Source organism: Trematomus bernacchii, unplaced genomic scaffold, assembly GCF_902827165.1.
Source record: "Trematomus bernacchii unplaced genomic scaffold, fTreBer1.1, whole genome shotgun sequence".
Classification (NCBI taxonomy): Eukaryota; Metazoa; Chordata; class Actinopteri; order Perciformes; family Nototheniidae; genus Trematomus; species Trematomus bernacchii.
Window position 1 is genome coordinate 1,394,815 of NW_022987786.1, and position 144,179 is coordinate 1,538,993.

At 42.0% G+C, this 144,179-nt stretch overlaps 5 protein-coding genes across 6 annotated transcripts; 1 reads left to right on the top strand and 4 right to left on the bottom strand.

The window, feature by feature from the left end:
* Positions 1 to 21,759: 21,759 nt before the first annotated feature.
* Positions 21,760 to 33,557, bottom strand: LOC117497546 (nucleoside diphosphate-linked moiety X motif 17-like). Of its 2 annotated transcripts, none has more exons than XM_034149515.1 (9): positions 33,483 to 33,557; positions 32,460 to 32,548; positions 29,858 to 29,974; positions 29,552 to 29,735; positions 29,321 to 29,346; positions 29,113 to 29,205; positions 25,529 to 25,627; positions 25,156 to 25,274; positions 21,760 to 21,853 (listed from the first exon to the last, which is right to left on the bottom strand). In XM_034149515.1, the coding sequence occupies exons 2-9, from the start codon at positions 32,529 to 32,531 to the stop codon at positions 21,775 to 21,777; spliced, it is 789 nt and encodes a 262-aa protein (XP_034005406.1). In that variant the 5' UTR covers positions 32,532 to 32,548; positions 33,483 to 33,557; the 3' UTR covers positions 21,760 to 21,774. The 2 variants fall into 2 exon arrangements, with proteins under 2 accessions (XP_034005406.1, XP_034005407.1); XM_034149516.1 differs by having other exon boundaries at positions 21,776 to 21,853; positions 25,529 to 25,601.
* A 4,751-nt stretch (positions 33,558 to 38,308) lies between these two features.
* Positions 38,309 to 92,104, bottom strand: LOC117497559 (protein NLRC3-like). The gene is made up of 20 exons (XM_034149529.1): positions 92,016 to 92,104; positions 81,733 to 81,867; positions 80,831 to 80,935; positions 79,655 to 79,756; positions 78,522 to 78,717; positions 78,403 to 78,408; positions 76,406 to 78,195; positions 71,804 to 71,977; positions 71,240 to 71,413; positions 46,025 to 46,195; positions 44,092 to 44,262; positions 43,623 to 43,666; positions 43,387 to 43,427; positions 43,037 to 43,083; positions 41,630 to 41,847; positions 40,466 to 40,725; positions 39,817 to 39,933; positions 39,556 to 39,697; positions 38,897 to 39,057; positions 38,309 to 38,482 (listed from the first exon to the last, which is right to left on the bottom strand). The coding sequence occupies exons 2-20, from the start codon at positions 81,855 to 81,857 to the stop codon at positions 38,309 to 38,311; spliced, it is 4,218 nt and encodes a 1,405-aa protein (XP_034005420.1). The 5' UTR covers positions 81,858 to 81,867; positions 92,016 to 92,104.
* Positions 51,371 to 52,897, bottom strand: LOC117497542 (protein ANTAGONIST OF LIKE HETEROCHROMATIN PROTEIN 1-like). The gene is made up of 2 exons (XM_034149512.1): positions 52,664 to 52,897; positions 51,371 to 52,532 (listed from the first exon to the last, which is right to left on the bottom strand). The coding sequence occupies exons 1-2, from the start codon at positions 52,847 to 52,849 to the stop codon at positions 51,687 to 51,689; spliced, it is 1,032 nt and encodes a 343-aa protein (XP_034005403.1). The 5' UTR covers positions 52,850 to 52,897; the 3' UTR covers positions 51,371 to 51,686.
* LOC117497560 (zinc transporter ZIP1-like) lies at positions 83,178 to 102,347 on the top strand. Its single transcript, XM_034149530.1, has 6 exons — positions 83,178 to 83,447; positions 86,868 to 86,980; positions 100,255 to 100,400; positions 100,741 to 100,871; positions 101,191 to 101,494; positions 101,912 to 102,347. Exons 1-6 carry the CDS (start codon positions 83,178 to 83,180, stop codon positions 102,262 to 102,264), a joined length of 1,317 nt encoding a protein of 438 aa, XP_034005421.1. The 3' UTR covers positions 102,265 to 102,347.
* Positions 102,348 to 121,082: 18,735 nt separating this feature from the next.
* Positions 121,083 to 128,158, bottom strand: LOC117497547 (nucleoside diphosphate-linked moiety X motif 17-like). The gene is made up of 4 exons (XM_034149518.1): positions 128,087 to 128,158; positions 126,947 to 127,035; positions 121,585 to 121,701; positions 121,083 to 121,462 (listed from the first exon to the last, which is right to left on the bottom strand). The coding sequence occupies exons 2-4, from the start codon at positions 127,016 to 127,018 to the stop codon at positions 121,181 to 121,183; spliced, it is 471 nt and encodes a 156-aa protein (XP_034005409.1). The 5' UTR covers positions 127,019 to 127,035; positions 128,087 to 128,158; the 3' UTR covers positions 121,083 to 121,180.
* Positions 128,159 to 144,179: the final 16,021 nt, after the last annotated feature.

Below are 144,179 nucleotides of genomic sequence, written 5' to 3' on the forward strand. Positions count from 1 at the left end.
AGACAAGATGCAAGAGAGAACCAGTAAAAGTTGAACGTCAATACATATATCAAATGAGCAACCAATCAGAGTTCTCCTTCTTAAAATATGTATTTTCTCCCCTCCAATCAGAATAGTTAATATTTACATTTGAATGTCAACTGCTTGCTATGCAGTGCGCGCATGCGCATTGCTTTCGTCTACGGGGTTTCTGCAGGGTCCCGGCTGTCACTGTCTCTGAGCGGGCGAGCTGCGCTGAGTGAATTTGTCAGACACATCGCTGTGACGTTGGGGATTCTTGGGACATTTGTCTACCTCGTTTGCCTAATCAGGTAAGTGTGTGTTTTACCTAACAAGGAATGTTAACAGTAAAGTGCACTGTACTATTTAAACCAAAAGATAGATACTACCCACCACAGTTAGGTTTGCTAGCTTAGCTACAGATGGCGTTGAATTTATGTTCAAGCACCTGAAGGCGTCTATAATGCATTTAAATGGTGAGATGACCGGTGTTAAAGTAAACCGAGCCAGACATATAACGCTATAACTTTACACACAGCATTGATTGGGATATGACAACGTTGCCACTGTGTTGAAACTTAGCCTTGACTGGCGGAAATGTATGTGTTATACATTTTCGCTGTGAGCCGTGTTCATACGTTTTATACAGAACTTGTGTGTATGTGTGACGATACACGGAACGGGGGGGGGGGGGCGGCATTGTTGTTCCGCCGTTACACCGGTTATTAACGTCTGTTTATTGGGGTAGCCGGCAGCCGGTGACTCTGACATTGTTGTGTTACAGGTCTTGTTGTTTAGTTGAGGGTAAAACACATCTCAAACTTCGTGACTTTTCCTAAAACGGGTATATTAATCATCGAGTGAATTTTGGGGCTTGGGGAATTAAGAGAGAGAGAAAAAATATATACTTTGCCGCAACACTTGCCGTGTTTAGGTCACACAGCTCAGTGCTCACCTAAAGCTCAGCCGCTGACGGACCGATGAGCGGAGCAAAACACACGTTTCAAGTTAGACCAAACACACTTAGCTATTTTATCTACCTCTGGAACTAGCTAAACTAGTTATACATTTTATGCACAATACACTTTGTGTAAGATTTAATTTTGAGCCCAGAGATGCCGTGCTGTTGATTTGCAATTATAACTTCCACAAGCTGAATGGTAAGACTCAGTAGATTGGTGCTAAAGTTAGAATCAGTGGATATGTATTTTGTTGTTTAGTTTTCCATAGCACTCATTCATGCATATTTTACTTTTCCTCAGGACACTGACCATGAAGAACGATTGCTCAGAGGTGTGTCTGTGGCCTTCCTCACCGTCATTGAAGATGATGATGCCGCCATATCGCCAAATGTGCGAGACGTGGCTGTTGTGTTGGAAGGGACCATTGTACTGCATGACCTACCAGACCTCTCTACTGCCTTTGCATACCTCTTTGGCCTACTTTATGCAATGAACATGGGTTTTCCAAAGGAAATGAGGTATACCTTTGAAGCCATTCAGACTATCTTTTAAGAGCTTGGCTCTCGACGCTCGCAGTGCATAAGCTCTCGGAAAACAAAGCTTTTGCTGTGAATGTTAATGGGGAAGCCAGACATGACTTTAACCTATGTTTCGCCTGTTCTAGTGCATTGTGGTTAGTGCTCATGTAAAACCTCACAGCATTCATTTCATTTGAAGCATATAAGTTCCCTTCTGAAATAGAGAATCAAAGAATGTGTGGATGTGTAAGTTGCCAGTTCAAAAGAGGGGCATATCCAGTATTTCTACTGTTCAAGTTCATTGTTAGTGATCAGGTAAAACTTCAATGTATGTACTTGCACATGCAGTCATTTTAAGCATGAAGTCCCATTTGCCTGTGAAATTGAAATGTGTGGAATTGTGAGTTGCCAGTTGACAAGAGGCACTGGATTGTAATTGTTATATTTGTTTATTCTTCAATTCTTTGATTGTGATGTGCTGAAGAGGCTGAGGCCTGATATATCACAATGATGCCAGGTGTGTGAATCCTATTTTGACCTGATGGATAAAAGCAGAAGCAGAAACCATCCTCAGAATCTGTGTTCAAAGGCCATCGTCATTTTCTGTTTAAAGCAGCTTTGCTAGATGTTTATTATGTCAAGAAATGTCCTTAACTTGTGTTATGTTGCAAAACGTGCATTTTTTCAAATCCATATATTCAGCATGTGAAGAATGCATGTTATCAACGTCTAGCAAAGCTGCTTTAAACAGAACATGATGATGGCATGGGGTCTGCGAGACACAGAGGAACTCAGCCTGAGCACACACACACACAGCTGGGCTGGGCGAGTCGGCTGACAGCTTCCATACAGCGCTGCATAGACAGGTATTTTCTGTGTTAGAGTTTTACTCGCTACAGGGTGTACTTTGAGGGTTTGTGACTCTGCAGACCGTTTACATGCAGAAAAACCTACATAACACACAAGGGGATGGGTAATAACCAGAAAAGCATATGATAAGACCTTTAAAAGAGAGAATGTTTTGTGTGCTAAAGTAGACAAAAAATGTACAAAATGTTCATATAATTGAATTAAATCGTAATAATCAACTGAATAAATAATGGCTCTTTTTTTGTTAGTTCATTTTCAATCTCTGACATCAATGTTGATTGAAATCTTCAGCGTGACAATATCTCAATGTTGATTCAATTACTTTTTGCTATCTGGGGTGTCTGTGTGTGTCTTAACTGTCAGCCATGTTGTTGTCATCTAACCAATGAAAGCAAATAAATATATATATATATATAGAAATATACAGGGTTCCCGCGGGGTCTTAAAAAGTCTTACATTTTATAATCTGAATTTAAGGCCTTAAAAAGGTCTTAAATATGACCAAAAAAATAAGAAAGGTCTTAAATATGATTTAGAAGGTCTTAAAAATGATCGGATTTGAAAGGTCTTTCTGTGTTGCGATAGCGTCTAAATGTGTTTTGGGGGAAATGTCCGGGCTGCAAAGTAACCAGTACGGTAAGAGCCTTTCAGTTCCCCCCAACAATTTGTATTGAAATAAATCAACATGGAACCAGTAATCACTAACTTTGTTTCCCCCGGCCCCTTATTGGAGAACACCCAGCTAGTAACCTAGCAAGCAAGCTTCAGCTAGCGACAGTCAGAAACTCATGTATCTTCAAATCTACTTACAAATAAATATGGGGAAGTGTAAGTTCAACCGTATTTGGTTGGAAAACATCGAATTTAGTGCTTGGTTGAAACCAGTGGAGGGGAACGTGTTTGAAGCCCGCTGCACCTTTTGAAAAATAAATTAGCGTTTGTTTTGCTAATGTGTTAATTATTTCAAACAAATAATAATTTGAACAGTATCTTTTTAACTGTTGATTACCCTGAACCTATAATTCAACTGCAAAACCAATGCAAAAATAAATTAAATAAATTATACATTTAAATAAATAATATCAAAATAATAAATACCAATAAACAAGATCAACAAATATTTTGGAGCGCACTTCCACAAGCTATTAAACATGTATAAATATGATAAATAAAAATAAATTAGACTAAAATTAATTAGATCAAATATGTTGTAGTGCACTGTCACAATCTAGCAAAGCAAAATAATTTCGTAATTGTGGCAGGCCAAAATCGTAATTGCGATTAAAATATGATTAATTGCACACCCCTAACACACAGACACACACACACATACACTTTTTGTCTAACACCCTAACACAGTGCTGTACTGTTATGCCTTTACATTTACTTTGTAAGTAATTATGGGACGTATTTCTTCTTTCATAGCAATTTTCCTTCATACTTTCTTGCCGTGAAATAGGTCTTAAATTCTATTCAGTGGTCTTAAAAAGGTCTTACAAACCCTTAAATTTGAGTAGGCGAAACCTGCAGGAACCCTGAATATAGTATACCTTGAAATATATTTAATTGTTCATAGTTGAATGACTTACAAAAATCGAAATATATAATATTTACATTTGAATATCAACTGCTTGCTGGGTTAGCAATGTTATGCATTTATGAATATCACATTTAAAAAAATGAGCGACCAATCAGAGCTCTCCTGTTACATTTTTTGTTTGCCTTCCAATAGAAATAGTTAATATTTACAGTAAAAAAACGATGTGTGTGTGTGTGTGTGTGTGTGTGTGCGTGTGAGACGCGTTCTCGCGGTAGCCAATCAGCGATGAGGATCTCAGCCTGCCGTCACCTACGTTGAATCAGAAAACCATCAGCCGTTAGCTGTTAGCACACAGAGCTTACAGCTCCTCATATCTGTTCAGAAACTGGACAAAAGTTAAACATGAACAAAACACAGACTGTCTGTGTCATGGTGAATACAGTCGCTGTTGTATATGTTCTTGTGAGTGTGGACGGAGCAGATACAACGTTAGCCTGATCGATAAATCAACCCAGGGTTTCTCTGAGCGCTTTTACGTGAAAGGGGCGGGGTTAGCAACATTTGACCAATCACAAACCTGGAGAAGCGTACTACTGACAGCGCAGCATTATACTTCATGAATGAAGTAAACTATCATGTATGTTAGACAAATATGAAGAAGATAAACTTTAAACATCCATGATTTTAACACATAATCCAGAGTAAAAGTAGCATAGCTGCAAGGTGAAAATATAACAGCTGGTACAAAAATGACCGAGTGTTTGAATGCATACATTAACAGGTTTGAATGGATCTGACTTTAATTACGTTTGACTCGAGTGTTTCGTCAACTTAATGTGTTGCAGTTCATACTTTGGCATACAGTATGTGACAATGTAAGTGTGCACGACCAGAAACGGCTCGAGAATCTGATACAGATAGGAAATATATGATATGATGTGAGATGATGTGATGTGAATGATAAGTGCGACACGTCTGCACAGTGTCGCAGACTCTACGCAATGCTCTGAGTTGCTTTGCTCCGGTTACTTATCTTGTGGCAGATATTTAAGTAAGCTTGCTTGCTGCAAATGTAATAATATTCAGATTGCTCTGAAGATGGGCAGTGATATTCTATTTTGTTTCATGTTCACACAGTCGGTGATCTTTTGCCGGACCTCTTTTCCTGCATAGCCTACAGCAGTTTAAACTGTATTTATTTTATCCTGTAATATGACTTGATAGCTTTACACTCTGCACACTGAGCTCTGATTGGTCATCAGGCGGTGCTTTCACTGAGTTGGGGTCCTTCTCAGGTCGATTAAATGGAATCCTTGCGTCCCTCACTTACGTGGTTTCCCTGCGTTTAGTCCCTCCCACCAGGGAAGCATGGAGAGACGCAAGGAAACCACGAGAAGCAGGGAAATGAGTTTTAAGAGCAATGGGACGTCCTTTCCTCCGGAGCGTCACGTGAAGCGACGTCCGTTTGTGATGACGCCGCACAGCTGTTCGTCTGACAGCAGCTCTGTCCCCGTTATTTTCACAAACACCCCCGCCTCTGTTAGTACACATTTACTGACACAAACATTTGTATCATCTGTTGTAGACCCAAATACATTAAATAAAATAAGAACTCATTCTCAAAAAAGATGAACGCCATTCTTAAAATGTATAAACGAACAATAGTTGGATTAATATTGATTAGAGTGCACAATAGAAATAAAATAATTCAGAGAAGAAAAAGAGATATGTTATCTATCAAAATTCATTCAGATTTAACATTCATTAATCATTGGATTGCACACTTTGTTTGTGTGGATATGTAGCACATTAACATGTTAAATAGCACTTAATGACTGACTGAATGGAAATGACAATAAATGAAAATGTAAAACGAAAAAGTGATCATGAAAATGTTTCCAATAAATGAATAAAATAATTTTTGACCACTTTGTTGTTCAGATATATCACATATTTGTAACTGAATGATGCATTAATTGAAACAAAACACAGTATAAACTGAGGAGTGAGTCCCGTGAGTTTCATGTCTTTTCTTCACTCCGCTGGGAAATTGCTAATGCTAACCTGAAGTTGACTGCGAAAACCGGAAGTCGAGTGTGTGAACATCCGGTTTTCAGAATAAAGCAGCTTTCAATTTGAACAGTGTATTCATTTAACTCCACATAACTCAATTTCACATGCTCCAAACGGCCCCAAACTTCACATGTGTACAGCCCTAAAGACATATTTCTGTCAGTTTTGAGATTTAGTCAAATGTCGTTGCTATGGTAACAAAATGGTCGCCGTGAAACACGGTTTTCTCATAACTCCAGTTAACATGCTCCAAACGGCCCAAAACTTCACAGGTTTGATACCGATGCAGCCCTCAACACATCTAGGCGTATTATGGGGTGTCATCAAATTCTGTTTCCATGGCGACAGATCCCTCGCCTTGAAACACAGTGTTGTCATAACTCGATGGAAAATGGTCCAAACTGCACCAGACTTCAGATGACAGTTAATGGTCCGGCCCTCAACACATTAATATGACAAAAGTGAGTTTTCCTCAAAAGCTGTTGCCATGGCAACGAATCCCTCGCCATAAAACACCGTGTCGCTGTAAATCCAATGGACACGGTCCCATCGTCCCCCAATCTTCACTTTTATATCACTGGTCCATGACTCAACAGCTCTACGCGAAATTTGAGATCTCACCGTATGCCGTTTCCATGGCAACGCATTCCTCGCCGTAAAACACGGTGTCGCTGTAAATCCAATCGACACGGTCCCATCGTCCCACAATCTTCACTTTTATATCACTGGTCCATGACTCAACAGCTCTACGTGAAATTTGAGATCTCACCGTATGCCGTTTCCATGGCAACGCATTCCTCGCCATAAAACACGGTGTCGCTGTAAATCCAATCGACACGGTCCCATCGTCCCCCAATCTTCACTTTTATATTACTGGTCCATGAATCAACAGCTCTACGTGAAATCTGAGATCTCACCGTATGCCGTTTCCATGGCAATGCATTCCTCGCCATAAAACACGGTGTCGCTGTAAATCCAATCGACACGGTCCCATCGTCCCACAATCTTCACTTTTATATCACTGGTCCATGACTCAACAGCTCTACGCGAAATCTGAGATCTCACCGTATGCCGTTTCCATGGCAACGCATCCCACGCCGTAAAACACGATGTTGTCTTAATTCAATGGAAAAGCTTCCAAACGGCACCAGACTTCAGATGAAAGTTAATGGTCCGGCCCTCAACAGCTCTACGTGAAATCTGAGATCTCACCGTATGCCGTTTCCATGGCAACTAATCACTCGCCGTAAAACACGATGTTGTCTTAATTCAATGGAAAAGCTTCCAAACTGCACCAGACTTCAGATGACGACTACTAGTCCGCCCCTCAACAGCTCTACGCCAATTCTGGGATGTCATCATATGCCGTTGCCATGGCAGTAGATCACTCGCCATCAAACACAATGTTTACTGTATGATACTGCTGTAACTCCCATTTACGTTGTCCAATCGGCCTGAAACTTCCCACGTTTGCCAACGGCCGAGTCCGGAAAACTCCTGCATGATACCTCGACGTGCGGACAACAGCCTGCGGAGCGTCGAAGACCCGCTCAACGCTGCTTGCAGCTTTAATTAGGGTCTGAGACCTAGGTCGGCGAAGACCCTATTGAAATCGGTCGCGCAGCGACCGATAAACCTTTGACCCCCGCAACATATGTGAAAACTCACCAAATTGTGCACGCGCGTCAGAAGTGGTGCAACTTGCGATATGTAATTGGTTCCGGAACCTTGCGTAAAAAATTGCGTAGGCCACGCCCACTTCCGTTTTTAACGTAAACTCCCCCCACTTTAACTTTCACGTAAACGAACGAAACTCGCGACGCATATCTAGGGTGCGGAGACAAACAAAAAAGCCTCTTGGAGGGGTAAAAAATAACGTACAGGAAGTCGGACATTTTGAATTTGGCGTCGGAAAAACACGATTTATCGCGTTTTTCGTCCTCCGCACGAAATCTATCTTCTCCCAGGGACTTTATCCGTACGACTCGAAATTCGTCGGGTAGCGTCTTGAGACATGGGCAATTCAAAGTTATCACGGAAGTTTTTTTCTTTCGCACGGCACAGCCGTGATTTGGCGCCAAAGTTCGCGTTCGCTCGATGCTAGGCCCATCAAACGCCATGGAACACGATGATGTCATCACTCAAACTGACATGCTCACAACGCCACCAATTCACAATGTTGTCTTAACTCAATGGAAAATGTTCCAAACTGCACCAGACTTCAGATGACAGTTAATGGTCCAGCACTCAACAGCTCTACGCCAATTCTGGGATGTCATCATATGCCGTTTCCATGGCAACGAATCACTCGCCGTTAAACACGAAGTTCTCTTAAGTCAATGGAAAAGCTTCCAAACTGCACCAGACTTCAGATGACAGTTAATGGTCCAGCACTCAACAGCTCTACGCCAATTCTGGGATGTCATCATATGCCGTTTCCATGGCAACGAATCACTCGCCGTTAAACACGAAGTTCTCTTAAGTCAATGGAAAAGCTTCCAAACGGCACCAGACTTCAGATGACAGTTAATGGTCCGGCCCTCAACAGCTCTACGTGAAATCTGAGATCTCACCGTATGCCGTTTCCATGGCAACGGATCCCTCGCCGTAAAACACGATGTTGTCTTAAGTCAATGAAAAATGTTCCAAACTGCACCAGACTTCAGATGACAGTTAATGGTCCAGCCCTCAACAGCTCTACGTGAAATCTGAGATCTCATCGTATGCCGTTTCCATGGCAACGCATCACTCGCCATAAAACACAATGTTGTCTTAATTCAATGGAAAATGTTCCAAACTGCACCAGACTTCAGATGACAGTTAATGGTCCGGCCCTCAACAGCTCTACGTGAAATCTGAGATCTCACCGTATGCCGTTTCCATGGCAACGCATTCCTCGCCATAAAACACGGTGTCGCTGTAAATCCAATGGACACGGTCCCATCGTCCCCCAATCTTCACTTTTATATCACTGGTCCATGACTCAACAGCTCTACGTGAAATCTGAGATCTCACCGTATGCCGTTTCCATGGCAACGCATTCCTCGCCATAAAACACGGTGTCGCTGTAAATCCAATGGACACGGTCCCATCGTCCCCCAGTCTTCACTTTTATATCACTGGTCCATGACTCAACAGCTCTACGTGAAATCTGAGATATCACCGTATGCCGTTTCCATGGCAACGCATCCCACGCCGTAAAACACGATGTTGTCTTAATTCAATGGAAAAGCTTCCAAACGGCACCAGACTTCAGATGACAGTTAATGGTCCGGCCCTCAACAGCTATAGGTGAAATCTGAGATCTCATCGTATGCCGTTTCCATGGCAACGCATCCTTCGCCATAAAACACGGTGTCGCTGTAACCCCAATGGACACGGTCCCATCGTCCCCCAATCTTCACTTTTATATCACTGGTCCATGACTCAACAGCTCTACGTGAAATCTGAGATCTCACCGTATGCCGTTTCCATGGCAACGCATTCCTCGCCATAAAACACGGTGTCGCTGTAAATCCAATCGACACGGTCCCATCGTCCCACAATCTTCACTTTTATATCACTGGTCCATGACTCAACAGCTCTACGCGAAATCTGAGATCTCACCGTATGCCGTTTCCATGGCAACGCATTCCTCGCCATAAAACACGGTGTCGCTGTAACTGCAATGGACACGGTCCCATCGTCCCCCAATCTTCACTTTTATATCACCGGTCCATGCCTCACCAGCTCTACGTGAAATCTGAGATCTCACCGTATGCCGTTTCCATGGCAACGAATCACTCGCCATAAAACACGATGTTGTCTTAATTCAATGGAAAATCGTCCAAATAGCACCAGACGTCAGATGATGGCTAATGGTCTGGCCCTCAACAGCTCTACGCCAATTATGGGATGTCATCATATGCCGTTGCCATGGCGACAGATCCCTCGCCATAAAACACGGTGTCGCTGTTACTCCTATGAAAATGGTCCAAACGGCACCATACTTCATATGATGGCTAATGGTCCGGCCCTGAATAGCTCTAAGTCCATTATGGGGTGTCATCATATGCCGTTGCCATGGCGACAGATCCCTCGCCAAAAAACACGGTGTTGTCCTAACTCGATGGAAAATCGTTCAAACGGCACCAGATTTCATATGATGGCTAACCATCAAGCCCTCGAGACATATATGTGTCAGTTTTGAGATTTCATCAAATGTTGTTGCTATGGTAACAAAATGGTCGCCATGAAACACGATTTTCTCATAACTCCAGTTAACATGCTCCAAACGGCACAAAACTTCCCAGGTTTGATAACGATGCAGCCCTCAACATATCTAGGCGTATTATGGGGTGTCATCAATTTACGTTGCCACGGCGACAGATCACTCGCCATCAAACACAATGTTTATGATACTGCTGTAACTCCTAAATACATTGTCCGATCGGCCTGAAACTTCCCACGTTTGCCAACGGCCGAGTCCTCGAGACATCTGCCTGACGTCGACGTGTGGACAACAGCCTGCGGAGCGTCGAAGACCCGCTCAACGCTGCTTGCAGCTTTAATTATTCTTCTGATTATTATTTTAGAACATCGCGCGCACTTTTGAGCCCCGCCACATATGTGAAAACTCACCAAATTTCGCACGCGCGTCAGAAGTGCGCAAAATTTTGATATTTAATTGGTTCCGGAATATTACGTAAAAATTGCGTAAGCCACGCCCACTTCCGTTTTTAACGTTAACTCCCCCTACTTTAACTTTCACGTAACCGAACGAAACTCGCTAAGCCTATCTAAGGTGCGGAGACAAACAAAAAAGCCTCTTGGAGGGGTATAAAATAACGTACAGGAAGTCGGCCATTTTGAATTTGGCGTCGAAAAAGGCGTCAAAAAACGCCATTTATCGCGTTTTTCGTCCTCCGCGCAAAATCTATCTCCTCCCAGGGACTTTATCCGTACGACTCGAAATTCGTCGGGTAGCATCTCGAGACATGGGCAATTAAAAGTTATCACGGAAGTTTTTTTCTTTCGCACGGCGCAGCCGTTATTTGGCGCCAAAGTTCGCGTTCGCTCGATGCTAGGCCCATCAAACGCCATGGAACACGATGATGTCATAACACCAACTGACATGCTCACAACGCCACCAAACTTCACAATGTTGTCTTAAGTCAATGGAAAATGCTCCAAACTGCACCAGACTTCAGATGACAGTTAATGGTCCGGCCCTCAACACATTAATATGACAAAAGTGAGTTTTCCTCAAAAGCTGTTGCCATGGCAACAAATCTCTCGCCATAAAACACGGTGTCGCTGTAAATCCAATAGACACGGTCCCATCGTCCCCCAATCTTCACTTTTATATCACTGGTCCATGACTCAACAGCTCTACGTGAAATCTGAGATCTCACCGTATGCCGTTTCCATGGCAACGCATTCCTCGCCATAAAACACGGTGTCGCTGTAAATCCAATGGACACGGTCCCATCGTCCCACAATCTTCACTTTTATATCACTGGTCCATGACTCAACAGCTCTACGCGAAATCTGAGATCTCACCGTATGCCGTTTCCATGGCAACGCATCCCACGCCGTAAAACACGATGTTGTCTTAATTCAATGGAAAAGGTTCCAAACTGCACAAGACTTCAGATGACAGTTAATGGTCCGGCCTTCAACAGCTCTACCTGAAATCTGAGATGTCATCATATGCCGTTTCCATGGCAACGCATCCCACGCCGTAAAACACGATGTTGTCTTACGTCAATGGAAAATTGTCCAAACTGCACAACACTTCAGATCATGGTTACTAGTCCGGCCCTCAACAGCACTACGCCAATTCTGGGATGTCATCATATGCCGTTGCCATGGCGATAGATCACATCAAACACAATGTTTACTGTATGATACTGCTGTAACTCCCATTTACGTTGTCCGATCGGCCTGAAACTTCCCACGTTTGCCAACGGCCGAGTCCGGAAAACTCCTGCATGATACCTCGACGTGCGGACAACAGCCTGCGGAGCGTCGAAGACCCGCTCAACGCTGCTTGCAGCTTTAATTTCTGTTATTTTCAGTTGAGAATGTTTCAAAGTACTCTTAAAAAAATTCAACTTACTTTTTGTTTCTACTGTTTATAAGTATGATGTTTAAATATGAAATGCTGTATTCATTAGTTTTCATATTTTAAGTTTTCAGAGTAATTGTTTCCGACAGAACATTTTGTGATGTCTTTTCATTGAATGTCTTTGATTGGAAAATGTTAGAAAAAAGCTGTAAAATAACAGTATTCTACCTGTAGAACTTTAGGTTCTGTATTTATTTTAATGTTTGATCATACAAATCTAATAAAAAAAAATGTAAAAAACAGTTTTTCTCATCCGAACTTTATTTAAGGTATTTGAATGTAACATTTTAAGACAATGGATTTTGAAAAGAGAGGAAAGTTTCCTGTAAAATCGTTAAGGACAATTTCTGTATATTAATTGCTTTTGCACTTTATTTGAGTTAAAGTATTTTTACTTTAATTTTATGGTTTTTGTTTGGCAGCCGCTGCTGCCAGTACTTTGACCGTTTTTTTACGTGTTTTTTGCCCGTAGAAGTTTTAGTGCTGTACTTTTATTAAAGGTTATTGACTGTAAAAAGAGAGGATAAATCTGTAAAATTAGAGTATTTGCACGTTAAAGTATTAGTAATGTACTTTTATTAAAGGTTATTGACTGTAAAAAGAGAGGATAAATCTGTAAAATTACAGTGTTTTCCTGTAAAATATTTAAGGACAATTCCCGTAAATTAATGGCTTATTCACTTTAATTCAGTTAAAGTATTTTACTTTAATTTAAGGGTTTTTGTTTGGCAGCCGCTGCTGCCAGTACTTTGACCGTTTTTTTACGAGTTTTTTTTTTACAGTGTAGAGATGGATCTGTTGGTCCTGGCACCAGGGGGAGGGACAACTTATTTAGTATGAATAGCTGCTAAAAATGTACCTGCATTTATTAAAGTTCAGCTAAAAGAGCAGTGAAATGAAAAACCTGTATAGATATTAACAGTACTTAATGTCAGCTTAGTAAAAAGAAAACATAAAAACTATTATTTACAATGGACTACGCTTAGCTAACAGACACATTCACAGTCACAACAGTGACATACTGTCGCCCTTTAGTCCCTCTCTCTTGTATTTCTCTCCTTTCTTTTCTTTTTGAAAGCCTGACTTTGTTAGTCGTTGAGACATGGTACCATAGACTGTATATATAAAGGGCATGGTACACACGTAAGTACTAGTATCCCTGCTCCTCACATGCTCTCACTCTCTGCTAGAAAGTGCCGGTGTTACCGAATAAGATGTGGGACGAACAACTGGTGATATTCTATTATTTTAGACAGATGTATCAGGGGCGTGGCCTTTGTCGAATAACCAGGAAATACACATTTCGATCGCTTCTTCTGTCGTTTACATTCATCTTTTGGTATATTTGGCTGGATAGGAACACTTTGATGCACATTCAGTACCAGTGTGTGAGGTTGAGGTTGCGATGCCGATATCAGGACGCGTACAGCGAGGACTACAAAAAGACACATGAGGTGACTGGGGATGTGTGTTCAAAACATTGCACGCTTGAATAAATCATTTAAACCATTTATTGTTGTCAGACTTATTGCTGAATATCGTTCTTAATGTGATACCAAGTCCATCTGAGACCCGTGTATACCTTCAGACAGCCTCCAAGTGAAGCACACGTTGTTTACTCACAGTTTGAAAGCAGCGTGGAGAAGTCTTCAGCTGTGGAGCTGTGATCCGCCCAGGATAACTTGTGATACGACTTCTGTGGCTTGTTCTTGTTGTCAATCTTATATTTGTATCATATATCGTTATTAATATGATGTCGAGTTGATTTGAGACTCGTTTATACTTTCATACAGTCTGTTAGTGAAACATACAGTCTGTCTGAGTTGTTTACACCCATCTCCAACGCAGCGTGGAGAGCTGTGGTAAACTGTGATCCGCTCAGATTAAACTGTGATACAACTTCTGTGGCTATCAACCAGCGATCATGTTTAATATTAAAGACTACACACATTTATCGATTATCAAAACGGTATTCTGCACTTTGCTGCACTTATCCAGATAATATGTGTATATTCAACACAGTCTCACGGCATTTCGTGTTATAGTCACGAAATTAATCTATTGATTCGTGTTCACCAACACGATTTCGCCATTTTTTTCGTGTCACACAGAACGATTTTAAAATCAATGTAAATAATAACAAATTAGAAGGAAAAAGACATTTAAAAAAATACAGATTTCAGTATTCTGACACAGAACGATTTTAGAAGCAATGTATTTCTATTGGTAGTATGTTTCGTGCCTGCACCAAATAATAACAAATTAGAAGGAAAAAAAGATGACATAAAATACAGATGTCAGTATTCTGAGGCTCTGAGCCATTTCTTTTCCTCACTGACGGCAAAAAAACTCAGACATTATACAATTTAAAATAAAAGGGATAGGGTTAGGCTTAGGGTAAGATATTGAGTAAGAACATGTTTTTATGAACCACACAGCTTCTGGTCTTCCAAGACCCGACCGGACAAAAAGACGTGTTGCAGGCACGAAACATACTACCAATAGAAATACATTGCATTTAAAATCGTTCTGTGTGACAGGAAAAAAAGGTGAAAATTGTGTTGGTGAACACGAATCAATAGATTAAATTAACTTCGTGACTAATAACACGAAATGCCGTGAGACTGGGTTGGTATATTTACTTGTCTCCATGTCTCCATGTCTCCATGCTTTAATGTTCAAAAAGCTCTTCATTGTTCTCATACTGTCTGTGCTGCAGAACCTCTTTTCACCCTCTGTCTGAAACCAGAGCCCAGTCTGCTCTGATTGGTTAGCTGGCCGGCTCTGTTTTGATTGGTCAACAGCTTAGAGATGTCCCGCCCCTTCATGTACAATGTGTTGCAGCGCTAGCCAATGGGAGCACGAGTGATGTCACTGTGTTCAAGAAGTAAACAAAGGAGGGAACACTGGGATTGTAGCCTTTGCAGACCATTCACATGCACTAAAGCAGCAGGAAAACTGTTATGTTGTTATTTACCTCTTAAACTCAAATATGTGGAATCATATTAACAAATGATTTAATAAATGTTCATAAAACAGAACTTAATAATTGTGTGTTCACCTGCAATGTTAGCCTAGCTTAGCACAAACACTGTAAGTGTGGGGGCTGTTAGCCTAGCTTAGCACAGTTAGCAGGGTAGATGGAGCTCTTCTTGTCAGTGGTGGGATGAGGGGGGGTCTGTTAGCCTAGCTTAGCACAGTTAGCAGGGGGGCTGTTAGCCTAGCTTAGCACAGTTAGCAGTGGAGTGATGAAGAGTCTCGGCTGAAACTGAGACGTCTTTGTTTCTTTGTTTGGAGATTCTTTGAGGGTTGAATCATGAAACTTTATTGTCAGGACGAGCTCAGACAGGAAACAGCTCAGAAACACTCCGGGTGTTGAAATCATCCGATACATCTGATAAGAGATTTGTTTCAACATCTCAAGCTCACAGAGAAACCTCTAACGTGTGTGTGTGTTTGTTTAAGTTGCTCTTCATGGAGAACAGTCTCACTTCCCACTGTCTGTAATCTGATCTGCTCGCTGCTACAGAGAGAGTGAAGAAGCCTGAGAGTAGAAAAAGTGAAAGCAAAGGAAAACAGGAACCAGAGTGAATTCACAGGTTTTAGTGCATGTCAACGGTCTGCAGAGGCTAAAATCCCTGGGTTCCCTCGAAAGGCCTCCATTGGAATGCTTTGCTTACATTCAGTACATGTCGTCTTCCAGAGTAACGAGTGTTTTCTGAGGATTCCTGTTTAGACCCGCGTGTGTGTGTGTGTGTGTGTGTGTGTGTGTGTGTGTGTGTGTGTGTGTGTGTGTGTGTGTACAAAGAGCTGATCCTCCAGTTTCTCGCTGCAGGCCTCGACTCGTCAGACGATTTCAAAGAAACTGAGGAACTGATAGGAAACATTAAATCTGCTGTTAGAGATTTAAATTATGATAGTTTCTTACCAATGTATTTCTTTTTTAACTTGTCTTTTATTTGGTTATAAATAAACTTTTAAAGTTATAAATTATCCAAAATGTTGTTTATTTAAATATGTATTTATTCATCTGTTTGTTTGTATAGCTTCTTTCTTCATCTTGTTATATATTTCTAACATTTTATTTATCGAGCTGTTTACCTAATGTAAATGTATCCCACATTCCACACGTGTCTGCTGCAGTGTTTCTGAAACTCTGAAACAAAGTGAAGAATTTTTATTGGCTTAAAGGTGGGGTAGGTAAGTTTGAGAAACCGGCTCGAGATACACTTTTTGTTATATTCCATGGAATGCTCTTAACATCCCGATAGCAATGAATATCTGAAGTGCTTTGACAAAAAATCCATAAAAAAGTATCATCTGTGGAAGCCGTAGTACTGTAAAAAGCACGACCAATCATCTGAGCCGGCCCGGCTAAAATAACTGGATGGCCTACCTGCCTGTCAGCCTTCCATCTGTGCACAAACTTATCTCGTGCCCTCATTGGTCATGTGCGCGTTCGTGTGTGTTGGAGGAGGGGCTCTATAAGGAAGTGGCAGATTTTTTCCGGCTGTGTATTTTCAAATTCCAGCGCACTCGAGCCGGTTTCTCCAGAATTACCTACCCCACCTTTAAGTTTCCTCTTCCTAAAAAACAACAAGAAGTAGATCACATTACCAACGCGTCCCCGGGGGCCGCTAATGGGAAATACCTGTGTGTGTGTGTGTGTGTGTGTGTGTGTGTGTGTGTGTGTGTGTGTGTGTGTGTGTGTGTGTGTGTGTGTGTGTGTCAGTAATCATGAACATGTGGCTACACATTTATACCACATTTTAGTGATTTAAACATGGATATATATACAAAGTAAATTAGAAACAGCAGTGGCCCCAGGACTCGACCCTGAGGCTCCTCACTCTGAACTGAGTCGATACTGACCTCAATAAAACACCAAATACTGTTGAAATGTGTCGACTGTTTTCTGTATTTTCCAAAAAACAACTCAAATCTTCCTCCTTCTCCACAGGAAGTCATGAAGAAGAGTCAGCCACCGGCGACTACGAGAGAGAGACGGCGACGCCAGTCTACGACTACAACGCCACCTTCGACTACTACTACGGTGAGAGAAGAGCAGTATGCACAGTACTCACAGCAGTATACACAGTACTCACAGCAGTATACACAGTACTCACAGCAGTATACCCACAGCAGTATACAAAGTACTCACAGCAGTATACACAGTACTCACAGTATACACAGTACTCACAGCAGTATACACAGTACTCACAGCAGTATACACAGTACCCACAGCAGTATACAAAGTACTAACAGCAGTATACACAGTACTCACAGTATACCCAGTACCCACAGCAGTATACACCAGTGACGTGCGGTGAGTTTCATGGCTGGAGAGGCACTGACTCTTTCAGAGAGTCAGATTTACAAATATTATATTTTTACCTTAATCGAAATATTCAGTTATTTTCAAAAGCTTTTTTATTTAGTGGGAATGCTGATACAGCATTCCCACTATATGTTATGCTACAGACAAAATTCTTATTATTATTCCGCCGACTTATTTTGGCCCTCTTCTCCTCCCACATTCCACATCGCAGAAACTCCGTTCAAACATCAAAATGTTCAGCTCGGTCGGGAATTGCAGGCTATTACTTTTATCATTCATAACTTAAATAATTCCAGAGATACATCCCATAATACATCACATTTTTAACATAGAAGTCAATGGAGATATTCTTCAGACTTCAACAAATCTTCATGCTAACTGTTCATTCATACTTTCACTCAGAAACCTCATTCCAACTTTAAAATGTTACACAACTTTCTGACATTATTCGTGTAACACAACTTTTAAATCTAATTCGAATTCTTGAAATTTGCCTTCATATTTTTTAAAACTGCCATAATTCCCAAACCCTACATTCCTGAGACATCATTTTTCATGACAAACGTAGGAAAACATCTCGTAGGTTGAAAAATGACAAATAATTAAGCAAAAATAATGCCTCTTGAGGGCATGAAGTGACAAAAACGTTCAACATGTCTCCATTAAAGCCCATTGTAATTTCAGGCAGATATTTCCTCACAGCAGCAGCCGCACACCTTTAGTTAAACTGCCAAAAAGGCCACATTATTAACCCGAAAGTACACAAAAATTACACTTCAGATACTCAACTTCCTTGACATGCTTCACGTGAAGACATCTACGAGAAAGTTTTGAGATTTCTTCAAATGCCGTTGCCATGGCAACACAATGCTCGCCATGAAACACGGTTTTCTCATAACTTAAGTGAAAATGCTTCAAACGGCCCAAAACTTCACAGGTTTGGTAACGATGCAGCCATCAACGCATCTAAGCGTAGTATGGGGTGTCATCAAATGCCGTTGCCATGGCGACAGACCACTCGCCATGAAACACGATGTCGCTGTAAGTCCAATGGACACGGTCCACACGTCCCCCAATCTTCACTTGTATATCACCGGTCCATGCCTCAACAGCTCTACGCCAAATCTGAAATCTCACCATATGCCGTTTCCATGGAAACGCAATCCCTCGCCATAAAACCCGATGTCCCTTTAACTCCTATGAAAATGTTCAAAAAGTGCTCAAAATTCACATGTGTGCTAACAGTCCAGCCGTGAAGACATCTACGAGACAGTTTTGAGATTTCTTCAAATGCCGTTGCCATGGCAACACAATGCTCGCCATGAAACACGGTTTTCTCATAACTTCAGTGAAAATGCTTCAAACGGCCCAAAACTTCACAGGTTTGGTAACGATGCAGCCATCAACGCATCTAACCGTATTATGGGGTGTCATCAAATGCCGTTGCCATGGCGACAGACCACTCGCCATGAAGCACTATGTCGCTGTAAGTCCAATGGACACGGTCCGATCGCCCCCAAACTTCGCTTGTATATCACCGGTCCAGCCCTCAACAGCTCTACGCCAAATTCGAAATCTCACCATCTGCCGTTTCCATGGAAACGCATCCCTCGCCATAAAACACGATGTCCCTTTAACTCCTATGAAAATGTTCAAAAAGTGCTCAAAATTCACATGTGTGCTAACAGTCCAGCCGTGAAGACATCTATGAGAAAGTTTTGAGATTTCTTCAAATGCCATTGCCATGGCAACACAATGCTCGCCATGAAACACGGTTTTCTCATAACTTCAGTGAAAATGCTTCAAACGGCCCAAAACTTCACAGGTTTGGTAACGATGCAGCCATCAACGCATCTAACCGTATTATGGGGTGTCATCAAATGCCGTTGCCATGGCGACAGACCACTCGCCATGAAGCACTATGTCGCTGTAAGTCCAATGGACACGGTCCGATCGCCCCCCAAACTTCGCTTGTATATCACCGGTCCAGCCCTCAACAGCTCTACGCCAAATTTGAAATCTCACCATATGCCGTTTCCATGGAAACGCATCCCTCGCCATAAAACACGATGTCCCTTTAACTCCTATGAAAATGTTCAAAAAGTGCTCAAAATTCACATGTGTGCCAACAGTCCAGCCGTGAAGACATCTATGAGAAAGTTTTGAGATTTCTTCAAATGCCGTTGCCATGGCAACACAATTTCAAACCTTTATTTATCCAGGTTGTATCCCATTGAGATCATTGACCTCTTTTTCAAGGGAGACCTGCTCAAGTAGGTTCCACATGAAACATTAAAAACATAAACAGAACAACAAAAGGACATCATACATTAGCATTACAGGGATTACAATTTACATAACTATCCACATGCACAGGTACCAACAGCTTCCGATTGAGTAGCATCCAACCGAGCTTTAAAAACATTGAGTGGCACCAGATTGCTCAGTTTCCATTTTAATTGCAGACTATTCCAGGACAGTGGAGCTGCGCATCTAAATGCTATCTTCCCTAAGACAGTCCTAGCAGTTGGCACATTTAATAAAACCACAGCATGCGATCTCAGGCAGTAGCCACTTACAATTCGCCGTGAGATCAGGGAGCAGATGTAGGATGGAAGTTTCCCTAACATGGCTTTATATATAAAAATGTACCAGTGACTGAGCCTCCGTGCAGTTAGTGAAGGCAGACCAGCCCTTGCATACAGGGTACAGTGATGGGTTAATGCTTTACAGTTTGTCACAAATCTCAGTGCACTGTGATACGCAGCATCTAACTTGACCAGGCAATTGGCAGGTGCATTCATATAAATCAAATCACCATAGTCCAGCACAGGTAAAAAGGTCACAGTGACTAGCCTTTTTCTGGCCTCGAGCGAGAAACAGTGCTCGCCATGAAACACGGTTTTCTCATAACTTCAGTGAAAATGCTTCAAACGGCCCAAAACTTCACAGGTTTGGTAACGATGCAGCCATCAACGCATCTAAGCGTATTATGGGGTGTCATCAAATGCCGTTGCCATGGCGACAGACCACACGCCATGAAGCACGATGTCGCTGTAAGTCCAATGGAAGCGGTCCGATCGTCCCCCAAACTTCGCTTGTATATCACTGGTACAGCCCTCAACAGCTCTACGTCAATTATGGGGTTTCTTCAAATGCCGTTGCCATGGCGACAGATCATTCACCATCAAGTTAGTTCAAAAGTTTGCAGTTCAAATATTCTGCTGCTTTTCCAAGCCTTTTTACTTTCTTTTCTTCACATTCAAGCCCCCAGTGTTCATGTATCATTTCAATCGAAATTCTTCACTTTCTTCTTACACATAACATTTCAGCATAGCAGTTTAGCGTCAGCTTTTCAGCATAAAGCATTCCCACTAGCAATTTCTTCAGGAATTTTATTCTCTAGTTATTGGATTGTTCTCTCTTAGTAAGATCCCATTTTCAATACAATTGTGGTCTTACCTTGACTTGAAGATGAAGTCCATGCTATCCTTCTGGACAACAATCTCTATTACTTTTTTGTAAAAGTCCTCCTTATCTCCCTGTAGTTTCAAAAGTGTAGTTTGTTGTTTGCGTCTGCCGTCTCTGTGTAGAATAACAGTAGCAACAAGAACCTGTGGGCTCACGTGCGCCCCCTTCAGTGCGGCAGAGGTCATGGCTGCCTCCCCATTGCCGTTGTATGATGAGACCAGCGGGCCTAAATATCATATATACGTGAAATAAGTGATTTAGAGACTATGGATGGCGAGGACACATGTAATAAAGGGATCGACAAACATTACATTGGTGACCTACAGTGAGATGGTAACAGGCAGTGTGCGAAATACGGGGGGTCCGGGGGAGCTCGATATTCAAATGTTCACTTTAACGCCCTCACCTGTCTGCAGCTCCTCCCTTTGTTTCATGACCAGTTGAACAGGTTCATGTTTAACCCTTTATGGAACCTTCCCTGGTGGTAGTTGATCTATTATGTCAATAATGAGTTTAGTATCTAAAGTATCTAAATCTCTAAGGTATACCAAACTCAAAATGCACAATAAAGGTTATCTCTAAGAACCTTAGCCAGAACTGACAATTTAGAGATGGGCCTATAATTATTTAATAAAGTGGCCTCCCCTCCTTTTAGTAGAGGAAGGACATAAGCTGACTTCCATATTTTTGGAATTGTGTTCGTGCTGAGGGAGAGGTTAAAAAGAGAAGTAAGAGGTGGTGCAATACAATCTGCAGCTATCTTTAAAAAGAAAGGTTCTACGTTGTCTGGACCAGCCGGTTTCTTAGGATCTAACTTGGATAATACTTCATGAACGGCTTCAATAGTAAAAGGAGAAAAACTGAAAGGGTTTTCCACACCACGTTGTTCAGAGTCACGGACTGTGGTGTTCACAGACCTCCAGAGGCAGCGAGGAGTCGCTCAGAGCGCCATCTGCAGAGACCTGAGACACACTGCATGCACACACACATTTCATGAGGACATTTAAAGGGCCCATGTCATGGCCATTTCCACTGATCATAATTACATTGTTGAGGTATACTAAAATAGATTTATACTGTGCAATTTTCCAAACTCACATTGGTTTCGCATACAGCATCTCTGTCAAGCATGTGTATTCAGCAGTATTCACTTTCTCCACTAAACGACTCGTTGGAGCTCTTGCCCCCCCCTCCCTGTGAGCCTAGTGTGCTCCGATTGGTCAGCTCGGCCACTCGTTCTGATTAGTCAACCACCAGAGAGGCTGCGCCCATGTCTAACAGTGCTTTTCCCGGCTGCTCTCAGCGTAACATCAGTCTTATCATGGCGTCGGCACAGCCGTATATTTTATATACATATATATTTTTAACTGTTGTTATAGAAGAGTGTGACGGCCCCAGGGCCTTTGTCTTACGATGGGGTGGAGCTGAAGAGGCTAATCAGCACGATCACGGACACCTCCGGACACTACGGCCCCAGTCTCTCTCCAAAGCGGCTGCAGGAAGACTAACTCTGCGATCCTCTCAACCACCTATCTGCATTTACCACAATAAATGTGCCGTGGTTTGGAAACTCGTGTATGTCTCCTTGTCTTTGTGGCCTACGAGCCGCTCATAACAAAGAGTAAGTTATTTTTACCCGTTATAAACTACTACTGTTTGATGAGAAATCAAATCATGGTTTGCTATATATGAATTCAGGGAAGAAAGGATAGGCCTACTAAGTATTTCCATTAAACTTTATTTTTAGAAATGTACAAAATGAACATAAATATACATATATACACACGGTATATCATCCATTCCTCCTCCTTGCATCTTGCAAAGTCGGTGCGGTGCCTTTTAGCACGACGCCTCAGTAGTAGTAGAAGTGCCTTTTAGCACGTCATGGATTGTCCGCCAGGATCTGGCTGGACGAAATCAAATGCAAATCACAAAATATTAGAGAAACTTAGTTGTTTTAGATTCGTTAGTAGTAGTTGTGTAATGAACAGCTTGCCTGCTAATATGCTAACCTAGCTTTGTTTACCTTGGTAGCTAACACGATATGAACGTTAGCTTGGAGGAAAGGCAACTATAATGCAGTGTAATAAAACTACTATGAACAAAAGCTAGTGGTTCATATTAGGCTAGCAATAACGTGTTTATAATTGCAATCGTATACGGGTATTCTGCTACCATACAATGTAACTTGCATGAATACATTGTTTTGCGCTAGCATACAGCTAGCCTCGTTAGCTACATGCAGTATATGTACGGTCACAATGTACGGTAAATCACAGTACAGTATACTGTATGAGTATTCCGTGTGTGTGAATGCAGACATTCTCCTGCTATGAGATACATGTATGCAAGGCCATCTGCTGATATTAGAGTTGATATATGGAAACTCTAGCAACTTAGTTAGCACAGTTAGCACTGTGTCAATGGCTTAGCAGTCCAACACAGTTTACACATTTAAACAGTCTTGTTTGATAAATACACAAATAACAATGCAAACTTACAGGTTGTATACCCGGATCTTCCCCTGCTCCAAACGGTCCAAACAAGCTGTGCATATCCGGCCTCAAACTGGGCAATGTTTTGGAAGCTTTCGTCTGTGAAATGCCGGTTCTTCGAACCTCTGGAGGAGGAACACGCCGCTGCTGGTGTGGCCATAGCTCTTCGGGATTGGTCCATTTCGTTCCGGGTACCGCATGAAATCAGGCGGTACCCGGAAGAATCAGATGGGCAGTGACGTATCTCCAACGAGGCGTTTTGGGGAGGTATTTTCTGTGTTAGAGTTTTACTCGCTACAGGGTGTACTTTGAGGGTTTTGACTCTGCACACCGTTTACATGCATAAAAACCTTCATAACACACAAGGGGACGGGTAATAACCGGAAAAGCATGACATGGGAGCTTTAAGGCTAAAAGGATTCTTCTAGATCAGCGGTTTTCAAAGTGTGAGGCACGCCTCCCCTGGGGGGCGCCAGAGAGCTTCAGGGGAGGCGCAGCGTGAGAAAAAAAACAATGAGAAAAAGACGAGTAAAGTGACACTTGCACACTTTTGGCTGTCTGTGGAGACCGAGTTCCCCCACCTCGCCAAAAGGGCTGTAAAAGTGCTCATTCCCTTCACTTCCACCTACCTGTGTGAGTGCGGGTTTTCCGCATTGACTTTGATCAAAAGCAAGTGCCGGTCAAGGCTGCAGCCAGAGGATGATCTGCGTTTATTCCTGTGTGCATCAAAGACGCAGACTCATTGTTCCCACTAAAGTAGGGGTGAGTGTAATAAGGAGGCAAAGTTAACGTTCAGTGTGTTGCCGGGAGCATATAAGGATGTATCCACGATGTTGAAAATGTAAAAAATGTTTAAAAAATATGTGTTGAGAACACGGCGTGCGAAAAATATACGGGTCGTGCTGCAGCTAGATGTGCCTGTCCTCTGTAAGAAGGTGTCGGCGACTGACATGCAAGGAAGAACGGCTGTCCACAGGCTGTTCCAACTTTAACAACTTTATTATCTTCCAGGGTAGTGAATTGAACATGCTATTGTAATTGGGTGTGTGGTATATTTTCGTGCACGGACACGCATGTTCCACAACACACAAACTGAACAACACTCAATTTTCCGATCGCTACCACTGTCCTTGCGATCTTGTTATAACAACAAAGTGCACGTTACTGATGCAATATGGTTGAGACCATTCAGGCTTATTCTAGAGGGGTGCAAGGAATAGTCCAAGTAGTGGGGGAGTTTTATACAATATGTTTAAAACATAAAGATAAAAAGGTTTTAAAAAGTGATTGTTTAATGTTTTAAGGAGGTGACGCTACTCAGCCAATCAAATCGGTGCAGTCAGTGAGCCAGCACGATAGATTCAAACACACACACAGAGACGAGACAAGAGGAGAGAAACAGTCTTCATTTTATCTTACTGGACCTCTTTGAAATGCAATTGAATACCCCTGCATTATAGCAACAACAACAATAATAATAATAATAGCAATAATAATTGGGAGGGGGGGCGCGGCTGTTCTTATGTTCTCTGAGGGGAGGCTCACCTTCCCACACTTTGAAAACCCCTGTTGTAGTTAATCTACTAATTTAATCTCACGCATTTAACTTTTTCTCGTACATTTTCTTGAAAATGTTAAATCTCAGAGAATATTCACGTTGTTTTCTTGTGATGTATAAAAATGATGTAAATTATATGTAAAGATTTCGTTACTTCAAATAATGTTTCACTAAAACCAAAATATGAGAAAATAAGGAATCTGGTTTTGAGGAGTTGTTACCTGACGCTGCGCTGCAGGTCGTGATTCTCTCCGTCCGGGTCGGACACCACGGCGCTGACCAGCTGGCGGTCGGCCCACAGACAGGCGCTGACCTCCGCCGGAGACGGGCTCAGAGACGCCTGCAGGGTGACTTTCACATTTCAGATGTCACACCAACAACCACCTCACATATTTATCTATAAATACAATGAGCATTGTTTTATTTCAGAGCATTTCATTTTACATCTTGAGCCAATCTAATTATATTTGACTTGTATTTAGTTAACTCCTGCATATACTTATATTACAATATATCCTTTCTACTCTGTTTCTTCTTGCACTATTTGTATTGTTCTTTAAAATGAGTTTTATTGTCTTATGTCTCATTACGTACCTGCAGCTCCAGGTGAGAGAGGGGCGAGCGCAGCAGCAGGTAGACCACGATGTGATGTCTCTGAGGAAGACCTCTGGAGAGAAGGGCGGGAAACACCGACTGACACACAGAGAGGCAAACAGGTGTATATCAGTTTGTAGTGTCTCTACTTTAAAGAGTCCTCTCCTGCTGATGTTCAGGTGTATATCAGTATATAGTGTCTCTACTTTAAAGAGTCCTCTCCTGCTGATGTTCAGGTGTACATCAGTATGTAGTGTCTCTACTTTAAAGAGTCCTCTCCTGCTGATGTTCAGGTGTATATCAGTATGTAGTGTCTCTACTTTAAAGAGTCCTCTCCTGCTGATGTTCAGGTGTATATCAGTATGTAGTGTCTCTACTTTAAAGAGTCCTCTCCTGCTGATGTTCAGGTGTATATCAGTATGTAGTGTCTCTACTTTAAAGAGTCCTCTCCTGCTGATGTTCAGGTGTACATCAGTATGTAGTGTCTCTACTTTAAAGAGTCCTCTCCTGCTGATGTTCAGGTGTATATCAGTGTGTAGAGTCTCTACTTTAAAGAGTCCTCTCCTGCTGATGTTCAGGTGTATATCAGTATGCGGTGTCTCTACTTTAAAGAGTCCTCTCCTGCTGATGTTCAGGTGTATATCAGTATGTAGTGTCTCTACTTTAAAGAGTCCTCTCCTCTGATGTTCAGGTGTATATCAGTATGTAGTGTCTCTACTTTAAAGAGTCCTCTCCTGCTGATGTTCAGGTGTATATCAGTATATAGTGTCTCTACTTTAAAGAGTCCTCTCCTGCTGATGTTCAGGTGTATATCAGTATGTAGTGTCTCTACTTTAAAGAGTCCTCTCCTCTGATGTTCAGGTGTATATCAGTATGTAGTGTCTCTACTTTAAAGAGTCCTCTCCTGCTGATGTTCAGGTGTATATCAGTATATAGTGTCTCTACTTTAAAGAGTCCTCTCCTGCTGATGTTCAGGTGTATATCAGTATGTAGTGTCTCTACTTTAAAGAGTCCTCTCCTCTGATGTTCAGGTGTATATCAGTATGTAGTGTCTCTACTTTAAAGAGTCCTCTCCTGCTGATGATCAGGTGTATATCAGTATGTAGTGTCTCTACTTTAAAGAGTCCTCTCCTGCTGATGTTCAGGTGTATATCAGTATGTAGTGTCTCTACTTTAAAGAGTCCTCTCCTGCTGATGTTCAGGTGTATATCAGTATGTAGTGTCTCTACTTTAAAGAGTCGTCTCCTGCTGATGATCAGGTGTATATCAGTATGTAGTGTCTCTACTTTAAAGAGTCCTCTCCTGCTGATGTTCAGGTGTATATCAGTATGTAGTGTCTCTACTTTAAAGAGTCCTCTCCTGCTGATGTTCAGGTGTATATCAGTATGTAGTGTCTACTTTAAAGAGTCCTCTCCTGCTGATGTTCAGGTGTATATCAGTATGTAGTGTCTCTACTTTAAAGAGTCCTCTCCTATTGATGTTCAGGTGTATATCAGTATGTAGTGTCTCTACTTTAAAGAGTCCTCTCCTGCTGATGTTCAGGTGTATATCAGTATGTAGTGTCTCTACTTTAAAGAGTCCTCTCCTGCTGATGTTCAGGTGTATATCAGTGTGTAGTGTCTCTACTTTAAAGAGTCTTCTCCTGTTGATGTTCAGGTGTATATCAGTATGTAGTGTCTCTACTTTAAAGAGTCCTCTCCTGCTGATGTTCAGGTGTATATCAGTATATAGTGTCTCTACTTTAAAGAGTCCTCTCCTGCTGATGTTCAGGTGTATATCAGTATGTAGTGTCTCTACTTTAAAGAGTCCTCTCCTGCTGATGTTCAGGTGTATATCAGTATGTAGTGTCTCTACTTTAAAGAGTCCTCTCCTGCTGATGTTCAGGTGTATATCAGTATGTAGTGTCTCTACTTTAAAGAGTCCTCTCCTGCTGATGTTCAGGTGTATATCAGTATGTAGTGTCTCTACTTTAAAGAGTCCTCTCCTGCTGATGTTCAGGTGTATATCAGTATGTAGTGTCTCTACTTTAAAGAGTCCTCTCCTGCTGATGTTCAGGTGTATATCAGTATGTAGTGTCTCTACTTTAAAGAGTCCTCTCCTGCTGATGTTCAGGTGTATATCAGTATGTAGTGTCTCTACTTTAAAGAGTCCTCTCCTGCTGATGTTCAGGTGTAGATCAGTATGTAGTGTCTCTACTTTAAAGAGTCCTCTCCTGCTGATGTTCAGGTGTATATCAGTATGTAGTGTCTCTACTTTAAAGAGTCCTCTCCTGCTGATGATCAGGTGTATATCAGTATGTAGTGTCTCTACTTTAAAGAGTCCTCTCCTGCTGATGTTCAGGTGTATATCAGTATGTAGTGTCTCTACTTTAAAGAGTCCTCTCCTGCTGATGTTCAGGTGTATATCAGTATGTAGTGTCTCTACTTTAAAGAGTCCTCTCCTGCTGATGTTCAGGTGTATATCAGTATGTAGTGTCTCTACTTTAAAGAGTCCTCTCCTGCTGATGTTCAGGTGTATATCAGTATGTAGTGTCTCTACTTTAAAGAGTCCTCTCCTGCTGATGTTCAGGTGTATATCAGTATGTAGTGTCTCTACTTTAAAGAGTCCTCTCCTGCTGATGTTCAGGTGTATATCAGTATGTAGTGTCTCTACTTTAAAGAGTCCTCTCCTGCTGATGTTCAGGTGTAGATCAGTATGTAGTGTCTCTACTTTAAAGAGTCCTCTCCTGCTGATGTTCAGGTGTATATCAGTATGTAGTGTCTCTACTTTAAAGAGTCCTCTCCTGCTGATGATCAGGTGTATATCAGTATGTAGTGTCTCTACTTTAAAGAGTCCTCTCCTGCTGATGTTCAGGTGTATATCAGTATGTAGTGTCTCTACTTTAAAGAGTCCTCTCCTGCTGATGTTCAGGTGTATATCAGTATGTAGTGTCTCTACTTTAAAGAGTCGTCTCCTGCTGATGATCAGGTGTATATCAGTATGTAGTGTCTCTACTTTAAAGAGTCCTCTCCTGCTGATGTTCAGGTGTATATCAGTATGTAGTGTCTCTACTTTAAAGAGTCCTCTCCTGCTGATGTTCAGGTGTATATCAGTATGTAGTGTCTCTACTTTAAAGAGTCCTCTCCTGCTGATGTTCAGGTGTATATCAGTATGTAGTGTCTCTACTTTAAAGAGTCCTCTCCTGCTGATGTTCAGGTGTAGATCAGTATGTAGTGTCTCTACTTTAAAGAGTCCTCTCCTGCTGATGTTCAGGTGTATATCAGTATGTAGTGTCTCTACTTTAAAGAGTCCTCTCCTGCTGATGATCAGGTGTATATCAGTATGTAGTGTCTCTACTTTAAAGAGTCCTCTCCTGCTGATGTTCAGGTGTATATCAGTATGTAGTGTCTCTACTTTAAAGAGTCCTCTCCTGCTGATGTTCAGGTGTATATCAGTATGTAGTGTCTCTACTTTAAAGAGTCCTCTCCTGCTGATGTTCAGGTGTATATCAGTATGTAGTGTCTCTACTTTAAAGAGTCCTCTCCTGCTGATGTTCAGGTGTATGTCAGTATGTAGTGTCTCTACTTTAAAGAGTCCTGCCTCACCTCCCAGAGTCCCAGGATGTTTGGAGAACCTTCCTCTGGCTCCAGCTTCAGCCCCGTTTCCTCCTGTAACTCCCTGAGACCGGCGTCCAGCAGCTGCACACATTCATCTGACATTAACCACACTTTGAATTCAGAGAAGAAGAAGAAGAAGAAGAAGAAGAACTACGCAGAAGTCATATCAAATCATGTTCATAAAGAGATGACTCACCGTCTCATCCAGCTCGAGATGGCCTCCTATAAAAATAAAACACACTTTAAAATAAAACAAAAAAACACATAAATATAAATGTGTGTGAGAAAGTGCTAACTTTGAAGTACTGCACTATAGAGCTGAAGAGAAATTAAAAGCAGAATTTAAATGTTGAGATTTTAATCCAAAAACCCTGCTTCACTACATTTCCCATGATGCACCTGGCCCTGTAACAGATGAGTGTGAGACCTGGAGGAACCCAGATGTTGGGAAATATCCGGAGCTCCTTCGCACGCCGTGTCAACAACACCTTCTGATTGGCTGTCTGCAGGATGATGGCCACGCCCACGTCCACTCCTCGCTGCTGAACGTCCAATGGGAGCGCAGCATTCTCCGTGACGGACAGGTGCTTGATGGGGCAGAAGGCGTGCCTCTGGGAGGGAAAGGACAACAGGGTGGTTAGAGATGGAGGGGGAAAGGACAATATTAGGTCATATTAAAGATAAAGGTCAAATGAATTGTCATGATTTGTATTTAACATGTGGCGTGTCTGACCTTCAGAGTGACCCCCCGCCCTGCGTCTGCTCGGTGAAGAATGAGCCGGTTTCTCTCCAGAGAGCAGCCGACCTCCACCTCGTCCTCTCCGCCCTCACTGAAGTGACCCGTTATACTCTGCAAACACATGAAGAAGAAATCTAAAGTGTAACCCTTCGTGTAGCCTTACCTGGTGGTGGGCGATCTATAATGCACACGCTGGGTTTAGCATCTACGGTGTCTATATCTACATTTCTAAAACAGGTATCCCTAAACCCATAATGCACAAGAAAAGGTATTGGTTTGAGCAAAGTCTCTAAGCAGAGTTCAGACCTCCAGCCAGCACAATACGACACAGGACAACGAGTTAGAACAAATATGGAATAGTTGTCAGGGTTTTGTTTAAACCGGGTAACAGGAGCCTCAAACCAGAATGCAGGTTTCCCGTAGAATATAAAAGTGATGCCAGAAAACTATATTTCTGTTCTCCAGAGATATGAGTATCACACAGAGCGTCAGGCGGCAGAGACAGCTTTGTTTTTACAGAGAATAATTATGGGATGGATGTCCGGTGGGTCTCTGACACTGAAACTGAGACTTCTTTTTCCGTAGAGGAAGTAAAGAAACCTCTGGATTTGTTTGTTGTTTGAGATGCAATATATGACTCAGCAGCTTTAAGACATGAAGACACATTATTTCCAGCTTCGCTCTGATGTAGTATTTTCACAGGAAAGTGGGCGGGGCTGTAACTTTGGCCAGAAGTGACGTCAGCGCCCTCATACTATATCTTTCTATAAAAACCCTGATTTTATTGATATTTGAAACATATAGATCAGAGAATATCAAATACATAAATACAAATGAAATAAGATATATCCGATAAGAGACTAAAAACGTCTTCAAAAACAAATCAGTTCTGTTAAAGTCTCAGTTTACAACATCCCAGAACAGTTGCAGTCTGATTTATGAATCTAAACTATTACACAATAATCAAACAATTAGTATTTAGTTATAAGTTTTAATAGTATAATATCCTCAGAATTACTAAATTAAGTAAGGTTTTGTTGAGGCTGAACTGGGATTTCCTACATCAAAAAGTCACTTGAACGCCTCACAGTTATTTTAGTTGGCGGGGGCACAACAGATACTGCTAGCCTTTTGTTCAAAGACAACACATCTGATTGGTAATAAGCATTAGTGACAGATTCATCAGCCAATCAGATGCTGATGTTCAATGACAGTGTCCTGAGCTAAACCTTCGTAGCATCGACTTATTTACAAGTGACGGGTGAGCACGTTACTATTCACGTCATTTTAGAGCGAAGTGAGAGTGCACGATGACACAAGTTTAATAATAGATTACTTCATTGATCAATGTTGGGACATGTCGTCTGCATTTAACCATTATCTAGCTTACTGTCGAATTGTTGAGAGACTGTTGTGATTGTTGACCAGCTGTTGTGATTGTTGACCAGCTGTTGTGATTGTTGACCAGCTGTTGTGATTGTTGACCAGCTGTTGTGATTGTTGATCAGCTGTTGAGATTGTTGACCAGCTGTTGTGATTGTTGACCAGCTGTTGTGATTGTTGATCAGCTGTTGTGATTGTTGACCAGCTGTTGTGATTGTTGACCAGCTGTTGTGATTGTTGACCAGCTGTTGTGATTGTTGATCAGCTGTTGTGATTGTTGACCAGCTGTTGTGATTGTTGACCAGCTGTTGTGATTGTTGATCAGCTGTTGTGATTGTTGACCAGCTGTTGTGATTGTTGATCAGCTGTTGAGATTGTTGACCAGCTGTTGTGATTGTTGACCAGCTGTTGTGATTGTTGATCAGCTGTTGTGATTGTTGACCAGCTGTTGTGATTGTTGACCAGCTGTTGTGATTGTTGACCAGCTGTTGTGATTGTTGACCAGCTGTTGTGATTGTTGATCAGCTGTTGTGATTGTTGATCAGCTGTTGTGATTGTTGATCAGCTGTTGATCAGCTGTTGTGATTGTTGACCAGCTGTTGTGATTGTTGACCAGCTGTTGTGATTGTTGATCAGCTGTTGTGATTGTTGATCAGCTGTTGTGATTGTTGACCAGCTGTTGTGATTGTTGATCAGCTGTAGTGATTGTTGGTCAGCTGTAGTGATTGTTGGTCAGCTGTTGTGATTGCTGACCAGCTGTTGTGATTGTTGATCAGCTGTAGTGATTGTTGGTCAGCTGTTGTGATTGTTGATCAGCTGTTGTGATTGTTGACCAGCTGTTGTGATTGTTGACCAGCTGTTGTGATTGTTGACCAGCTGTAGTGATTGTTGATCAGCTGTCATATTGTTGGGAGACTGTTTGGCATAATGTGCGCATCATTAGATCATGGCTGCGTTGGCTGGAACAGAGACGTGTTAAATGTGTGTGTGCTTCTCAATTGTTTACTGGCGGCCCTGTCTAAAGCCCCACGGTGCGCCACTGATGAACACACACACACTACATCTTTGTCGTTTTGCACAATGTACATTGACATGTAACTGTATTGCATTGCCACATTGCATTGTCTTTGCTGCTACCTCTGCTTTTATGTGTGTGACTATGTTTATTACTGCAGTGATGACGGTCAAGCTGTATTCTGTGAGCGTTGCTGACCTGCACAAAGTGGGCTGGTTGAGCCGCTCCATCCTTACAGAAGTGAACCAGGACCCTCCTCACTCGCTCCATGCTGCACCAGCTGAGACCTGCATTCATATTACATTTCATGGCGTTTCAGATTCACTCATTTCACTGACAAATATTTGTATTTGAAATACACAAGGAGAAACACAAATACAATCATTTTTTAGGGATATGGAAATTGTGTAAAAAGTTTGGAAGTTTAATTAAAGCCATTAATAAATAACTATGACAAGAAACAAGTTAATTTAGTGTGTTTAACTATTTCAGGATTATTTCATATATTAATTTACTATCGGCTTAAATGGCATTTTGACTAAAGAGTGAATCAATAATGAACATTTTTGAAACTAATATAAATATATGTGAAACTTTTTAGATCTCAAAAGGTCCACTTAGTACAAGATCTGTGTACTTCTACTTTTACTCAAGTACCAGATCTGAGTACTTCTGCTTTTACTCAAGTACAAGATCTGAGTACTTCTACTTTTACTCAAGTACAAGATCTGAGTACTTCTACTTTTACTCAAGTACAAGATCTGAGTACTTCTCCCTTCTCTAACTGAACAGTAAACATCAACTGCTAACTTTAGCTAACCCTAAACAGAGCTAACTTTAGCTAACCCTAAACAGAGCTAACTTTAGCTAACCCTAAACAGAGCTAACTTTAGCTTACCCTAAACAGAGCTAACTTTAGCTTACCCTAAACAGAGCTAACTTTAGCTAACCCTAAACAGAGCTAACTTTAGCTAACCCTAAACAGAGCTAACTTTAGCTAACCCTAAACAGAGTTGACTTTAGCTAACCCTAAACAGAGTTGACTTTAGCTAACCCTAAACAGAGCTAACTTTAGCTAACCCTAAACCCCGTTTTAAATCTACATTCCGCAGGGTTATAACTCCACAAAGAGAGGGTATCTTTAATAAACATTTAAAGAACACATTCCAGCTAAAAAGATAGGAATAAACTCTTCAGAAACACATGAGAAAGAGAACAAACCTGCTGACAGAGGAGACACAGCTAGCTGCTTAGCTCACAGCATGCTACATCCGGGTCACACCATGGATGTATAATAAGAACACCTACAAAATAAGAGCACTCAAGCAAACCAGGTGGAGGAAGTAGTCCGCTTTCCTTAAAGAGACAGTCACCTCCTGACCTGAGAACGAGTCTGGAATTATAACAACACAAATATTCTACTGAGTGTTTTTAATTATATAATCACAGATATAAAAACTCTTTTCTACTTCAAAGATCCTCAAACCTGCATTTTTTTTAAATAATTTGATGGTGAAATAAAGTGTACAAGAAAGAGGAGAAAAACACGTCAACGTTTAAAAACTGTAGATGTTTCAGATATCAGTAAAACACACAAAGGACGCACAGCTAGAATAACACAAGTGGCGGGACAAAGAGGAACAATGAAAACAAAACAGTGAGGGGGGGGGGGGGGGGGGGGGGGAGTGGTTGTAAAGACAATTAACTGAAACAATAAGATCTTCTTATTAAATTATGAAAAATTATAAAAATGTTCACGTCTTTCTTCCATCCATAGCAGGGTTCATTCTGTTTAAATCTACACTCATATATTCACTGTGTTCAGAACATTAAAACATGAGAGACAGGATTTAATATTCAGCTCGACCCCTGATCCAATACACAGAACATCAACAGGTATATTAATACAAAACATCCCCAATAAAGACAGTGGAGGGATTCAAGATGCATCTAAACATCAGTATTAACATTTCTACTTGAAAACACACTAAATATATGACGTCTCTTCACCTAAAGATGTCTTCTTTCCAGATGTTCCTCTATTTATCTGGCTCATCCAGCCCCTTAACTTTCCCCTTTATTCATGCATTTAACTTAAGAAAATGAAACCTAGAACATTTAAGGTAAATATCCAGTTTTTGTTCACATTGCAAAATAAATCAAAGAGATTGCAATGTCAGTTTTTCCCACGATATTTAAAGATCAGAGTTAAAACTACGGTATTTCAAAGATATTGACATCCAGCGATTTTAAATGATGGGTTATACAGTGTTATTGAAATATTGGTTTTATAAATATTTAAATATCGGTATGACAGCGAGATATATTTGATCTGTATCACATGGATATGTACGTGTTGGTATATTTTAATAATAATATAATTACTCAGCGATATTTGTGGATATATTAGTAATATAAAATAATAAAAAGGGAGGGATATTGACTTTGTCTCCACACCACGCAATATAAATACCATCATTACACACTCTCTGCTATATAACATATATGATTATTATTAATAATGTTCTATAATCACGTGCAATTACGCATCGTTTTGCTCTACTAAATACTGCTGGTCACTTACAGTATTTTACATTGTGTGCCCGTCTATGTTTCCCGTAGTTAAGGACTATAATGACCGTTGCTAAGGAGGATCAAGAGAGAGAAAAAGCCGTTTTTTTTCTTCTTAGTGGAATAAATATGATCATTTTTGAGTTAATAAAATAGCACGGCACCCAGACCCCACGCAGCATTCTCATCTGTTTGTCATTACTGGTGTCATTTTCTAGTTGCTAACAAACGCCATAACATAAACACTGATGTTCTGCTATAACGGTGGTTGACTAATCAGAGTGGGCGAGCTGACCAATCACAGTGGGCTCACAGGGAGGGGGGGGGGGGGCAGGAGCTCCAACAAGGCGTGTAGGACAGAGAGAATACACATATACAGAGATGCTGTATGAGAAACCAATGTGAGTGTGGAACATTGAACAATGTAAATCTATTCTAATAGACCTCAACAATGGAATTATGATCAGTAGAAATGGCCAAAACATGGGACCTTTAAAGTGAATATCTGTGGACTTTTAAAAGCACCTCGTTGGACTCGGAGAAACTGGGATGCACGTTTCAAAATGTTCTGATATTTTAAATATGAATGTAGAAAAAGATCGATGATGAAAACAGTTGTTAGAGGCAGCATTAATCTGCTTATATTCCATATTAAAGGACTGAAGGGAGGATCTAGAACACCTGATGGACTGCTGGTGGATTTCACTCTGATGATTGGAGTTAATCAAATGTGCTGCCGTCGACTGAACGTCTGTTTGATGTCTGCTTCCTGTTTCAGCCTGCAGACTTCCTGGAGGAGCTGTGAGCTTCTGACGAAGCATGGTGGGCATGATGGTGCATCACTTCCTCCGCCTCTCTTCTCACCCTGATGCCCCCATCACTCTGGAACAGGGTCAATCTGGATCCATGATGCCCCCATCACTCTGGAACAGGGTCAATCTGGATCCCTGATGCCCCCATCACTCTGGAACAGGGTCAATCTGGATCCCTGATGCCCCCATCACTCTGGAACAGGGTCAATCTGGATCCCTGATGCCCCCATCACTCTGGAACAGGGTCAATCTGGATCCCTGATGCCCCCATCACTCTGGAACTGGGTCAATCTGGATCCCTGATGCCCCCATCACTCTGGAACAGGGTCAATCTGGATCCATGATGCCCCCATCACTCTGGAACAGGGTCAATCTGGATCCCTGATGCCCCCATCACTCTGGAACAGGGTCAATCTGGATCCCTGATGCCCCCATCACTCTGGAACAGGGTCAATCTGGATCCATGATGCCCCCATCACTCTGGAACAGGGTCAATCTGGATCCCTGATGCCCCCATCACTCTGGAACAGGGTCAATCTGGATCCATGATGCCCCCATCACTCTGGAACAGGGTCAATCTGGATCCCTGATGCCCCCATCACTCTGGAACAGGGTCAATCTGGATCCCTGATGCCCCCATCACTCTGGAACAGGGTCAATATGGATCCATGATGCCCCCATCACTCTGGAACAGGGTCAATCTGGATCCATGATGCCCCCATCACTCTGGAACAGGGTCAATCTGGATCCCTGATGCCCCCATCACTCTGGAACAGGGTCAATCTGGATCCCTGATGCCCCCATCACTCTGGAACAGGGTCAATCTGGATCCCTGATGCCCCCATCACTCTGGAACAGGGTCAATCTGGATCCATTGATGTGGTTTGAATGCGTTGGACAGTTCTTAACCTTTAGTCGTTTCAGCAGCTTAGTGGTGTTCTTTGCTTGATGCAGGCCGATCATTTGACCCTTCTGAAACAGATCCTTTCCACGACCACAGGATATGTCTTCAGACCTGGTGGAGAAATGAGAAGCTACTCACCACATCAGCTAGGGTTAAATAACTGAGACATATCACTGCAGTAAGTATCCAATGGGAGGCTCTCACTGATTGGTTAAATCCAGGTGGATATCCAGTGTTTATCCAGGCTGTGTGTGAGAGCAGCTGCTGTCTCTATACTTCACTGTCAACTCTAAATGCTTTTCCTGCTTCAGTTATTAGCTTCAGTTCTTTACCATGTTTGATGAGTCTTAGGTTTTAATGATAAATATGAAGAGCTTAGAGGATTTAAATATACATCTTGTTCTGTGTGGGCATCCTTTGTAAGACATACACAGTAATATCTACAAGAACATGGATGTTAAATCTCTGATTCAGCAGCAGTAACTGTGGTATGACTTGCTTGAAGTGAATATATCTGCTCCTTGTTGTTCGGAGTTTGATTCTTTATGGTGAAACAGATGAATACTCACTGGTCGGTTTAGTAAAGGATGGTTTGGTTCGTTGGATTAGCCGCCCTTCTTTCACACAGTGGATGAAACAGCTGTTGTTTAGTGTGACTTCTGTGAATCAGATCAACTGAAGCGGGGCTCGTTAACATTTCAATCATCCATCACCACCTCGCTAAAGTGGATCAATGACGCCCAGCTTTGCAGAACATCAGTGAACAGGATTACATCTCAGTGCCCGTTCTCTGTAAGGGTTTCCTTTTTAGTTTTTCAATAAAATAATACAATTACATGAAGTTTGTTGATTTATTATTATACTGGAAGAAGCAGTGCAGACTGTAGGGGACCTGGGACGTTTATAGGACAAAGATTTATTTGACCGATTCATGGATTCATGAGCTGAGAAAGATGTTTATGTCAACGTTGGAGGAGGGAGATGCTGCCTTCAGGGACCAACACAGAAATACGACATTCCTGCACCACTCACTGTTAGCACTAAAATATCCAATGCTGCTTCTCGAGTTAAATTTCAAGAAGATTAAATGTTAACAGAAAAGTTCACTTATATTTGTACATTTCTTTTATGCCGTCTACGTGTATGCAATACCAAGAGTAGACCAGCAGATGTCCCCATTCAGACTCAATGCAATCATTCAAGATTCAAGGGTTATGTTATCATGTGCACAGCAGCTACAGTGTAGTTATGGTAATGAACATCTTAGGTCCCGAGCTCCTCCAACAGTGCAACATATTATATAAAGGACATAAGAGAAAAAATACAGTAATAACACAAAAATAAAAACAGTGCAATGAAACAGAGCACGATAGATTTGAATAGAAATAGTGCAGGTGAAAGAACAGTCAGGTTAAAAGACATCCAAAGCATGGACTTGTTTTCTTTATACTTCGGGAAAAAAGTTTGTTCACTATTGCCACGTAGGTTTAATTCACCATCTAAGAATATTATACTTACAGTCCCCACCAGGTACAGGTCTTTGCAGTTTGATCACACAAAACAAACAGAACTCCCAATCGCACGCCGAGGTACCAAATGCCCCAAAATCCCAAATCTTACCCAGAAGTCAGTACCAATTGGTAAAATAAGAACAAGCCCTGGTAGCTGCTCTCAGGAGGAAGTCCAGGAGAAACCAGAGAAGGAAAGTAGCCTTCGCTCAGAATCTGTGTTCTTCAACTGTCACACACACTCCACGAGGTTCAGCTCGAGTCGAGCTCTTCGTAAAGATACGGGTCCAGCTCACGGAGAGCATTGATCAGAACCCTGCTGGCTGCAGCTCCTTTATTTCGCACCACGTCCACCACCTCTCGGGCTCCGTCATTTCGGGATTTGTTTCTGGCTGAATCCATTTCAGATTTACTGATCACTTTAGACTCAAAGAGTTTATCCAGAAGGTCGTTCAGCACAGTTTGAGACACTCTTTCTTTGAACTCTATCCGAACTGAGAGCAGCCACTGGTCTGCTGGGACTCTGCTCTCTGCTGGGACTCTGCTCTCTGCTGGATCTCTGCTCTCTGCTGGGACTCTGCTCTCTGCTGGGACTCTGCTCTCTGCTGAGACTCTGCTCTCTGCTGGGTCTCTGCTCTCTGCTGGGACTCTGCTCTCTGCTGGGACTCTGCTCTCTGCTGGGACTCTGCTCTCTGCTGGGACTCTGCTCTCTGCTGGGACCCTGCTCTCTGCTGGGACTCTGCTCTCTGCTGGGTCTCTGCTCTCTGCTGGGACTCTGCTCTCTGCTGGGACTCTGCTCTCTGCTGGGACTCTGCTCTCTGCTGGGACTCTGCTCTCTGCTGGGACTCTGCTCTCTGCTGGGTCTCTGCTCTCTGCTGGGACTCTGCTCTCTGCTGGGACTCTGCTCTCTGCTGGGACTCTGCTCTCTGCTGGGACTCTGCTCTCTGCTGGGTCTCTGCTCTCTGCTGGTACATTTCTCTGGGATAATTGCCGCCTTGGAACTGGAAGACAAACAGGGAAAATACATTTTTTGAATAACCAACAATCACATTAAACAGATCTCTTAAACATTAAAGTAACCCAGCATTCCCAGAGGTGGATTTCTGTTCACTTGAAGTTATAATTTGTAACATTTCCTCATTAAAATGTATAAAAACTCCTACACCGATGTTATTCATGTTTTGTTGAGTTGTGTACAAACATTATCCCAAATAGTTCAGAGAGACGTGTCATTGTAATCATGGTAACAGTACGTTCATCACAGTCTCCTGTAATGACGGCGTATCCACTTAACCATGAGAAGATGAAGACTACAACTCCCATGATGCCATGCTGTTTCACCACCATACTAGTTTTTACTATAGTTTAGGAATATTACAGGTTGTGTGTTTAATGTCGTAATGATGCGCTGCCATGGAGCCTTAATAGAGAATGCTATGAGATGGATCTTTAGAGTTATCCAGTCTATCACTGGGTCTGAGCTCAGGTGGAGTCTTTACCTTCCAGTGGCACGCGATATTTCCAGACTACGTTTCCATCTTGGTCCTTGACCTTCAAAAACACTCTCTCTGTGCTCGTCGTCAGGGACACTTGAAATGTCGGATGGTAATTTGGTCCAAAACTTGATTCAAATCTTTTACTCTGAAAACCAGAAGCAGAAGTTAAATGTTTATCTGTTTCTTTCCTGATTGTGGATCCACATGCAGATACATGTGTGTTAATGATCATTGTGTTTCTCTAGAGGAGTATCAGTGACTCACCTCAGGCTGAATGAAGAAGCCCTCAGGTTCACAGTGCACACTGTAACTGTGATGAATGTCCAGCTTACAGTCAGAGGCGATTGGGATGTTCACAGCACAGCTGTGTTGATCAGCAACCTTCAGTAACAGAGTAACTTTAGTTATGCTCAGATAGTCAACTTTATTTAAAGATCACATTAAAGAACAACAAACGTTGACAGACCTGCTCCACAAAGTGATGAGATATACAATCAATCACAACATAATTATAAGTATATATTGCCTTTGTAAAGGAATATTCTAAATAGATTATTTTAATTCTTTGAGATGAGCTATTGAAGAAGCTATTCCAATAATAACCAAAACACAAACCGTCTGTGTCAGTTACACAACACAAAAGGCGGCTGCCCAAGCTGTAAAATGTGGCTGGTAGGGATGAGATCACGTTGTCTTGGCAGTGATTCATCTCAGCAGGTCTTTCAGTTCTGTGTGATGTGTTTACCATTCATGCCATCAGTTTCCGCAGACAGAAAGACATGCTGAGAGAGAATCATACAAAACCACAAAGAGAGATCTGAAGATTTACAGTTCAGATAGATCTTACTCTTCTCCCAGCACAAGAAGGTTTGAGAAGAGGAGCAGTTGTTTAGTCTGATGGTGAGCACATTACCTTCTCCACAAGGACGTTTTTCTGCAGCAGATGTACATCCAGTGTTTGCTCCTCTCTGCCCGGGGGTCGTAGGAACACCAGAATTTGGCCTTTTATCCGCTTCTTTAAAAGCCTTTTCAATCGATCGATGGTAAGGCCAAATTTAGAGAGGTGAGGCACCTTCACCACCACGTGAGTGCGTGTGACCTCCAGCGGCTCCAAGATGCTCAGGCCTTCCTCAGTGATGTGGACGACAGACAACAGGCCGTCCAGGAGCAGCGCTGTGGAGCAAAGAGCTGGTCATCTGTTGCTTTGCTGCTGAAACAGCTTCATCATATTCAATGTCTCACCACTTTAGTTCAGAGCTAATGTTCATCTAATGTCATTCACTTTGGAGCCTCACTAGGATGCTCCAGTTTATATCCTCCACCTTTTATTCTAATGTTTCATTATTGTTCCGCCCCCTGTGATCTTTCTGGATGTGAGCATTTGCTGTTATGCATACACTTTATTCATTATTTTCTAATCTTCAAGACTGCTGAGATGTTTGTAATCTGCTGTCAGAACAGCTTGACTGAGTCCGCTCTCATGTCTGAGTGACTCTCTAGATGTGTGAAGAGTTCTCTAAAGCTTTCAGGGCGTAGAAAGTCTAACTTATAAATGTTGTTGTCTGTTGTTTTGTTTTGTTCATGGTTCAGCCAGACTGACAATGTAAAGAGCAGAAAGAGCAACAGATGGATAACTAAGTAAGAATGAATCAAACTGCTCGCTTAGCATCACAACAGTAACAGAGAGTTAGCGTTGAGTTAGCACTGTTAGCAGCTGAGCATGCTGTGGACTGACCAATCACAGTTTACATCTCTTTAATATTACAGTGAGGAGACTGCAGAGGGCCCAAAGACAATCCAACTCAGTATTTAGAGCTGCATTGCATCGTCTGCTTCAATAATGATCAATGATGTCATGAAACACATCCACTAAATGGATGTTTTCATAATCTAATTTTCTTCTTTTGGGGACAAAACTATTTGAATGTAAAGAATACATTTGGTGTCTGCATTATACTGTTGCTATCTTTGGTAAACTAGTTTAATAAAGCTGCTTCATAACCTTTGAACAGTAGTGAATAGTATAAGGTGCTAAACATTATATAAGTGTGTATTTGTTAACACTAGATGTCTTTACCTTCCTCTGTCTCACTGTGTGGCAGGTGGAGCTGGACGACGGCAGCTTCAACAGAACTCTTCACGTCGAACAGCGGCCCTGCTGCCTGCTTGCCAGCTGATTGGAGGAGGCTCTCCTCCCAAGGGACCGTCCTGTACAGAAGCTCCGCCTCCTGAGCCATGACGAACACCAGGCCAGTCGAAGCACACTGGAACTCACCTGGACCAGGACACCTGAACCTGTAGACACACAGGGGACAAGTTACTACAACAAGCCTTCACTGGCCTGTGTTCTGACTGACAGGTGTTCATCCAGCTGGATCTGACCTGGAGGAGGGTTTGTTGAAAGATCTGAAACACCTGATGGTTACAGGAACATCACTGAAGATGTGTCCACATGCATCAGGATGTGTGTGTCCACTTTCATTAAATTAACTAAATGTCTAGTCCAGCGAGGATCTGGTACAAGAAAACAATCCTTCCTACACACAGAGGCATTATTTTATTTATGTCTGTTGGAAAGAGATTGGATGCAATACCTCAAGGTGAAAGACATGAAATTAAAGCTCCCATGTCATGCTTTTCTGGTTATTACCCGTCCCCTTGTGTTATGTAGCTTTTTATGAATGTAAACGGTCTGCAAAGTCGCAAACCCTCAAAGTACACCCTGTAGCGAGTAAAAATCTAACACAGAAAAGACGTGTCTATGCTGCCCCAGAACGCCTCGTTGGAGATTTGTCTTTTTCCATTTTCTTCTTCCTGGTCGTAGTGACGTAACAGCTCCAGATTTCCGCACACACACACACACTCACTCAGCCTTATCTTTTCTCAGCCTGGCTGTGAGTGAGTGTGTGTGTGTGTGCTCAGGCTGAATTTCGCGGTGTCTCGCTGTCTCGCAGACCCCACGCAGAAACCAGGAAACGACACCAGTAATCCAGCTCACACTGTCAGCTCCTCGAGCCTCAAAGGGCGGAGCAGCGAGCCCCGCAATGTCCCGCTTACACGACACCCAGACCCCACGCAGCATTCTCATCTGTTTGTCATTACTGGTGTCATTTTCTGGTTGCTAACAAACGCCATTGTAACAGATAATCACTGATGTTCCGCTGTAACGGTGGTGGACTCATCAGAACAGAGTGGGCGAGCTGACCAATCAGAGCACAGTGGGCTCATAGGGAGGGGGGGGGGGGGGGCAGGAGCTCCAACAAGGCGTGTAGGACAGAGAGTGAATACACATACTATACAGAGATGCTGTATGAGAAACCAATGTGAGTTTGGAACATTGAACAATGTAAATCTATTCTAGTAGACCTCAACAATGGAATTATGATCAGCAGAAATGGCCAACACATGGGACCTTTAAAGACAATTAAATGAATATATATTTTTAATGTGTTTAAAATAATCTTCAGTCATGTTATAGAATTACCTGTATGGAGACTCAGTTGTGTGTTCAGGTGAGAAGGATTCAGGAGCCTGGAACAAACAAAGTTATTTATTTTAATAGAAATCAAGTTAAGTTTTGCTAATTAGTCTGGATCATCTGAGTCCATTGTCAATTTCAAACAGGATATTAACAGGTTAACATGCGACGTAGTGATGAACGACCCTGTAGCCAACAACAGTACCAGCCAATCCCCGCACATTGGGGCGGGATATTGTTAAGGTTTCTAGATCAAGTGCGAGAGTTAGCACGTTTAACTTGACAGCCCTAATAATTATATTTCAGTCAGTGGTGAAATAAATACACTTCTCTCTGTTCAACTGCTCCTCTCTCACCTTTCTGTCTGTCTTCACTTCCTGGTCCACATCGGAGTCACCTGATGGAGAGAAGAGGTGACACAGAAAAATAATAATTAAACTTTAACAAAGAGAAACATTAGCAGCCAAAATGATTGAATAGAGCTGAAACAAAATGGAATTCAAATATATTGTTGATCTACTATAATTATCTTTTAAGATCAGATTGAATGTACAATATCTTGATGAATGGAGGATATGGTTTCAGTACTCACAGGTCTTCTGGATCTTGGCTCTGATCGTCTCATCATCTCTAATCCTGTAGGGATGAACACAAACAGTTTTAGATCCAGTTTAAAATAAGTGTTTGTTCTTTGAGTCAGCTTCAGAGTCCTGATCTCATGCTTTACATCCCATCATATCTTCTCTGCAAACACTACGACTGACTGCCACAGCTCTCAGCTGCATTACAGGAAGTAACTGCTCATTAGAAACTAAAAACATGACAAGAAACAAAACAGAGAATCTTTTCCACTCTTCTGTAAAATCCAATATGTCTGTTAGAAAGTAGCTAACTAACTAAATGTGGCTTTGCATTTTCAGCTTACAATATATAGTTGATGGAAGAATGAGAGAGCCTGCAGTCAGTGGTAACATCACTAATCTATTGTGATTCCCCAGTGAGAGAAACACCTCCCTGTGTTTAATACAATACTGCTGAACCAGCAGAGACCCCTTACTGACCTGAGAGTCTCCAGTCTGCAGTCTGGACTCTCCAGAAGATCTCTCAGCAGCTTCTCTCCTGAATCCTGCAGATCGTTCTTTCTCAGGTCCAGATCTCTCAGATGGATGTTGGACTTCAGAGCTGAGGCCAGAGAAGAACAGCTGATCTCTGACAACCTGCAGCGCCTCAGTCTGAATAAAGAAAACATGATGTAACTTTAGAAAACAATGTTCCTGTTTGAAATAACTCCAGGTTTAATAATCTGTTCAGAGCTGAAGAAGTTTAGAAAGTGGAAGCTCTAAACAGGTTAAAAACTGTAAGATACAGAAAGAGGAAAAGAGCTCTCATTAATATTAAAGACAACGTGTTTCTACTTCAATAAAAAGTGGAGACTTCACATCTGAAGCTCTGCTCCATCTACACTAACTCATGATGTGCAGCCAGACAAATACAAACCACAGAAACTGATTCAACTCAAGATCACAACGTTTACAAAGATCACAAATACGATGAATTTGAAATGTGAAGAAAAACATCCAGAATATTTATTTTAGGAATAGTGGAGTCATCAAATCACAGCATCTTCAGTGTAAACTATTCAGTCAGTATGAGCATCATGTAGCTTCAGGAACATGTTGGAAACAGCAACAACTGAAAATACTTGTTAGAGTTTGATAGTTTTAATAGAAATATTTAATTATTGTATTTCATATCATTTGTTAAAATCTTGATGGAGAATGCAAGATGAATTTCAGCTGTTCAAAAGGTTCAGAGTGAATTCTGCAGGGAACGTTTTTTGTTGTTATATTTAAATGTAAATATCAACATTACATTATGCAACTCTAGCATTAAGATGCTCAGTGAGGATCAGAGTGATATCAGCCTGATGTCTGCAGCTCAGAGTCAACACAACTCTCACATATTCATCTCAGCACAGAAGTTACAGATGGAGAACTGACCTGAGGGTCTCCAGTCTGCAGTCTGGACTCTCCAGAAGATCTCTCAGCAGCTCCACTCCTGAATCCTGCAGAGCGTTGTCACTCAGGTCCAGATCTCTCAGATGGAGGTTAGACTTCAGAGCTGAGATCAGAGCAGCACAGCTGATCTCTGACAACCTGCAGCCAATCAGTCTGAATAAAGAAAACATGATGAGGATAAAAATCTGTTTATAATCCAGTCAGATGTTCAGGTTTAATATGTGTAGCTCAACATTACTGCGTCCTAATCAATGAGCTTTTCCTTGAATTAAAGTGACTGTCATTTTGTTATTGTGGATCATCATAATATCAGCCTTCTGTGTTAAAACACATTGAAATAAATGAGAAGCAAGAAAAACATTTATACTTCAGAAAGTAAACTTTATATAAAACTAATATTAATTCAGATGACCTTCTTTATTCAGATGTGACCATTTGCTAAAGACAACATACATTTACTTTAACAACTAACAGTGGATATCTAACATATATATTTTAAGAAACAGTCAACTTTTATGACTGCAGACTAAATGTAGTACTAGAACAATAAGAATATGAACAAAATGACTGGCAGTGGGGTGTGGTTAGAGCGCCGGCTGCTGGAGGGATGGGGGTGGCTCCAGACAGCTGGACAAGGATCAGGTAACCAGGTGAACAGTAAAGCATGTCAGTAACCTGGTTCTTGTCTCTTGCAGTGGTCTGGGTCCTGGGGGCAGAATGACTTGCCCCAAGAAAGCCTGTCACTGGCAGCAGTGTTCTGTCTGTTTACTAAAGTATTGACGTATTGTTTGCAAGCTGTGGCCAGTCAATAAAGCTTTCTTTTAAGCAAAGCTTCCTTTCCTTCTTCCTTTTTAACTGGGTGAGCAGGAAAACCCTCACAACGACATATACAAATACATGGTTGTTCAAGCATTAGGTTCAATTGTTAATGAAACACATGAGATCTCCAGCAGTAACAGAGAGTCAGTGAACTGACCTGAGAGTCTCCAGTCTGCAGTCTGGACTCTCCAGAAGATCTCTCAGCAGCTTCACTCCTGAATCCTTCAGATCGTTGTAACTCAGGTCCAGATCTCTCAGGTGGAGGTTGGACTTCAGAGCTGAGATCAGAGCAGAACAGCTGATCTCTGACAAACTGCAGCCATTCAGTCTGAATAAAGAAAACATGATGTAACTTTAGAAAACAATGTTCCTGTTTGAAAATAATTCAAGATTTAATAATCTGTTCAGAGCTGAAGAAGTTTAACCTGTTAAGCCCCGAGCCTGTTTTTCAGGTTTCAGGCTCGAAAATGACATGCCCAAAACAAATGACTACAACTTAACTTCTAAAAGGGTTATATGAATAATTTCTTTTATCAAAGCAAGGTTACATCTGTGAGTTGGATGTAGAAGTGTCAGAATCAATATAGATTTTTCTCAGTCAGAATAAATTCAGATGGAACATGGTAAAAAAAAAGGTAAATTCTTACCTCCGCCTAAAAGAAAACATTACATTACATTACATTGCATTTAGCTGACGCTTTTATCCAAAGCGACTTACAATAAGTGCATTCGACCAACAAGATACAAACTTGTAGAAAACAGAATCATATAAGTACATCAGGTTTCATAGAGCCAAAACATTTCAAGTGTTACTCAACTGGCTTTAGATAAGCCAGTCCTTTGTTAGTATATAAGTGCTTTGTTAGTAATTCTTTGTTAGTGCTTATATCGCTCGAAGTGGAGTAGAGAGAGATGAGTTTTCAGTCTGCGCCGGAAGATGTGCACGCTATCTGCTGTCCTGATTTCAAGGTGGAGCTCATTCCACCATTTTGGAGCCAGGATAGCAAACCGACGTGTTTTTGCTGATGGGAACTTGGGTCCCCCTCGCAGTGCGGGTGCAGCGAGCCGTTTGGCTGATGCAGAGCGGAGTGCACGTGCTGGGGTGTACAGTTTATCCATGTCCTGGATGTAGGAAGATCCATTCACAGCATGGTACGCAATTACCATTGTCTTGAAGTGGATTCTAGCAGTTACTGGAAGCCAGTGAAGTGAGCGGAGGAGCGGTGTGGTGTGGGAGAATCTAGGAAGGTTGAAGACCAGACGAGCCGCTGCATTCTGGATGAGCTGCAGAGGTCGGATGGCACATGCAGGTATAACCATGACTTATAGTGAAAACCACCCTTGAATGATGGGATGGTAGACTAAAAGCTTTAGGAATCCAAAGTACAACATATAATAAGTACCTTGTATTGAGATTGATGCAAAACAAGTGACATTTGACCTTTTTAGCCAGGTTTAGAAAAAAAAACCCACCTCTGGGGTGATTTGGGTGTAAATGGGCGTTTTTACAGTTTCTCTGGAACCCATTGGTCGATTTTGGTGATTGTCATCTCTTCCTGACCGTTAGAGCCAATAGAATCGAAGGGGGGTTTTCACATAGACACCAACATTAACACAAAAAGGTGGGGGCTTTGCGCATGCAGGCTTGCATCAGAGTGAAGCCATCTCTCGCTCTGACATCTGGAAACGGAAAAGTAGTTTTATTGCTTATGGATTATCAGAAATCATTTCAAAGGGACACAGACACATTGGATTAACCTATGGATTAACTGCAGCACCGTCTTTTATCGTTTTAATGCCATTGAAGACCAGTTTTGACCAGACAAAGACCAAGGTAAGCCATGTTAGCGTTTGTAGCTACCTAGCGCCAAATGTTTTGATGTACGTTTTCGTTTATAGAGTCGCGAGTTTGTATCACTGAGTGTTGAGGTGGGCACCCATCGATTCTGTGTCTCCAGGAGATGCTAATTGATGGGTTGGATGTGCATCTAGGATAAGTAATAAGGGAGTTATGAGTGAGTTTCGGTGCAGTGATAGGTACCGGGGGGGCGTGTGTAAGAGGTTAATAAGTAGAAATTCTTAACAGGTTAAAAACTACAAGATACGGAGGACTTCCGGTCGACGAAGGGGATGGCTGCAGAAAACTTCTCTCCGATAGCTAGTTTAAAGATAACACCCCATAATTAAAAAAAACACGCGTTATAGTAAAGTTCGATGAGTGGGGGGGGTTGTAACTAGAGGTAGGGAAAGACGAGACAAAGAGAACGGACATCATTAAAAAAAAATGGAGCGGGACGACGAACAGGTGCAACTTGCTGAAGCTAACTTGCTAACGAATTAAAGAATTACGCGACCTCAAAACCGAAATGAAAAAGGACTTAACCACGCTCAAGGTTTAAGTCATGGAGGACGTTACATCAGAAATCAACGAGCTAAAGCGAGAAATGTTAATGGTTAAAGAGATGGTCCTGAAAAAAGCTTGGCAAAAGAAAATCGTTGTGGAGGGGCGGCTGCTGATATTTGCCCATAACTATGCAACAGAAGTGGTTCAGAAACGCAAAGCTTACAGCGAAATAAAGAAGCTTCTGAAGGAGAGAGGGATCCGCTTTCAGACGCCTCTCACTAAAATGAGAACCCACTGGGACGACGGACCGAAGCTCTACGGATCCGCACAAGAAGCAGCATGTGACATGAGGAAACGGGGATTCTCCGTGGAGCCATCCGGGCCCGCCGCCCCTGATCACGAAGCATCGATGGTTGCATCAGGGGCTGGCAGCCCCTGATGCAACCGCTGGAGAGAGAAGGCAACGCGTTGGAGAGAGAAGAGACGGAACAACTGCAAATTTCAACTGAGGTATTATTTCAACAGATTCTCAGACATTTTTATTTGAATAGCACTCACAAAGAGTCTGCCTAAAAGATTTAGTCCGGAGTTAGACCGGACAATAGACTAAAGAAAACAAATTGGAGGCTTAACACTAGTTTACTTAACAATAAAACAATCCTACAAGAAGAAAAAACTGAAATTAAGACCTACCTAGAACTGAACGATAATGGTGAGTAAACCCAGATATATTGTGGGATACTTTGAAGGCGGTCATTCGAGGTAAACTGATATGTCTTAGCTCAGTTGTCAAAAAAACATCCAAATCCTCAACTAATACCAAAGAATAGTGAAGTTAAAAAACAGATTCTGGAAATGTATAGAGAAGAACAAGAGAGAAAATATAAATTTCTAAAACAATCATACCACAAAGTAGGGCCTAAATCTACAAAATGATTAGCTAATGGCGCAGTTCCACTGCAGCGCGGAGCTCGCTTTAAGCGTGCCGTGTCGTGCCGTCCCCTTTTTTGGTTGTGCTTCCACTAGGCCTCGTTCCGGCGCGGCACGGCACGGGGCCACTTTTTCACCTCTTTTCTGGCCCTAGAAAATTGTGGTTCTATCGAGGCCACACTAACTGGAAGTGGTTCGACCTCATGGACGATATTTATGGCCATAGACCGTCCAGCGTTGGGAGGGATGGAGGCCTGGACTCTGCAACCGCGTTGCTGGAGTCTCTGCATGGTAAGTCTTTGCTAACGCTCTGTTATTTGCTTGAAAACGTTGTGTCCCTATCTATTATAAAGCTCACTTCTAACAAACAAGTCTATTTTATCCTTACATTTAAGTTCTACAACCCATGCTTGTATGGATCCCCGAAGAGCTACATAGCTAGGGCAGATAGCATTAGCTAGAGCTATTGTTTGCTACCACCACATGTGCCATTGTTTACGTTCAGTTTTTCTTTCTACAGTTGTTGTTGTTGCTATTTAGTATTGTGCTGCAGTAGTTTGTGGAATTAACAAGTCATGTTGCTGTTCTAGATGATGCCATTGTCTCGAGTGAGGAGGAACAGTCCCGAATAATGGGTGATCCGTCCTCGTCGTCGTCAAATCCAGAAGGGACCCCATCTCGACCCCAGACACCAGGCCCAACCGAACACCCGACAACTCAACCACCAACGCCGAGTGCCATCGCGACACCGCAGCGTGTTCTAGGTAAGAAATAGGCATGGCAAAACGACTGCAATTGTGATTTTTTTTAAACTTTAGATCATCCATCCATCGTCAGTAAGTAAAATAAGCTATACCAGTGTGTGGAAGTGCTCTGTTACAAGTAACTAGCTAGTAAGCAGCTAGTACAATTTTGTGTGACATCCTATTATATACATATATTTATATTCATTATCAACAGGCTGGACATAATGTAATTCACTTTCACAATCATTGTGTGACCTGTACCTGTCCTGTGTTTTTCATTGTTATTGCTAATTCTTATTGCTATAATTATCTTATCATCATACAGGCAAGAGGAAACGAGGAGGAGACGAGCACCTGGCACAGGAGGAACGGCACCATGTAAGGCACCTGGCCCAGGTGGATCGGCACTGGCAGCTGACCATGGAGGCTACTGCCCGGGCAAAGCAGGAGGAAATGGCCTTCAGAAGGGAGGAGAACGCTCAAACGCAGGCATTTAACATAGCCTTCCTGCGCACTCTTGGCCAGGTTGTGGACAGCAGACGTGGCCCGTCTCTTCATGAAGATGACCAACCTCAATTGCCACAGTAGTGTCTTGTACATGTTTTTACTTTTTTTTTTTAATGCCATGCCTTTTTATGCTGCAGCAACATTTTTAAATTTTGTACAATATCTTGCCTTTTTATGCTGCAACACATTTTTTTATTTTGTACAATGCCATGGCTTTTTTATAATTCAATAAAGTACTTCTCATCTTATCTCTTGTTGATAAATGCATCGTCTGATTTCCTGCCATAATCTGATTAACCAACTGATTTTCGGGACCATGTAAACAAAGTCACTGGGTTGCCACTCGCACACAATTTTGTCATCCAATCATAAACAGAAATGAAATGTACACGTTTCATTAAAGGGCTTTAAATCAGCAGAACAAAAACACTGAGAATTGTGTCTTAGTCCAACGTTTAAAAAAAAATGCACATATGCACATAATTTTGAGGCTGAAGTTATAGGCCTATATTTGTTCTAAATAATAATAAAAATAGGCTACTAATAACATTTGGGGATCTAACATTGTACATGAATTTATAAAGCAATAAGAAACACCAGTTAGGAAAAAGGGCATAAGATAAAAAGGGAATTCGAAGAATAGATTTAAAGCAAGAAATAGTTTGCTAGCTTCAGGTCCTCCTCTAAAACATTCTTTGGTAACTGACACATTAAAGTCGAAGACTACCTTTTATAAATAAACTGGAAGGGGGTATTTCGGAAAAAAAACGGAAAGAGGATGATAAGAGATAATTTGTATTTGTTTAGTTTACTTGGATATTTGCTTAATTTAGAGATTTTCTTTTCAGGATCTGATATTTGCTCAAATGTTCTTATTATGGGGCAGTACTTACTGGTACTTGACATTCTAATATTTACTAAATAGTCAATTCTGATAACATTTTTTGGTTTAAATCATTTGACAAACACATGTATGTGAAAGAGAAAAAAAGATTTATTTATGTTCAACACAATGTAGTAATAAACACAAAACAAAATGTCACTACCCTTAAATGTCCCACAATCTTTCAATTGCTATTCAGGTAGCGCATCAAACCCTCTCTTATGTCAGTGCCCCCCTCCTCTGCACCTTGTGCCACTGCTACCCCAGGCTCTGCTGCTGCTGCTGGTGCATCCCATTCATCATCATAGGCCTCTCCATGACTCTCGCAGAGGTTATGCAGAGCACAGCATGTCAGCACCATAGATTTCACAAGGTTCACATCACAGTCATTCCTTTTCATGAGGCAACGTCACCTTCCCTTCAGTCTACCAAATGCGTTTTCGACCACCCGTGCTCTGCAAATGCCCTTGTTGTAGATCACATGTTCTGCTGTCAGCTGTCTATTGTCAGGGAACGTTTTCATGAGCCAGTTTTGTAAGGGATAGGCATTGTCTCCCAGGATGTAGTAGCCAGCATTCACCCCACCAATGTTCCTGGTGCAAGCTGGAAAGTAGTTGCCACGACTGGCCAACTCCCACAATGAGGACAGCCTCAAAACCCGAGCATCATGCATGCTCCCAGGCATTCCTGCAAACACATTCCAGAAATGTCCCCTACCATCAACAACTCCTTGAAGGATGATGGAGTGCCAGCCTTTACGGTTAAAATAGTCACAGTGGTATTCCTGTGGTGCCAAGATGGGTATGTGTGATCCATCAATAGCACCTACACACTGTGGGAGCCCCCACCTCGTCTCAGTGTAGTCGGCCATTTCTGCAAACTTCGCCCGGTCTGGTGAACGAATTAGTTCCGGCACTAACAAAGTCTCTGCAGCAGCACAGAAGTCGTGCACACACCGGCACACAGTTGTGTTGCTCACCCCGAAAAGATGTCCAATGCTTCGGTACTGTGAGCCGGTCGCAAGCTTCCACAGTGCGATGGCCACCCTCTTCTTTAGAGGTATACACTTGCGGAATGATGTGTCCTGTCTCTCCATCGCTGGCCGCAGTTTGTTGCACAGGTAGGTGTATGTGTCCTCAGACATCCTAAAGTTTTCCACCCACTGAGTGTGTGTGAAAGACGGAACAATCACACCCCACCACTCGGTAGCTCGGTCGAGCATCCAAACACATGGTCTGCGGCGGCGACCTAACGTCTGAAATACACAAACAAAAGCATACATATTTTAATACGTAAAAGTGGTAGCTACAATTAATTAAATACTTGAAACACTTTGGTCGTATAGTGAGCGTGAAACACATTGCTAGTTAGCGAACGTTAGCTTACCGAGTAGCGTTGAGTCGTGCCGTAGTAGTCTCTGCTGCTTTCTACGATTGCCATAAGTCTCTCATGAGCTGCTTCTCTATTACGTCTTGCTATAAGCCGCCTTTTCCGAAACAAAGTCTTCCTTCTTGCTGTGATAAAACACCACAGACACAGAAACAACTTAACGATGGTATCCACATCCTCCATTGTTGCGTGTTTCGTCAGTTGTGTCGCATTGAAGATGACGTCACGGCAGTTGTATGCAGCGTCGCTCCGCCTACACTGCGTTACTATAGTAACTACCCCAGTTCCTAAACTGTAATGGAAGCGCAGCATGAAGTGAGTCGGCCCTGTTAAGGCCCAACGTGGCCAAGCCGTACCGAGCCGTACCGAGTGTGGCCGAGGCCGACCGTGTAGTGGAAATGCGCCATAAGAAAATTAAGAAAAAACAGATCTCACATTCAGTTTATTTATTAGATCCTGAGACAGGGGAAGCATGCAACAGCTTAGACGATATAGACGCTGTATTCACAATCGTAACAAGAAAGTAAAGAGATTCTAAGAATGTTTCTAAATTCCCTAGACTTGCCTACAATTGGAAAACATCAAAATTAAAATGTAACTTCTCCCATCACAAAAGAAGAATTGGAAGTCAGCTACAAAATAATAAGACTCCAGGAACTGATGGTCTGCCAGCTGAGTGGTATAAAACCTTTAAACTTAGGAATTAGCCCCGGTCCTCTTGAATTCTTTTAACTGGACAATTGGAAATAGTTAAATCCCGCCATCATGGAATGAAGCAATTGTTTCTGTTATCCCAAAGGGGGGCAAAAATAAAATGCTATGTAGCTCTTATAGGCCTATCTCAATCTTAAACCAAGACTATAAACTATACGCATTCATCATGTCAAAGAGATTGGACTCCTTTAATCCTAATCTAATAGACTAAGACCAAACCGGTTTTGTCCGCGGCCGACAACTAAACTCAAGATAATACAAGGCGATCTCTGCATATAATACAAAACATCAGGAAAACAAACACAAATGCAGTGTTGGCCAGTCTTGATGCTGAATACGTTTTTGACTGTGTTAGTTGGAGATATTTGTTTTTAGTTTTAGAACGATTTGGCTTTGATGACATTTCATATATTTGGAAAGATCCACACGCCAGGGATGCCCTCTTTCGCTAACTCTTTTTGCTCTTTTTATAGAGTATTTGGCTCAAGCCATAAGAGAGGACTAATATAGAAGGAATTGTGATTAATGGTAGGGAACACAAGGTGGCGCTGTACGCTGATGACGTAATACTTTACCTAGGTGATCCAGAAGTCTGCCTGCACTTCCTTTTAGATCTACTTGACATATTTGGCACATATTCGGGCTATAAACTCAACATTAAAAAACCCACATTTTAACATTTAATTACATCCCATCTCCTAAACTTAAACAGCGACTCCATATTGACTGGTCTCAAAAAGCAATTTAAGTACAGTACCTTGGAGTGTGGCTAACACACTGTCCTGACGATTTATACCAAAGGAACTATGAAATCGTATACAAAAAAAATAAGGAGGATCTTAGTAAGTGGTCAACGCCATTACTGAGTTTCAGTGACCGAATTTAAATTATAAAAATTTCAGTTTTACCAAGACTGTATTTATTTATGTCTTTGCCGGTTAAATTTCCACTAAGTCAATTCCATGATTGGGATAAAAAATGTTCCCGTTTTATTTGGAATGGAAAGAAGCCAAGGATTAGATATAGTACGTTAACCATCAGTAAGGAAGGAGGGGGTATGTCTCTCCCTAATCTTAGAGACTATTACCTCTCTGCCCAACTGAGAACTGTAACTCTTTGGTGTGATGATAGGTATGATGCCAAATGGAAGGAAATAGAGGGAATGTGTAATGGTGTTCCAGTACAGACAATGATTGGAGATCGCAAAGCTGTGGAAACTTGAACTTGTGAAAACATCTGAACCCCTTAATTTTATTCACCTAAAGGCCCTGACACACCAGGCCGAAATCGGCCGTTTTCGTTAGTCGAACGACAAAGCGTGCCCTGTCGCCCAAACTCAATTTGGTGTGTCCCGCACCGTCGGCCGTGACACGCCTTATTTGGCCTTTCATGGCCGTGCGTCGGCCACAGGCAGTCGGACAAAGAAATCACTCTGATTGGCTGTTCAGCTAGTGAATCAGTGCATGAGAAGCGAAACGGTTGCTTGAAAATGTCTTCCACAAGCAACACTCCAATGGCTGATAGCTCCAGTACCGCACGAAACATGTTTTCGATGGACGAGAGTGAAAATGGAACGCACACGCTATTTGTTTGTTTATAATCAGTCTGTTCTTCTTCTCTGTCTTCCGGTTGTTGCCTCTTTTGAATGACGAATACACACTACCGCCGCCTGCTGGTAAGGAGAGTTATTGCCACTCACGCATACGCAGTTCGTACGTGCTCGGCTGAAGTCTTTGTGGTGTGTTCCAGTGCGACACATGGCCAAGACGCAGGAGAACACGGCGACGCAACAGTCGGCGTCGGCGAGTTCTCTGGTGACTGCCTGGTGTGTCAGGGCCTTTACACACATGGTTTGAAGTCAGAAAAAAGCTTCATTTGGCGAAGCAGTTGACAAAGCTTAGATGGATTGCGTATGATTCTGAATTTAAGCCAAATAGTATGGACTCCAGATTCAAGTACTGGATAAACAGTGGTATTACAGCCTACTGTACAATACTGGAGAAAGGTCAACTGAAAAGTTTCCAAACATTAAAAGAAAAATACAATCGAGAAAATCAGGATTTCTTTAGATATTTACAATTACGGCATTATTTCATGAAAGAAATTATGCTAAATGATGTGAATACAGAATGTAATGACATAATAGATGTAATTGTAAAGACATACTCTGACAGCCCAAAAGCTATAATTTCAAAACTTTACAGGGGAATTATAAGAGCAGAGATGTTTTAACAAATTACATCAAAGAACTAAATGAGACAATAAGAATCCATAACTGGCAAAACATGTGTGTAACAAGTTCATCCACAACATGTTCTAAATATTGGCGTGAATTTAACTGAAGAATCGTATTCACTTTTTCATTACACCCAAAATGAAAACATATCTGACACCGTTGGAAAGTGCATGTTGGAGAAGTTGTGGGACCATCGATGCAGGTCATCTCCACACTTTTTGGTCTTGTCCAAAGATACAACTATTTTGGGATGATGCTCCAAGGTCCGGACTTGACTAATCCCCTTCTAGGCATCCTGCTTCGTTTCCGTCGGGAAAAAATTGCAATAATAGCTGACATTGAAGCAATGTACTACAAAGTACAAGTACAGGAAGACCACCGCGACTATCTCAGGTTTTTGTGGTGGCCTCAAGGAGACATCAGCAAACCACTGGAGTTCTATCGGATGAATGTGCATCTGTTTCTTTTACAGGAACAAGTCCTGTTTCTCGCTCGAGGCCAGAAAAAGGCTAGTCACTGTGACCTTTTTACCTGTGCTGGACTATGGTGATTTGATTTATATGAATGCACCTGCCAATTGCCTGGTCAAGTTAGATGCTGCGTATCACAGTGCACTGAGATTTGTGACAAACTGTAAAGCATTAACTCATCACTGTACCCTGTATGCAAGGGCTGGTTTGCCTTCACTAACTGTACGGAGGCTCAGTCACTGGTACATTTTTATATATAAAGCCATGTTAGGGAAACTTCCATCCTACATCTGCTCCCTGATCTCACGGCGAATTGTAAGTGGCTACTGCCTGAGATCGCATGCTGTGGTTTTATTAAATGTGCCAACTGCTAGGACTGTCTTAGGGAAGATAGCATTTAGATGCGCAGCTCCACTGTCCTGGAATATCTGCAATTAAAATGGAAACTGAGCAATCTGGTGCCACTAAATGTTTTTAAAGCTCGGTTGGATGCTACTGAATCGGAAGCTGTTGGTACCTGTGCATGTGGATAGTATGTCATTTGTAATCCCTGTAATGCTACTGTATGATGTCCTTTTGTTGTTCCGTTTATGTTTTTAATGTTTCATGTGGAACCTACTTGAGCAGGTCTCCCTTGAAAAAGAGGTCAATGATCTCAATGGGATACAACCTGGATAAATAAAGGTTTGAAATGAAATGAAATCTCTTTGGTGCAGTATCATCCCCAAGCATAGCCAGCTTTGCCTTGCAACAAGTGGCAAGAGACAATACAAGTAAATACAGCATGGAAGTACTGGAAACCATTCAGCACAGCTTTTATGTGGATGATTGTCTCAAATCTGTTGGCTTCTACAACTCAAGCTATCGAACTTACCAAGGATCTCATGAAGGCATGTGCCGAAGGAGGATTTACCAAATGGGTGAGTAACAGCCAAGACGTGCTTAGAACCATCCCTGAAGTGCACAGAGCTAAACCAGTTGAGCAACTAGATCTTGACAAAGAAAAAACACCTCGAGAAAGAGTTCTAAGCATCCAGTGGAATATCGTGAGAGATACATTTACCTTCACTGCTGCCATCAAACACAGAGTTCCTACAAGAAGAACAGTCCTTTTTATTGTCGGTTCAATCTACGACCCCCTTGGTTTCCTTTCACCGTTCATCCTCAAGGCCAAGCAAATCCTTAGAGAACTCTGCATTGATAAGTGTGGATGGGATGAAGTTATCCCAGAACACCTTTCAAAGTCATGGCAAAGATGGATAGCAGAATAAGATCAGCTGAGCAGATTTGAAGTGTACAGGTGCATGAAGCCAGAACAATTTGGACTCATAAGGACTGCTGAGCTGCATCACGTCTGTGATGCGAGTGAAACAGGGCATGGTACTCCAAGCTACATTAGATTCACAAACCACAAAGGAGATACTCATGTGTCATTCGTTCTCGGGAAATCCAGAGTCAATCCTCTGAAGCAAATCACCATTCCCAGACTGGAGCTTGCAGCTGCTACACTTGCTGTAAAAGTGGACAGGATGTTAGAGAAGGAACTAAACATGAAACTACAGATATCAACCTTCTGGACAGATAGTACATCAGTACTAAAATACATGCACAACCAAACAAAAAGAGTCCATACCTACGTTGCTAATAGGATAGCTGTGATTCACAACTTGTCCCAAGAAAGCCAATGGAGGCATGTAAGTTCTAAGGACAATCCAGCAGACTTTGCATCACGTGGATTGAATATTGAACCATTCTTGGAGTCCACAAGATGGTTGAATGGCCCTGACTTCCTGTCAAAGGAGGAAAGTGAATGGCCCGAAGGGCCAGAGGATCTTGGCCACATCCTCCTCAATGATCCAGAGATTAAAAAGGACATCTCTGTTAACAGCTTGAAAATAAATAACTGTGAAACTACCGACCTCATTGAACACTACTCCTCTTGGAAAAAACTACAGAGAGCAGTCGGCTGGTTGTTGAAACTCAAAAGATTGCTTCAATCCAAAAAAGCTAAAGCACCAGTGACCGCTCCAAAACAGCAGAAAGCCAACAAGGACTATCTGTGGAGGATTTGGAGGAAGCAGAGAAATCCATTATTCACTACAAACAAGAGCGCAACTTTGAATCAGAACTGATGCTGCTAAGGAAAGGAAAAGCTGTTAAAGCTGACAGCTTCACCCTATTCTGGATGAAGGTATCCTACGGATTGGAGGACGCATAAGTAAATCTGCTATGCCAGTAAACTTGAGAAACCCGATAATCCTTCCAAAAAACTCCCACATATCCAAACTGATTCTACGCGATATTCATCGGCAGGTCGGACACTCTGGGAGGAACCATATGCTTTCCAGACTAGGCCAGACATTCTGGCTACCCTCTGCCAACTCTTCTGCAAGGAAAATAATAAAGGCTTATGTTTTTTGTAGACACATGCAGGCAAGTTGGAGAACCTACCTGAAGATCTTGTGGCTCCAGACCTTCCACCTTTCTCTCATGTGGGAATTTACTATTTCTTTGATGGGTCTATATACAGGGGTGCACATAACTTTTTGAGTGAGTTACTCAGATGAGTACCAGGAGACAGCTTTTGGTACTGATAAATACATTTGTGAAGCTTGTAAAGGGAAGATGACAGGCACCTCTCACTCGCAATCTGCTCCTCCACAGCGCCGCCCCCTCCCTCCGGCTGAAATTATGAATGTACAGTAAGGCATAGTAATCATAGATAACACGGCAGGGTTCGTTACAGTTTGTTTTCATCTGATTTCAAATAAACAAAGTCTTGGCTTTCAGAATATTAAACTTGTTTCGACAAATTTAGATGATAAATACAACTATGAAGCTTGTAACGGCATAATTACAAGCGGAGAACGGAGTAATTTAACGTTACAGCAGGCATAACAACAGCCGGTGTTTATTTTATTATTATATATAGTCGTTATTCATTTGTTTTAAAGCTCAATAAGGAAGATTTAAACTTTCACACACGTTGACCGGCGAAAAGCTCTGCCCGGTTCCCTCGGCCCCCACCACGTTGAATAAACAGAAGGCTGCTTTTGTGGAGGAAGTTACAGCGCTACGTACAGGCTCGACATATGTACTGCAGCTTTTTCCAGCGGTATCCATAAATCTCTTAATTTTGACCTCAAAGTGCACCAGATTGATGCATTTAACTTCAATATAAAGAAAAACATCTTCTGTTGTAACAACAATAACATTATAAATAGTAACATAGCTGAACATGGTATTGCACATTTAGCTTTCAGTGTTACTGACCTGAGATGTTTTTATTACATGAATTAAGGTGACTGAGGCTTTTTAACATAGACTTTTCAGTGTCCCACATACCGTTCACCATCCCCCACCCCCCTACTGTATGTTGATTTTTGACTTTGTTTGCCTACATGTAAATGGGTGGCATTTAGTACCTACCCCCCTCTGAGTGAATACCTGCTTAGCTACTTGGCACTAAGTACAGATATGTCTACCCTTTCTTCTTAGAGTTAGCCAAGAGGCTATTTTTCATCTGTAGTTAGTTAGATTTTAAAAGTAAATCTAAAACACATTTCATTTTAAACAAGTAAATACAATACATTTAAAACATGCAACGTACACTGTAAACAAAATCTGTAATCTAGGCAGTAAATTGCTGTATTACCCATAGTCATTTACTTTGAATTTGTAATACAGTGTGATACTGTACATTATGCTGCACTGTGGGAATATTATCCTTAGGCGGGAAATGTATGTAAGCTGGAGTCTGAAATAAGCTAAAAATATGTATTTCTTAATAAACTAAATAGGCCACCATTGGTAGCAGTTCTCATTATATACTTCTCAGTAACTGCTCCCCTTAAATTAAATGTATTCTGTAGATTTTGGGGATTCATTAATGCATTTATTGCCATCACCATGCTTTTTCAAGACTCTTTTAAATTCTATCATTTTATAGGCCTATTTAAGTTTCACTTTTCTGAAAATAACAAAGCAGGGTTGAGGAAATATTCCCAACTGCATCTTCAAAAGTAATCCAAATAGCTACATCAGCATCTAGCAAATGAAAAGCTTTCTTTGTAGACACACAGATCAACTGTAGTGGCACAGTGTATATATATATGCTATATTTAGGGTCGATATGTGTTGAATTTACTTTAAAATAGCAGATCACTGTGACCGGATATAGTTTTTTCGGCTTAGTGAACGTGTGTCTCTTCCTCCGCGGCTCCTCCGTGCAGAGAGTTTGCAGCGGTGTGTGTCAGCAACGTGCAGTCAGGGGAGGCACGGATTGGCCGTCGGGAGAGTCGGGACTTATCCCTGGCCAGCTGTGAGTTCTGGAGAATCACAGAACGGCCGGACGCCAACGGCCCGGTTCGCTTACGGCCCCCCCCGTTGACAATTCACGAGTGTCTAACTCTCTCCCCCCCCCCCCCCCCCCGTCGCACCTTCTAACAGAGCCCCCCCACATATCAAATCCCAATTTAACCCCTGGCCTCTGGAGCAGACATAAAAGAGTTTTAAAAATGTTTACGTTTTGGTAAGTTTTTAGGGAAATGTTGTAATATTGCAACGTTGGCCTTAGGTGTGAGCAGAATTTCTGTATTTCTATTTCACATTGTCTGAATAAATATATTGAACAACTAAGGGTTAATTTGCAGGATTGATTGCTTACTTAGCCCTATATCAGTATATAGCATGAATAATAATCACACATCACTCATATTTGTTATGAATAATCATTTATCATTTATTAAATAGTAAGTCGCTTTGGATAAAAGCGTCAGCTAAATGCAATTTATGAAAGCCTCACTCAGGACTTTTTTACCAAGAGTTTTTATTGCTCTTGGGGCATTAAAAACAAGATTTTAACTTTAGTTTTTTATATAATATCTGCATTTTCTCTTGTGAAAAAATAAGTCTTAGTTTGGCCATAGTTATTTAATATATAAAGACTATATATTATTGAATTACAAGATTAGATATACTTCATTTGATCTCAAATATTGATGTGTTCAAATGCTCTTCTAAACAAAACTGAAAGTCCATGAAAAGTTGTCTTCCTGTTTTTATGAAGGAAGCGCCATCTCCTGGTTAAATCATGAAATTGAAAATCTGGCAACGCCCTCTTGGAAAATAGTGGGAGGGCTTAACATTCCCAGATACTGGTCTTTGGCAGGTCTTAGGCAGGTAACTGGCAGGTAGTAGGCAGGAAGCAGTAAGCTGGAGTCTGAAATAAGATGCTCCATCTGTATGAATTTTGAATCTGAACAATAGAAAGAGAAACACACTATGGAGACTAAACTCAGGTATCCTGACTGAACAAGTAAAGGTGGAGCTTAAAAAGGAAATCGAACTGTTCTTGATAGAAAATGACAATGGTGAGGTGGATGCGGCTGTGCCGGGACGCATGCAAGGCAGTAATGAGAGGGAAAATGATAGCCAAATCAGCCTTTGTCAAGAAGGCAAAGCAGGAGATGCTGACGAATTTGGAAAGTGAATATAAACAGTTAGAAACAAAGCATAAAGAATCAGGTGACCCTAACATAAAACGTGAACTTATGACAACAAAGAATAACATTTATGAAATCCACACACAAGAAGTACGAAAAAAATGGCTATTCCTCAAACAGAAATATTATGAAAAAGGGGGTAAATCAGCCAAACCTTTAGCTTATAAACTTAAAAAACAACAAGCAGAGAATACCATAACCAAGATCCGAAATCCAAGAACTAAATTAATTCAGGATAAATTGGAGGACATACAAAGCTGTTTTGAGACATACTATAAAGAATTATATACTAGGGATATGCATCTCCATCACTGAGGCCGATGCGATGCACATTTCGATACGTTGCCAACGATACGATACGTTAACGATACATTTGAAGCACCGGGCGATGCGATACGATACGATTCAGCCCTGTTGCGATACAGTTCGATACGAACTACCATCGTGCAATGCCCATACAACTGCCAGCCTGATGTGCTTAACACTCATTCATGGGCTAACTCACCAGTGAGCACAAAGCAGTGGTTTCTATAGGAACAATAAAGAATACAAATAACCTTTCACAAACAGGTATTTCATAACTGCTTACAATTGTAAGGAAGATATTTAAACTATTATTGGCAGTCACAGGCTGTTGTAAACTAAACACCACTCTCTCTGACAGAACACCTCGCTGAGTGAACTCTAACTTTCAGGTTTCTCTTTTCAGCCACAGACCCCATGTCGCCTCTTTATGTGCGTCGCTAAGTTCCTCGTACTACTGAAGCTCAACCAGGAAGACCGTCTTTACTAATGAATTTACTATTTACTATTAACATAATTGCATTTAAGAATGACTTACTAAATCAGAATTGGAGGGTAGTATATGAGAGAGACGATATTGACAAGGCCTATGATGAATTTCTAAACATTTTTAAATCACTTTATGACAAAAACTGTCCTGTGAAACAATGCAGAGAGAGACACAAACAAACTCACAGTGCATGGATCACTAATGGCCTAAAAAATGCCTGCAAAAAGAAAAATACACTATATAGACAATTCATAAAATATAGAACTTCAGAAGCAGAAAATAAATATAAAAGATATAAGAATAAATTAACCAATATTCTAAGGAAAAGAATACTATAATAAAAATATTAGAGAATAATAAGAATAATATGAAAGGTTTATGGAAAGTATTACATAGTGTCATTAGAAATGGAGCAAAAAGCTCAGGTTACCCTGAGTTTTTTGTGGACAAAAATAATGTTATTAATAACACAGAAGATGTGGTTCATGGTTTTAATGAATTCTTTGTAAATGTGGGGCCAGATCTGGCAGAACAAATTAAAACCGTAGAAACAACTAAAGGGGAAGATACGGACCTCTGGAATTAAATCAATAGCTCTTTGTTCCTCACACCAGTCGAAGAAAAATAAATCATAGATACTGTGCGAAAATGTAAAAGCAAATCCTCGACCGATTGGAATAATATTGATATGATTATAGTAAAAAACATTATTGAAGAAATTGCAGAACCATTGACTCATCTCTTTAACTTGTCTTTTCAATCTGGTAAATTCCCAAATAAAATGAAAAGAGCAAAAGTTATACCATTATATAAAACTGGGGATAAACACCATTACACAAATTACAGACCCGTTTCATTGCTCTCTCAGTTTTCCAAGATCCTTGAAAAGCTTTTTACAAAAAGACTTGACAGTTTCATGGAAACACATCAGCTTTTGGACGACAGTCAATATGGATTCAGGAAAGATAGATCAACATCTACGGCACTAATGGAATTAAGTGAGGAAATAGCAAACTGCATGGACAATAAAAAACAAGCAGTGGGAATATTTATAGACTTACAAAAAGCATGTGACACCATAGATCACAATATTTGACTGACAAAACTGGAACGGTATGGCATCAGAGGGGTGGGATTAGACTGGGTGAGAGATTATTTAAGCAACAGACAACAATTTGTTGAAATCGGTGAACATAAATCAGAATACATGAACATAACTTGTGGAGTACCTCAGGGGTCCGTGTTGGGTCCAAAGCTTTTCATAATATACATCAACAACATTTGCAGAGTATCAAATATATTGAAATGTATTTTGTTTGCACTAATATTTTTTGTTCCGGTGACAATTTGAAAGAGTTAATGGAAGTGATAACAGCAGAAATGATTAAAGTAAAACATTGGTTTGACACAAACAAATAATCATTAAATATAAGCAAAACAAAGATTATGTTATTTGGAAAACATAAAACAAATCCTCAGGTGCAATTAATACTAGACAACATAAACATAGAAAGAGTATATGAAATGAAGTTCCTTGGTTTGAGAGCACAACATCAGCTGGAAACCTCATATCACTCATGTAAAAGCAAAACTGGCTAAGACTATCGCAATATTGGGAAAAGCCAGACACATTCTGGACTACAACTCATTGTAAACTCTATATAACACACTCATATTGCCATATCTGATTTACTGTGTGGAGATTTGGGGAAACACGTACAAAACCAACCTACAGCCGTTATGCACATTACAAAGAAGGGCTATATGAGTTATCAATAATGTTGGATATCTTGAACACACTCATTTATTATTTTTGAAGTCACACATATTGAAGTTCACTGATCTGGTTAAATTTAAAACGGCACAAATCATGTACAGAGCAAGACATAATCTACTTCCTAGGAAATTAAAAACATTGTTCATAGACCGAGAGCGTGGGTATCATTTGAGAGGAAATCTACATTTTAAACAACTCAAGGTCAGAACAACTCTGAGAAGTAAGAGTATAACAACAGGGTTCCTGCAGGTTTCGCCAACTCAAATTTAAGACTTTTTAAGACCTTTTTAAGACCACTTCGAATAGAATTTAAGACCTATTTCACGGCAAGAAAGTATGAAGGAAAATTGCTATGAAAGAAGAAATACGTCCCATAATTACTTACAAATCAAATGTATTCATGTTCAACATAAGAACAATGACTGAACATAACAGCATAACAGTACAGAACTGTGTTAGCCAAAAAGTGTGTATGTGTCTCTGTGTATGCTTGTGTGTGTGTTAGGGCTGTGCAATTAATCGTATTTTAATCGCCTTAATCGTGGCCTGCCACAATTACAAAAACAACATAATCGAAAAAAACTATTATTTAGCTTTGCTAGGTTGTGACAGTGCACTACAACATATTTGATCTAATTAATTTTAGTCTAATTTATTTTTATTTATCATATTTATATATGTTTAGTAGCTTGTGGAAGTGCGCTCCAAAATATTTGTTGATCTTGTTTATTGGTATTTATTATTTTGATATTATTTATTTAAATATATCATTTATTTAATTTATTTTTGTATTGCTTTTTCAGTTGAATTATACGTTCAGGGTAATCAACAGTTAAAAAGATACTGTTCAAATTATTATTTGTTTTAAAGTTCAATAAATGGATGTTTTCAAAGTCAATGAATAATCGTATTTAATAATCGTGATATCAATTATTGACCACAATAATCGTGATTATGATTTTTGCCATAATCGAGCAGCCCGTGTGTGTGTGTGTGTGTGAGAGAGAGAGAGAGAGAGAGAGAGAGAGAGAGAGAGAGAGAGAGAGAGAGAGAGAGAGAGAGAGAGAGAGAGAGAGTGTAACAAGAGCTATATTCAGAGCTCTGCTGCCTTGGCTACAATCTTTCATCGTTGCTGTTGTATGATTGGTGTTTAGCTACGGTATTTAGCGTATACACACTACAGCACCTCCGCTTTTAGGGTTGACTTCGAAGACCCAAACGTCGCCCGGAGGTCCAACAGTGTTGTTGCGGGAGCTGCTGCACTAGCTAACGCTGCACTAGCTAACGCTACATTAGCCAAACAAACGCTAATTTCTTTTGCAAAAGGTGCAGCGGGCTACAAACACGTTCCCCTCCACTGGTTTCAACCAAGCACTAAATTCAATGTTTTCCAACCAAATACGGTTGAACTTACACTTCCCCATATTTATTTGTAAGTAGATTCGAAGAGACATGAGTTTCTGACTGCCGCTAGCTGAAGCTTGGTTGCTAGGTTACTAGCTGGGTGTTCTCCATTAAGGGGCCGGGGGAAACAAAGTTAGTGATTACTGGTTCCATGTTGATTTATTTCAATACAAATTGGGGGGAACTGAAAGGCTATTACCGTTACTTTGCAGCCCGGACAAGTCCCCCAAAACACATTTTAGACGCGATCGCAACACAGAAGTACCTTTCAAATCCCATCATTTTTAACCTGTTCCACTCTGAGCCTGTTTTTCAGGTCTCAGGCTCGAAAATGACATTCCCAGAACAAATGACCATATCTTCCCTTCTAAAAGGGTTAAATTAATAATCTTTTCTCAAAGTAATGATAAACCTGTGAGTTGGATGTAGAAGTGTCAGAATCAATATAAATGTTTTTTATTTTAAAGAAAATTCAGATTTTACATAGTAAAAAACTGTAAATTATAGTGTCCGTCCAAAAATTATTTTTTACAGATAGTGAAAACTACCCTTGGATGATGGGTTAGTAGACTAAAAGCTTTAGGAATCCAAAGTAAAACATATAATAAGTACCCTGTATCAAGATTGATGCAAAACAAGTGAAATTTGACCTTTTTAGAGAGATTTAGCCAAAAACTGGGCCATCTGGGGTCATTTGGGTGGATTTGACCTATCTCTGGCCCCCCTTGCTCGATCTGGTTGGTTGACATACCCTTGTGACCGTTAGAGCCAATAGAATCGAAGGAGGAGACTCACATAGACACACATTGTAAAGAAAAAATGTTGCCGCTTCGCGTGTGGAAAGCGAAACTAAACTGGAGGAATGTCTCCTTCTGGAGTTTGGAAACTAAAACGCAGTTGTATTGCTTATGGATTATCAGAAATAATTTCAAAGAAGGCACAGACACATAGGATGAACCTATGGATTAACTGCAGCATCGTTTTTTTATCGTTTTAATGCCATTGAAGACCACTTTTGACCAAGGTAAGCCATATTTACATGTTTAGCTTCTTGGCTCCACATGTGATGATGTACGCTTTCGTTGATAGCGTCGCGAATGTTTATCACTGAGTGTTGAGGTGGGCACCGTTAGATTCAGTGTCTCCAGGACACCAAAAAAGAGTGTTTGGTTGTGCATCTAGGATAAGTAATAAGGGAGTTCTGAGTGAGTTTATGTGCCTTTGTAGGTTACGTTTTTTCGTCGAGGCTAATTCAGAGGCTGAGTGCTAGCATTGTGGGTTTTTTTTGAAAAAAAAAATTAAAAAGATCAGTTAGCTGAGTTTCTTCCCGTTACATGGATATAACACATTCATAGTTTTATTCAATATTAAGATTCCTTAGACGTTGTTTCCTGCAAATGACGCGTTTATCCGCCCGGTACCGGGGGGGCAGGCGTGAAACAGGTTAAGACCTTCTAAATCATATTTAAGACCTTTCTTATTTTTTTGGTCATATTTAAGACCTTTTTAAGGCCTTAAATTCAGATTATCAAATTTAAGACTTTTTAAGACTTTTTAAGACCCCGCGGGAACCCTGAACAATCTGTGGGGTGATTTTATGGAATGGTTTGGAGCAGGAGTTAAAACAAAGCACAAGCATAATTCAGTTTAAAAGGATGTACAGAAACACTTTTTTGGAAAACTATGAGAATGAAGAGAGGTGATTGAAGATGAGAAATTATTTTATATGTATAAATGTAAATGTACGTAGGAATAACTTGCATAATGATTTAAAGGACAATCATTGATCAAGTAAGAGGTGGGAATTAATAAGCATTTGCGTCCTCCTACTCCCTTTCGGACACATATGATTTATTATTATTATTAATATGAAGACTTTTTGTTTTTTGTTGAATATATAAATATGATCATGAATGTGGATAAATACTGTATTTTAACAATACGGTATTCTGTTTTACACATTTGTTATTTTTTTATTTGTTATTTTTTTAATCTGTTCGAAATAAAGATTGAAATTAAATTAAATTAATTTCTATGTCACTACTCTCTCTCTCCTCTCAATAAATGATCGGGGGCGTCACTCCCCAGCTTAACCAATCACTTCGCTCTATTCTCACAAGCCTATCATAGCGCTCCGCTAAACCTTTTAAATCTGCTCTCCCCCTTGACAGCTGTCATTTCAGGTGACTCGACGCAACCCTCCTCCACCCCTTTTCACCTCTCTCTGAATCCAGGGTCAAGCTAAGCCCCTCCCCTTCATACCGAACCCAACCATCCATTCACCACCACCAGGGTCAAGCTAAGCCCCTCCCCTTCAGACCGAACCCAACCATCCATTCACCACCACCAGTGTCTCAAGACCCCGGGGGGTTTCATCGGATCGGTTCTCCCCTCCCGAATGATACTCCCGCACAACGGGGCCTAATCGCCAAAACTCCATTACATTCATTTGTGTATTCCTGGCAATAAATATGTATTCTCACATCAACACCGTCTCTGCTGATTGAACTTGTGTACTTTGAAGCGGCACGGCATCGTTTACAATTTGCTTGCTATTTGTGAAGTTGTCCGTCTTTCTTGAAAAATTAGAAGTGTTGCAAAACGTTTGATTTGTAGGTATTTTTCGCTGCGCTGTGTATCTCTTTCTCCTCGACTTCCATGTGTGTTGATAACTGTGACTTTCGTCCTCCGTAGTGCGAAGCAAAGATCAAAGATCGTCTCTGCTGAGTGCTGACAGGATGAGGGGATATTATATGAATGAATCGTTTTTTTTTACCGATGCAAAGACGCTACAATCGATGCATCGCGAGTTCAACCCAAACTGTAGCCGATGTGCACTCTTTAAACCGGTGCACTCGCATCTTGAACGTTTATGCCGGTGCACCGATGCGAATCGGTGAATCTTAACATCCCTATTATATACACAACCAAGTATAGACAATGAGGAACAGATTAGAGGGTTCCTTGTGTCCCTCCAATTGCCGATGCTAAATGATGACCAAAACAGAAGGCTTATCAGCCCAATCAAACAGGAAGAGTTAAATGCAGCTATAGGTAGACTAAAGCTTGGAAAGTCCCCTGGCACAGACGGGTTCACCTCGGAGTGGTATAAGTCATTTAGAGAAACATAAGACCCAATTCTACTGAGAACATTTAACTTTGTGTTGCAAAAGGGGGTGATCCAACTTCATGGAGGAAGGCCACAATTTCAATAATACCAAAAGAAGGTAAAGATAAATTAGACTGTTCCAACTTTAGGCCAATTAGTGTTCTGAATCAAGATTATAAATGATTCACATCAATTATAGCCAAAAGAATAGAGAACATTCTACCAGTGATTATCAACACGGATCAAACAAAGACAGACACAGGATAGCGTCAGGAGAACACTGCACATTATAAGACACATACAATTGAAAAATATTAAATCATTATTGGTAGGGATAGATGCAGAGAAGGCGTTCGACTCTGTCAGATGGACATTTTTATATAAGGTGTTGCAAAGATTTGGATTTCCCAAAACTATAATTAGGACCATTCAGATGTTATATGACAAACCATCAGCAAGGGTAAAGATTAATGGGGACCTATCAAATTATTTCATACTACAAAGGGGCTGTCGTCAAGGTTGCCTGGTGAGCCCATTACTCTTCGCGATTTTCATAGAAACAATAAGCCAGTGGATAAGACAGAATAATGACATTAAAGGAGGGGACATGGCTGGAGGCGAACAGAAAATATCCTTATTTGCGGACGACGTCCTGATATAGCTGACCCAACCAGAGCAATCATTCCCTGAGCTGATGAAGAGTCTGGAGTCATATGGCTCATTATCAGGTTATAAATTAAATGTTAAGAAAACACAGGCCCTCACGTTCAATTATAACCCCTCTCAGGAAATAAGGGAAAAATACCACATTAAATGGGAAACATAATTCATGAAGTACCTACTGTAGGAGTAGATATTCCAAGAGATCTGGAAAAGCTATCTGAAACTAACTACGAGCCTTTGATTTCAAGAATTAAAGCAGACATAGCAAGGTGGAACCTGCTGCCTCTTCTGGACATTCAGAAGAATGTCCTACCAAGGTTTCTGTATCTCTTCCAGACACTTCCTGTAGAGATCACTGAGAAACAATGGGACAGAATGATCTCTAGATTTGTGTGGCAGGGGAAAAGGCCCAGAATCAGACTCAAAGCACTAAAATGATTAGATTTTCAAAGCATTCTTATTATTAGAATGCTTTGAAAAGCTCAAATTAAAATATTGACTGGAAAATCCAGGTATCTCCAAATACGGCATTATTTGAACCAGAAAATCACAAAAGAACATACAAATCATAGAACAAGGCATGTTGAGGGTATTTGTAGATGCTTACGACTCGGAACAGTGTAGAGGGTTAATAGCAAGAATGTATAGTGGTTTACAGAACTCGATATTGATAGATAGTATCTATCAATATCGAGTTATATTAGATAAATCACACATCACGTAAAAGTCGGAGCGAGAAGCAAACTTTACTATTACGACAGAAGAATGGGGACAAATAAGTAAACAACAATGGAAAACAACCAATTCCCAGACCTGGATGGAGTGTGAATGGAAGAATACGGTCAGGTTCTTCATCACGCCTGCTCAAAAAAAGTATAGGGAAACTGGGGCGGACTGCTGGAGGAAATGCGGTAATGTTGATGCCAACCACTTTCACCTGTTCTGGGAATGTCCATCCATAATCTCTCTTTGGACTCAGGTCCACAAGTATATGGTAAAAACACTTCATGCTAAAGTACTATTGAAATTTGAAGTGATGTACCTGGGCTAAGTAGACTTCAATATAATGGATAATGACAATAAGTACATTTTTTACATTTTAAGGGTAGCAAGCAAAATATCTATAAAGAGGAAGTGGATGAGCCAAGAGGTTCCAACGGAGGGAGAGTGGATGGACAGGATTCATGATATATATGTAATGGAAAGGTTGACATATGCACTGAGACAACAGAGTGAACAATTTGAGAAGAGGTGGAAGGGATGGTCGGGATTTGGTGAGGCCCACAAGGCCAGATTTAGTTTAGCTTAAAATAGGAGGATTGCTGGACCGCCATATACCTCACCTGGTAGAGCTGGCGGACTCAGTTCCCATGCGGAGGACCCAAGTTCAAAAACTGTCATCTCCAATAAAAACTAATCTGGCCCAAAACATTTTTTTTTTTTAAATAAAAAAATCGAGGGGATGCTTAATGACTGTCAAAGAGCTATTGCCTGTGAGCAAGAGATACATAGCCCTGATGTGATGTATTTTGTGTTCTTCTTTTTTTTGTCTCTGCATAAGTCTGTTTGTTTTTCTGTGAGTGTTGTTCCTATCCATCATTTATATTATGAAAACAAGATGGGGAATATAAGATGAATCTCAGGTTCAGAGTGAATTATGCAGTGTAGGATTTTTCCTGTTATTTTAATTGAAATATTAACAGTGCATTGCAGGGCTGAGGCTTTACAAGCATTCTTACTGAAGCAGACCAGGACACCAACAATGTGAACAAAGGGCTGAGACTGTAGAGGGTTAAGATGCTCAGTGAGGATCAGAGTGATATCAGCCTGATGTCTGCAGCTCAGAGTCAACACAACTCTCACATATTCATCTCAGCACAGATGTTACAGATGGAGAACTGACCTGAGGGTCTCCAGTCTGCAGTCTGGACTCTCCAGAAGATCTCTCAGCAGCTCCACTCCTGAATCCTGCAGAGCGTTGTGACTCAGGTGCAGATCTCTCAGATGGCAGGGGTTGGACTTCAGAGCTGAGATCAGAGCAGAACAGCTGATCTCTGACAAACTGCAGCTCCTCAGTCTGAATAAAGAAAACATGATGTAATTTTAGAAAACAATGTTCCTGTTTGAAATAATTCAAGGTTTAATAATCTGAGTTAAACAATGTTTTAATGTCAGCAATGAGATAGATAATCTGGAACTTTAACTTTTCTCAGATGTTTAACAACTCCTTCATCTCCCTCACAGGTCATCAGTATCTTCACTGACTCATGGAGCACAGAGTGAGTCTGTGGAAGCTCAAACACTCTCCCTCACACATTCGCCTTCTCTGATCTTCGTATTCTTAAACTTTGGATTCCATTTCCATTTGGAAATACAGAAAAAAATAAAAGCATTAAAATATCTTCAGGTAAATTCTGAAAATCATAAACACTAACAGATCTATATGAACTGCAGTCAGTGAACTGACCTGAGAGTCTCCAGTCTGCAGTTTGGACTCTTTAGTCCATAACACAGCAGCTCCACTCCTGATTCCTGCAGATCGTTGTTACTCAGGTCCAGATCCCTCAGATGGGAGGGGTCAGATTTCAGAGCTGAGGCCACGATTTCACAGTCAGTCTCTGAGAGTCCACAGTCAGAAAGCCTATAATGACACATATATTACAACAGGTGTTAGTATAAAAACAGAGAAAACATTATATTAACTTACTGAATTTGATGGAACAACTTTTGACATATCATGTACATTTAATTTAAAGTGGACCTATCATGCTATATTTGAATAATATAGTGTAGGACCAAATCTATATAAGGCATATTTATACTTTTTTTTTTTCAAAATACCAAACAGATCATGCATTTTAGCCATGCCTCATTTTGCTCAATTTGACATTTTTTAGCCCTGTTTTTGCAAGGGCAGATTCAGTGAGAACAGCACCATCTACAGGCCTGGCATATGTACTACAGCGTCTCCAGCGCTTTCGAACGGCAATGGCCGTGGCTGTCTCCTCCTGATTGGTGGAGTTGGCCCAATAGCCGTAGCGCCACCGTCCTGACGTCAGGACAGTGTTCAAATCTGGATCAGTTTTTATCAGATCCGTTGCAGCCCCTTTTTTAGAGATTTGGGTATGGAGGAAAATAGAGAGGGTTGTGTTTTCTGACACTTGGTGAGTTCCCTGGAACACCGGGGACACATATTCATGTAGAAAAGACGTACAAAAGTGCATTTTGCACGATAGGTCCCCTTTAATGATATATTGTAGGGCCATACCTATATAAGGTATATTTATACGTTTCTGTTTTCAAAATACCAAACAGATCATGATTTTAAGCCATGCCTCATTTCACTCTATGTGCTGTTCTCCAGCACTGTTTTTGCAGGGGGCTGATTCTGTGAGCTGCAGCTGACCACGCCCCACTGCAGGAGAGGGGAGCGTGCTCTGAACAGCTGCTGGGCTGTCAGAAGAGGGGGAGAAAAATAGATCTCCATCCTCCGTGTTTTATTATATTATTATAGGCCTATAGAGTCGTTATTCATTTGTTTTAAAGCTCAATAAATAACAAAGAAGACCTTTGACCGGCACTTTTCTAATTTTGTCCGGAAGATTTAAACTTTAACCTGTTAAGCACCAAGCCTGTTTTTCATGTTTCAGGCTCGAAAATGACATGCCCAAAACAAATGACTACAAGTTAACTTCTAAAAGGATTATATGAATAATTTCTTTTATCAAAGCAAGATTACATCTGTGAGTTGGATGTAGAAGTGTCAGAATCAATATAGATGTTTTTTATTTTAAAGAAAATTCAGATTTTACATAGTAAAAAACTGTAAATTATAGTGTCCGTCCAAAAATTATTTTTTACTTATAGTGAAAACTACCCTTGGATGATGGGTTAGTAGACTAAAAGCTTTAGGAATCCAAAGTACAACATATAAGTACCCTGTATCAAGATTGATGCAAAACAAGTGACATTTGACCTTTTTAGAGAGGTTTAGCCAAAACCACTCCACCTCTGAGGTGATTTGGGTGAAAATGTTTTCTTTTCCATATCTCTGGCCCCCCTTGGTCGATTTGGATGGTTGACACCTCTTTCTGACCGTTAGAGCCAATAGAATCGAAGGGGGAGGCCCCTACACACACACGTTGTGAAGAGAAAAGGTGGGGGCTGCGCGCATGTAAATGTACAGCAGAGTGGACCTATCTCTAGCTCTGGCATTTGGAAACGAAAAAGCAGTTTTATTGCTTATGGATTATCAGAAATCATTTCAAAGAGGACACAGACACATTGGATTAACCTAAGGATTAGCTGCAGCATCGTTTTTTTATCGTTTTAATGCCATTGAAGACCAGTTTTGACCAAGGTAAGCCATGTTAGCGTTTCTAGCTACCTAGCTCCACATGTTATGATGTACGCTTTCGTTTATAGCGTCGCAAATGTTTATCACTGAGTGTTGAGGTGGGCACCAAACGATTCTGTGTCTCCAGGAGACCCAAAACGAGTGGTTGGCTGTGCATCTAGGATAAGTAATAAGGGAGTTATTGTGAGTTTAAGTGCCGTTTTAGGTTACATTTTTTCGCTCGTGGCTAATTCAGAGGCTGAGTGTTAGCATTGTGGGTTTTTTTTTAATTTTTTTTTTAAAAAGATCAGTTAGCTGAGTTTCTTCACGTTACATGGATATAAAACATTCATAGTTTATTAAATATTAAGATTCCTTAGACGTTGTTTCCTGCAAATGACGCGTTTATCCGCCCGGTACCGGGGGGGCCGTGCGTAACAGGTTAACGGACATCTTGACCGGCGAAAGAAAACCTAACTGAAACTCTGCCGCACGGTCCCCTCGTTCCTTGGAAGAGGCGGAGAGGTGGGTGTTTGTCATCTGCTGGTGGACTAACCGGAGAGAATTACAGTGCTTGCCTCGACGGGGAGGGATTGCATTGAATTAAAGCAGCGGGAGCAAACGCTTGCCTCGGGGAGGGAGAAAGAAAGCCACAGCGGAGAATAAACAGAAGGGTAACCATGGTAACTATGCGCGGGAAGTCTTCTTCGCTGCTTTTGTGGCAGACTACAACGCCACTTACAGGCCTGGCATATGTACTACAGCGTCTCCAGCGCTTTCGAGCGGCAATGGCCGGCCGTGGCCCAACCCCACATTCCCCTGATAGGTGGAGAGTTGGCCCAATAGCCGTAGCGCCACCGTCCTGACGTCAGGACAGTGTTCAAATCTGGATCAGTTTTTATCAGATCCGTTGCAGCCCCTTTTTTAGAGATTTGAGTATGGAGGAAAATAGAGAGGGTTGTGTTTTCTGACACTTGGTGAGTTCCCTGGAACACCGGGGACACATATTCATGTATAAAAGACGTACAAAAGCTCAGCATTCAACACCATCATCCCCCAGCAGCTTGTACAAAAACGTACAGACCTGGGCCCCAGCCCCTCTCTCTGCAACTGGTTGCTGGACTTCCTCACAGAGAGACCACAAGCTGTACGGGTCAACAATAACACCTCAGACACCCTCATACTGAGCACAGGGGCCCCCCAAGGATGTGTGCTCAGCCCACTTCTCTTCACTCTGCTGACCCACGACTGCAAACCCACCTTCAGCACCAACCACATCGTGAAGTTTGCAGACGACACTACTGTGGTGGGTCTCATCAGCAACAACGATGAGACTAACTACAGGAAGGAAGTGAACCAGCTGGCCCTGTGGTGCCAAAACAACAACCTCTTCCTCAACCTGGAGAAAACAAAGGAGATAGTTGTTGACTTCAGGAGAACCCACCGTCGACCCCCACTCCCCCTGACCATCAACGGCGCTGGTGTGACGCAGGTGACCAGCACCAAATTCCTTGGTGTGACCATCACTGATGACCTCACCTGGAAAAACAACACCACCGCTCTAGCGAGGAAAGCCCAGCAGCGCCTGTACTTCATCCGGAAGCTCAAGCGAGCCGGAGCATCACCCCCCATCATGCTGTCCTTCTACCGAGGCGCCACCGAGAGCATCCTCAGCAGCTGCATCACGCTGTGGTTCGGAAGCTGCACCGCCGCCGACCGCAAGAGCCTGCAGCGCATAGTGAACTCTGCCCAGAGGATCATCGGTGCCTCACTCCCCTCACTACAGGACATATATAACACCCGCCTCACCCGCAAAGCACTCAGCATTGTGGGTGACTCCACCCACCCCTCCAACAGCCTCTTCAGCCTCCTGCCTTCAGGGAGAAGGTTCCTCAGCCTCAGCTCACGCACCTCCAGGCTGGGCAACAGCTTCCTCCACCAGGCGGTCAGGATGCTGAACTCTCTCCCCTCCCTCCATCTCTTCTGCCCTCTGACATCTCTCCCCTGAACTCTCCACCCTGCCTCCGACTTTTCTCCCCTGCCTCAAATGGTCCTGGACTCTAACCCCCTAACTCACTTTTCTGCCCATCTCCGCTGCTACTGCACTGAAACTGTACTTTGAACACTTAAATTATATTATTAACATTTTAAACTGTATACCCCGGTTATCTAGGCCCTTTTTGTTTTTTGTTTTATGTATATATGTCACACTGTAGGACTGCGGGAAACGATATTTCGATATTTCTGGATGTACAACATGTAGAATTATTGACAATAAAGCTGACTTTGACTTTTGACTTTGGCTTTGACTTGACTTTGAAGTGCATTTTGCATGATAGGTCCCCTTTAACAATAACGTTTTCTATATTCATTGTCAGCCTGTCAGATCTTATTTTAAACTCTTAAGCATTGTGGTAAAAACAGATCTGATTTAATGTTGAAGAAAATGCAATAATATATTCATATTGCATTCACTCATAATTGTAAATACATGCTGCTGTGATAAAACCTCTAAAGTCCTTAATTAGTTTGACATGTCGCCTCCATCACTCAAGGAATATGAAGAGGAGAAAAAAACGTTAAAATGTCACATTATTATAAATAAATAGAATAACTAGGATCATTTAATTTTCGCTCTGAAAGTATTCAACAACAAACATTTTATAGTGTTCATTGGAATAATTAAACTTCTGATCCAAATTAGTTTATAAAGTTAATCACATCTGGACTTACTTGGCCTTCCTGCAGTTCCTCACAGCTGGAATCAGTCTCCGTCGTCCCTCCCGTGATGTGTTGTACTTCTCCAGGTCCAACTCATCCAGAACCTCCTCTGACATCTGCAGCATGATGGCCAGAGCTGAGCAGCGGATCCCAGAGAATCTCTCCTCTGATCTGTTCTCTGACTTCAGGAACTCTGTGATCTCCTGATGTACTGAGTGGTCCTTCATCTCTGTCAGACAGTGGAAGATGTTGATGCTCCTGTCAGGAGAGATTTCATCACTTCTCATCTTCTTCAGGTTGGTGATGGCTCTCTGGATGATTTCTGGACTGTTGTCTGTGCGACCCAGCAGGCCTCCTAACAGTCTCTGGTTGGACTCCAGAGAGAGGCCGTGGAGAAAGCGGACAAACAGGTCCAGGTGGCCATTTTCACTTCTGAGGGATTTCTCCATGGCTCCCTTTAGGAAGACATCCAGGGATGGGTAATCATCATCACTGCTAAATATGTTGCTATAGTCTCTCTGCAGGAAGTCCTTCAGTACCTCTGTGTCTCTGTTGGTGTAACAGTGGAACAAGTAGACTGCAGCCAGAAACTCCTGAATGCTCAGATAAACAAAGCAGTAGACTGTTTTCTCAAAGATCACACTCTCTCTTTTGAAGATCTGTGTACAAACTCCTGAGTGCACCAAGGCCTCAGTGACATCAAGACCACAGCGCTCCAGGTCTTCTTGGTAGAACATGATGTCTCCTTTCTCCAGATGCTCAAACGCCAGCCTCCCCAGCTTCAGAAGAACCTCCCTGTCAGCCTCCGTCAGCTGCTGTGGACTCGTCTCATGTCCCTCTTCATACTTCTGCTTCTTCCTCTTGGTCTGGACCAGCAGGAAGTGTGAGTACATGGCAGTGAGGGTCTTGGGCAGCTCTCCTCTCTGGTCTGTAGTCAACATGTGGTCCAGAACTGCAGCAGTGATCCAGCAGAAGACTGGGATCAGACACATGATGTGGAGGCTCCTGGAGCTCTTGATGTGAGAGATGATTCTGCTGGACAGGTCTTCATCACTCGATCTCCTCCTGAAGTACTCCTCCTTCTGGGCATCAGTGAAGCCTCGTACTTCTGTTACCCTGTCCACACACTCAGGAGGGATCTGATTGGCCGCTGCAGGTCGGGAAGTTATCCAGACGAGAGCCGAGGGAAGCAGTTCCCCCCTGATGAGGTTTGTCAGCAGCACGTTGACTGAGGACTGCTGAGAGACATCAGACACAACCTCATTGTTTCTGAAGTCCAGAGAAAGTCTGCTTTCATCCAGGCCGTCAAAGATGAGCAGCACTTTGCAGACAGCCAGCTGCTCTGCTGTGACCTTCTGTAAGGTTGGATGGAAAACATGGAGCAGCCTGAGAAGACTGTACTGCTCACCTTTGATCAGGTTCAGCTCCCTGAAGGAGAGCAGGATCACCAGACTGACATCTTGGTTTCCCAAACCCTCGGCCCAGTCCAGAGTGAACTTCTGCACTGAGAAGGTTTTTCCAACTCCAGCGACTCCGTTGGTCAGGACCACTCTGATGTGAGTCTGTTGGTCAGGTGAGGCTTTAAAGATGTCCTGGCACTTGATTGGAGTTTCATGGAGGGTCTCTTTCTTGGAAACTGTCTCCAGCTGCCACACCTCATGTTGGGTATTAACCTCTTCACTCTGGCCTTGTGTGATGTAGAGCTCAGTGAAGATCCTGTTGAGGAGGGTTTCACTTTCATCAGTTCCTTCAGTCACATGTTCACATCTCCTCCTCAGACTGAGCCTATGTTCATCTAAAACCTCCTGCAGACCACTATCTGCTGGAAGAGAAGGAAACATGAGAGAATCAGGAAAATGCTTTTGGGAATCAGATGATGAAAATAAAACAAAAAAATAGGGTTTAAAATGTCATGATTTTTATAAAACATCTTAATGTCTATCCTTTACAACACGACACTAAACATAAAAATGAAAAATCCTGGACATGAAGACTCCAGAAAGAACCACCAAATACTAGCTGGCAGATATCTTTACTATCATACGTAAATATTATATTAGTGCACGGCTAATGTTTTCATTTTCTTACCTCGTACAGAGCTGGTCTGACTGGCTGTCTGCAGGCCAGCTCTGGTTCTGCATCTTTCTCCACACTGGGGACAGCAGGAGTCTCCTGATGGAGGTCTCTGCTCCCAGTATGAGGTGATGCACTGTCTGCAGAACCAGTGTCCACAGCTGGTAGAGACTGGATCCTTCAGGACGTCCTGACACAGAGCACAGCTGGACAGCTGCTCCTCCACAGGAACACCACTCTTCCTCTTCCCTCTGTGGAGATGAACACATCCTTTATAACACTTTACATTAGAGGAGCTGATTCTCACCAAAGGTACAACAAGGAGGCAAATTCTAGATTGATATTTTAAAGTCTGTATCTCTAGATTATATGTCATCATGATAAGGTAGATAGCGGTTAGTTATTCATATCATTATGAAACCACACAGTTTTGTGTCTGTGTTCATAACATCAGCTGAGTTAATCTGGTACACTTTAGCACTTTGAACCCAATTCACAGAGAATTTGCTGTGAATACATTTCAGTAAACATATGGAAAGGATTCCGAAATAACAACGTAATGATAGTGATTTGAAAAAGCCTGAGTTAATGCTTTGTCAGGTGTGTCTGCAACACAACAAGCAAAACACTTTGAAATGTTAGTTTTCTGAATGGAGATCTGTTTGATTAAAGCTAGGCTAGGCTAACGTTGTAGCTGCTGTGTCTATACTCAAAATAACTCCATCCAGTCATTAGAACAGCAGCTATTATATTGTTAGCACCACAGACAGTCTCTGGTTTATACACATGTGTGTTGCTGCATTGACTCTACATGTAATCTGTTACATCTGCTAATACTAGAACAACCAGCTCACCAGGTTATTACTATTATTAATAAACATCTTTAAAATACATCTAAAAAAGATGCTGAAAACAAATTATTTAGTAGAAAGATATAAATCTAGTTTTAAGAATATTCTTTGCAATTTAAACCTTTCTATGCCACTGATACAATGATAATATAATAGCATATTTAAATGTCCTTAAATAATGTATACGGTTTTCTATTCTGCCTGTTTATTGTAACTCTACCACGTCTGTTTGTACTCTACTGCGCTTATGTACTGTTATTATTAAAGAAATGTTTACATGATCAGATAATATAAAAGCTGAATCCTCTCCAGGTCAGGTTACAGTAGAAACTCTTACTTTGTGTCTGAGGGTCCAGGGTCATCACTGAAGTCTGGAGGTTCCTCTTCAGACTGGTCACTCTTCTTTAGCCAGCTGGAGACTAGAGACCCTGCTCTCTGTCTGTGGAAACAACACATGTTTTAAACACATCATTAGTTCTTGTAAAGAGCAGAGGTAACATTAACATGACAGAGGATCATGATTGGCTAATCCTTAAATCTTTTTGCCTCTTGCCTAGTTAGGTTTGCCTCTGAATTCATAACTTCAGCTGAATTAATCTAGTACACTTTAGCACTTTGAACCAAATGTACACAGAATTTGCTGTGAATTCATTTCAATAAACATATGGAAAGGATGCCGAAATAAAAACATCATTTGAGTTAATGCTTTGTCAGGTCTGTCTGCAACACAACAACCAAAACACTTTGAAATGTTTGTTTTCTGAATGGAGATTGGTTTGATTAAAGCTCGGCTAGGCTAACGTTGTAGCTGCTGTGTCTACACTCAAAATAACTCCATCCAGTCATCAGAACAGCAGCTATTATATTGTTAGCACCACAGACAGTCTCTGGTTTATACAGGTACATGAATAACCCTGATTTCATACGAGGTGCTGTAGAGCTCTGGGTGCTGATGTTCCCTCTTCTGATTTATCTCAGCATGTCAGAGACCACAGGAGCAGAATCTCAACACTGACAGGTTTTTGTAACAGAGCGTCACAAACTTTACACTCAAGCTGTAACTTTTCAAGTTGTGTGAATACACGGGGGATATGAATCTCACTTCGTCACTTCATTCATGTTGCCAGGCAGGAATGTGTGTATTTGTATTGACTCTACATGTAATCTGTTACATCTGCTAATACTAAACACAACCAGCTAATCAGGTTATTACTATTATTAATAAACATCTTTAAAATACATCTAAAAAATATGCTGAAAACAAATCATTTAGTAGAAAGATATAGCTATAGTTTTAAGAATATTGACATACAATGATAATATAATAGCATATTTAAATGTCCTTAAATAATGTATACGGTTTTCTATTCTGCCTGTTTATTGTAACTCTACCACGTCTGTTTGTACTCTACTGCGCTTATGTACTGTTATTATTAAAGAAAAGTTTACATGATCAGATAATATAAAAACTGAATCCTCTCCAGGTCAGGTTACAGTAGAAACAGAGTCTTACTTTGTGTCTGAGGGTCCAGGTTCATCACTGAAGAGTAGAGGATGACTCATAGACCCGTCACTCTTCAGAGACAGCCAGCTGGAGACTAGAGACCCTGCTCTCTGTCTGTGGAAACAACACATGTTTTAAACACATCATTAGTTCTTGTAAAGAGCAGAGGTAACATTAACATGACAGAGGATCATGATTGGCTAATCCTTAATTATTTTTTCCTCTTGCCTAGTTAGGTTTGCCTCTGAATTCATAACTTCAGCTGAATTAATCTAGTACACTTTAGCACTTTGAACCAAATGTACACAGAATTTGCTGTGAATTCATTTCAATAAATATATGGAAAGGATGCCGAAATAAAAACATAATTTGAGTTAATGCTTTGTCAGGTGTGTCTGCAACACAACAACCAAAACACTTTGAAATGTTTGTTTTCTGAATGCAGATCTGTTTGATTAAAGCTAGGCTAGGCTAACGTTGTAGCTGCTGTGTCTACACTCAAAATAACTCCATCCAGTCATAAGAACAACAGCTATTATATTGTTAGCACCACAGGCAGTCTCTGGTTTAGACATACATGAATAACCCTGATTAAATGTATTCATATGTGCTGTTGAGCTCTGGGTGCTGATGTTCCCTCTTCTGATTTATCTCAGTATGTCAGGGACGACACAAAGCAGGCACACAATGGTGTCTGCGCATTGACCCTACATTTTATCGCACCGCACAAAATAAATCTGCTAATGATAAATACAACCAGCTCACCCGGTTATTACTATCCTTATACTATAGTCTACATTGTTTCTGTACTCTACTGCCCTCATGTAATTATAAAAGAACCGTTTAGATTATCAGATAATATAAAAACTGAATCCTCTTCAGGTCAGGTTACAGTAGAAACAGACTCTTACTTTGTGTCTAAGAGTCCAGGTTCATCAATGAAGTCTGCATCTCGCCCTTTAGACCGGTAACTCCTCAGAGACGGACAGCTTGAGACTGTGGATCCGTCCTCTTTCCCATCTATAATATCAATCATCTTCTCCAGTCTGAGAGATAAACCAGCAACATTGCAGACACACACACATACACATTATAATAACTAGGGGTGGGGGAAATAATCGATATAGCATAGTATATTGTATCGATACACGGACGCCATGTAAGGGATAACACCTTCATGCCGATCTAGATCCCTCTGCTTCGCGTCGGGCTCCTGATCTGCCTGAAGGTGTTCTTTTCCCCATAATGACCAAGTCGCTGCAAATTATCCCGCTTATTACATGGCCACATTCTCAACAAAGTAACGATATGACTCCCAATATTAATTGAAATGCTTTTATGGATTTAGAAAATGATTTTATTGATTTAAAAAATAGTTGTATGTATTGATTTAAATTGACATGCATCCGCTAAGGAAAATAGTCCGTTGTTACCGTTTGAAAAACATAGCAACGGCAGGAAGTGCTTCGATAGCGTTTTTGAGGAGCTTTTTGATTACAGATTTGAAAACATCGCTGCTTGCTTTAAAAGTAGCACAATTCATGATGTCAGACCTTGGAAAGTATCTAGATATCCCTGCCCTCATGCCAAAGGAACTGCACACTGAATATGTGTCGCCATTTGATGTCTATGTCTGGACCGCTGCGTAAAAAGGAGGGTTTCTGCCCCGTTACTTCTCCGCTGTTTGCTTGTCGCTCTTGTCTTGTCAGTTAGAAAAGCAAACTGTATGCAGTTTGCTTTTCAGCCAAACTGTATACAGTTCAATCGACCGGACTTCTTTCTGCAGATGTGAGCGTCCTTAACAACGGTCAATAAATCCTTGACAGCGGTCTGTCTGTTCTGGATTAACAACGTGTCACGTGTTCTGAATTGACCAATCAGAATCGAGTATTCAACTAAGCCATGTAATAAGTATCGATATTTTATTATATAAAAGTTTTTAGTAACAATTACTTTTTCAATTCATTAGATGATGCTGAGCTTTTTCTTGTGCGTTCATTCATGGCCATGGGTAACTTCCGGCTGGATTGGCAGGAAGTTGTTAGTCAAAACAAAGATGGAGTCAGCCCGGAAAGATATTAGAAATGCGCCAGGCGCGTTCAAATCCAAGGTGTGGAATTACTTTGGATTTTGTAACCAGGAAGGGAAGACCGACATGGATATGACGCATGCCATTTGTAAGGAGTGGCTTCACAACGAGCGCTAAATCTGCCAACTGTAGCAAGGCTCATGGGGAGAGTGTGGCGCATTACTGGCTATTTCAACAGAAGCACGACGGCAAACCACGCTCTGGAGAAAAAACTGAAAATGTTACATTGTACGGTCCTTAAAGTCGATGCAAGTGGCGACAACTGTGATGTCTGAGGAAAAGACTCTTACTCTGTCACTCGTTGCACCACTGCTCGCGCAGCTGTTGCAGGACACACAGGACAAAGTAGGCGACCCAGCGCTGGTCAGAGACATCAAACGAAGCATCAGTCAAGATCTTAAGAAGAGATATGCCAGTCCAGTAGAGAAGAACACCCTCTACACATCATCAGCCCTTGACCCAAGGTTTAAAACCCTGCCGTTCCAGGAGAGACAGGAAACCTATGCCAGAGTGGTTACTGAGGCTATAACCCTTCAGGTAAACACACATTTAAATAATAATGGTAGAATGTATTATAAGTAAGCCACTTAAGAAATGGCACTGCTCTACTAATATTTTTGTCTGGGGTAAAGATTTATTTAAAACGTAAAGACAAATTAACTATATTATTTAGACACTGATCTGAACTATGGCAGTGACAAATGGCCGGTGTTTTTGGGTACTGTTTTGGCTAAAAAAACGTATTTTGAGGTTATGGAAGTCTGATGCTGTGCCTTGAGATGTGGCTCCTCTACCTGGAGAAACTTAGATTCAAGAATGCAGGAAGGGGGAGAGTGTTTGATAAGGCCTGGGCTCCAGTGATGAGACACTTAAGAGGTCTGGGTGAGGATGAAGGTGAGGGATGAAGGTGTGGGATGAATGATCAATAATGTTAATCCTGTAAATGTTATCTTGTTGTTGTTTTTTTCAATTTGCTATGTACATTTTTTCTTTTTCCTGATGAGCCCTCTTGTTTCTAGCATGAATATTGCATTTCTTGTTATCTCGCCCATGGATGTGTTTTAAAACCGCCAACAGCCTAATTGTACTAGTATGTTCTGAATCTGCTGTTTTGTTGTTACTGAAAATGGAAAATATGATTGCTTTGTTATATCAATGCGGTTGGTACAACACATTTCAGCAATACAAATATTCTTAAAAAATAATGTGGTTGAATGTAAAGTTAATTTACTGTACTTAAGTACAATGTTGAGGTACTTGTAGCATACTTTACTTATTAGTATTTAGGTAATCTAGTAGAGTAGTATTACTTTAAGTATATTTTCTTTGATGTTAATTATTTTGTAATTTACTCCCCCCGGTACCGGGCGGATAAACGCGTCATTTGCAGGAAACAACGTCTAAGGAATCTTAATATTGAATAAAACTATGAATGTGTTATATCCATGTAACGGGAAGAAACTCAGCTAACTGATCTTTTTAATTTTTTTTTTCAAAAAAAACCCACAATGCTAGCACTCAGCCTCTGAATTAGCCTCGATCGAAAAAACGGGACCGACAAAGACACATAAACTCACTCAGAACTCCCTTATTACTTATCCTAGATGCACAACCAAACACTCTTTTTTGGTGTCCTGGAGACACTGAATCTAACGGTGCCCACCTCAACACTCAGTGATAAACATTCGCGACGCTATCAACGAAAGCGTACATCATCACATGTGGAGCCAAGAAGCTAAACTTCAATGGCATTAAAACGATAAAAAAACGATGCTGCAGTTAATCCATAGGTTCATCCTATGTGTCTGTGCCTTCTTTGAAATTATTTCTGATAATCCATAAGCAATACAACTGCGTTTTATTTTCCAAACTCCAGAAGGAGACATTCCTCCAGTTTAGTTTCGCTTTCCACACGCGAAGCGGCAACATTTTTTCTTTACAACCTGTCTGGGTGGGAGCCTCCTCCTTCGATTCTATTGGCTCTAACGGTCACAAGGGTATGTCAACCAACCAGATCGAGCAAGGGGGGCCAGAGACAGGTCAAATCCACCCAAATGACCCCAGATGGCCCAGTTTTTGGCTAAATCTCTCTAAAAAGGTCAAATTTCACTTGTTTTGCATCAATCTTGATACAGGGTACTTATTATATGTTGTACTTTGGATTCCTAAAGCTTTTAGTCTACTAACCCATCATCCAAGGGTAGTTTTCACTATCTGTAAAAAATAATTTTTGGACGGACACTATAATTTACAGTTTTTTACTATGTAAAATCTGAATTTTCTTTAAAATAAAAAACATTTATATTGATTCTGACACTTCTACATCCAACTCACAGGTTTATCATTACTTTGAGAAAAGATTATTAATTTAACCCTTTTAGAAGGGAAGATATGGTCATTTGTTCTGGGAATGTCATTTTCGAGCCTGAGACCTGAAAAACAGGCTCAGAGTGGAACAGGTTAAAGGGGACCTATCATGCAAAATGCACTTTTGTACGTCTTTTCTACATGAATATGTGTCCCCGGTGTTCCAGGGAACTCACCAAGTGTCAGAAAACACAACCCTCTCTATTTTCCTCCATACCCAAATCTCTAAAAAAGGGGCTGCAACGGATCTGATAAAAACTGATCCAGATTTGAACACTGTCCTGACGTCAGGACGGTGGCGCTACGGCTATTGGGCCAACTCTCCACCTATCAGGGGAATGTGGGGTTGGGCCACGGCCGGCCATTGCCGCTCGAAAGCGCTGGAGACGCTGTAGTACATATGCCAGGCCTGTAAGTGGCGCTGTAGTCTGCCACAAAAGCAGCGAAGAAGACTTCCCGCCCATAGTTACCATGGTTACCCTTCTGTTTATTCTCCGCTGTGGCTTTCTTTCTCCCTCCCCGAGGCAAGCGTTTGCTCCCGCTGCTTTAATTCAATGCAATCCCTCCCCGTCGAGGCAAGCACTGTAATTCTCTCCGGTTAGTCCACCAGCAGATGACAAACACCCACCTCTCCGCCTCTTCCAAGGAACGAGGGGACCGTGCGGCAGAGTTTCAGTTTCAGTTTCTTTCACCGGTCAAGATGTCCGTTAAAGTTTAAATCTTCCGGACAAAATTATAAAAGTGCCGGTCAAAGGTCTTCTTTGTTATTTATTGAGCTTTAAAACAAATGAATAACGACTCTATATAATAAAACACGGAGGACGGAGATCTCTTTTTCTCCCCCTCTTCTGACAGCCCAGCAGCTGATCAGAGCACGTCTCCCCTCTCCTGCAGGGGGGCGTGGTCAGCAGAATCAGACCCGTAGACAGCACATAGAGCGAAATGAGGCATGGCTAAAATGCATGATCTGTTTGGTATTTTGAAAACAGAAACGTATAAATATACCTTATATAGGTATGGCCCTACAATATATCATTTAAATATAGCATGATAGGACTTTTACTTGCTACCTCCGCTACCGGTCTCTTAAACAAGGCCCGGCCCCCCACTGACACTTTACCTCAGCCACAACGCAGACTCTATACGCATTACATTAATGCACACAATGTTCAAATATTGCTTACTGCACATATTTCATATTTCATAATTTATATTCTATAATTCACTGCATTCTATTTCGCTGTCAATTACTGCTTATTTTTATTTTATTGCTATCTAGCTATATTTTATTACAGTGTTCTTAAAGATGTTTTGTTTCATATGGAGATGTTTTGCTTTGTATTTCATGTATGCACCACGACATCAAGTCAAATTCCTCGTACGTGTGAACCTACCTGGCAATAAACCTGTTTCTGATTCAGATTCAGATTCTGAAGAGTGTATTTCTAAACTGTGGTAATTCTTCTACCACTGTCTTGCTTTACCAAAGAGAAAAAAAACATATTTGCTGCATCCTTAATTAAATATATAAAACATATGTATTCTCTCCCTCTCTGACTCGCTCTGATTGTGTGCGTATTTATTCTACAGGAAGAAATGAGGCAGCAGACCATGTCTGAGCCAGAAGCCCAGGAACATCAGGAGGAACCTGGCTACACTGAAGAGGATCCCGTACCCCCTGTCATACCAGCCAAGATGAGGAAGTCATGTGGGCTAGCAGACTTGCTTGGACAGACTTATGGTGAAGTTGTTGGAACCCAACCAAAATCAATATCTGCCATGGTTTAGGAGGAGGTCAAAATATATCATAAGGTCAAACCACTGGCACTCACAGAAGACCCATTAACCTGGTGGAAAACACATAAGCAAGTCTATCTGGCCAAGCTGGCGAAAAGATACCTTTGCATCCCAGGTACTAGCGTCTCAGCAGAAAGAGTCTTCTCGACGGCTGGAGACTTCGTCAAAGGAGCACTCTGACCTCAGAGCATGTTAATCAGCTCCTCTTTCTGAGCAAGAATGCTGACATTCCTTCACTGTCCAAATGCCTCTGAACTTTTTTAGTCCCAAGGCCAGCAGCAAACAGTAGCACATTTTATTTATTTTAATTTAAGAGTACATGTTTCATTTTATTTTATAACAATTTAACAGTCATTTACATTTAAATTCCCCGGTTGCTGAATGGGCTTCATACTTTTTTTGTACACGTTGCATTGTTCAAAAAGCCTGTAATGGTAGAGCAGTCTAGTCCACACACATTAGCAGTTAAGTTGCACTATGTTGACTGTAACACAGAAAGTTCAGTTTGTCAGGTGCATGATGCAACATTTATGACAGTGTTGGTCAGTCTGTTTGCTTGACTTTATTTTGTTGCAATAAAAATGACTGAAGTGAGATGAACAGAGTGAATACTTTATCCTATTAGAGAAAACTTAAAAGGTATGACAAACTGCATAATTTGCAGTTCAAAAAAAGGTTATATCGCAATATATCGCAATATATCGCAATCAGGGGCGCCGTAAGGGGGTGAAAAGTTAGGACGATTCTAAGGGCCCGTGACTGACAGGGGCCCAAACAATTAAAAAAAAGAAAAAAAATGATGGACTTTTATTAATCCCTCGTGGGATTTTTCTGCATTTGACCCATCCTAGTGTTAAGGCCGCTACACACCCACCTGAGACCAAAGAACGCGTGCCGAAGGCGTCCCGACTTTTACGTCACCTGCGTCGGCTACGCCGCACGCTACGCCGCCCGCTTACGAACACACCGCAAATACTTCAGTCGACGAGTGGCAATAACTGTCCTTACCAGCAGGCAGCGGTAGTGTGAACAGCCAATCAGAGTGATTGCTTGGGCCGACTTTCTCTGACCTCCCGCGGCCGATTCGCGGCCGAACATGTTGAATCGGCCGATTCAACATGTTGAAGCGGGAGGTGTGAAAAGGTCCTTCCTTGTGTGAAAAGGTGCCGTAAAGAGACGACGGTGCGGGACACACCAACCTGAGTAGGGCGCCGCGAATGCCCGACTGCCTCTGATGGCCTCTGACTCCCAAAATCCTGTTGGTGTGTAGCCAGCTTAAGGAGCAGTGTGCTGGCATTTTGAACGGCGCCCGGGGAGCAGTGTAGGGAACGGTGCTCAGGGACACCTCCGTAGCACTTGGTCTTGCCGAGACTTGAACTGGTGACCTTCCAGTTGCCAAGCCAACTCCCTATTGACTTCGCCACCACCGCCCAATAATAAATAAAATGTAGAACATTAAAGGTGGGGTAGGTAAGTTTGAGAAACCGGCTCGAGATCGCTAGAATTTGAAAATACACAACCGGAGTAAATCTGCCACTTCCTTACAGAGCCCCTCCTCCAACACACACGAACGCGCACATGACCAATGAGGGCACGAGATAAGTTTGTGCACAGATGGAAGGCTGACAGGCAGGTAGGCCATCCAGTTATTTTAGCCGGGCCGGCTCTGTAAGGAAGTTGCAGATTTTTTCCGGCTGTGTATTTTCAAATTCTAGCGATCTCGAGCCGGTTTCTCCAAAATTACCTACCCCACCTTTAATTTAACTTTTTTTCTTCCAAAAGTGAATTATCCAAAGCCTCTGTACACCCCCCTCTATTTACATATAATGGTTTGGTCCTGCCTCCAACCGCGGGGGGGCACCGGCACTTTCTAGTAGTGATGGGAATTATGGCTCTTTGAAGGGAGCCGGATCTTATGGCTCCGTTCCTTTCAAAGAGTCATTCAAAAGAGCCGTTCAAAAGAGCCGTTTTTTTAAAGGGGGCAGGGTTACTAGGTTTATCTGCGAAATAATCACCAGGATAATGATTGACTGTATTGCCAGACCTAATGTCAATAATCTGCATTGTAAACATGACACAAGGTGGCGCCATATCCATGTCATTCATGTCAGTGAATGTACTACTTTGAATTTACCCTCTGCATGTGTTAAGTAAATAAAGTTGCCTTGTCTTGAATGAAATTCACGCAACTCTTAATATTAGATACCGTGTTTTTAAGTGGCGATGGAGATTATTTGTTGATCCTGCTTTAAAGGATATTTTGCCTTTACAAATGGTGCGCTTTATCACTGCCTGTGTTTTGGTTGAAGTGCATCCAAATGCTGCTGCGTTTTCGCGTTTGGCTCATTTTCCATCCGAAAAACACGTCGTCTACCTGTCCTGTACCACTTGTTATGACTTCTCTCCCTCACGTATTCCGTTAAGACCCACCCCATCTCACTCCTCGTGCTGAAACCTACCAGTCAGAGTAGGGGCGGGTCTTCACAGAATACGTTTGGGGAACAAAATCAAGCTTTTTAAAAGGCGAGTGGATTTTGGCAGGCAGTGAGTGCGGACCAACGATTGAACGATAAAAATAACGGCTCTCACCAAGTACGACTCGGTTCCCCTCGTTCGTACCGAAGAGCCGTTCAAAAGAATCGGCTCGTTCGCGACCGACACATCACTACTTTCTAGCAGAGAGTGAGAGCATGTGAGGAGGGATGCTAGTACTTACGTGTGTACGATGTCTCAACGACTAACAAAGTCAGGCTTTCAAAAAAGAAAAGAAAGGAGAGAAAGACAAGAGAGAGGGACTAAAGGGCGACAGTATGTCACCCAGTGTTTCAAGAGAAAAGGTGGGTGTGGTCCATGAGTGGTGGAAATTAGTCTGTTAGCTAAGCGTAGTCCATTGTAAATAATAGTTTATTCAGCTGACATTAAGTACTGTTAATATCTTCACAGAAAATTCAGAAGTTTTTAATTTCACTCCTCTTTTAGCTGAACTTTAATAAATGCAGGTACATTTTTAGCAGCTATTCATACTAAATCAGTTGTCCCTCCCCCTGGTGCCAGGACCAACAGATCCATCTCTAGGCTCAGCAGCCCTGTCCCCCCATAAGGCTGAACCTGAACCAGCTTTTCTCCCAACTGAAGGAGGTGAGCAGCATTGTGTTGAATGCCATGCCTAATAACATATCTGAAGGGAGACTGGAATACAATATATATATATATATCAAAACAAAACGCTAACATCTCATTTCAATTACACATTTCAGACAGAGTATTTTTCCACATATTTAAGTTATATTTATTTGGATTTATGCATTCATGTTGAGAATGTTCCATTCAAAAATGTTATTATTAAAAATGCATTTACACCATAAAAGATGACTATTGAGATCTATTGTCAGGAATGTTAGTCTTATATCAAATAGTGAATTCTACTGCAGCAGAATGTTGCACGTCTGCACAGTGTTATATTTTCACAGCTCAGTGTCAGTAAATATTGTGCGGTTAGTATTGGACTACAAGATAGATGCAAGCCTGTACAGGTAGAGTTATTTAAAGCATGAATGAGTGGGTTGGGTTCAGGAGGTGTGGTTACAGTGATTGTGCTTGGTTGGCGTGGCCTGGGCCTGGTGGTGGGGCCCAATGTGATATCTTTTCATGGGGCCCAAAATCCCTGGCGGCGCCCCTGATCGCAATATATCATATCGTAGAGTCGCAATACTATCGTATCGTGGCTTAAAGGGGACCTATCATGCAAAATGCACTTTTGTACGTCTTTTCTACATGAATATGTGTCCCCGGTGTTCCAGGGAACTCACCAAGTGTCAGAAAACACAACCCTCTCTATTTTCCTCCATACCCAAATCTCTAAAAAAGGGGCTGCAACGGATCTGATAAAAACTGATCCAGATTTGAACACTGTCCTGACGTCAGGACGGTGGCGCTACGGCTATTGGGCCAACTCCACCAATCAGGAGGAGACAGCCACGGCCATTGCCGTTCGAAAGCGCTGGAGACGCTGTAGTACATATGCCAGGCCTGTAGGTGGTGCTGTTCTCACAGAATCAGCCCTTGCAAAAACAGAGCTAACATTTTTCAAATTGAGCGAAATGAGGCATGGCTAAAATGCATGATCTGTTTGGTATTTTGAAAAAAAAAAAGTATAAATATGCCTTATATAGGTATGGTCCTATACTATATTATTCAAATATAGCATGAAAGGTCCACTTTAAAGTGGACCTTTCCATGCCTCATTTCGCTCAATTTGCTGTATTCCAGCCCTGTTTTTGCAAGGGCTGATTCTGTGGCAAATGAGCTGCAGCTGACCTCGCACGAGCGTCATGTTACCATGCTGGTACCATGCCACGGCAACCTCTCATTCCCCTAATAGGTGGAGAGTTGGCCATATAGGCGGAGCTCCTTGTTTCTGACGTCAGAGATATTTCAAATCTGGATCAGTTTTTATCAGATCCGTTGCAGCCCCTTTTTTAGAGGGTTGTGTTTTCTGACACTTGGTGAGTTCCCTGGAACACCGGGGACACGTCATGTATAGAAGACGTACAAAAGTGCATTTTGCATGATAGGTCCCCTTTAAGTATCGCGATAGTATCGTATCGTGGGGAGCCTGGTGATTCCCACCCCTAATAATAACAACACAATAACATTATGTCAATCTAAACCATCATAATGATAAACTTGGTTTCAATACAACAACTCAGTCAGACTTCAGACACGCTGCTCTCCATGTTGACTGCGCTGGGCTGTCACATGTTATGAAACTCTGAAGAATCAGAAACCAGGAAATGGATAAACAAGTTCACAACATTTGAAGATGTCACCTTCGACTCCAGGAAATAAATACATTTGTATTTACAGATTATTTTCTAACATACAGTTCAACAGAGTAAGTGATTAATGTGTTAAAAAGCAGACTCTGGAGTGAACACTCACCCTGTTTTCCTCCTGCTGCTCTGTCAAAGTGTGAAATGGAGTCTGGCAGTCTGACTTCCTTCTTTAACTTTAACGTCCCTGTCTGTCTGTAGCTCCTCCCTTTGTTTCATAACCAGCCTCATCACATGGACAGGTACAAACAGGCATTATTTTCAGTTGCTCTCACAGTAAGACGGTTACAAAAACACGTATAAGAACGATAGAAATAGACAAGCAGCTAAAAACAAGCAAGACAAAGTTATTGAAGAAAAAATAATAATACCACAGATACCCCTTTCACACCAAGGCTTTTCCCCTTCTAGCTCCGTGCTAGAGCTTTTCTGGTTCAGAACCGGTTCTTCGGTTTAGCGCCGGCTCTTTTCACACTCAGAGCCCGACTGGTGCTGCCGCTGCTGCGTCATGACGTCACAGTTTACATCGCTGAGTTTCTCCCCAACGGAGCTCACCTCACAACAACAACGGGCCGGGGACTGCGTTGCTTTTAATCATATGAAGCCAGATTAAATTAAATAACGACTTCTCCAACCTTATACTTTTCTCCAGAGTGCCGTGGTTCATTGTTTATTAATGTGTTTTAGCGGCATTTACCGACCGCTGCAGTGCTGGCTGCTCTTCCACGGGAGTTTATTCTCCCGTTAGCTCCGGGTTAGCTCACACGGCTCTAAAGTATTCACTGTCTGACTGTCACACAAGCAGCTGATACATATCCCCAGTTCCCCTTAAGTGAATGTGTGTCAGTCTGAATTGACGCTGTTTGGTGTCAGTCTGAATTGACGCTGTTTGGCATCACAACGCTGTTATGAAAGTTTCTCTGGTATAACATGGGTGATGTTAGCATAGCAACCGAAGCTAAACTGACTACTTGCTAAGCCGTTTTATACAGGCACTTTTTACCGGCGTATTTTTCATTATGATTCTACTTGTGATAGTCGGACATGACAACCTGTGCAGCCCATGTATTGATTCCATCCGATAGCTGCTATAATAACAAACAAAACGTCTGCCTGCTCTCCACAATGATCAATAACAGCGAACGGATGGTCAAAGTAAGGTACAAATAAACAGAATCACACGAAGCCTGGTTAGTGTTGCCTGACTTTATAAAGCGTGTTTTTTTTTAACAAGTGTGTGGTTGCGTTCTAGTCACTTTGCTCAGCACTACTGCTTGTTACAACTTTTATTTGCCGTACTCGCCTTAACTGTTATCTCAGGTTAATCTCGCCCCCCTCCGACGTAAGCGGTTCTTGCTTCTACACGGACAACTTTTTGGTGCTCGAAACGAACCGGATTCCGGAGCTTAGAGGCTGCTCCGCTGCGGTGTGAACAGGAAAACCCGGTGCTTTTCAAGCACCAGCACCGAACCGGCCCCGAAACACCGTTGGTGTGAATGGGGTAAGAGTGAAAAAAATCAATAAACATCCTGCATTCAAAACCTTACTTGTGAGGTTGTTTTGGGTACTCTAGTGTAGTATTACTGCTGCATGAATGCACAAGTTTCATTTTGTAGATTATTTGAACTCCTTTATATAGTATTGGTGTGTTAAATCTGCAGCAATGCGGATTCTAGGGCCCGTTCTCATTTCATCAAATTCCCCTCCTGGACTCCCCTCCTTGACTCCCCTCCTCGACTCCTATCCTCGAGACTTAGTCCCGCCCACAGGAGATGCGAGCGGAGGAGCCGAGTAGGGGAACCGAGGAGAGAGGAGGGGAAGCAGCAGGCGGTTAGAGAAATGAGAACTCCTCTCCTCTGAGCGGTCATTTTAAAGAGACGTCCATTAATGATGACAGGAGGCACAGCAGCCCTCTGTCTGATGGACAGATGTGTTCATGACCACTTATATATTTACTTTTAATTCATTCACAGTGCGGTATAATGAGACAATAACAGGCTACAGATGCGGACATACACACAGACACACAGACACACACACATATATATCTATTTATATAAATATATACAATTTCAGAATCAAACAGAGCACTCTCATAATAACGTAACACTATCAGAGACTGGATATATCCCCCCCCCCTCTCCCCTCTCTGGTCGCTACAAGGAGGGAAATAAATGACGGGCCAAAAGTTTTATTTACAAGTATTAAAAGTAAGCAGAGGACACCAAACCAACTGAGACCTGTCTGTCCGCTGCATCTACACTGTACCACACACACCTACACCACACACACGCACCTACAGCTCCTAAAGCATATCATCAGGCTACAGCCGTTGTGTATTTTATTATGTGAAGCACTAAATGGTTTTAGAAACATATCGACTTTGTTTGTAGATATCTACTAAACTAAAGCAAATAAAGAGAGTAGGCCTGTTACACTGAGTGATATATATTATACACACTGCTCTGCTTTCTGCACGGACCTCACAGCTGTTCTCACTGTAAACATCGCGTCGCGATGAAAGCAGTTAATAAAATAATATCCAGGGGATGCATGCAGAGCTGTCATTGGCTGAGATCAGTCCGGCCGTGCGTCTCGACTCTTTGAAACATCACTGTTGCCGGAAATGCATCCACGAAGGAGCCGTGGAGGACCGTGGAGGACCCATCAGTGTATCCTCGGTTATAGCTCCTCCAGAGAGCCTCCTCGACGCTCGATGCTCGGTCCTCGATGTGCATTTCGAGAAATGAGATGTCCTTCAACATGGCGCGCTAAAATTCATTTCCGGGTCACTACCGGAGGACCGAGGAGTCGAGGAGTCGAGGAGTCGAGGAGTCGAGGAGTCGAGGAGTCGAGGAGTCGGATTTGATGAAATGAGAACGGCCCTATGAGATCAATATGTGTGTGTAGCTTTGTCCTGTGAGAACCAGTTATCTCTAAAAAGTCAACTTTTCATGAGTTTTTCAGAAAAACAGCCAGTTTTCAGCTTACATGAGGCTGACAGACTTTAGCTTAAAGAGGAGAACTGCCTCAACACATAAATAAAGACTTGATCCTAGTTCATCTTAAACATTTAAAATCATCTGGAGATACGTGGTTATCGCTGGACAGGAGGGGGAAGAAAATCTGTAATCTTAAAGTAACCAAAGCTGTCAGACAAATGTAGTGGGGTAACAAGTCAAATAAATACCTCTGAGATGTAGTGAAGAAGTGTACAGCTGATACAGTACCTTTAATTTGTACTAAAGTACAGAACTTGAGTATCAGTACTTAGTTACTCTTTTCAGTAACCATGCCAGAGGGGAGAGGTTGGAGCAGGTTATGTCCCAGGTCAGGTCTGAAGGTCTGCAATCATAAAGTGGTGTTAATATGTGGAGATTATCCTGCTAACAAAACGTGTAAATATCAGAAACTATACTAAACTTATTTGCAGCAGAAATCATTTTCTGCAATAATCTAAAATCACATGGAGAAATCCAATTTGCTTTTTATTCACCCTCTGTAGCCCGACCACTCTCACACTCTAATGTTAGTGACAGGATGAACATTTCCTGAAACCTCATGAGGACATAAAACAACTGCATTGTCTCTTGGTGTAGATGTCTCCTCTATGAGGAACTACAAAGTACTGAAGCATATCAAATGTAACTCCAAACTAAAGCACATGCCAAGATGTTACAGTAACTCTCACTGCCAGGAAGCCAGAGAAATGTCCAAAGAGTTCAAATATAAACGAACAAGTTAAACTAGACCGAAATAAATGTACATTAAATTAGCTAGTGAAAATTAGCTATTAATTTAACAAGCTAGCTAGCTATCTAACACGCCCATGGATGTATAAAGGATGAATAAGAGAACTGGATACTCCGTTCATTCCTGTGAGTTATTTGAAGCCCAAAGTGGAGCGAGTGTGGACTCTGAAAGTACCCGGATGTGGGCCCATAGAGCATGCGCAGTTGAGTTTCTCTTAAGCCCCGCCTCTGATCTCCCGCTCTGTGTCAGTGCAGATTGGTCCATTTCAGAATAATATATATGATATGTTTTATAATGATTGATCATTAAAGTGTTCTCAAAGCTGGTAAAGGTGCAGCTAGTTTGAATGACTTTGTATACTGCAGGGTAGCTTGTGAATTTACTCCAGGTGGAACTAAAGTCTGATTTAACACTTGATTATATTTCACATCATTCATCCACATCTGTAAAGTAACTAAATGTATTAAATACATGTAGTGCAGTGAGTTACATTTCCACATATTGGCCACATTTGTTCGACATCTTGAATCCCTACTTTGAATTACTACTTGATCAATTAGTTAATGTGTAGAATTGGTTAATTTAATGTTTTAATAGTTTGCAGGGTTTTTTCGGAAAACTTAGATAGGTATACTTTATGTTAGAGTTTGGTAACATTCTCAATGCAGGACTTGGAGTATTTATTTAGCGTTTAGTATTAGTACTTTTACTTAAGTAAAGGACGAGTAAACGTGCTTAATTTAAAAAATATAAGGCAAGGTTTTTTCTCCATACAGAATCGTGTTTCAAGTCAGCGTTTTATTTTGAAACCCGGATGCAGCGTGTTGTTGTTGCTGAGTGTGACAGCAGCTCAGTTCAGATCAGCTGATGGGAACTGACTCACCTCTTCCCGGACAACATGTCGACACATCCAGCGAGAAAGAAGAAGAAAGAGGACTTCATTCTTTAATGAACTCGCGGAGGAACAGAGCGAGTTGCTGGACCCGGATTCAGGTACAGCTCAGATGTATACACATTACATTACACGAGGGGAAACAACACGCGCTGTTTCTTCACTCTGGGTTATCACTTTATATCAGTTTGAGTCGATTAACACTCGTTTGACTAATCGTTACATTGAATGAATTAAAAACCACTAGATCTTTAAATCTGAGTTTAAAAAGCACTACTTGATATCTAGTGTATTCCAGAGATGTGCTCTGACGTGTTTGTATGGAAACAAGTCATATATCATGAACAAAGTAATACAAATGAAAGAATAATTGGAATCTTATCATGGGAATCAAAACTTTCCAACTGATTTTCAACAGGAAATAAGCTTGTATGTTTCTTACAATGAAGTTATTCAGCATGAAACATGACTAATGACCTAATTCCTTGATTAAAAAACAGATAAATAATACTGATGTTTTCTGGAGAGAAAAATGCAAAAGCCCCACTTTAAATATTATTTAAACCAAATGTGTCCTCATTCGTTTCTTGAAAATAAGTTGTTCAGCATGATGAAAGCAAATAAAGCCACTGTAGTGCCGAGAGAAGGGAGACGGAGGCGGTGCATCGGAGGTGCAAATCTGGCTTTATTGAGGAGCAGAAATACACATGCTGTCGGGTCGAGCCGAGAAGACCAAGAGAAAGTGCAAGAGACACACACACAGTATATACCCCGGAGGTACCGTCAAGATATGTGTCCGTGCGAAACAATACCCCCAACCTGTAGTTCCTGGATTGAATTATGTAACCCTAGTGTATGAATCAGTGATCACTACACAAGCCCCCCCAGAATTCAACCATGGACACAATCCTCGCGTCGGGAGGAAGCACCACAGGGGCCGAGGAGGGCGGGGCCGCCGGCAAGGGCCGGGCCATGGAACGGGCCGCAGGAGAGGGTAGGGGCCCCAACGAGGGCGAGGGCATCCCCACCGGAGGGTGGGGGGCGGGCCGCAGAAAGCAGGGTAGGAGCCCCAACGAGGGCGAGGGCATCCCCACCGGGGGGTGGGGGGCGGGCCGGAACGGGCCGTCGTCAGGGTCGGCAGGGAGGAGCGCCGCCCGGCCGCAGGCGAAGGCACAGCGGCGGCGGGCACGAAGTCCTCGGGAGGAGGGAGCCGTGGACAGGGGAGAGGCCAGACGGGGCGCCGTCGAGGCGAACCGTGAGCCGCGGTTAGAGGTGAGGCCAGGCAGGGTCCCGAAGCGCGCCACCCGCGGGCCGATGAAGGCACGGGCGACGTTCGAAACCGCCGAGGCGAGGGAAGAGGCGAGACGGGGTTCAGAAGCGCGTCACCCACGGGCCGATGAAGGCACGGGCGACGTTCGAAACCGCCGAGGCGAGGGAAGAGGCGAGACGGGGTCCAGAAGCGCGTCACCCACGGGCCGAAGCAGGCGTGTGTGACGTCCGAAACCGCCGTCGAGGTGGTGATAAAGCGAGAGGGTCCACACGAGGCCGACCAGACATGGTCGAACCTCCTCTCAGGCACCAGAAAAAGCTCAAAAATGGTCGTCCCGTCCACGAACAAAAACAGGTGGGCGAAATAGCGAGAGGATCCACGCGAGGCCGACCAGACTTGATCGAACCTCCTCTCCGGCACCACAAAAAACAAAAACAAAAAAAACAGTCGGATGTCGACAGCCGCTAGCTGCTGTGGCTAGCTGTCGTTAGCTGTTGCCAGCTGCTAGCCGTTAGCAGTCGTGGCTAGCTGTTCTCGGCGGCCGCTAGTAGCTGGCCGGACATGCAGCCGCATGTCCCGAATAAACCCGGCACGGTCGCGTACCGGCCCATGGAAGGCTTGCCGTCCCCCAGAGCCGAAATGGCGAGCGTCGTCCGCGTCCATTCCGTGGGGCGCACCGAGCCACAGTCCGAGCGCACGAGGCAGCTACGGAGGTCTCCAAAAATCCCCGGCATTTCGAGAAAAGCTGCGCTTTTTGCCGTGTTCGATTCAGTCTCGGATCATTCGCGAGACTTATGTCAGGGTCACCAATGTAGTGCCGAGAGAAGGGAGTCGGAGGCGGTGCATCGGAGGTGCAAATCTGGCTTTATTGAGGAGCAGAAATACACATGCTGTCGGGTCGAGCCGAGAAGACCAAGAGAAAGTGCAAGAGACACACACACAGTAGGTACCCCGGAGGTACCGTCAAGATATGTGTCCATGCGAAACAATACCCCCAACCTGTAGTTCCTGGATTGAATTATGTAACCCCAGTGTATGAATCAGTGATCACTACACCACTAACAATCTTCCTCAATTAACGCTACATTTAGTCGACTTATTGATTCCATAAATCCCCCCCCCCCCCCCCCCCCCCTTGCCTGAAAGCCTTCATTGGACTCCTTTGTTTACTTCAGGAACATAGTGACATCACTTCTGTAACACTGGCTAGCGCACCAACACATTGTACGCTAAGGGGCGGGACATTAACTGTGCAATATATACCTGGCTGCTAAATCTTCAGAACTGCTACAGGATGTGTATTTTGTAAATTGTGTAGTTATCTTTAATATTTTGTATGCATGCTGCTTAGTTAACTTTAAGCTGTCTGTGGCTCTTTTCTGCTGTAACAATGTACATGTCCCCTCTGTGGGACGAATACAGGTATTCTGAATCTGATATATTCTCTTAGACAGAATCTAAACATTCCCACCATGAAACCATAAAACCCTCCAGTCAATATCCATTTGCAAATCCACCTTACAGCACATGTCCCTTCTGTTGGACGAATATACAAGTATTCTGATTCTGATCTGTAAATAGTAGACCAATCCCAACAGAAGGATTTCTGAATTCTGACCTTTTTTCTCAGACTTTTTACATTTTCCCAAAAGTTCGCTTTTTCTCTGAATTGTAACTTTTTTCAGAATTTTTACTTTTCCTTCCAAATTTTTTAAGAATGTTTTTTTTAAAAGAAATTTTTGGTCAAATATTTGACTTTTCCCAAAAAGAGTCTTTGTTCCTGAAACTTCACCCAGAATTATGACTTTTGTCCCAGGATGTTTATGGAAGAGGATTTAGGCCATGTGACCAACAATTTGAGATCTGAACGAGAGATGTTTTGGTTTTATTATAATTTTTCCTTTTAATTTTGACTTATTTTCCGAATGTGTCGTTTTCTTAGAATTAACTTTTTTACCTGAATTTTGTGTTTTTACTGCAAATTTTGACTTTTCAAAAAACATGATGCAATTAAAAACATTTTAAAAAGTAACTGATATTACAAAAAAATAAACATTAATTAAATTAAATTAGATATTTTTAAGGGCCTGGATGTATGTATATATCGAAACACTTAGCCTATTATAACTTTATAAATTATGCTATATCTATATATATATAGATATATAGATATTATGGCAGAGAAAAAATATAGATATTAGATTGAATACAAGAAGAAAGACAGGAAGAGGGGATCTCATTATTATCTTTTTTGTCAAGACAGACTCCTCTGTGACTCCATGCCCCCCCCCCCCCCCCTCCTCCTCCTCCTCCTCCTCCTCCTCCTCCTCCTCCTCCTCCTCCTCCTCCTCCTCCTCCTCCTCCTCCTCCTCCTCCTCCTCCTCCTCCTCCTCCTCCTCCTTCTCGCCGTGGTGAAGAGTAACCACATTAAAGATGTCCGCTGTGGTGGGGGGGGGTCTCCTCCTCCGCCCTCAGGGCTCCTGGGGGGGCTCTGGTTCTCCTGCTCTCCGTCACGCTGCTGTCTGGATTCAGCCCGCTGTGCATCGCTCGGGGAGGGGGCTGCTGCAGCATGGACCCACGTAATCATTAATATAATCATACTAACTAATTATAATACTACAAATAATATTAATATTGGAATTTAAAATAATACAAATAATAATAATAATGATGATAATAATAATACTAATGTTAATAAAATAACAATATATGGACCCAGGTCATAATAATAATAATAATAATAATACAACTATTACTCTATGTACTTTAACTAAGTTTTTACTGATAATACTTTTACCTAAATTTGGTTTTGAATATATATATATATATACTTGTATACTTGTAATGGAGTATTTTCACATTGAGGTATCAGTACTGAAGCAGCAGGCGTCAGGTTGATCCCTGAGCGTTGTCTTGCAGGTTTCCGGCGCAGGCTGCTCAGCCTGATCAGCTGTTTTGCAGGAGGAGTGTTTTTGGCCACCTGTCTGCTGGAGCAGCTGCCGGACTACCTGCAGAGCATCGAGGAGGCCTTCAGCAGCGCGGGGGTCACCGTAAGATGATATAACACACACACACACACACACATACACATACACATACACATACACATACACATACACATACACATACACACACACACACACAGGAACGTCACACGACTTCACGTCCCCACAGCTGAGCTAAAGGTGGCTAACGTTAGGCTATAAATGAACTACAGTGCGGTCACATGACTTCACGTCACCATCGCTAAGCTAATGTTCTCAGATCACCACGCTAAGCTAAAGGCGGCTAATGTTTGTTCTCCTTTCGATACCAAATCCTATAGTCATCGTTCACCCTCGTCAGCGGCGTCTTCTTCTCTCCCCGCAGCTTCAGTTCCCTCTGCCTGAGTTCATCATGGCGATGGGTTTCTTCCTGGTTCTGGTTCTGGAGCAGGTCATCCTGGCCTTTAAGGACCAGCCTCAGATGAATGAGTGTCACGCTCTGCTGCCGAACTCCAGCGTCAACTCCCACCGCCACGGCGCGTCAGAGGAGTCCGGCGGCAGCCTCTTCCACGTGGACCTGAGCGCGCAGTCGGCCCTGCGCTCCTTCGTCCTGGTCTTCTCGCTGTCGCTGCACTCCGTGTTGGAGGGGCTGGCCGTGGGCCTGCAGGAGATCTACGTGGCAAGGCAAGGCAAGTTTATCTATACAGCATCTTTCAACACAAGGCAATTCAAAGTACTGTACACAAATGAAAAACATGCATTAAGAAACAGTGTCACGGAAACACGTTATGAAATGGTCATTAAAAAGCAAAGAGAATAAAACAAACATAAAACAAGCTAATCGTGTACTTTTACTCCACTACATGTATTTAATACATTTAGTTACTTTTCTACTTTTACATTAACAGTAACATTTTGACTGTAGGACTTTTACTTGAGTAACATTTTGACTGTAGGACTTTTACTTGTAACAGAGTATTCCTACACTCTGATACTTACTTTACCATAGAGTAGGAATACATTGTGACAAGTAAAGGTAAAAGTACTGAAGTACAACATCTGAGTACGCTTCCCCTCTGAACTGAATGCTTCTTCCCCATGTTCAGTTCTGACTCTGGGGCTGATGGTCCACAAGAGCATCATCTCCTTCAGCCTGGCCTGCACGCTGTCACGGGGCCGGCTGCAGCTCCCCCTGGTGGCCGGCTGCCTGCTGCTGTTTGCCGCCATGTTGCCGCTGGGCCTCGGCCTGGGCTCGGCGCTCTCTGAGACGAAGGCGCCCCGGCAGCACCGGCTGGCCCGCTTCACGCTGCAGGGTCTGGCGGCGGGAAGTTTCCTCTACATCACCTTCATGGAGATCCTGCCGCACGAGCTGGGCTCCGGAGGGAACCGCATCCCCAGGGTGGCCTCGCTGCTGGCCGGCTTCGCCTTGGTCACCGCCGTGCTCTTCATCAAACTGTAATCATCCCAGGGAGTTCAGCAGGATAATCTCCATATATTAACACCACTTTATTTCTGAAGTAAGAAGCTAACACGTCACCACCGCTAAGCTAAAGGCGGCTAATGTTGGGCTATAAAGGAACTACAGCACGGTCACATGACTTCACGTCACCACCGCTAAGCTAAAGGAGGCTAATGTTGGGCTATAAAGGAACTACAGCACGGTCACATGACTTCACATCACCACCGCTAAGCTAAAGGCGGCTAATGTTGGGCTATAAAGGAACTACAGCACGGTCACATGACTTCACGTCACCACCGCTAAGCTAAAGGTGGCTAATGTTGGGCTATAAAGGAACTACAGCACGGTCACATGACTTCACGTCACCACCGCTAAGCTAAAGGAGGCTAATGTTGGGCTATAAAGGAACTACAGCACGGTCACATGACTTCACGTCACCACCGCTAAGCTAAAGGTGGCTAATGTTGGGCTATAAAGAAACTACAGCACGGTCACATGACTTCACGTCACCACCGCTAAGCTAAAGGTGGCTAATGTTGGGCTATAAAGGAACTACAGCACGGTCACATGACTTCACGTCACCACCGCTAAGCTAAAGGAGGCTAATGTTGGGCTATAAAGGAACTACAGCACGGTCACATGACTTCACGTCACCACCGCTAAGCTAAAGGTGGCTAATGTTGGGCTATAAAGGAACTACAGCACGGTCACATGACTTCACGTCACCACCGCTAAGCTAAAGGAGGCTAATGTTGGCCGTGAAGCTTTTAGTAACTCATGTTAGCAGAGCTGAATTGTTTAGGATTTCAAAACAATAGTAAGCGCTCTGATAGTGCTACGTTCTTATGATTGCTGTGATTAATAAATGTATTTCATTGTGGATCCGTGGCCTACAGGCTGATGTACTGCAGCCTGCAGATGAGACGTTTGGGGAACATCAGTCAATTGGAGCGTCTTCTGCTAGTCTGTATAGGTCTGAATATTCCGGGGCCAATAATTAAGGGAAATCTTAGTCCCTGGTTTTGCATATCTTTTTGGACAGCGTGCTTCATTTGATTAATTCTCCATATGTTTTTGGTCATTTTAACTCCTTTTTGCGTCTTCTTGTTATGTTGTTGGGGGTTGTTTTGTCTCTGTATTTAGGGTGTGTAGAAGAAGAAGAAGAAGATACACTTTATTAATCCCTTACAGGGAAATTTCTTTCCCCACTCTGTTGTGTTTACACACATTACACACACAGGGGAGGATATACATGCACAAACACAGAGGATATACATGCACACACACACAACCACATGCAGATAGGAGAGGTGGCAGAGCAGAGAGGCTGCCAGGTACCCGGCGCCAAGGGAGCAGTTTCGAGGTTAGGTGCCTTGCTCAAGGGCACCTCGGCAGTGGCCTTGGAGGTGAACTGGCACCTCTCCAGCTACCAGCTCACTCCATCTTTTTTTGGTCCGATCGGGACGTGAACCGGCGACCCTTCGGTTCCAAGACCAAGTCCCTACAGACTAATGCCGCATTTCCACTACACAGCCTCGCTCGGCCCCGCTCGGCCCCGCTCGGCCTCCTTTGGCCGCGCCCGGCCTCGTTAGGACCAGCTCACTTTGTGGCGCGTTTCCATTACAGTTTAGGAACCGGGTCAGTATCTATAGTAACACAGTGTAGGCGGAGCGACGCTGCTTAAAACTGCCGTGACGTCATCTTCAATGCGACACAACAATGGAGATGTGAAAGCGATCGTTTGCTTGTTTTTTGCTGTGTGGTTTATTATCACAAGAAATAGACGAGTTGTTTCGAAAGAGGCGACGTATAGCAAGACGAGGTATAGAAGAAGCTGACGCGAGAGTTCGGGCAGTCCTCCTACGCCGCAGAGACTACAGGACGACTCGAATCACTACTAACTACAATGCTACTTGGTAAGCTAACGTTCGCTAACTAGCAATGTGTTTAGGCTCACGCTCCCTATACGACCAAAGTATTTCAAGTATTTAATTAATTGTAGCTACCACTTTTACGTATTAAAATATGTATGCTTTTGTTTGTGTATTTCAGAAGTTACCGACCGAGCTACCGAGTGGTGGAATGTGATTGTTCCATCTTTCACACACTCAGTGGGTGGAGAACTTCAGGATGCCTGAGGAAAACCTACGTGTAATACCTAAATATTCATTGTATTGTATTGAACATAAATACATCTTTTCTTTTTCACATACATGTGTTTGTCAAATTATTTAAACCAAAAAAATGTTATCAGAATTGACTATTTAGTAAATATTTGAATTTCAAGCACCAGTACTGCCCCCATAATAATAATCTAATAAATTAAGCAAATATCAAAGCAAACTATAAACATAAATACAAAAGTGTAAAACACAACAGAACTATATTCATAAATGCAAGTGTAAAAAATTGTTAACATGGATGGAGGCTAAAGTATCCACAGCATAAAATAATATGATTATGATGGTTTGTCTGAAAGACACAGCCTCAAGGTTCAAGGTTTTTTATTTTGTCATACGAACATAGCTAGTGTAGTTATGACAATGAACATCTTAGGTCACAGGCTCCTCCAACAGTGCAACACAATAACCCAGATCAACAGAAATATAGTGCAAGTAAATATTAAGCGCTGTGCACCGCTCTCTTTGTATAGGTGTTTTCTTTTGTTCTCTTCTCTTTGAAATATATAAGCAATGTGTTTGAGTCTAGCACAACGAGGGTATTACAATTGAGTAATTTTTCTACATGTATTTATCATGTATTCTTAATACCATTACAAAATATGTAATGTTATGTTTTAGAGGAGGACCTCAAGCTAGCAAACTCAATTTCAAACAGTATGCAGAGTTGTCCTGCTAAAGAGTTAAAATGTATTATTTAACCAAGTATTTATTCTCTTATTTGCTTTAATTGCAACAGATGATAAAGGTTTCACTGTGATAAGTATTCTCTTAAATCCATAAACCCCTGTACAGTGCTTTGTGGACGATGGTGTTTATGATATTTCTGACTGCAGAGGGACGCCTAGATGATGCCATCTTTCTGTGCGATCGCTGGTGGGTGCAATTATTTATCAACAAGCAATAAGATAAGACATGGCATTGATTCTGCTGGGCCAGTTGCCGTTCCTGCAGGGCCAGATCCTCCTCCTCGGTTTGTGCTGTTGATGCAGAGGACGTTGTTCGGAACTGTTCCTCCTCGCTAGTCCCAATGTAATCATCTAGAACAGAAACATGACTTGTAAATTCCACAAGCTACTGCAGCACAATACTATAAATAGCAACAACAACTATAGAAAAGACAAACTGAACGTAAACAATGGCACATATGGTGTTAGCAAACAATAGCTCTCGCTAATGCTATCTGCCTTAGCTAGCTAGCTAGCCTTCGGGGCTCCATAAAAGCATGGGTTGTCGAACATAAATGTAAGGATAAATAGACTTATTTGTTAGAAGTGAGCTTTAGAACAGATAGGGACACAAAGCAGGGACACAAAGCTTTCAAGCAAATAACAGCGTTAGCAAAAACGTACCATGCAGACTCCAGTAACGCCGTTGGAGAGTCCAGTGTCTGTGTAGAGACCTCCTGAAAGACTTTGATATTGCGAGTTGTCCCGTCGAGCACCCGCTGGACCTTATCATCTGCAATATAATGGACGTCGTCACTTCCTCGACCGACCATGGTGTGCTTTTCTTTGCCATTGTTGTAGCTCCTCTGTTAACAAAAATGCTGTTTGTAAAAATGGATTATCTCGCGCGCAGATTGTGACGATTCTCTCCGACCAATCAGCAGCCGAGAGCGTTGACGTCACAAATTCAGCCCGGTTGTCTCGGCCCTGGCCCCACGATTTTATGAGGCCAGAAAAACTGAGAATTAGGACCAGCCGGCCGGTACTAGGCCAAGTGGAAACGCAACCACAAACGGGCCGCTGACGTCACAGCCCTCTTAAACCGGGCTGCGCGCTGTAGTGGAAACGCGCCATAAGCCACTGCCGCCCAGACTAAGCCACTGCGTGTTTTCTCATGATTTTTTTGTTGTCATTTTCAGGTTTTTGTTATCATCGTGTGTTTCTTGGTGGCAGTTAACGTCTACTTGTAGTCGTTTAGCACTTCCTTGGGTTTGTTTGTCGGTTTCTGTAGTTGTTTTGTGTCTGTTTTTAACACTGTTTTGGTCTACTTTGTGTTAGTTTCTGTGTTTTTTTTAATTGCGGTGGTCTCTGTGATTGTTTTGTATCTTCCTTTGAGTCATCATAACTTGATTTTTTCTTTTTGTGGTGGTTTCCCGCATCTATGTAGTCGTTGTGTGTCTGTTTATAAACCTTTTTTAATTTGTCTGTGGTTTAACACCTCCTTGTGGTCATTTTGAGTTTATTTTGCAGGTCATATTTCTGAAGTTAGTAAGCCACTTGAATCACTAATTGTGTTAACAGATGAAGCAGGAGCTCTCTACACTGAAAATGGAAGTAGAAAATATTACATTACATGTCACTTGTTAGACGCTTTTATCCAAAGCAACTCAAGGTTCAAGGTTCAAGGTTCTTTATTGTCAATCTGACATAGCTACAGAGTAATTATGCAGTTGAAAATCTTATGTCACAGGCTTCTCCAACAATGCAACATAATAACATAACATAATAACAATAAGAGCAAGAGCAATACAAAAATAATAATAGTTATAAAAATGAAATAAAGTTATGATGTGGAATAGTGCAGTATGAGTCTATATACAAGTTATTGGAATGATATATATATATTAGGTATTAGATACATACTACTGAGTAGCAGTTGAATGTTTGATGTTGTTTCAACAGTTCAATTGTTTAACAGTCTCACTGCCCGCGGGAAGAAACTGTCTCCGAATCTTCTTGTCCTTGCCAGGATGCTGCGGTAACGTCTGCCAGACGGCAACAGAAAGAACAGTTTGTGGCTGGGGTGATGGGGGTCTTTGATAATCCGTAGTGATTTCTTCCTGAGCCGCTGGGAGTAAAGGTCCTCCATGGATGGCAGCTCCGTCCTGGTGATGTGCTGTGCAGTTTTCACCACCCTCTGTAAAGCCTTACGATCGAGGTCGGTGCAGCTGCCGTACCAGGCCGTCATGCTGCCAGTGAGGATACTCTCTATCGTGCACCTGTAGAAGTTGCAGAGTATCCTGGAATCCATTTTGAACCTCCTCAGCCTGCGGAGGAAGAAGAGCCGCTGTCGAGCTTTCTTGGTGATGGTGGTGGTGTGAAGAGACCATGTCAGGTCCTCAGTGATGTGGACCCCAAGGAACCTGAAGCTTTTGACTCTCTCCACCGTAGTCCCATTGATGGCGATGGGGGCGTGTCCCTCTCCCTGCTGCTTCCTGTAATCCACAATCAGCTCCTTTGTTTTGCTGATGTTGAGATGGAGGTTGTTCTCCTGGCACCAAGATGTCAGGTTTTCGACCTCCTCTCTGTATGCCGTCTCGTCATCGTCTATGATCTGGCCGATGACGGTCGTGTCATCAGCAAACTTCACGATGGTGTTGGAGCTGTGTGTGGCCACGCAGTCGTGGGTGAACAGGGAGTAGAGGAGAGGGCTGAGCACGCAGCCTTGAGGGGCACCGGTGTTAAGAATCAGGGTGGAGGATGTGATGTTTCCCACCCGCACTGCCTGGGGTCTGCCCGTCAGGAAGTTCAGGATCCAGTCGCAGAGGGCGCTGTTGAGCCCGAGGTCTCTGAGCTTGATGGCCAGCTTGGAGGGCACAATGGTGTTGAATGCTGAACTGTAGTCAATGAACAGCATTCTCACATATGTGTTCCTGTTCTTCGGGTCCAGGTGTGAGAGGGCAGTGTGGAGGGTGAGGGCTATGGCGTCGTCTGTGGACCTGTTTGCTCTGTAGGCAAACTGCAGGGGGTCCAGAGATTCAGGGAGGGAGGAGGTGATGAATAATTTGACTAACCGCTCAAAGCACTTCATTATGATGGAGGTGAGTGCTACTGGGCGGTAGTCGTTGGGGCAGGTGATGATTGTCTTTTTGGGGACAGGAATGATGGTGGAGTGTTTAAGACATGTGGGGACTACAGACTGCAGCAGGGACCTGTTGAAGATGTCTGTGAACACCTCTGCCAGCTGAACTGCACACACCCTGAGAACACGGCCAGGGATGCCATCAGGTCCAGGAGCCTTGTGTGGGTTAACCCTTTTAAAGGATTTACACACATCTGCCCTATTTAAAACAAAAGGGCAGTGTAGCTCCTGGTCCCTCTGTACCTCCACAGCCTGGCTGCTCTCAAAGCGTGCAAAAAAACTATTTAGCTCATCTGGGAGAGATGCGCACGCAGACACTCCCGCAGCACCCCCCGCTGCTCCTTTGTAGTCAGTCATTGTCCTTAGTCCCGCCCACATATTCCTAGTGTTACAGCCTTTGAAGTCAGATTCCACCTTCTCTTTGTACTGTCTCTTTGCATTTTTTATTGCTCTCCGGAGATCATACCTAGACTTCCTGTACTCCTCCAAATCTCCCGCTGTGTGCGCGAGAGTGCGCGCTTTCAGTTTGCCGCGCACCTCACCGTTTACCCAGGGCTTTTGATTTGGGAATGTCCGTACAGAAACCTTCGGTACCACGTCATCGATGCATTTCCCAATGTAGCAGATGACAGTGTCCGTGTGTGTGTTGATGTTATTGTCCTCAAACACACTCCAATCCGTAGATGCAAAGCAATCCTGCAGTGCTGAATCTGACTCCTCGCTCCATCGTTGTACTGTCCTTGTTATCGGTCTGTCCCTTTTAAGTTTCTGCTTGTAAGCAGGCAACAACAGTAGTGAGATATGGTCTGATTTGCCGAAGGGAGGGCGAGGGAGAGCCTTATATCCATTCCGGAAAGGGGAATAAACATGGTCCAGTATGTTTCCCCCGCGCGTCGGGAAGTTGATGTGTTGGTAATATTTTGGCAAAACCTTCTTCATGTTGGCGGTGTTGAAATCTCCGGCCACAACGAACGCCGCATCTGGCCGTGAAGTCTCGGTTTTATCAATAAACCCAAACAGCTGATCGAGTGCCGTGTTGTTGTCGGCGAGTGGCTGCGGCGGGATATACACTGCTGTTATCACAACAGATGTGAATTCCCTCGGCAGATGGAAGGCCCGACATGAGATCATGAGGTGCTCTAGCTGTGCGGAACAGTCCGATGAAATAATCTTCACATCTGAGCACCAGTTGTTGTTAGTCATTACACACACACCGCCTCCCTTACTTTTCCCCGAGTTTGCAGTCCGGTCCTGACGAAAAATAGAGAATCCGTCAGGGACAATAGCGGAGTCCGGGATAGCGGGGTTGAGCCAAGTCTCAGTGAGAATTAACACGTTACAGTTCTTAATGTCCCGTTGAAAAGCAATCCGGCTTCTGAGTTCATCTAGCTTATTTTCAATGGATTGAACATTAGCCAGAAGAATACTCGGAAGAGGGGGCCGATTCTCACGTTTTCTTAGTCTGACCAGCAACCCGGCCCGGCATCCTCGCTTTGTCTTCTTCTTGCGTCTCTCAGGTAGAACAGCAACAGGTAGCCATGGTGAATCTCCATTGTCTGTCGGAGGGTTAATATTGTCCACGAAGTTTCGCAATTGGAGAAGTTCCTCTCTGCTATATTGTATGGCAGAGTAGGTGCGGTCGGCTAGCATGTTGCGAACCATGTTAAAAGTAAAACGGCAAAAGTAAAAGAAATATGTACAAAATACGAAAATGGGCAAAGTTGGAGAGGAGCACGAAGACGATGCGGCCATCTTCACCGGCGCATCAAGGAAAAAGGAAAACTTGCATACATTCAGTACTGAGGACAATCCCCACAGGAGCAACGACACGCTGACTGCAGTGGGACTCGAACTTGCTACATATAGTTTTATGTTCAATACATGGTTTTTAATAATATCACATCATGTTTCTGTTGAAGTTCTTTCTCCCTGACGCTGGCTCGAACAAACCCCTCACGTGATCTTAGTGTGAAAATATCTACGATGAAAAGCTTTGAGTTTGTATCGGTGTGAAAGTGTGCTGAGAGATCTGGAGACAGACGTGAGGTTATTGAACGGAAACAAATGCACTCTTTCTCCTCTGCTGGACGGGAAACACTGCCCGTCTCTCTGCAGCTGAGAAGATACTTCACAAAGAGAACCTTGTATCTGCTATTTAAAGACCTGCTGTGATTTATTGTACTCTCAACTTGCTTTGACAGGATTTCATGAACGGACATTTTTTGCATCAATCATAAAAGATGTGACGACAATATGTTTTAGACACTTAGAAATGTATTTTTGTAATTATAACACCAACGAATTTCAACCAAAGTCATTTTAAGGACTACATTATTTTAATCATGTCCAACATATGCGTTATATTTTGTATTGTGATGAATTGTGAAAGACTGACTTTAACGTAAAATATTTTTCAGTATCAAACAGTGACTGAGATTCTCTATTTTGTACTTTTAAATAAAACATATTAAAAATAAAGATATTTTCAAACCCTTTTTCAGGTTTCAAGATGTATTTTAAAGAGTCCTCTCCTGCTGATGTTCAGGTGTATATCAGTATGTAGTGTCTCTACTTTAAAGAGTCCTCTCCTGCTGATGTTCAGGTGTATATCAGTATGTAGTGTCTCTACTTTAAAGAGTCCTCTCCTGCTGATGTTCAGGTGTATATCAGTATGTAGTGTCTCTACTTTAAAGAGTCCTCTCCTGCTGATGTTCAGGTGTATATCAGTATGTAGTGTCTCTACTTTAAAGAGACCTCTCCTGCTGATGTTCAGGTGTATATCAGTATGTAGTGTCTCTACTTTAAAGAGTCCTCTCCTGCTGATGTTCAGGTGTATATCAGTATGTAGTGTCTCTACTTTAAAGAGACCTCTCCTGCTGATGTTCAGGTGTATATCAGTATGTAGTGTCTCTACTTTAAAGAGACCTCTCCTGCTGATGTTCAGGTGTATATCAATATGTAGTGTCTCTATTTTAAAGCTCCCATGTCATGCTTTTCCGGTTATTACCCGTCCCCTTGTGTGTTATGAAGGTTTTTATGCATGTAAATGGTGTGCAGAGTCAAAACCCTCAGTAAATGTTAGGCTGGCAGAGGGTGCGGCGCTGGCCGCACCCTCTGCCAGCCTAACATTTACTGTTGGAAGCTCTGGTTCAGTTCACAATCGATCCAGTCATGCCACTGCCAAGGACCTGTTTCCTGAAATGTGAGGAGAAATCTGAGCTGTTTGTCCTACCGACGGAAGAACCACGACGAAGTCAGTGGTTGAAATTTCTTTTTAACACTGTTCCTTCAGAGGTTCGAAGAACCGGCATTTCACAGACGAAAGCTTCCAAAACATTGCCCAGTTTGAGGCCGGATATGCACAGCTTGTTTGGACCGTTTGGAGCAGGGGAAGATTTGGGTACACAACCTGTAAGTTTGCATTGTTATTTGTGTATTTATCAAACAAGACTGTTTAAATGTGTAAACTGTGTTGGACTGCTAAGCCATTGACACAGTGCTAACTGTGCTAACTAAGTTGCTAGCGTTTCCATATATCAACTCTAATATCAGCAGATGGCCTTGCATACATGTATCTCATAGCAGGAGAATGTCTGCATTCACACACAAAATACCTATTGACAGTATACTCCGGGTGATTTGCAGTGCGGTCAGTCGCGAAACGTAATTACATTATAGCTGGCGTAGCGTGTATGCTACCGACCTAACCCACGGAGCTAGACCTAGGTTTGGTAGGAAAAACATTTTTGTTATGCTACGTTGCTAGCGTTTAAATATATCAACTACAATGTCAGCAGATGGCCTTACATGTTTGTCATGGCAGGAGAATGTCTGCAGTCACACACACGGAATACTCATACAGTATACTCCGGGTGATTTACCGTACATTGTGACAGTACATACTGCATGTATAGCTAGCGCAAAACAATGTATTCATGCAAGGTACAATGTATGACCGAACGTAGCAGAATACCCGTATAATATTGCAATTATAAACACGTTATTGCTAGCCTAATATGAACCACTAGCTTGTGTTCATAGTAGTTTTATTACACTACATTATAGTTGTTCCTCCAAGCTAACGTTCATATCGTGTTAGCTACCAAGGTAAACAAAGCTAGGTTAGCATATTAGCAGGCAAGCTGTTCATTATATAGATGCACACTCCTACCACAACTACTACTAACGAATCTAAAACAACTACGTTTCTCTAATATTTTGTGATTTGCATTTTATTTCGTCCAGGTAGATCCTGCCGGACAATACATGACTGGACGACCACACTGAGGCATCGTCTCAAAAAGCCCCGGCTGCTATAAGCAAGATGCCGACAACAGGGAGTAATTGACGATATACCGTGTATATATGTATATTTACGTTCATTTTGTACATTTCTAAAAATAAAGTTTAATGGAAATACTTAGTAGGCCTATCCTTTCTTCCCTGAATTATTTGCTCCTATAACATATCATTCATATATAGCAAACCATGATTTGATTTCTCATCAAACAGTAGTAGTTTATAACGGGTAAAAATAACTTACTCTTTGTTATGACCGGCTCGTAGGCCACAAAGACAAGGAGACATACACGAGTTTACAAAACCACGGCACATTTATTGTGGTAAATGCAGAGATACGTGGTCAGGGGAGAGGATCGCTGAGCTGCTTGGAGGGAGAGAGAGGCTGCCGTGTGACTCCCGGCAGCTGGCTAGCACCTCGGCTCCGGCCAGGTGTCCGTGATCGCACTGATTAGCCTCTTCAGCTCCACCCCATCGTAAGACAAAGGCCCTGGGGCCGTCACACTCTTCTATAACAACAGTTAAAAATATATATATGTATATAAAATATACGGCTGTACCGACGCCATGATAAGACTGATGTTCGGCTGAGAGCAGCCGTTTAGACATGGGCGCAGCCTCTCTGGTGGTTGACTAATCAGAACAGAGTGGCCGAGCTGACCAATCGGAGCACACTAGGCTCACAGGGAGGGGGGGGCAAGAGCTCCAACGAGTCGTTTAGTGGAGAGAGTGAATACTGCTGAATACACATGCTTGACAGAGATGCTGTATGCGAAACCAATGTGAGTTTGGAAAATTGCACAGTATAAATCTATTTTAGTATACCTCAACAATGGAATTATGATCAGTGGAAATGGCCATGACATGGGCCCTTTAAAGAGTCCTCTCCTGCTGATGTTCAGGTGTATATCAGTATGTAGTGTCTCTACTTTAAAGAGTCCTCTCCTGCTGATGTTCAGGTGTATATCAGTATGTAGTGTCTCTACTTTAAAGAGTCCTCTCCTGCTGATGTTCAGGTGTATATCAGTATGTAGTGTCTCTACTTTAAAGAGTCCTCTCCTGCTGATGTTCAGGTGTATATCAGTATGGAGTGTCTCTACTTTAAAGAGTCCTCTCCTGCTGATGTTCAGGTGTATATCAGTATGTAGTGTCTCTACTTTAAAGAGTCCTCTCCTGCTGATGTTCAGGTGTATATCAGTATGTAGTGTCTCTACTTTAAAGAGTCCTCTCCTGCTGATGTTCAGGTGTATATCAGTATGTAGTGTCTCTACTTTAAAGAGTCCCCTCCTGCTGATGTTCAGGTGTATATCAGTATGTAGTGTCTATACTTTAAAGAGTCCTCTCCTGCTGATGTTCAGGTGTATTTCAGTATGTAGTGTCTCTACTTTAAAGAGTCCTCTCCTGCTGATGTTCAGGTGTATATCAGTATGTAGTGTCTCTACTTTAAAGAGTCCTCTCCTGCTGATGTTCAGGTGTATATCAGTATGTAGTGTCTCTACTTTAAAGAGTCCTCTCCTGCTGATGTTCAGGTGTATATCAATGTGTAGTGTCTCTACTTTAAAGAGTCCTCCCCTGCTGATGTTCAGGTGTATATCAGTATGTAGTGTCTCTACTTTAAAGAGTCCTCTCCTGCTGATGTTCAGGTGTATATCAGTATGTAGTGTCTCTACTTTAAAGAGTCCTCTCCTGCTGATGTTCAGGTGTATATCAGTATGTAGTGACTCTACTTTAAAGAGTCCTCTCCTGCTGATGTTCAGGTGTATATCAGTGTGTAGTGTCTCTACTTTAAAGAGTCCTCTCCTGCTGATGTTCAGGTGTATATCAGTATGTAGTGTCTCTACTTTAAAGAGTCCTCTCCTACTGATGTTCAGGTGTATATCAGTATGTAGTGTCTCTACTTTAAAGAGTCCTCTCCTGCTCATGTTCAGGTGTATATCAGTATTTAGTGTCTCTATTTTAAAGAGTCCTCGACTGCTGATGTTCAGGTGTATATCAGTATGTAGTGTCTTAAAGTAAACAGATATGGTTCTAAACTGTATTGAAGTAAACATGTATTATTTTGAATTGTATTTTAGTGAACATGTATTGTTTGAACTGTTTTAAGTAATCACATATATAGATATTGTCTTTTCACTTACAACTCACTGACCCAGAGATCCTGTTACACACACATACACCTCCTCCCACCAGCACACACACATATTCTTTTCAAGGTTCTTTCTGGGCATCAATATATCTGTGTACAATGTTTGGTTGTCTGGGAAAGAATAGTTTGTGTGAAATATTCCTTGGGAAAGTAAAGGAGTGAATATCGGTGCAGAGATAAGATTGACTTTGCCCTTGCGAACTTCAGAATCTCACGTTCTGCTCAGAAGAAAACATACTTTTTCCCAGAACTCTGATTCGCTGTATTGGACCCGACCAGAAGTGAATCCAACCAATAAAAACACCTGGGGGAGTGAGCAGCTCACACAGCTCCTCCCCACGGACTCTCTGATTCGCTTCGGAGTAAAATGGGAAGGAAGAAGTCAACACATCTCCGCCCCAAAATATGAATATGAATACTGTTGTTTTTGCATGTAAAATGCTTCCTGTTTGCTGACTGGCTGGTCCCGATACCTGTATCGCACAGCAGTAGAAACCTGAAGTCCGGAGTACTCTGTAAACTTGTATACGTGTTTTGTTTCTTACCAGTAAAATCAGATTATTGTTATAACCTTTATTCCGGTGTTTTGAATTCCTTTCTTTATTAAATATAACCAGCCTCATCTAACGAACGGCGCGTAGCGGAGGTGGGCTTTAAGCCACTATCCAACAGTGTTTGCTACAACAATAATGGTGACCTGCGACGTGATGAGTGCTGATCTCTAGAAAGGAACACCGACAGCCAGCGGACGGAATTCAGTCCAGGGGAGGACACCTAGACATCGCTGACAACTAAACCAAGCGAGCGATATACAAAAGGTGAGCAGACACCTGTTTTGACTACCAAAAATCTGTGATTGATTATACTACAACATTTTAGAGTTGTCAGCGGCGTTCTCAGTGTTCTTAGTCACGGTAGGAAATACAATACATATTCTAGTTGGGAAAGTGCTTAGAGTCAGGTAGAGCATTCCTGTACCTAAGGCACAAAGTGTTTGTAAGAGGCGGGTAGCTAAGTCCCGTGCCTTAACTCACTAGAGAAAGACTGCAAGTACGTAAAAAACAGATGGGTTAAAATCCCCGTAAGTCAAGTAAAGATTGATTATACGGTTGGCTTGTTAGTGCTTTAATGAAGACTGCGAGGGCGTAAAAAACAGATGGGTTAAAATCCCCGTAAGTCAAGTAAAGATTGATTATACGGTTGCCTTGGTAGTGCTTTAAATGTATAGAACTGCGAGGACGTAAAAAACAGATGGGTTAAAGTCCCCGTAAGTCAAGTAAAGATTATACGGTTGTCTCGTAGATAAAAGGTTGTTATAAAGAACTTCCTATTGAATAACAATCGAGTGGGCAATCCCTCTTTGAAAATTGCTAGAATTGTTATATGTGGGTGATACGAGAGGAGAGATGCGCGACTTCCAACTAACCATTTGGAACGACCGAATCTCATCACAACTCTTGCTGTGGGGTTAATCAGGCTCATTAAACGTGACGATAAAGAGATTTTGTTGACTGGGTTCCGACTCCTTGCCTGAAGCCGCAATCGCCGTAAGGGGGTTGTGAAGCTTGCTTCAGGAAGTCCTGCTATCTGTTGAAATATACATCGCACAATAAAAATCTGCCTGACTGTATGGGGATAAAATGTATGTAAAACTGCAAACATAATTTAAGAACACCACTCTGTACACAGTACATACTTAGAAAAGAAGTAGTACACGGAGATAGAATTCAGATAGTACGAAGTCTGTATAAGGGAATAAACTTAGATCATAGATAGGAGAGTTGTGTGGACGAGTGTGCAGAGTCTGGACCAGAGAGGGGAAGCTCATTCGTGGTCAGCTGCTGCCCTCTGGTGGCGAACAGGGAGTGTAACAATATTTTGCACTGTTTCACACTGGACAACTTTAAATTTCGGACAGGGCCTTCCAATAAATACAATAAGGACGTTAAGAGTAAAGACAAGAATTGTCCAGTATATTAAATAAATACAAACAAACACATATCAACATAGTCAGATAATATAAACGAGGTCAATCATGGAAGGAGATTTTGAAAAAAAATGATATAGGCGTTCCAATTTCCGGAAGCTTCCGCGAGCAATGGGAACAGACTGAGAGATTGATTTTCAGTGGAATGAAAAAAAGAAAAGGGAGTCTCAAGTATTTGTGGCTGAAGTGAAGCTCATTCCTGGTCAGGTGCTACCATCTGGTGGCCAACAGGGTGTGGCACAAAAAAAACAGAGACTAATGTTAAATTAAGGTTTGGCTCCATCTGCTGGACATATTGTATATTATATTATATTTAGAATTTTGAACGAGAAGAACAACAACTAGGCGTCCCAGTACCAGGGACTCTACGAGAACAGTGGGGGCAGACAGAGAGATTGATCATTAGTGGGATCAAACTGGGGGATCGGAAGAAGGCTGATATTTAATGACTGATATATAAGTAATAATAATATATAATATATGACTGATATTTAATAACTGATATATAAGGCTCGATATTTCTGAAAATGAGAACACCGTTAACGGCATTCTATTTCAGAAAAAGAGGGGATGTAGGTCAATACTGATGTATGTGAGATTATTACGTTTTTAAGAGACATTGATACATTTAAAATAATCTAGACTTTTGTTTGTTTGTTTGTTTTTGTTTGGTTTTGTTTTATTTATTTTGTTTATTGTTTTCTGCATAGTCTCTTGTCCACACTCCAGTCTAGTTGGTGGCGGTAATGCACCTACAAGTTGGTTTGCCAACCGCCAATAAACACTAAAGAAGTAGAAGAGATGAGTTCAAAACCATATTTCCAGCAACTTAAGGGCTTGGTATGAGACTTCTCCACACAGGTTGCTGACGCCAAAGGGGGACCCGAGAAACACGAGGCCAACACAGCAGAGTTCGTCTGGCTGAAAGTCATCAGGCCTAAGTGGCTCAACCCCAGGTTTTCCGGCCCCTACCGAGTGACCCAAAGGACCTCCCATGCCGTCCGCCTAGAAGGAAAGGGAGACAACTGGTACCACTGGAGCCAGTGTGCGGTCGGGAAAACACCTGCGAGGACCCTAGACGACATCAGGACAGATCTGGCCCTCGTCAAGGCAGTCGACCCAGGAGGCGCCATCAGCGGACCGGAGGAGGAGGATCGGGAAGACATCTCTCCAGCATCGACCCGGAAGCCGCCATCAGCGGGCCGGAGGAGGAGAATCCAGAAGACATCTCTCTAGCAGGCAGCCCAGAAGCCGCCGTCAGCGGGCTGGGGGGACAAAGACACGGCAAACCAAGACGGCACAGGGGACTCCACTTCCCGCTGAAACAGGTTGATATAGCCGGTGTGGAACTTTGTTTTAACAATCCATTTTTTGAGGAACTTTGGACTTTGCTTTATTATCCCATAATTTAAGGGATTTGTATATTTTTTGCCCATTGTTTAAGGGATTTGTTTATTTTTATTCTACAGAACTATGTATTAAAGGTTATAGGAAATGTTGAAAGGTTCTTTTGGGGCAGACACAGGAATCTCTCTTCAGACTCCGAGCAACACGAGTACCTTTCAGAGGCGCTTAGAAGACCTCCGTGAGATAGGTAATAAAACCCGGGTATCTCCCTCACCCCTGCTAACTTGGATCAGTTGGTGGAAGACTACTGATATATGTGGGAACCCGCATTTACCATTTAAAACCTATAGCCCAAAATCAATCACTAACCAAGTTGGGAGTAACTCCTGTTTTACTTTCCAAATAGGCCCTTTTATCATTACTCAACATCTGGACGAGGGTAGATGTCTATTTAAATACTCCTCGTACTCAAGAGGGTTTTGGCATATCTGGGTCTCAATCTCCCTCAGGGGGCACGTTTTGTATTCTGGGGAACCAAGGTACGATCGCATTGACCATTGGTAATATACGGTTTAAAGATACCAGAAGAATTTGAGCTAACAGCATAATTATGTACGGGCACTGGAGAATGGTAGCAGGCCTGGGCCTCCTACTTACCATTATGGTAATGATAATTTTCATTGTCTGTAAAACTAATGATGTTCTTTCTCCAACTCTCGCCCCAGAGGAAGAGATAGTAAGGACCAAAAGAGGGACTAGAGTAGCGAGCCTTATGTCCCCAAAAAGAACCTTCACTCTCCAAGAAGGTAGCGACGGAATAGTGGACATAGATCTGTGCGCAATCGCCCCATGTTCCAACTCTGACAAATCATACTCAGGTCTCGCTAAATATGTCTGCCTCACCCCAACAGTCTTCTAATTTCTGTGGCTACCTTTATTGCCATTTTAGTGACATGTGGTTGTTGTTGTGTGCCTTGTATCCGCTCATTGTGTGTTAGACTCATCAGTTCCACCATTGAGGGAAAAGCTGCCCCTTCCCCTTCGTACCAAATGCCCTTGTTGGCTTATGCGTCGGAGGGGGAAGAGTACGATGACTCAGCCGACAAGGACGAACTTTTTTAAACATATTTTGGTCTCCCTCCACTGTCATAAGAAGTTGTTGTGGTGGACTGTTCCTAAAGGTTTAAAGTGCTCTAAATCCCAGCTTCTGATGGATTTATATAAATGTTGGGACAGACACAGTAGAAAAGAATGACAGTGGTTATGTTTCAAATGCTATATGTTGATCTCGTGAGGTGAGATCAAAAGAGGGATTGAAATAAACAGATATGGTTCTAAACTGTATTGAAGTAAACATGTATTGTTTGAACTGTTTTAAGTAATCACATATATAGATATTGTATTCTCACTTACAACTCACTGACCCAGAGATCCTGTTACACACACATACACCTCCTCCCACCAGCACACACACATATTCTTTTCAAGGTTCTTTCTGGGCATCAATATATCTGTGCACAATGTTTGGTTGTCTGGGAAAGAATAGTTTGTGTGAAATATTCCTTGGGAAAGTAAGGGAGTGAATATCGGTGCAGAGATAAGATTGACTTTGCCCTTGTGAACTTTAGAATCTCAGAAGAAAACATATTTTTTCCCAGAACTCTGATTCGCTGTATTGGACCCGACCAGAAGTGAATCCAACCAGTAAAAACACCTGGGGGAGTGAGCAGCTCACACAGCTCCTCCCCACGGACTCTCTGATTCGCTTCGGAGTAAAATGGGAAGGAAGAAGCCAACACATCTCCGCCCCAAAATATGGATATGAATACTGTTGTTTATTCATGTAAAATGCTTCCTGTTTCTGACTGGCTGGTCCCGATACCTGTATCGCACGGCAGTAGAAACCTGAAGTCCGGAGTACTCTGTAAACTTGTATACGTGTTTTGTTTCTTAGCAGTAAAATCAGATTATTGTTATAACCTTTAATTCCGGTGTTTTGAATTCCTTTCTTTATTAAATATAACCAGCCTCATCTAACGAACGGCGCGTAGCGGAGGGGGGCTTTAAGCCACTATCCAACAGTGTTTGCTACAACATTATCTAAATCTCTAAGGTACACCAAACTCAAAATGCACAATAAAGGTTAACTCTAAGAACCTTAGCCAGAACTGACAATTTAGAGATGGGCCTATAATTATTTAATAAAGTGGCCTCCCCTCCTTTTAGTAGAGGAAGGACATAAACTGACTTCCATATTTTTGGAATTGTGTTCGTGCTGAGGGAGAGGTTAAAAAGAGAAGTAAGAGGTGGTGCAATACAATCTGCAGCTATCTTTAAAAAGAAAGGTTCTACGTTGTCTGGACCAGCCGGTTTCTTAGGATCTAACTTGGATAACGCTTCATGAACGGCTTCAATAGTAAAAGGAGAAAAACTGAAAGGGTTTTCCACACCACGTTGTTCAGAGTCACGGACTGTGGTGTTCACAGACCTCCAGAGGCAGCGAGGAGTCGCTCAGAGCGCCATCTGCAGAGACCTGAGACACACTGCATGCACACACACATTTCATGAGGACATTTAACACTAAAAGGATTCAGTTAATCTACTAATTTAATCTCACGCATTTAACTTTTTCTCGTACATTTGTAAGGTTTTTCGTAAATTAACTAAAAATATTTGTTTATCTTATACATTTGAGTGTTTCTTGTAAATGTTAAATCTCAGTGAATATTCAAGTTGTTTTCTTGTAATCATGTATACAAATGATGTAAATGAACGGCTTCCATAGTAAAAGGAGAAAAACTGAAGGTTTTTTTCTCAAGCAGAGTTAGAAACAGAATCAAACAGAGAGCCACAGGACACAAAATGCTCATTAAAACAATTTAACATCGTGACCCTGTCCGATATAGAGCCAGATGCTGTGGTAAGGCACGGAGGTAGCTCATTACGGATCTCACCGGTGGATATCGATTTTATGGCTTTCCAAAATGTTCTAGGATGATGCAGGTTCTTTGTGGTAACTGACAGACTTCGACTTAGCACTTTTGATTTGAGATGTGAAGCTATTTCTTAGCTTAAAAAACACATAAATATAAATGTGTGTGTGAAAGTGCTAACTTTGAAGTACTGCACTATAGAGCTGAAGAGAAATTAAAAGCAGAATTTAAATGTTGAGATTTTAATCCAAAAACCCTGCTTCACTACATTTCCCATGATGCACCTGGCCCTGTAACAGATGAGTGTGAGACCTGGAGGAACCCAGATGTTGGGAAATATCCGGAGCTCCTTCGCACGCCGTGTCAACAACACCTTCTGATTGGCTGTCTGCAGGATGATGGCCACGCCCACATCCACTCCTCGCTGCTGAACGTCCAATGGGAGCGCAGCATTCTCCGTGACGGACAGGTGCTTGATGGGGCAGAAGGCGTGCCTCTGGGAGGGAAAGGACAACAGGGTGGTTAGAGATGGAGGGGGAAAGGACAATATTAGGTCATATTAAAGATAAAGGTCAAATGAATTGTCATGATTTGTATTTAACATGTGGCGTGTCTGACCTTCAGAGTGACCCCCCGCCCGGCGTCTGCTCGGTGAAGAATGAGCCGGTTTCTCTCCAGAGAGCAGCCGACCTCCACCTCGTCCTCTCCGCCCTCACTGAAGTGACCCGTTATACTCTGCAAACACATGAAGAAGAAATCTAAAGTGTAACCCTTCGTGTAGCCTTACCTGGTGGTGGGCGATCTATAATGCACACGCTGGGTTTAGCATCTACGGTGTCTATATCTACATTTCTAAAAAAGGTATCCCTAAACCCATAATGCACAAGAAAAGGTATTGGTTTGAGCAAAGTCTCTAAGCAGAGTTCAGACCTCCAGCCAGCACAATACGACACAGGACAAGGAGTTAGAACAAATATGGAATAGTTGTCAGGGTTTTGTTTAAACCGGGTAACAGGAGCCTCAAACCAGAATGCAGGTTTCCCGTAGAATATAAAAGTGATGCCAGAAAACTATATTTCTGTTCTCCAGAGATATGAGTATCACACAGAGCGTCAGGCGGCAGAGACAGCTTTGTTTTTACAGAGAATAATTATGGGATGGATGTCCGGTGGGTCTCTGACACTGAAACTGAGACTTCTTTTTCCCGTAGAGGAAGTAAAGAAACCTCTGGATTTGTTTGTTGTTTGAGATGCAATATATGACTCAGCAGCTTTAAGACATGAAGACACATTATTTCCAGCTTCGCTCTGATGCAGTATTTTCACAGGAAAGTGGGCGGGGCTGTAATTTTGGCCAGAAGTGACGTCAGCACCCTCATACTATATCTTTCTATAAAAACCCTGATTTTATTGATATTTGAAACATATAGATCAGAGGATATCAAATACATAAATACAAATGAAATAAGATATATCCGATAAGAGACTAAAAACATCTTCAAAAACAAATCAGTTCTGTTAAAGTCTCAGTTTACAACATCCCAGAACAGTTGCAGTCTGATTTATGAATCTAAACTATTACACAATAATCAAACAATTAGTATTTAGTTATAAGTTTTAATAGCATAATATCCTCAGAATTACTAAATTAAAGCTCCCATGTCATGCTTTTCCGGTTATTACCCGTCCCCTTGTGTGTTATGAAGGTTTTTATGCATGTAAACGGTGTGCAGAGTCAAAACCCTCAAAGTACACCCTGTAGCGAGTAAAACTCTAACACAGAAAATACCTCCCCAAAACGCCTCGTTGGAGATACGTCACTGCCCATTTGAGTCTTCCATTTAGTTCCGGGTACCGCCTGATGTCATGCGGTACCCGGAACGAAATGGACCAATCCCGAAGAGCTATGGCCACACCAGCAGCGTCGTGTTCCTCCTCCAGAGGTTCGAAGAACCGGCATTTCACAGACGAAAGCTTCCAAAACATTGCCCAGTTTGAGGCCGGATATGCACAGCTTGTTTGGACCGTTTGGAGCAGGGGAAGATCTGGGTATACAACCTGTAAGTTTGCATTGTTATTTGTGTATTTATCAAACAAGACTGTTTAAATGTGTAAACTGTGTTGGACTGCTAAGCCATTGACACAGTGCTAACTGTGCTAACTAAGTTGCTAGAGTTTCCATATATCAACTCTAATATCAGCAGATGGCCTTGCATACATGTATCTCATAGCAGGAGAATGTCTGCATTCACACACAAAATACCTATTGACAGTATACTCCGGGTGATTTGCCGGTCAGTCGCGAAACGTAATTACATTATAGCTGGCGTAGCGATCTAACACACGGAGCTAGAGCTAGTTTTGGTCAGAAAAACATTTTTGTGATGCTACGTTGCTAGCGTTTAAATATATCAACTACAATGTCAGCAGATGGCCTTACATGTTTGTCATGGCAGGAGAATGTCTGCAGTCACACACACGGAATACTCATACAGTATACTGTACTGTGATTTACCGTACATTGTGACCGTACATATACTGCATGTAGCTAACGAGGCTAGCTGTATGCTAGCGCAAAACAATGTATTCATGCAAGTTACATTGTATGACCGAACGTAGCAGAATACCCGTATACGATTGCAATTATAAACACGTTATTGCTAGCCTAATATGAACCACTAGCTTTTGTTCATAGTAGTTTTATTACACTGCATTATAGTTGCCTTTCCTCCAAGCTAACGTTCATATCGTGTTAGCTACCAAGGTAAACAAAGCTAGGTTAGCATATTAGCAGGCAAGCTGTTCATTACACAACTACTACTAACGAATCTAAAACAACTAAGTTTCTCTAATATTTTGTGATTTGCATTTGATTTCGTCCAGCCAGATCCTGGCGGACAATCCATGACGGGGAAGGGATTCTACTACTACTGAGGGTGCTAAAAGGCACCGCACCGACTGTGCGCAGGCAAGATGCGAGGAGGAGGAATGGATGATATACCGTGTATATATGTATATTTATGTTCATTTTGTACATTTCTAAAAATAAAGTTTAATGGAAATACTGCGTCTAGGCCTATCCTTTCTTCCCTGAATTCATATATAGCAAACCATGATTTGATTTCTCATCAAACAGTAGTAGTTTATAACGGGTAAAAATAACTTACTCTTTGTTATGAGAGTAGCTCGTAGGCCACAACGGAAAGACAAGGAGACATACACGAGTTTACAAAACCACGGCACATTTATTGTAGTAAATGCAGAGACAGGTGGTCGAGGGGAGAGGGTCGCTCAGTTCGTCCTTCTGCAGCCGCTTTGGAGAGAGACTCCGGGCCGCTGGGATTAATAGCACCGGCTACGGAGGTGTCCGTGATCGCGCTGATTACCCTCTTCAGCTCCACCCCACCGTAAGACAAAGGCCCTGAGGCCGTCACACTCTTCTATAACAACAGTTAAAAATATATATGTATATAAAATATACCGCTGTACCGACGCCATGATAAGACTGATGTTACGCTGAGAGCAGCCGGGAAAAGCACTGACATGGGCGCAGCCTCTCTGGTGGTTGACTAATCAGAACGAGTGGCCGAGCTGACCAATCGGAGCACACTAGGCTCACAGGGAGGGGGGGGCAAGAGCTCCAACGAGTCGTTTAGTGGAGAAAGTGAATACTGCTGAATACACATGCTTGACAGAGATGCTGTATGCGAAACCAATGTGAGTTTGGAAAATTGCACAGTATAAATCTATTTTAGTATACCTCAACAATGTAATTATGATCAGTGGAAATGGCCATGACATGGGCCCTTTAAGTAAGGTTTTGTTGAGGCTGAACTGGGATTTCCTACATCAAAAAGTCACTTGAACGCCTCACGGTTATTTTAGTTGGCGGGGGCACAACAGATACTGCTAGCCTTTTGTTCAAAGACAACACATCTGATTGGTAATAAGCATTAGTGACAGCTTCATCAGCCAATCAGATGCTGATGTTCAATGACCGTGTCCTGAGCTAAACTTCTGTCATGAACTTCCTTCGTAGCATCGACTTATTTACAAGTGACGGGTGAGCACGTTACTATTCACGTCATTTTAGACTCTAGAGCGACGTGAGAGTGCACAATGACACAAGTTTAATAATAGATTACTTCATTGATCAATGTTGGGACATGTCGTCTGCATTTAACCATTATCTAGCTTACTGTCGTATTGTTGAGAGACTGTTGTGATTGTTGATCAGATGTTGTGATTGTTGACCAGCTGTTGTGATTGTTGACCAGCTGTTGTGATTGTTGATCAGCTGTTGTGATTGTTGATCAGCTGTTGTGATTGTTGATCAGCTGTTGTGATTGTTGATCAGCTGTTGTGATTGTTGACCAGCTGTTGTGATTGTTGATCAGCTGTTGTGATTGTTGATCAGCTGTTGTGATTGTTGATCAGCTGTTGTGATTGTTGATCAGCTGTTGTGATTGTTGACCAGCTGTTGTGATTGTTGACCAGCTGTAGTGATTGTTGATCAGCTGTCATATTGTTGGGAGACTGTTTGGCATAATGTGCGCATCATTAGATCATGGCTGCGTTGGCTGGAACAGAGACGTGTTAAATGTGTGTGTGCTTCTCAATTGTTTACTGGCGGCCCTGTCTAAAGCCCCACGGTGCGCCACTGATGAACACACACACACTACATCTTTGTCGTTTTGCACAATGTACATTGACATGTAACTGTATTGCATTGCCACATTCAGGGCTCGAGCTTAAGGACGTCCCGTCGTCCCGGGGCCGAAAAAAATTGGGTCGGGGAGGATACAAATTAATTTTGGGACGAATTTGGGACGAGAGTTAAAATAAAACCCTGCTAACTCTACTACGAACGACGATGAAAATGAAACTGACTGCACGTTTTGTGTAGCACACAGTTATTAAACATCCTTGTCAACATAAACACACACAAAGCATTTAGCAACCCGCGAAATACACACACACACAGTACGTAGCTACAGCTGTCAGCCAGCCGTACAGCTGTGATGTAACTACAATTTTTTTACCCCAGAGCGGTGCGGAGAAACGAAACTTAACTTATGAAGCAGCTTTTGACGACGCGCTATGCATGGGGCACCCTAGAGGGGGTTTCCAGACATGTCATTGCAGCTGAGATGAGAACTCTCCATCGCATTTAGTCCTTAGCAATATGCTGCGCCTCTCCCCATGTAGGGATGGGTACCGAGCCCCGGTATTAAACGGGCCCCGGGCCGGAATTATTAAAGACAGTGGTACCAACAGTGGTCTTTTTATCGGTACTGGAGACATTTAAAACATACATGTCATATGTATTATTGCTACATGAACATTATATTGCAGTTTTAGTTTCGCCAACTCCTTTTCTAATATGCAATAAGACTACAAAATGCGTCTATGATGTACTTTCCAATCCAGACGAGAGAGCTCTCTCCCCCGTCTGTGTGCGAGGGGGCGGGGCAGTTTGTAAAGGTCCCCTGACTGTGTTACAGGCTGTCATCCTGGTTAGGTTACTCTGGGTTCTGTCTTCAGGACAGAGTGTTGGATTTTTTTGTTAATCGGATGGGACTTGATTGGATTCAATATTAGAGTAACTTTCTCGCTTGTGTGTTTTTTTTAAATATATTTGGCCTTTGTTTATGTGTTTGACTGATTTACTCAAATAAAAAGGTTGATGAATTATCATCTAATGATTTGTATGATGTTTTATTTATGTTAAAGGTCACTTTGAATGATTTTAACTAATGATAATGTAGAAAAACAAATATTTTAAATTCGGGACGGTCCACATTAATTTCGGGACGGCTTCGATTGTATTTCGGGACGGTTCCGGGAGGATGGTGAAAAAAGTTAGTCGAGAGCCCTGGCCACATTGCATTGTCTTTGCTGCTACCTCTGCTTTTATGTGTGTGACTATGTTTATTACTGCAGTGATGACGGTAAGGTTGTATTCTGTGAGCGTTGCTGACCTGCACAAAGTGGGCTGGTTGAGCCGCTCCGTCCTTACAGAAGTGAACCAGGACCCTCCTCACTCGCTCCATGCTGCACCAGCTGAGACCTGCATTCATATTACATTTCATGGCGTTTCAGATTCACTCATTTCACTGACAAATATTTGTATTTGAAATACACAAGGAGAAATACAAATACAATCATTTTTTAGGGATATGGAAATTGTGTAAAAAGTTTGGAAGTTTAATTAAAGCCAATAATAAATAAATATGACATGAAATAAGATCTGAGTACTTCTACTTTCTCTAAAGTACAAGACCTGAGTACTTCTACTTTTACTCAAGTACAAGATCTGTGTACTTATACTTTTACTCAAGTACAAGATCTGAGTACTTCTCCCTTCTCTAACTGAACAGTAAACATCAACAGCTAACTTTAGCTAACCCTAAACAGAGCTAACTTTAGCTAACCCTAAACAGAGCTAACTTTAGCTAACCCTAAACAGAGCTAACTTTAGCTAACCCTAAACAGAGCTAACTTTAGCTAACCCTAAACAGAGCTAACTTTAGCTAACCCTAAACAGAGCTAACTTTAGCTTACCCTAAACAGAGCTAACTTTAGCTTACCCTAAACAGAGCTAACTTTAGCTAACCCTAAACAGAGCTAACTTTAGCTAACCCTAAACAGAGCTAACTTTAGCTAACCCTAAACAGAGCTAACTTTAGCTTACCCTAAACAGAGCTAACTTTAGCTAACCCTAAACAGAGCTAACTTTAGCTAACCCTAAACAGAGCTAACTTTAGCTAACCCTAAACAGAGCTAACTTTAGCTAACCCTAAACAGAGCTAACTTTAGCTTACCCTAAACAGAGCTAACTTTAGCTTACCCTAAACAGAGCTAACTTTAGCTAACCCTAAACAGAGCTAACTTTAGCTAACCCTAAACAGAGCTAACTTTAGCTAACCCTAAACAGAGCTAACTTTAACTAACCCTAAACAGAGCTAACTTTAGCTAACCCTAAACCCCGTTTTAAATCTACATTCCGCGGGGGTATAACTCCACAAAGAGAGGGTATCTTTAATAAACATTTACAGAACACATTCCAGCTAAAAAGATAGGAATAAACTCTTCAGAAACACATGAGAAAGAGAACAAACCTGCTGACAGAGGAGACACAGCTAGCTGCTTAGCTCACAGCATGCTACATCCGGGTCACACCTACAAAATAAGAGCACTCAAGCAAACCAGGTGGAGGAAGTAGTCCGCTTTCCTTAAAGAGACAGTCACCTCCTAGCCCTACAGATATAAAAACACTTTTCTACTTCAAAGATCCTCAAACCTGCATTTTTTTAATTATTTGATGGTGAAATAAAGTGTACAAGAAAGAGAGGAGATAAAAACACGTCAACGTTTAAAAACTGCAGATGTTTCAGATATCAGTAAAACACACAAAGGACGCACAGCTAGAATAACACAAGTGGCGGGACAAAGAGGAACAATGAAAACAAAACAGTGATTTTTTACATTTTTAATTTGAGACGGGGGGGGGGGGGGGGTTGTGGTTGTAAAGTCAATTAACTGAAACAATAATATTAAATTATAACAAATTATAAAAATGTTCACGTCTTTCTTCCATTCACAGCAGGGTTCATTCTGTTTAAGTCACTCATATATTCACTGTGTTCAGAACATTAAAACATAAGAGACAGGATTTAATATTCAGCTCGACCCCTGATCCAATACACAGCACATCAACAGGTATATTAACACAAAACATCCCCAATAAAGACAGTGGAGGGATTCAAGATGCATTTAAACATCAGTATTAACACCAAATATATGACGTCTCTTCACCTAAAGATGTCTTCTTTCCAGATGTTCCTCTATTTATCTAAATCATCCAGCCCCTTCACTTTCCCCTTTATTGATGCATTTAACTTAAAGGGCCCATGTCATGGCCATTTCCACTGATCATAATTACATTGTTGAGGTATACTAAAATAGATTTATACTGTGCAATTTTCCAAACTCACATTGGTTTCGCATACAGCATCTCTGTCAAGCATGTGTATTCAGCAGTATTCACTTTCTCCACTAAACGACTCGTTGGAGCTCTTGCCCCCCCCTCCCTGTGAGCCTAGTGTGCTCCGATTGGTCAGCTCGGCCACTCGTTCTGATTAGTCAACCACCAGAGAGGCTGCGCCCATGTCAGTGCTTTTCCCGGCTGCTCTCAGCGTAACATCAGTCTTATCATGGCGTCGGTACAGCGGTATATTTTATATACATATATATTTTTAACTGTTGTTATAGAAGAGTGTGACGGCCTCAGGGCCTTTGTCTTACGGTGGGGTGGAGCTGAAGAGGGTAATCAGCGCGATCACGGACACCTCCGTAGCCGGTGCTATTAATCCCAGCGGCCCGGAGTCTCTCTCCAAAGCGGCTGCAGAAGGACGAACTGAGCGACCCTCTCCCCTCGACCACCTGTCTCTGCATTTACTACAATAAATGTGCCGTGGTTTTGTAAACTCGTGTATGTCTCCTTGTCTTTCCGTTGTGGCCTACGAGCTACTCTCATAACAAAGAGTAAGTTATTTTTACCCGTTATAAACTACTACTGTTTGATGAGAAATCAAATCATGGTTTGCTATATATGAATTCAGGGAAGAAAGGATAGGCCTACTAAGTATTTCCATTAAACTTTATTTTTAGAAATGTACAAAATGAACATAAATATACATATATACACGGTATATCATCCATTCCTCCTCCTCGCATCTTGCCTGCGCACAGTCGGTGCGGTGCCTTTTAGCACCCTCAGTAGTAGTAGAATCCCTTCCCCGTCATGGATTGTCCGCCAGGATCTGGCTGGACGAAATCAAATGCAAATCACAAAATATTAGAGAAACTTAGTTGTTTTAGATTCGTTAGTAGTAGTTGTGTAATGAACAGCTTGCCTGCTAATATGCTAACCTAGCTTTGTTTACCTTGGTAGCTAACACGATATGAACGTTAGCTTGGAGGAAAGGCAACTATAATGCAGTGTAATAAAACTACTATGAACAAAAGCTAGTGGTTCATATTAGGCTAGCAATAACGTGTTTATAATTGCAATCGTATACGGGTATTCTGCTACGTTCGGTCATACAATGTAACTTGCATGAATACATTGTTTTGCGCTAGCATACAGCTAGCCTCGTTAGCTACATGCAGTATATGTACGGTCACAATGTACGGTAAATCACAGTACAGTATACTGTATGAGTATTCCGTGTGTGTGACTGCAGACATTCTCCTGCCATGACAAACATGTAAGGCCATCTGCTGACATTGTAGTTGATATATTTAAACGCTAGCAACGTAGCATCACAAAAATGTTTTTCTGACCGAAACTAGCTCTAGCTCCGTGTGTTAGATCGCTACGCCAGCTATAATGTAATTACGTTTCGCGACTGACCGGCAAATCACCCGGAGTATACTATCAATAGGTATTTTGTGTGTGAATGCAGACATTCTCCTGCTATGAGATACATGTATGCAAGGCCATCTGCTGATATTAGAGTTGATATATGGAAACTCTAGCAACTTAGTTAGCACTGTGTCAATGGCTTAGCAGTCCAACACAGTTTACACATTTAAACAGTCTTGTTTGATAAATACACAAATAACAATGCAAACTTACAGGTTGTATACCCAGATCTTCCCCTGCTCCAAACGGTCCAAACAAGCTGTGCATATCCGGCCTCAAACTGGGCAATGTTTTGGAAGCTTTCGTCTGTGAAATGCCGGTTCTTCGAACCTCTGGAGGAGGAACACGACGCTGCTGGTGTGGCCATAGCTCTTCGGGATTGGTCCATTTCGTTCCGGGTACCGCATGACATCAGGCGGTACCCGGAACTAAATGGAAGACTCAAATGGGCAGTGACGTATCTCCAACGAGGCGTTTTGGGGAGGTATTTTCTGTGTTAGAGTTTTACTCGCTACAGGGTGTACTTTGAGGGTTTTGACTCTGCACACCGTTTACATGCATAAAAACCTTCATAACACACAAGGGGACGGGTAATAACCGGAAAAGCATGACATGGGAGCTTTAAGAAAATGAAACCTAGAACATTTAAGGTAAACATCCAGTTTTTGTCCACATTGCAAAATAAATCAAAGAGATTGCAATGTCAGTTTTTCCCACGATATTTAAAGATCAGAGTTAAAACTACGGTATTTCAAAGATATTGAAATCCAGCGATTTTAAATGATGGGTTATACAGTGTTATTGAAATATTGGTTTTATAAATATTTAAATATCGGTATGACAGTGAGATATATTTGATCTGTATCACATGGATATGTACGTGTTGGTATATTTTAATAATAATATAATTAACCAGCGATATTTGTGGATATATTAGTAATATAAAATAATAAAAGGGAGGGATATTGACTTTGTATCCACACCACGCAATATAAATACCATCATTACACACTCTCTGCTATATAACATATATGATTATTATTAATAATGTTCTATAATCACGTGCAATTACGCATCGTTTTGCTCTACTAAATACTGCTGGTCACTTACAGTATTTTACATTGTGTGCCCGTCTATGTTTCCCGTAGTTAAGGACTATAATGACCGTTGCTAAGGAGGATCAAGAGAGAGAAAAAGCCGTTTTTTTTTCTTCTTAGTGGAATAAATATGATCATTTTTGAGTTAATAAAATAGCACGGCACCCAGACCCCACGCAGCATTCTCATCTGTTTGTCATTACTGGTGTCATTTTCTGGTTGCTAACAAACGCCATAACATAAACACTGATGTTCTGCTATAACGGTGGTTGACTAATCAGAGTGGGCGAGCTGACCAATCACAGTGGGCTCACAGGGAGGGGGGGGGGCAGGAGCTCCTACAAGGAGTGGAGGACAGAGATAATACACATATACAGAGATGCTGTATGAGAAACCAATGTGAATGTGGAACATTGAACAATGTAAATCTATTCTAATAGACCTCAACAATGGAATTATGATCAGTAGAAATGGCCAAAACATGGGACCTTTAAAGTGAATATCTGTGGACTTTTAAAAGCACCTCGTTGGACTCGGAGAAACTGGGATGCACTTTTCAAAATGTTCTGATATTTTAAATATTAATGTAGAAAAAGATCGATGATGAAAACAGTTGTTAGAGGCAGCATTAATCTGATTATATTCCATATTAAAGGACTGAAGGGAGGATCTAGAACACCTGATGGACTGCTGGTGGATTTCACTCTGATGATTGGAGTTAATCAAATGTTCTGCCGTCGACTGAACGTCTGTTTAATGTCTGCTTCCTGTTTCAGCCTGCAGACTTCCTGGAGGAGCTGTGAGCTTCTGACGAAGCACGGTGGGCGTGATGGTGCATCACTTCCTCTCACCCTGATGCCCCCATCACTCTGGAACAGGGTCAATCTGGATCCCTGATGCCCCCATCACTCTGGAACAGGGTCAATCTGGATCCCTGATGCCCCCATCACTCTGGAACAGGGTCAATCTGGATCCCTGATGCCCCCATCACTCTGGAACAGGGTCAATCTGGATCCCTGATGCCCCCATCACTCTGGAACAGGGTCAATCTGGATCCATGATGCCCCCATCACTCTGGAACAGGGTCAATCTGGATCCATGATGCCCCCATCACTCTGGAACAGGGTCAATCTGGATCCATGATGCCCCCATCACTCTGGAACAGGGTCAATCTGGATCCATGATGCCCCCATCACTCTGGAACAGGGTCAATCTGGATCCATGATGCCCCCATCACTCTGGAACAGGGTCAATCTGGATCCCTGATTCCCCCATCACTCTGGAACAGGGTCAATCTGGATCCATGATGCCCCCATCACTCTGGAACAGGGTCAATCTGGATCCATTGATGTGGTTTGAATGCGTTGGACAGTTCTTAACCTTTAGTCGTTTCAGCAGCTTAGTGGTGTTCTTTGCTTGATGCAGGCCGATCATTTGACCCTTCTGAAACAGATCCTTTCCACGACCACAGGATATGTCTTCAGACCTGGTGGAGAAATGAGAAGCTACTCACCACATCAGCTAGGGTTAAATAACTGAGACATATCACTGCAGTAAGTATCCAATGGGAGGCTCTCACTGATTGGTTAAATCCAGGTGGATATCCAGTGTTTATCCAGGCTGTGTGTGAGAGCAGCTGCTGTCTCTATACTTCACTGTCAACTCTAAATGCTTTTCCTGCTTCAGTTATTAGTTTCAGTTCTTTACCATGTTTGATGAGTCTTAGGTTTTAATGATACATATGAAGAGCTTAGAGGATTTAAATATACATCTTGTTCTGTGTGGGCATCCTTTGTAAGACATACACAGTAATATCTACAAGAACATGGATGTTAAATCTCTGATTCAGCAGCAGTAACTGTGGTATGACTTGCTTGAAGTGAATATATCTGCTCCTTGTTGTTCGGAGTTTGATTCTTTATGGTGAAACAGATGAATACTCACTGGTCGGTTTAGTAAAGGATGGTTTGGTTCGTTGGATTAGCCGCCCTTCTTTCACACAGTGGATGAAACAGCTGTTGTTCAGTGTGACTTCTGTGAATCAGATCAACTGAAGCGGGGCTCGTTAACATTTCAATCATCCATCACCACCTCGCTAAAGTGGATCAATGACGCCCAGCTTTGCAGAACATCAGTGAACAGGATTACATCTCGGTGCCCGTTCTCTGTAAGGGTTTCCTTTTTAGTTTTTCAATAAAATAATACAATTACATGAAGTTTGTTGATTTATTATTATACTGGAAGAAGCAGTGCAGACTGTAGGGGACCTGGGACGTTTATAAGACAAAGATTTATTTGACCAATTCATGGATTCATGAGCTGAGAAAGATGTTTATGTCAACGTTGGAGGAGGGAGATGCTGCCTTCAGGGACCAACACAGAAATACGACATTCCTGCACCACTCACTGTTAGCACTAAAATATCCAATGCCGCTTCTCGAGTTAAATTTCAAGAAGATTAAATGTTAACAGAAAAGTTCACTTTGTACGTTTCTTTTATGCCGTCTACGTGTATGCAATACCAAGAGTAGACCAGCAGATGTCCCCATTCAGACTCAATGCAATCATTCAAGATTCAAGGGTTATATTATCATGTGCACAGCATCTACAGTGTAGTTATGGTAATGAACATCTTAGGTCCCGAGCTCCTCCAACAGTGCAACATATTATATAAAGGACATAAGAGAAAAAATACAGTAATAACACAAAAATAAAAACAGTGCAATGAAACAGAGCACGATAGATTTGAATAGAAATAGTGCAGGTGAAAGAACAGTCAGGTTAAAAGACATCCAAAGCATGGACTTGTTTTCGTTGTACTTTGGGAAAAAAGGTTGGTCACTATTGCCACGTAGGTTTAATTCACCATCTAAGAATATTATACTTACAGTCCCCAACAGGTACAGGTCTTTGCAGTTTGATCACACAAAACAAACAGAACTCCCAATCGCACGCCGAGGTACCAAATGCCCCAAAATCCCAAATCTTACCCAGAAGTCAGTACCAATTGGTAAAATAAGAACAAGCCCTGGTAGCTGCTCTCAGGAGGGAGTCCAGGAGAAACCAGAGAAGGAAAGTAGCCTTTGCTCACAATCTGTGTTACCTTCAAGGACAAGGGGAAATAGTTACAGGTAACAAAACACAGGACTAGACTTCAACTGTCACACACACTCCACGAGGTTTTGCTTCAGCTTAAGCTCGAGCTCTTTGTAAAGATGCGGGTCCAGCTCACAGAGAGCATTGATCAGAACCCTGCACGCTGCAGCTCCTTTTTTTCGCACCATGTCCACCACCTCCCGTGCTCCGTCTCGTGCTCCGTCATTGCGGAATATCTTTCTGGCTGACTCCATTTCAGAATCACTGATCATCAGTCAAGGAGTTTATCCAGAAGGTCGTTCAGCACAGGTAGAGACACTCTTTGAATGAACTCTGTCCGAACTGAGAGCAGCCACTGGTCTGATGGACGCTGCTCTCTGCTGGGACATTTCTCTGGGATAATTCCTTCCTTGGAACTGGAAGATAAACAGGGAAAATACTTTTGTTGAATAACCAACAATCACATTAAACAGATCTCTTAAACATTAAAGTAACTCAGCATTCCCAGAGGTGGATTTCTGTTCACTTGAAGTTATAATTTGTAACATTTCCTCATTAAAATGTATAAAAACTCCTACACCGATGTTATTCATGTTCTGTTGAGTTGTGTACAAACATTATCTCAAATGGTTCAGAGAGATGTGTCATTTTAATCAAGGTAACAGTACGTTCATCACGGTCTCCTGTAATGATGGCGTATCCACTTAAACATGAGAAGATGAAGACTACAACTCCCATGATGCCACGCTGTTTCACCACCACACTAGTTTTTACTATGGTTTTAGAATATAACAGGTTGTGTGTTTAATGTCGTAATGATGCTCTGCCATGGAGCCTTAAAGAGAAGGCTATGAGATGGATCTTTAGAGTTATCCAGTCTATCACTGGGTCTGAGCTCAGATGGAGTCTTTACCTTCCAGTGACAAGGGACAATTCCAGACTACGTTTCCACCTTGGTCCTTGACCTTCAAAAACACTCTCTCTGTATATACTACAATTAACATAAAAGATCCATCACAAGTTTGGTTCCTAACTTTACACATTTCTGAAAGGATAGTAGGATATTTAGGTTGGATCGAAGCTGTATCTCAATCATATGTAGCTATCTAAAAATATTGTTCTTTCTTTCTATTATTTCCCACTCTGGTGAACAATCTGTGGTCCCCAGAGAACCATGACCTTAAACCTGACTGACTCTTATTCCTGCTGCTGGAAGACGAGGCTCGACCCTGGCAGATCAACCCCTGAGGATGTGGACACAGCTCTCACTCCACTTATACAGGAAGTGGATTGCTCTTAGTAATTGTCCCAACGCTTAGGGAGTGAGAGTGTGTTGCAATGAACCTCAAAGGTGACCTGGGTAACTCTGGAAAAGCAGAGACACCAACACCGGATCCGTCCCCAGCAGAGAGGTGACGATTGTTTGAAGTTTGTATACCATGTCCCTCTCCTTCACCTACAACCCAACTGGCCTTGATTGGACCCTTAGACCCAGTGGTGTGTAGACCCCGGTGCCTGGCTGCAGGATGAGGACCTGGTCTGCCTAATAGGGTTGCTTTTTTTCTAAGTAGCTGATCTAAAAGTGACCCTGCCAGAAACTATTGACCCTGACCACTGAGCTTTCAGGGCCATGGGGGTACCTAAACCCTGACACCATGTACAGGTGGTGTTTCTCTGTGTGGTATATCAGGAGGACACATCCAATCCATGTTATCATTGTGATTTACCTGACCTCAGGTTCCCTGTTTGTAACACTATTTTTTAACTAATGACCTACCTGTCGGTTCTGATGTGATTTTTGATAATTTCTCCTCCAGAAGATTCTTATCCATCTCCTTCAAAACTTCTCTGGTCACTTTAATAATGTTAATGCCGTAGTTCAGAAACATCTGGTCCACAGTTTGCGTCCGATCTGCACCCTCTATTCGACTCCTTTGGATTCCTTCAAATCCTAGGACCTTCCCCTGCAGGCGCCACTTGAATTCATCAAAGTCATCATCCCCCAAATGTTCTAAAGTTCTGAAGAGGATCTTTCTCTGTGTCGTCATATTTTCTCCCTGCAGAGATCCAAAAGATACCAACAGAAAATATTATATAATCGTGAATTCAAAATGTGTATTTTTACAATTTAAATTTAAAACAATTATTTAAAGAGAGCTCTTCTTGGGTTCATGCAAAAAACGACTTTGTTAGTTTTTCAGCAACACTACTACTTGTTTATTTAAAATAAAACTACTCCAGGGGGGGGGGCTCCCTCCTCTCTGTCCTCACTGATCCATAGCAGAGCCTCCACCTTCACACAAACACAACAACATACTCATCACAACAAGAGCATCACAGGACACATTAGTGCTTCTCCTCTCACATCCCCAGGCGTATACTGCCACCCGGAGTCCCCGGCCGGAAGTCCCCAGAGTTGGGGAAGGCTTCAGTAGAAGCTGCTGGGACTCCCATCACCACACCTCCTCATCTCCACCGCTCCCATGCTTTATTTTGTGTTGCCATAAGTTAGTCTCTCTGCGTTTGTACTGGGCGAATGCTAATGCTAATAATGCTAATGTCAGGATAATAAAATGGCGGCTCTACAAAACATTTCAGAGTTGTACGGGGCGTGGTTTGCAATTCGCCCAGCCAATCAGAACTGGGGCACTTTTTCCCCCCAGGAAAGTACCATCTCTCAGCAGGCACTAAAAATGGGGGTAAAAGTTCCAGAGATTAAGTTCTCTTTTTGGTGTGAACGCGACATAAGGGGTACTAACGGAACTAAGTACGGTGAAAAGTACTCCGGTGTGAACGCGGCTATTGCCAACAGTGCTTGGACCCAGCTAGCACTGACGGTGCTTGTCAGGGTTCTTACACCTTTTCCAAAGTCACATTTTAAGCACTTTTCAAGCATTTTCAAGTATCTTACAACTGTTGTAAATTAAATATTTATATACACATACTTAAACTCAAATGATTATTTCCCTACCTCACATTCAATCAGATGCTCTTTATGCTATAATCAACCACATGTGTGTTTCGTGATAGCATTCTACAACTTTTCAATAAATTCTTTATTAACATTTTTTAGGTACTTTTAGGTTGGCAGTAAACATAAGGCTCTCCCAGGTTAGGCCAAAGGGTGCATTATATGCACACATATACTGTATCAACTCAAATGTGAATTTTCCTTCACATTGAATCAGCAATCAGAAATTGTGCAAATCAAATCAACTTTCAATCAGTCTTTTAGCTCCTTGAGTTGAAAAAGCAAACTAAAAAACCCTGCACTGAATCATTCAAGGTAAGGCTAAACAGCATACGGCCTATTAGGGAGTGTCTTTCAGTTCCTTGAGTTTATCAGTTAGCTGTCTCTCTAAAGTCTCCAGATGTCTTTCCTTTTCCTCAGCAGCTCTACGAAGGCCATTGGACTTGGAGATGAAGCTTAGTTTTCCTTGTGACTCAGCTTTTGCTGCGTTATGATCAGCAGACTTCATGAGGACCCTTATGTCTTCCTCCATTCTCTCCTTTTTGGCTTGTATCTGTGTTATCTCCTCCATCAGTCCTTTCCTCTTCTGTGTCTTCTTCTCATCTTGCTTTAGACGTCTTTGGTTTGGTCATCCAGATACATGTGATACTTCTGCCTGGCAGATGCTGCAGAGAGGAGCAGCTCTTTTGTGTAGGCTATGTTGAGCAGCCCTCCAACACTGTGCACATGGTGCATTACTCAAGTACTGTACTTAAGTACATTTTTTAAATACTTGTACTTCCATTTTATGCAACTGTGTACTACTTCTACTCCACTACAGTTCAGAGGTAAATCCTGTACTTCTACTACATGTACATGTATTTAATACCTTTAGTTACTTCACAGATGTGGATGAATGATGTGAAATATAACCAAGTGTTAAATCAGACTTTAGTTCCACCTGGAGTAAATTCACAAGCTACCCTGCAGTATACAAAGTCATTCAAACTAGTTGCACCTTTACCAGCTTTGAGAACACTTTCATGATCAATCATTATAAAACATATCATATATATTATTCTGAAATGGACACATCTGCACAATGACTACTTTTACTGTCGCTACTTTCACTATATTTTGATGATAATACTTTTATACTTTTACTTGAGGAACATTTTGAATGCAGGACTTTTACTGTAACAGAGTATTCCTACACTCTGGTACTTCTACTTTTACTCAAGTACAAGATCTGAGTACTTCTACTTTTACTCAAGTTCATGATCTGAGTACTTCTACTTTTACTCAAGTACAAGATCTGAGTACTTCTGCTTTTACTCAAGTTCAAGATCTGAGTACTTCTACTGTTACTCAAGTACAAGATCTGAGTACTTCTACTTTTACTCAAGTTCAAGATATGAGTACTTCTACTTTTACTCAAGTTCAAGATCTGAGTACTTCTACTTTTACTCAAGTACAAGATCTGAGTACTTCTACTTTTACTCAAGTTCAAGATCTGAGTACTTCTACTTTTACTCAAGTACAAGATCTGAGTACTTCTGCTTTTACTCAAGTTCAAGATCTGAGTACTTCTACTGTTACTCAAGTACAAGATCTGAGTACTTCTACTTTTACTCAAGTTCAAGATATGAGTACTTCTACTTTTACTCAAGTTCAAGATCTGAGTACTTCTACTTTTACTCAAGTACAAGATCTGAGTACTTCTACTTTTACTCAAGTACAAGATCTGAGTACTTCTACTTTTACTCAAGTTCATGATCTGAGTACTTCTGCTTTTACTCAAGTTCAAGATCTGAGTACTTCTACTGTTACTCAAGTACAAGATCTGAGTACTTCTACTTTTACTCAAGTTCAAGATATGAGTACTTCTACTTTTACTCAAGTTCAAGATCTGAGTACTTCTACTTTTACTCAAGTACAAGATCTGAGTACTTCTACTTTTACTCAAGTTCAAGATCTGAGTACTTCTACTTTTACTCAAGTACAAGATCTGAGTACTTCTGCTTTTACTCAAGTTCAAGATCTGAGTACTTCTACTGTTACTCAAGTACAAGATCTGAGTACTTCTACTTTTACTCAAGTTCAAGATATGAGTACTTCTACTTTTACTCAAGTTCAAGATCTGAGTACTTCTACTTTTACTCAAGTACAAGATCTGAGTACTTCTACTTTTACTCAAGTACAAGATCTGAGTACTTCTACTTTTACTCAAGTACAAGATCTGAGTACTTCTACTTTTACTCAGGTACAAGATCTGAGTACTTCTACTTTTACTCAAGTACAAGATCTGAGTACTTCTACTGTTACTCAAGTACAATATCTGAGTACTTCTACTTTTACTCAAGTTCAAGATCTGAGTACTTCTACTTTTACTCAAGTACACGATCTGAGTACTTCTACTTTTACTCAAGTACAAGATCTGACTACTTCTACTTTTACTCAAGTACACGATCTGAGTACTTCTACTTTTACTCAAGTACAAGATCTGACTACTTCTACTTTTACTCAAGTACAAGATCTGAGTACTTCTACTTTTACTCAAGTACACGATCTGAGTACTTCTACTTTTACTGAAGTACAAGATCTGAGTACTTCTACTTTTACTCAAGTACACGATCTGAGTACTTATTCCACCTCTGGTAGCGTATTAGCCTGAATTGTAGCCACAGAATCACGCAGAGCTGCATAAAAATAGACTCACAATGGTAACAAGTGGAAAATAATATTTTGCAAATGTGTACAATGATTTGTAGGTAATGTTGACTATGACTACTCAAGACACCTGACTTATACATCTCCAAAGGAAGACTGTGTTTCTTCTACAATTACATGGGATTAAAGCAAAATGTAGTTTTACTTGTATAATACTGCAAGACTTTATTTAACAGCCTGTTTCTAAAATGATCAACCATAGCGACGCGGTCAAATCCTCAGTTTATAATTTATAACAACATACTAACAAGCTAATGTCTAATTACAACAGTGAGTGCTTCCTCCTCTGAACACCACAGGATGGCGACTGTAACCATCCTGTGGTGTACTGACATAGGTACGCTCCTCTGAAATTATTGTCACCTGCATAAGCAATTATCCCTGATCGAGTTTGCTATTCAGCTTGCTAACGTTACTAGCTTAAACAAATGTAACATGCAACGTTAGCCTAATCCAAAATGCTCTACTACGGCGTACCTTTCATGTGGCTCGTCAGCGCAGACTCGCGCATCGTGAATAACTGAAAGTCTTTTTTGCAAACTTTGCAGAAGGCTTTTCGTGGGGTTGATCCAAGTCTTAGTCATGGCTTGTATTTGTCTTCTGCTAGCCAACTATGAAGGTAGATATGGTGCAAAATGCGAGAGCGTGTAAAACCTGATGTGAGCACTTGCAGAAAAGAAATCTGAGCTTGTGTGCATACATTTACACTTGTATAAAATATCCACGTATCTGTGAACCACATTTGAAGTCACAGAAGAAGAAAAAAAGTTTTGTCGCTTGTAGAAAAAAAATGAATTTAGTGATGAAATGTTCACTTGCAGAAAAATATATATTTTTTAAATATATTTTCCATTACAACTGCAACTTGATTATTACAACCTCTCAAATCAGTCATTACAACTTCACGAATCTGCTCTGTGGCAGTATACATCCACGAATCTGCAGCCTTGACTTTTGCTACACTTCTTGCGATGAATGTGTCGCTAAAGTAATTTTCACCTGAAGATGGAGAAGGGTCTAGCTGCGGCCGCGGCAAGTACACGACACTACACGACACGCCCCCTACACGACACGCCCACCTGACACGACACTACGGTGGCTGAGAGATCGTACATGGCAGATTAAAAACGAATTGAATTGCAAATGTTATTGTAGCATTTTAAGCAACTATTAGGCAAATCAATTAATAACCTAGTCTATCCGTTTGAGACACAACAGTATAACTTTCAACCCAAATCATTTTGTCAACAAACGGTGGTTTAGTAAACTTTTTTTTAATATATAAAATAGGTATTAATGAGATAATCTATTAATTATGTTTGTCTAACTGCTACACATGTATTTATACATAAATATAGATATTTGTGAACATCTAAATATAGTTGTTAAAGGTTTTAAGATATACATAATCACATCATGGGGTCATTAAGGACCAAATTAGGAGGGGCAGTCAGGCCACTAATGAGCTCAGTCATTCACATGTATTATTATTACTTTATAAATTAAAAGTACTAGGGGTCTATTACAAAACCTTTGAAGGAATCGTCATGCATTCTGAATGTTTCTGTACTTTAAAAACATCATGGCTCAAGATCCTGTTCTTGTTCAAGATGATTCATACTCATTTGTGAATTTAACATCCATATTCACTCAAAACTGAAACACCAACATTTTTTTGAAAGCATTGCAGGCCTAAAGCTCCACGTCAGTGACCTATATTTTAATTTCTTCCATCAAACTTTAAAAATGGCAAACAGCATGTTTTTAAAGATTTCATCTTTTAAGAAACAAAATATCAAATTTGAACAGAAGGGTTTAAAAACACGTTTTGAATGCAAATAAACTTGAAACATAAACCTATTTGTCATTTCAAAATTAACTTGTATTGTCTGTGTGAAAGGCACAGTAGGCTATGAGCGAATACATATCAACATTAAAAAAATGACAAAGTCGTACAATATATACCATGTGCTACTGTCTAGGATTAAGTATGATGAGACTTTCTTTAAGGAGGGGCCCCAGAGCCAAGGGCAGGCCGAGCAGACCGCCTTCTCCCGCCGCAGGCTTCCCCGGTGATGGGCTCCGTGTAACAAGTCCCCTCAGCCTGTGCGGGGAGCTGCACCACGGTGATGCTGCTGTCATCGCTCGCCTCTCCTCCGGTGGTGCCCTCGGCTCCCTCCGACGCCACACTGCCCAGCACACTGGAGATCACTAATGTCTCTCAGCCACCGTAGTGTCGTGTCAGGTGGGAGTGTCGTGTAGGGGGCGTGTCGTGTAGTGTTGTGTACTTGCCGCGGCCGCAGCTAGACCATATTGTGTAGATGTGGGGGGAGGGAGGGGGGTTGGAGCGAAGGGGCGGAGCTATCACAACGACGAGGCTCGGGTCAGTCACACAGTCACAGCCATAGTCAGGTCGAACCGGATGACTGCGGGGCTAACGGTCCGTGTCGCTAACAGTCCGCTGACATGGCGCGTCAATCAACAGTAAGTTTTGCCCATTACTTCCCCAGTATTACTTTGAATATTACTATTGTGATTGAGGATTAAATCCGCTATGAAGACCACCGTTTTATATCGTGCAGTTTAGCGGAAAAATAACGTCAGTTAGCCAGCTAATGCTAGCTTTGTTGAATTTATGCTAGCTAAACAAGTAGTGGTTGTAGTCTATACAGCAGTAATTCATATATTATAGCCTACTGCTTTGGCACTAACGGTTGATAACCGTTTATGAAAATAAAACCAATTGAACTGTACTGAAATAATGACAAGTTTTATAATTGTCTTGGGCTCCTGCTGTGTTTTTAAAGCCTTTGTAAATTATCCATGCTATTTTCTATTTAGAACGAAGACTTCAGAATCTTAAAATCCCTTAACGTTTGTATGCAATTGTGCTAAATTCAACACTGGAATCAAGCAAATATGAATATGTTTGCATGACATTAGTTATTTATATTTTGCCATCACTTAATTATACGTTTAATACATTTAAATTAAGCTAAGGTACATGTGATGATAGCTAGTTAGTGCTCTTACCTGTGAGGCCTCCTCCAAACAGCATTATAACCAGACTGTACCATTAAAACTATAAGTACCAGTTCTAGATCCTTGACTTTAGACAAACAATTCAAAAGACAAAATGTATTTAAAGACCAATCTTTATTTGAATGTGCCTCTTAACCTGGGATATTAGTTATACAGTAATAGTATTGACAATCTAAAAAAACTGAGCAACTCAACAGTCAACTTTATATTTCTTATTGTCTAAAGCAGGGGTGGGCAATTCTTTTTTACAAGGGGCCACTTCAGAAACTCGAGCTGTGTTGGGGGGCCGAATCAAAAATAAGTTGAACTTAATTCTGCTCAATATACCAATACTGAAAAGGTGTTTTAAAGTATGATTCCACCGGATCCGTCTGCGGCGCGTTACGGACGCGTTACGGCTGCGCCGCAGTGCACAAGGTGATCGCGGCCACTCTAGTCAATGGGTGCTATTCCACCACACGCGGCGCGTTACGGCTCAGACGCGTCCCAGAAGCGTCCCAGAAGCGGCTCGGCGCAGGGCTCCTCTAAAATTAGGATCGAATCCTATTTTTGTCGCGGCGCAGTGTTGGAGCAGAACACCTCTGCTACGCGCCGTTCGTTGAATGAGGCTGGATCTCTATTAAATTAAGAAAGGAATTGAAAACACCGGAATCAAAGTTATAACAAATTATCTGAGTTTACTTCTAGTAGGAAACCAAACACATATACAAGTTATACAGAGTACTCCGGGTACTCCGGGCTTCAGGTTTGTGACGCGGTTTACAGGTAGACAGACCAGCCTTCAGGAAACGAGAAGTACAGACTTCAGGTTTGGGATGCGGTTTACACGTCTCTAGACCAGCCTTCAGCAAACCAGAAGCATTTTTACA

Excerpts from the sequence above, each read along its gene's own strand:
- LOC117497546 (XM_034149515.1), bottom strand. The coding sequence starts at position 32,531 with ATGGAGCGAGTGAGGAGGGTCCTGGTTCACTTCTGTAAGGATGGAGCG. Across the intron at positions 29,736-29,857 it reads GGCGGGGGGTCACTCTGAAG|AGGCACGCCTTCTGCCCCAT; the intron begins GTCAGACACGCC and ends TTTCCCTCCCAG. Across the intron at positions 29,206-29,320 it reads ATCTCGAGCTGGATGAGACG|CTGCTGGACGCCGGTCTCAG; the intron begins GTGAGTCATCTC and ends GAATGTGTGCAG.
- LOC117497542 (XM_034149512.1), bottom strand. The coding sequence starts at position 52,849 with ATGGAGGATGTGGATACCATCGTTAAGTTGTTTCTGTGTCTGTGGTGT. Across the intron at positions 52,533-52,663 it reads GCACGACTCAACGCTACTCG|ACGTTAGGTCGCCGCCGCAG; the intron begins GTAAGCTAACGT and ends TGTGTATTTCAG.
- LOC117497559 (XM_034149529.1), bottom strand. The coding sequence starts at position 81,857 with ATGATTGATATTATAGATGGGAAAGAGGACGGATCCACAGTCTCAAGC. Across the intron at positions 71,978-76,405 it reads AGGAACTGCAGGAAGGCCAA|GCTTTCTGACTGTGGACTCT; the intron begins GTAAGTCCAGAT and ends GTGTCATTATAG. Across the intron at positions 39,058-39,555 it reads ATATCGCGTGCCACTGGAAG|TTCCAAGGCGGCAATTATCC; the intron begins GTAAAGACTCCA and ends TTTGTCTTCCAG.
- LOC117497560 (XM_034149530.1), top strand. The coding sequence starts at position 83,178 with ATGTCTGAGGAAAAGACTCTTACTCTGTCACTCGTTGCACCACTGCTC. Across the intron at positions 100,401-100,740 it reads CTGCTGCAGCATGGACCCAC|GTTTCCGGCGCAGGCTGCTC; the intron begins GTAATCATTAAT and ends GTTGTCTTGCAG. Across the intron at positions 100,872-101,190 it reads TCAGCAGCGCGGGGGTCACC|CTTCAGTTCCCTCTGCCTGA; the intron begins GTAAGATGATAT and ends CTCTCCCCGCAG.
- LOC117497547 (XM_034149518.1), bottom strand. The coding sequence starts at position 127,018 with ATGGAGCGAGTGAGGAGGGTCCTGGTTCACTTCTGTAAGGACGGAGCG. Across the intron at positions 121,702-126,946 it reads AACCAGCCCACTTTGTGCAG|AGTATAACGGGTCACTTCAG; the intron begins GTCAGCAACGCT and ends ATGTGTTTGCAG. Across the intron at positions 121,463-121,584 it reads GGCGGGGGGTCACTCTGAAG|AGGCACGCCTTCTGCCCCAT; the intron begins GTCAGACACGCC and ends TTTCCCTCCCAG.